This window comes from Hemibagrus wyckioides, linkage group LG03 (assembly GCF_019097595.1).
Source record: "Hemibagrus wyckioides isolate EC202008001 linkage group LG03, SWU_Hwy_1.0, whole genome shotgun sequence".
Lineage (NCBI taxonomy): Eukaryota > Metazoa > Chordata > Actinopteri > Siluriformes > Bagridae > Hemibagrus > Hemibagrus wyckioides.
The window spans coordinates 11,149,865-11,294,043 of NC_080712.1; the positions used below are offsets into that span (position 1 = coordinate 11,149,865).

The 144,179-nt window shown below is 39.1% G+C and overlaps 5 protein-coding genes across 11 annotated transcripts; 2 read left to right on the top strand and 3 right to left on the bottom strand.

The window, feature by feature from the left end:
* Positions 1 to 1,013: 1,013 nt before the first annotated feature.
* On the bottom strand, positions 1,014 to 33,692 carry pgbd5 (piggyBac transposable element derived 5). The gene is made up of 7 exons (XM_058386172.1): positions 33,087 to 33,692; positions 21,276 to 21,706; positions 16,959 to 17,093; positions 15,933 to 16,113; positions 13,501 to 13,698; positions 7,888 to 7,993; positions 1,014 to 6,875 (listed from the first exon to the last, which is right to left on the bottom strand). Exons 1-7 carry the CDS (start codon positions 33,397 to 33,399, stop codon positions 6,680 to 6,682), a joined length of 1,560 nt encoding a protein of 519 aa, XP_058242155.1. The 5' UTR covers positions 33,400 to 33,692; the 3' UTR covers positions 1,014 to 6,679.
* Positions 33,693 to 34,540: 848 nt separating this feature from the next.
* cog2 (component of oligomeric golgi complex 2) lies at positions 34,541 to 51,582 on the top strand. The gene is made up of 18 exons (XM_058385866.1): positions 34,541 to 34,745; positions 36,553 to 36,714; positions 37,181 to 37,246; positions 37,365 to 37,445; positions 37,543 to 37,646; positions 37,892 to 38,000; positions 38,949 to 39,128; positions 39,267 to 39,391; positions 40,742 to 40,868; positions 41,847 to 41,986; positions 46,922 to 46,983; positions 47,347 to 47,498; positions 47,623 to 47,805; positions 48,341 to 48,413; positions 48,555 to 48,697; positions 49,087 to 49,226; positions 49,314 to 49,494; positions 50,809 to 51,582. Exons 1-18 carry the CDS (start codon positions 34,686 to 34,688, stop codon positions 50,914 to 50,916), a joined length of 2,196 nt encoding a protein of 731 aa, XP_058241849.1. The 5' UTR covers positions 34,541 to 34,685; the 3' UTR covers positions 50,917 to 51,582.
* A 924-nt stretch (positions 51,583 to 52,506) lies between these two features.
* agt (angiotensinogen) lies at positions 52,507 to 56,957 on the bottom strand. Its single transcript, XM_058385868.1, has 5 exons — positions 56,800 to 56,957; positions 54,613 to 55,400; positions 53,551 to 53,824; positions 53,171 to 53,321; positions 52,507 to 52,998 (listed from the first exon to the last, which is right to left on the bottom strand). The coding sequence occupies exons 1-5, from the start codon at positions 56,883 to 56,885 to the stop codon at positions 52,822 to 52,824; spliced, it is 1,476 nt and encodes a 491-aa protein (XP_058241851.1). The 5' UTR covers positions 56,886 to 56,957; the 3' UTR covers positions 52,507 to 52,821.
* A 1,725-nt stretch (positions 56,958 to 58,682) lies between these two features.
* phactr2 (phosphatase and actin regulator 2) lies at positions 58,683 to 116,967 on the top strand. Of its 6 annotated transcripts, XM_058385759.1 has the most exons (14): positions 83,912 to 84,162; positions 84,282 to 84,333; positions 97,193 to 97,360; positions 99,374 to 99,448; positions 99,812 to 99,952; positions 101,681 to 101,935; positions 105,165 to 105,615; positions 108,024 to 108,187; positions 109,662 to 109,818; positions 110,074 to 110,129; positions 111,772 to 111,833; positions 112,404 to 112,541; positions 113,300 to 113,376; positions 115,643 to 116,967. In XM_058385759.1, the coding sequence occupies exons 2-14, from the start codon at positions 84,318 to 84,320 to the stop codon at positions 115,656 to 115,658; spliced, it is 1,776 nt and encodes a 591-aa protein (XP_058241742.1). In that variant the 5' UTR covers positions 83,912 to 84,162; positions 84,282 to 84,317; the 3' UTR covers positions 115,659 to 116,967. The 6 variants fall into 6 exon arrangements, with proteins under 6 accessions (XP_058241740.1, XP_058241739.1, XP_058241745.1 ...); XM_058385756.1 differs by lacking the exons at positions 83,912 to 84,162; positions 84,282 to 84,333 and adding an exon at positions 58,689 to 58,892; XM_058385760.1 differs by lacking the exons at positions 83,912 to 84,162; positions 84,282 to 84,333 and adding an exon at positions 70,575 to 70,716.
* Positions 116,968 to 133,477: 16,510 nt separating this feature from the next.
* On the bottom strand, positions 133,478 to 137,547 carry sf3b5 (splicing factor 3b, subunit 5). Of its 2 annotated transcripts, none has more exons than XM_058386746.1 (2): positions 137,411 to 137,547; positions 133,478 to 133,954 (listed from the first exon to the last, which is right to left on the bottom strand). In XM_058386746.1, exon 2 carries the CDS (start codon positions 133,924 to 133,926, stop codon positions 133,666 to 133,668), a length of 261 nt encoding a protein of 86 aa, XP_058242729.1. In that variant the 5' UTR covers positions 133,927 to 133,954; positions 137,411 to 137,547; the 3' UTR covers positions 133,478 to 133,665. The 2 variants fall into 2 exon arrangements, with proteins under 2 accessions (XP_058242729.1, XP_058242731.1); XM_058386748.1 differs by lacking the exon at positions 137,411 to 137,547 and adding an exon at positions 136,340 to 137,392.
* Positions 137,548 to 144,179: the final 6,632 nt, after the last annotated feature.

Here is a 144,179-nt window from a genome sequence, read left to right on the forward strand (position 1 = left end):
TTTTTAACTAGCCTATTGACTATTGCTATTATTATTATTATTATTATTATTATTATTATTATTATTATTATTGTAATTATTATTATTATTATTATTATTATTGTAATTATTATTATTATTATTATTAAGAAGAATTAAAATAATAATAATAAGAATTAAAATAATAATAATACTTGGTAGTATTAACATTATTATTATTATTATTATTACTATTATTATTATTATTATTATTACACTGACCGTAAGTGTCACCTCATCCTGCTCTCGGAGTGAGATTTTGAATAACGTGTCCTACAAATGAGACAAATAGTCGCACGACTGAGTAAATCCTTTCAGCTCATCTCTTTCTCCGCTTGATAGGACCTCTGCTGGACATCGTTAATCAGAATTTTATTCCACAGAAGTCCCTGCAGTGTTTGCGCTGCTGCATTTGGTGTTCTTAAGAAATCATGGACAGAAAGCCAAAATTGAAACTGTCTACTTCCTTTTACACACTGTGTGTTTGTCTGTAATCCTGTAGTGGTGACTTTTTCAGCATCAGCAGCTCTAAAGAGTCGATTCAGATCCTTAACAGATGAGACGGCAAGAATGAAACCACATGCTCATTACTCTCGCCTCTCTCCAGGTGCTATGTATTAATGCAGATGGTTTGTATTGTTGCAGCTAGCTATTAGCACTCATCAGTTATCATGCTAGCTGACGTTCGAGAGATTAGGAACATAGCTGTTGTAGGTAGCAATTTCCCTTGTTCCTTAAGAAAACAATACATTAATCCATTATAAATACTGCATTTACTGGCAGACGTATCTACTCTTACTTTCATTCTTTTAGACCATGTTCAATTAAAGATATTTTTTTTAGCATTTGAGCTTTTACTCTTGTATTAATTTCAGCTCAGACTAATCACACTTTTAGAACTGTATCACGTTTACCACCTCTGACCATGCTAGTAGCAAATAACACAACTCTGTTCACGGAATAATGACAAAAAGGGGGGTGGAGGAGGAGGGAGAAAAGAGTCATGTCCATTTATTTGTGTGCAAATTAGTGTAAAGTTACACTGGCAAAGGTGAAGAGAAAAAGGGGTGAAGGAAAGCTAGAACCAGAGTGGTGCAAGGTATTGGGTGAAAATTACACAGAACATTTGCACACAGATTCTTTCACAATCATTCACAATGCGAAGACACGAGAGGTCTTTACAGCAACACACACACACACACACACACACACACACTAGAGTCACTACAGTCATTTACTGCTGTGAGAATTTATAGATCAGGATTATGTACAATGCTCTTGTCTATCATTTTCTTTGAGATTTGGTCCGATGTAAATGATCAGGTCTTAAAAATGAACAAATTCTAATAATGATGTACAGATGTTTTCCTCTTCAGATGCTGACATGTCAGCTTTTGCCCGTCAACTGCACATGCATCTAGAATCGCATGCCTCGAGTAATCAGCAGCCTATGAAGATGAGCTTTGGCTTCTCTACAGGTACAGGGTTCATCAAGCAATATTTGCAAGTCTTAAGAGTTTTCACCAGCATTAAGCATGGTTTTAAAAAGCACCCCATCCAGCGATATTAATCCTGCTGTCCTCCTCCACCTATCTATTGCACTGCAGTACATCACTGTACTTACAAAACCCTGAGGTTTCTCAAGACTAAGCTCTCACAAGGACGAAAGAGTCACGAGTAACGTCCTACGGGTGGAGTCCATTCTCTACGCCTGAGCCTCTGTCTGAACAGTACAGAGAGAGGAAGGTGTGGTTCTAACCCCATAAACCCTTTCATTCATGTTTTCAGACCATGTGTTGCATCACAGGAAATAAACATTAGTGGCACTTGCCTGTGTGTTGGATCGTTGGCCATTCAGTTGGTCAGCAGTGCAAAAACTGTGTAATTGAGTGAAATGAAAGCCACGATCCATCCGATGGATTAAAATGAGGACTAGGATAAGGTGCAATCTGACAATTCTGTGGTTTAACCAGTTCCTAATTACAGCAATTTATTCTGGTATAAAACTTTTCAACATGAATTAACTGGCAAGAAAATAAACAGAGTTATAACTAATTTGGGAAAAACAGTGAACCGTCTAATTCCTGAAAGATCTCAATGTGTACAGAGTGCAGTCATAGTAATAAAGCGCTCATGGTGTTCGAGGTGTACGTCAGGAAATCATAAAATGATGCTCACGTCTTCATTAACATGAGGGTGTTGGATACAACAGGATGTACATGGGTAAGATTAGTCAGAATTCCTGAGGGATGGGGCAGGATCTGTTACAATTCCTTTAGGGGTAGGTGGGTTTTTTTTTTTTTTTTGTGAAAGGGGCAGGATCAGTCACAATTTCTTTTGGAGGGTGTGGAAACCCCATCAACTGGATGGAATTGGATAGAAATCCTTTGGGAGTGAGTGGGTGTGGTCAGGATAACTTCAGGAGACAGGGGGTGTGTCAAGAGTGGGCAGGATTGGTCAGAATTCCTTTGGGGGTGAGCAGGAATTCCTTAAGGAGTAGGTGGGATTGGTCAGAATTCCTTCAGGAGTATGTGGCATTGGTCAGAATTCTTTCTTCAGTGAGTTTGGTCAGAATTCCTTCAGGAATGCGCAGGAATTCCTTTGGGAGCAGGTGGGATTGTTTTTTGAATTCATTTCGGACTTGGTGATATGGGTCAGAATTCCTTCAGCACTGGACAGGGTGTGTATGAATTCTTTTTGGAGCAGGAAGGATTGATAAATTCCTTCGGTAGAGGGAAAAATTGATCACATTTTATTTGGGTGTGGGCAGGAGAAGTGGCTTTTTGGTCAGAATTCCTTTAATAGTATGTAAGATTAGATAGCATTCCTTTGAGATTTGATAGGGTGGGTCACAGTTCTTTTTGGGAGCCAGGAGGACGGGTGGGAATTTTTTTTTGGGCACGGGTAAGGACAGGGCAGGTCACGATTCCTTCAAAGTCAGGAATACAAAACGGTCATGTCTACACCTCTACTACTGTTCATAGTATATCAAAAGAAGACATTTAGAAAAAGATTAAACAATCATTTTGCCTTCAACAAAAATATACAGATAGAAAATATGTTTAATTATACACCATACATCATCTTACTTTATTCAGACTGACCGTGAAGAAAGCATGCACCACTTTTATCGGCCTCTTCTCAGCATGCTGTTTCTTTTCCTCACTATCGAGCTGGCCGTGGGACAGAAGGAGCAGGGTGATGACAGCAAGAAAGCAGTGATGCAGTTAACAGCTCCAGAGTAACCGTAACGTGGAAAAACAGCTGAGAAGTGATTTAACATGGCTTCAGTAAGTTCTCAGTCCAGAGCTTCAAGAGCGATGGTGTGTGACAGAGCTGCTTTCTGGTGTTTAGACAAATCTGCTTCCTTTTTCCACTTATTACTTATTTGCCTTCCAACATTAAGTGCTTGAGCAATCCTTTGGCATCCATCTGACGCACAGTCAGGGGGTCAGTGTCGTATGTGACCGTCGCACAGTGATATGGAAGAAACGACAAGCAGAACTACAAGTGCGTACGCAGCAGCATTACAACATTGCTTTTAGTTTTTTTTTTACTCATTAGTGAATCTTCAGTAACACTTTTCTGAAGGCCAGGAGCAGAATGGTTATTTCATTGCATACCATAACTGCTGCATGAAATTTCTAGAAAAATGTACATATGAAAACCTATTGGCCTGATGATCCAATGTTGAACTTAAATATAGAAATGTGTGGCTAGTTAGCTGGTAAAATCGTATATAAATTCAGATTAAGGAAGATTAATGTATTTGTTGGTGTTTGAAGTTCCCAGTTATTTACTCTTGTGGTATTTTCTTGCATCTCATGCATGCTAATTAATCTGTCCATTCAAGACTGTTCATCCGTCAAGCAGATGATTTGACCAATGTGTGTAGTGAGATTCACAAATGCACAATATAGCATCAAGGTGCAGTGCATCAGCATTAAATATATACATTTACAGCATTTGGCAGACACCCTTATCCAGAATGACTTCCGTTTTTATCTCACTGAGGCTTTAGGGCCTTGCTCAGGGGCCCAGCAGTGGCAGTTTGGTGATCCTGGGCTTCAAACTCACAATCTTCTGAGTCCAAAACCTTCACCACAAAGCTACCACATCCCCATATACACACCAAATGAAATCATTTTCAGCACATAATGTCTATCAAGCAGCTATAACTTACAACAACAAAAATAATCCAGTGGTGAAATCTCGTCCTGTGTCCTACAATGTATGTCTTCCAGCAAAGTGTTACTGAAAATTTTTTGTTATAATACATTTCTTAGCCACTATGAAAACATCATCCATCACTTCTGTGTTTAGTGAGCAAATATCCATCCATATTCCTGCCAGAATGTTTCATCAGAGCAGCTCAGACAACCCGAAGTGATGGGTTAAATGAGTCATTTTGAAATCTGAGAAGCGTCTCGTTGCCACGTCGAAACCTTTTACCATCTTCTTCGCTCACTTTCCAGGCAGTCAGATGACGGGCAGGAATCCATCCCCTGATCTCCTCACTCAGTCTAACATCACACTTACATCAATGGTACACACAACACAGTAACATCTATTTACAATCTTCTCATTTACACTCACGCGCTCCTGCATTCAAATTCCTCAAAGCATAAATAAAGGATGATAATGTGCAGAATGCTAATGAAATGAGGAGCACACACTTCTTATCCTCCGGCTGCAGGAAATCATAACATGAATTCCTCTTGGTGGATGTGACGAATTCGGTTACACGTTTATTTGGAGTCATCATGTCATTTTGGTCTGTTTTTATACATTTCCCTTGGAATCCAAAGTGCAAAAAATCGAGAGGGAAAGTGCATGTGTTTCTTCTTCTTCTTCTTCTTCTTCTTCTTTTTTTTTTTTATAGTTCACTCCCATGTGACCATATTTTTTTATATCAGCCTGAATCAGGAAAAGACCTTCAGTGGAATAAATAAAGATGTACAGTTAAATGCAAAAGTTTGTATACCCCTCTGGTTTCTGGGTATGTTCAAAATAAATGTACACAGAGGTGCCAACATTACTGACAAGAAAATCCCAGCAGGCAGCGAGAGAAATAAACAAACAATCTGCGTGTTTGTCACTGGATGAGGAAGATGTTTTTCTCTCCAAGAAATAAGCACTTTATCTATTTTTTACTGACCAAAGATATCTCACAGTCTTGCCCAGGGGGAAAAAATAAAAGAAGAACCAAATAAACGTTATGGCTTAACTCTAAATGTTGGCACCTCAGCACATGTGAAATTATATAAATGAAAATCTAAGTTAAAAAATGAACAGATTATAGTTTGAGTAAACTCCGTGACCTGGCAATCAGACCTGATTTAAATAAAGGCTGTGAGATCTGACCGAATTTTAACAGATACAGTGGAACCTCAGCGTATGAATATCCTCCCTTCACCTTAAAAATCGAAATTTTCTAAAGAAAAAATTGCAATTTTTAAGAATTTTTTGCACTGGGGAGAGCTAAACGAATGCTTTGCGGACACGTTCCGGGAGCCGTTCAAAACGTGGAAAGCCAAGCGGAGTGAGTTTATGAATTTTATGAATGTTTTTCAGTCAGCAAAAGCTGTTTCGAAAGAGTCAACCCACGATACCAACGTTACCTTCGGCCTGCAGTACAAAAGCTACGTTATTTTTCACACGTTTATTTGGGTGGCCCAAGCTTGGTGGTGGCACGACTTCCTGTGAGGACCCTTGACCCTTGGTAATATTAGTAATATTTTTGGGAGGCTGGAACGGATTGCATTATTTCTTATGGGAAAATTTGTTTCACAATACCTTAAGAATTCTCCTCCAAAACAAATTACATTGGTATGCAGAGGTTATATATCAAAAGAATGGACAAAGACTGGCCAGTAGAGATTTTTCAGGATGGGGAGTCAAATATTAAAATCAGAGCACATGAAAGAGACTAGAGGCAGCTGTAAAGGGTTGAAACAAGGGAAGGGAGATACTATTTTTCTTTACAATAATAAAATCCGAACATACACTATTTGCCACCCTTTAGAAAAGGTGCAATGTGATACACTCAATGTCTTCCTGCTATAAATCATCCTCCTTTAGTACTAAGGGTATACAAACTTTTGCACTCAACTGTAAGAGCAAAGTGAAGCAAAATTAACAAGATTTCTAATGAATTTTTTGGAAGACTTTGCCGCTTCCGTTTCGATGAATGTAAATGACACTACATTCTTGATTTCCACTCAGGAATGTTCATCGCTGCGGGTACATCGTTTTTTGTTTTGTTTTTAAATCAGTGCTGCAAGTTGTCCTTGAGACCTACAGGAGCAAATCCACAAAACGGTTCATCACAGGGTTCAGACTACACAAACACTATGTCATAAAAATCATTACACATTTACAGGGTGGTACACTCACATTCATCATGCAGCAGAAAGACACACAAAGACAGTGGAATGGTTTATATACAGGGTCCTGTGATGGACTGGAGGAGGGAGGTGTATCGTGGAGAGGCTGTGAGGACTGCTGATTTTAAATACACTTGGCACGGCTTTGATTTGTCACAGATAGAGTGGAAACGTCATTATCGTGAGCCTGACAGCCCCAGCTTGGTAGCTGTCACTGTCTATGCATGATTGTGTGTGTGTGTGTGTGTGTGTGAGAGAGACAGCATGCGGTCACTTCACTCTGTAGGTGAGCAGTCGTCCAAGTCCAGTAGCTCCTTGACGAGCCTCTCACCGAACTGGGCACGGCTGTAACGTTTAACGTGATAGGCGTCAGACATCTTGTAGAGGATGTAGGCGTTGTTGATGGCGATACTGATGGTGAGCCAGAAGACCTGCTGCCACGTCTTGTTGGGTTTGTGGAAAATGAAGTACCTGTGAAAATGATTAAAATCACACCTCATTAGATTTGGTGTCTTCCATGGCGGCTACTGCTACTTTATAGATCTGGGAAATCTTTCCATACATATAGCTATTTTAAAGAAATACAACGTGATGAATACAGAAGAGATGTAACTGAAGTTTGCACCACAGTGCTGATGAATTTTCAGTTCAGAAAATACTGAATTAATTTTCCGCTCCGTTAGGTTTCGTGAACTTACAGTACACTGACGAGGCATAACATTATGACCACCTGCCTAATATTGTGTTGGTCCCCCTTTTGCTGCCAACACAACCCTGACCCATCATGCACTGTGTACTCTGACACCTTTCTATCAGAACCAGCATTAACTTCTTCCGCAAAATCGGGTCAGCCTTCGCTCCCCAGTAAGCCTTAGCCGCCCGTGACCCTGTCGCAGGTTCACCACTGTTCCTTCCTTTGGCCACTTTTTGATAGATACTGACCACAGCAGACCGGGAACACCCCAAAAGAGCTGCAGTTTTGGAGACGCTCTGATCCAGACGTCTAGCCATCACAATTTGGCGCTTGTCCATTTGTCCAGCTTCTAACACATCAACTTTGAGGACAAAATGTTCACTTGCTGCCTAATATATCCCACCCACTAACAGGTGCCATGATGAGGAGATCATCAGTGTTATTCACGTCACCTGTCAGTGGTCATAATGTTATGCCTGATCGGTGTATTTCATCTGTTTAACTCCAGTTGTCATGACAGGTTTTGGATACTGAACTCAAGTTAATTAAAAATTAAACTTGACATAATTTTGACTACTTATGTAACCTTTGCAGAGGCTTAAAATTAAAATCACACATTTATAATTACAAACTTCTAATGGTTTTCATAGCTGCCACTTATGCAGGGACTCATCAGGAAGCACCAAAAAAGCCTGCTGTAATATGTTTATTTATGAAATACACATTTTGTGAGGATGTTTCACAATGTATATATAGAGCGCAAACGATTCGCTAATGACGTAAACTCACTTGCTGTACTTGTCATCGTATTTGCAGATGTAGCTCAGGTGTGCGGCGAAAGCTTCCACAGCCAGAGGACACGGGATTTCTCCACTCTTCCTCTTAATGATCACACCTAAAAACCAGAGCACAAGTGTCAGGAAGACCTAGATACATCAGCCGTATGTCTGAAATCTGTACACACCCGCTGTGTAAGCTGTGTACACTGTGTTATAACCTGACTATATTATATTTTACAATTTTAAGAAGCATATACATATATAAGGTCAAAAAATAAATAGATATTAAAAGACGTTGTACATGAGTTTATTTATTTATAGCTAAGTATAGAGCATTTTGAGGTTTCTATTCAGGCCATTCAGCAGTTTTTGAGCACAGAAAACACAATGTGCTCACAAAATGAAATCACTCTACTACAGGTAGTGTTTAAAGCAGTGGTGCTCTACCCAGTCCTCAGCCCTGCATTTCATCCACACTGGAGCTCCATGTGTGTACTCTCAGAGATCAGATGGAGCAAAAATGCAGACGGTCAAAGTATACTCAGGATTTAATGATGAGTAATTGTTTACTTGAGTTGTTGACTTGTTTTCCCTGTTTATTTGACAGCTTATAAAATAACACTCCATCCACCGCATCATTAATTCAGGTTAAAGTTAAGGGTTAAATAAAGCTGTGTTCATGACTTATATAAAATATGAGAAAGCTAATGCGTTAGTTAATTCAGTGCACTCTCCTGTAAAGAAAATGTGCCTGTGGCTTGAAGATTAAGACGATTGATCACACTTAACAGCTAAATTATAAATTTATCCATAAACACATATTGTGCTCAAGCTCTTCGAAGGGTTTTTGTTTGTTTGTTTTTTAAGGCATTTTGGAGTGCTGACCTTATATAACCAATAGAACACCTTTGGGATGAATTAGTGTGGGGACTGTGAGCCAGGCCAGAACTGGGACATCTGCTTTTACATGCACATGAATGTAATATGGAGTTGGCCCGCCCTTTGCAGCTATAACAGCTTCAACTTTTCTGGGAAGGCTTTCCACAAGGATTAGGAGTGTGTTCATGGGAATTTTTGACCATTCCACTAGAAGCACATTTATAAGGTCAGGTCCTGATGTTGGACGAGAAGGCCTGGCTCGCAGTCTCCTCTCTAATTCATCCCAAAGGTGTTCTATGGGATGAGGTCAGGGCTCTGTGCAGGCCAGTCAAGTTCCTCCACACCAAACTCTCTCATCCATGACCACTGGTGTGCGGTCATGTTGGAACAGGAAGGGGTCATCCCCAAACTGTTCCCACAAAGTTGGGAGAATGAATTTGTCTAAAAAAATATCTTGGTATGCTGAAGCATTAAGAGTTCACTGGGACTAAGGGGCCAAGCCCAACCCCTGACTAACAACACCTGAATTAAATGATTTGGAGGGGTGTCGCAAAACCTTTGGCAATATAGTGTATTTAATATTAGCCTTTAATGGCATTCCATGTATTTTGGAGAATAGTTTTTGGCCAGAACATGCATTTCCGCATAATGTATTGGCATCAAATTGTCATGTGATCCGATACAGTTCCTCACACAAGAAATATACACAAAGCTGAGACACGCCCATTTTAGGCAAACTCCGCCCAACTTGTATAACTCTCATGTTCCCATAGTTTAGCCCAGGGGTGTCCAATCTTATCCAGAAAGGGCCAGTGTGGGTGCAGGTTTTCCTTCCAACCAAGCAGAAGCTACACCTGATTCCAACTGGCTAATCAACTGATCTTAGACTCGGGTGTGGCTTCTGCTCAGTTGGAATGAAAACCTGTACCCACACCGGCCCTTTGCCGATTAGACTGGACACCCCTGGTTTAGCCCATAGTTACACATGAGGTCTGAATCCAGATGTCTGCGATGTCAGTATTAAACCCACACTACACATGCGCTTAACTCAGTGTCCTGTTCAGTGCTCCAGCTTCTCCAGTGCGGGATCAGTGAACACGTTAATGAATTACTTATACAAACATGGAGACAGCGATTGAAATCAGATATTAATTATTTAGCTACAACAGACAATTAAAACAACATTCACACGGCCACTTGTGCAGAGAAAGGACCTGATATGTTATTGTGTTTGTGTAATTAAAACCCTTGGTTGCAGATCATCAGAATTAAATCGCTGTTTATTAAACACTATGACATGCCTGAATGACTGCAGCTCAGTGCCACTGGATGTAAACCACTTATCATTCCAGGCTCTGGGTGAAACATGAGCTCACTCCTGCTACATTACGGAGCTTCCTTTATAATTAGAGTGAAATATTGCCAGGTCACATAAACAGTGTGGAAACAGGCGTGCGGCTATAATAAGATCTGGAGGTGGATTTATTCTCTCGGTTGTCTTGCAGTGTCTTCAGGATTAACGAGGAGGTGTGTGTCCTTTACAGTTTCAGGACCCACAGTGCTGTAGAGTGGTAGAAAAACCATTTCCCATAACACACCTCTTGTTCGCAGTTTATAGGAACATCAGAAAATAAAAAGTCCCACAATATGATTTGCAAAGATTTACAGATGTGCGAAAGAACTGCTGCTCGAATCCTGAAGCTCATACTGACCATCGTTTCATCACCTTTAATACTATTTACTCTTCTATAACTTTATTCACAGTCATGCTATCGGGTGTCAGTGAAGCGGATGACTTCTCTTTGGAGTCTAAATCTATGATGTTGAACTTCTAATCTAAAGCTGTATCTGGAGTTCTGGATTGATGCTTTCCGACAATGCATATAGAAATAAAATAAAATGATATTCATGCAGCAATTCTCCATATTAAATTCCTCTATATTTGATATTCCAAAGACCAAAATCTGTATTCAAATGACTTCAGACTGATTATCACAATCTGTTGGGCAGTAGAAAGGCTTCCTTCATCCGCACAAATGCATGAGCTTTGTCTCTGCCCTGAACAACTGCTGTGAGTTTAAACTTTTCTATGATAATAAGGTCATATTTTTTGTTTTTTGGGCTTTTTGTGAGTAGATTAATGAATGGATTTGTGGATTAGTTATTGTGGTATAAAGAGAGACAGAAATACAGATACGCTTTCATAGTATAGGATGTAAAATCCACTCGATGCTTGTTTTCCCTTTTTATTTGCATCAGGGCTGAGTGTTATATACAGACAAAGATTTACCCTTATCATTTTCCATCCTCTATTTTTCCATCACATATGTCTTTTCAGCGCCTGGGAGCTTTCATCTCTGAGCTACACTGTCACTCAGTCCACTAACAACCAAAACACTGTCTTTGCCTGGAGCAATCTGGAGTTCTTCCCCAGTTGCCATATCATTAATACTTTCCCCATGTGGCAGTGTGTTCAAAAATAACCCAAAAGAGATGCTCCCATCATTACAGCTAGTTGTAGGCCGAGCCCAGGATCGAGGTGGACAAGGTTAGTGTTAGAATAACTGAAATTCTGCCAACACTGGGCACCCATTAATGGGAAAACAAGAAAAGTATTGTTTCTTCCTGCCAATCAGGCAGATGTGTAGGTGCAGAGAATCCAGTTTGCAGTGGGGGAAAAAAATAAAAGCCCTGCGGTTTTAATACAAATCTGTCACCAGCAAATTCACATGTCGCACGTCAAACTGCTGTCAGAAGTCATCAAGGCATCGAATCAAAGCCTGGCAGAAAACATAATGTGATGGAGCTTCGTGTGTCATAATCCATCAGCATCTACAGTGTTTGTTCAATGCAACGGCACACAACCCGACACACACGATGCTTCCTGAGAGCAAACTAGCAAACGTTTGCATCTTCTGTGGTTAGGCAGATATTCACTGCACTGCTCTGCAGACTTTTTCAATACAATACTTATTAATTACAGTATACATGCAGTACATACATACCCTATATATATACTTTATGCTATGTACACTCACTCACCACATAATTAGGAACACCTACAGTTATCTAATCAGCCAATCACAAATTCATTCAGATAGATTCATTCAGGTCAAGAGCTTCAGTTAATGTTCACAACAGAATAAAGAAAAAATCTGTGACCTTAAACATCACATGGTTGTCGGCTGGATTGTATATTTCAGAAACCGCTAATCTCCTGGGATTTTCACACACAATAGTCTCCAGAATTTACACAGAGTACAAAAAAACATCCTGTGTGCATCCAGAAGGTGTGCAGGCTAATACACCATGATAAGAGAGATAAGAGGAAATTTGCAAGATTTGTATGAACTACCAGCATGCTCACATAATCACTCTCTACAACTGTGCTGAGCAGAAAAGCATCTCAGCATGAACAAAACATCAAACCTTCGGGTGGATGAGCTACAACAGCAGAAAAACACACTGGGTTCCACTCCTGTCAGTCAAGAACAGGAATCTGAGGCTATCTTGGAGAGAGGCTCATCATAACTGGACAGTTAAAGATAGTCTTCAAGTGTCCAGTTCAGGTGAGCCTGTGCCCATGACAGATGAACACTGGCCACAAAATAGACTACACACTGAATGAGATGTCAGTCCATCACAGATTCACACCAGGGGCAGTTTGTCTTAGACAGGACACCTACTGCCAGGTTTTTGAGGAAGAGGGACAAACTGGCAACCCCACCCCCTCCACACACATAGAGAAAACAATGTATTTAATGTAGTACTATAGTAACCTTATCTAAGAAACAAGCCAAATACCCTGGAACTGTGAGAGTCACCAGTACAACTGACTCATCCCCATTCCACCCATAATTCAAACAAATAATACGATAGTGTTTAACTTCGCATCAGATAAGCGTACAAAGCTATAATAGGGATGCAGTGTATTTAATCTACTCCTCTAATCTACTACTATAAGCAGTCACTAAAAGCAGCATTAATTCCTGTTGAAAATTATACACTCTTATAGTCTTAAAAAGCCAGACTTTTAGAATTAATTATCGGGTGAGTTTCGTCAATAACTGTGGCCAGGAACACCTATTTTCCCAGAAAGAGGAAATGTGACTAATGTGATAGATGACCAGCCACAGACATTTTCCTGCAGCCCATCAGCAATTCTGTGAACTGATCCAGCTTAATCCTGTTTCAATACTTTATTTTTCCTCTAATGAGCTCAATGTGTTGCAGGGTTTTTTTTGTTGTTGTTGTAGAGCCAAATCAAACCTTCGAGATCTTAATGCTTGTGGGTAGAAGAGTGGGTGTAGAGTATTGTGGCAAGTTACACAAATACTGTATAATATTTGAATAGAAAGTGGTATGATTGGATACTGTGCAAAAGAAAGTTGAATTCCTTCATCCACACAAAGCTATAGGAGATTTCATGAGATGTTATCTGGCTAGTAGTTTACTAGCTTAATTCCTAATCATTTTGTTGAACCTCACTACCAGTCAAGTATCAGACAACTGGCATGTATATATATGTAGACACTTGAGCATGAATTTCTGGCATGTCTGATGTCAGTGGCAGTGCCATTTAGTTGGCAAAATCCAGTCCAGGAATTTAATGCTAAAGAATTTTGCTAAAAACCCCAGGAGTGGCTCTCTGTCAGTTCTCAGATCTGAAATCATCACCAGCATAAAAGCTTTGAGCTTCATGATTTCCCTACATGATCTGCTGTCTCAGGGCTACTATCTGTACCTTGCTTGACAGGCGAGTAGGCGTTGGAGAGGAATCTGAAGTTGCCCTTGTTGTACCAGCTGATGAGCGACATGTTGCCCTTCATCTTGATGTGGGACTGGCCGCGCTGCTGAGGGCCCTCAGGGTTACGCAGCATGGATGCAGGCAAACCGGTGCAGTCGCTCTTCCTGGTGCTTAGCAGCCCACAGCAGTAGATATCTACACAAACCACAAGAGAAAGGCTTACAGCATCAGTTTCCTTTTTAGATGGAATGGTGAATAGCTCATTAAACACTTCCTGTACTTTTGGGCTGTGGGTTAGATTTGAAAATTTTTACACATCAGATTTCAGCTGAACTTGCTCGTAGCAGATGGATTAGAGTCAGGCAACATGATAATGATAATTACATGCATCACATATACACACAATAACTTGTGATTAATCTGAAATGGCACTATGTGTGTCATGAGATAGTGGCTTAAGGAGCAAATAGGGAGCAGTTAACCACAAACATTAACATAAAATTAGTAATTAACAAGAAGGAAGGAGGAAAATTAAGTCATTTGATATGAAAGGATTTAAACACACAGTTTGTGGATGACAATGGAGTTGGTCTGTGTTTTGAAATATTGATAATATTTTGTAGAGTGACTTTACTTTGGTGGTACTGATAATCAAATGTTGACCACGCTGCAGGAAGACGCTGTATACTGAGCAACAGTGTGTAGTTTCAGGTTTAAAAAAATATACGAATATTTACAGGGAAACGGTCAATAGACAAAAAATAAACATGGCCACAATTGCAATTAATAAAACTACAGGACATATTTCCAGTGTCTGAGTTGTTTGTCCTTAGGCCTTAGTTTTAGTATGAACTTTTTTTTACCCAGTTATTCCTTCCCACCTATTCCTTACATCATACTGGGTGTTAAAGAGTGCTTTTTAAACCTGCTTTCCAGTCTGGCCAGAAAATACTAATTCTTAGTGATCCTATTCTTACCACCAAGGGTTTAATATTAAGGATTTATAGATGAAGCTACCTGTTGTCAAGGGCCCAATCTCTCAGGGGCCAAATTTTATTTTCAAGCTAGCAGTCCTAGCTGGTATATTTTGGAGAAGTTTTATAGACTCCTAATTTTTCAGCCAGTGAATAATTTTTAAACATTTTGGTGCTAAAACTGTGGCACTTTAGGCTCCTGTCACTAACACTGAATCACAGAAAATACTAAAATATCTGCTACTGTCAATATGTGTCAAGTTAACAACTTCCAGCAGTTATCTATGTTTGGAAGTTGTTTGGAAGTTGTAAATTTCCCATCGGGATGAATAAAGTATCTATCTATCTATCTATCTATCTATCTATCTATCTATCTATCTATCTATCTATCTATCTATCTATCTATCTATCTATCTATCTATCTATCTATCTATCTATCTATCATTATGAGCACTGGAAGGCGAAGTGAATAAGACTGATGATCTCCTCATCATGGCACCTGTTAGTGGGTGGGATATATTAGGCAGCAAGTGAACATTTTGTCCTCAAAGTTGATGTGTTAGAAGCAGGAAAAATGGACAAGCGTAAGGATTTGAGCGAGTTTGACAAGGGACAAATTGTGATGGCTAGACCACTGGATCAGAGCATCTCCAAAACTGCAGCTCTTGTGGGGTGTTCCCGGTCTGCAGTGGTCAGTATCTATCAAAAGTGACCTGTAAGTCTGGTAACATTTTGGTGCTAGATATCACAGCACACCTTCAGGGATCTAGTGGAGTCCATGCCTCGATGGGTCAGGGCTGTTTTGGCAACAAAAGGGAGACCAACACAATATTAGGCAGTTGGTTATAGTGTTATGCCTGAACGGTGTGTATTCCACATTCTTAGAGAGTAGTAGCTAAAGATAGATCCTTAATAATTAACAGTTATAGGAGGAAGGAGTAGTATCAAAGGATTGGTTTAGTTGAAAATTGTCCTTAGTCTTTGAACAGTTGTAGAGGGGTGGTTGATCCTCTGGGGGGTAAGGGGGTGATGACAGATACTGCTTTTGGAAAAAACTGCTCTTTAGTCAGTTTGTATGTGACTTGATGGCTCTGTACCTTTTCCCAGATGGTACGGGAACGAACATTCTGTGTCCTTTGTGAGTGGGTGAGTTAAACCGAGTATGTGCATAATAAATCATTCTTTTACTGAAAACCCGAGCTCAAACACTGTTACCGCTCTCTATTTATACACTTTCCGAATGTCAGCACTAATTGAACACTGTAAGAGTTGAGAAACAGCTGCTGGATGATGAGATTGGAACAGAAATTGCTGACAAATTGAGATTCAGCAAAGATTGTGTTTCAAGTCTGACAAATGTGAACACTTCCCATTAATTCTAAACTGTATGAAGGAGACGAAATAAAGAAATAAAAAGCGAGTGATTATATATAAATGAGAGTTTGCAGTGCTCACCCTGATTCTCAAACTCCTGGAACAGGCTGAGACTGGTGATGCTGGGGCCGGTGAAAATGATGGCGTTACGTCCAGACAGGTTCTGACAGAGCTGCCTGGCCACCAGACTGTGGAGCTGTGGTTTGTTTTTCAGTGTGTCGAGGCCGTCTGGACCAGAACCCTCCTTCAGATGTACATAAATCTGCACAGAACGGTCATTATATACAACCAGACAGAACTAACGTTACTGCTGGAATACTAATATGATGTTTAAGATGTATCAGCAAATTGCTGTGATGTAAGAAGAATAAAACACTTTGGGACATGCTGTTATGGGAAAATGATCAACTCTGAGTTAAAACAGCTGGGTCACATCACACCATACAGTCATTAATTATTTTCCTATAACAGCGCATTAAAAATATCGTTTGTTCAATTAAATGAAACATTAATAATATGCATGTTACATATTTCAGTAGAGTGAACCAGCTTGATTTGGTGCACAAATTTGCTCAACTATACTCATATTCTGATTTTGAAAATAAACTGAAATATTTAGGCTATATACCAAACAAAGACAAGAAAATTTCATAATTCATATATTCATTTTTATATTTTTTTCCCATATACTTTCTTTCCTTTCTCACATGTACAGTAAATTCTATTGTTATTGGAATTTTATTTAATTCTTAGAAATAAATAATTCTTATTTCATTTTATTTAATTCTAATATCTTTATTCTTTTTTTAAATTCTTATTGGTTTTATTTTTATGACCCAGACGGTCAATAAAGCATTTCACTACATTTTTTTTTTTATCTTCATTTTTAGTTGTAGTAGATTTTCTGTTTGTAATTTTAGAGTATTAGAAATATGTGCTGAGTGAAACGGTTGACTTACAGTGTAGATAAAGGTAGTAAATGAATAGCATGCAGAGAGCACTTCCTGTGATTTATTACATATACAGTAGTCTCTTCTTGTAGCTGCATTAAGGATTACAATTTCGTGTGTGAAACAATACGTTATCGCTCTACCATATCTGACTAACCTGACAGATAAAGCCAGTAGAGCTGCACTGTCGCACCCACAGGCTGAACTTCCTCTTCTTCCTCTTTCGCAGCTCCCTCTCAGTGCATGTGGTGATGAACACAGGGTCCTCATCGATCAGGGGTTCATGCAGAACCTGAGGGACAGCACATGGTCACACTGAGAGCTGAAAGGTGAACTTGAACTGAATTTGATGATGATCATCAAGGTGCACAGTTTTGGTGGAATTACTGTCCTAAACTGAAAGGAGGCAGTAGGTTAGTCCTGGATTAAACTACAGAGCAAATCAGTAGGAGTCAGAAGTGCATGCGTGCTGACTCACTGATTCCCCTGTGTGTCTGAGCAGCTGTTCATATATAGTAGATGAGATGATGAGCTGGCTCTGTGCCCTGCCTGGGAAGTCTTCAAGGACAAGCTGGCACAGCCTACGCTGCCAAGGCAATGTTGCCATAGAAGTGAAAAAAATGCCAGTGAGCAGATGGTGGTTCATTTACTCATGACAGACGAGTGTTTGAGGCTGTGTCTCTCGACTGAGTGACACCAGGGACCTTGACGACACCAGCGGAGGATAAAACAAAACCAAGACAGGCAGTTAGCTTGACTCATCCATCTTACAGCTGTTTAACTGCAACTTGTAAGTAACAACTGTGGTGTAAAATCTCAAGACTGACAAAAAAAATGCCCCAGGATTTAGTAATTATTCACACATCTGCTCTTTTAGATCAAATTACTCAGTGATCAGACTCAGATCAGCTCAGGCACAAGTGATTATACAGTGGTTTAATATCATGAACCTTATAATTCATCCTCTTAGTGTAGATAAACACAGCAAAACGCAACTAACAATCTAAGAATACAAATTTGTTGGTTGGGATAAAATCATCAGCCTAATTCAAAGCAGTTCTCTACACTATTAAATACATTTCTCCAACAATTTCACCAACAGATTGGTGGTACTGTTATTCTCCCAAATGTCTTCATTGTAAGCTCAAGTATAGTATATGGAGAAAAATATGTAGACATCTGCCCATCACACCCATGCACTTTCTGAACATGCCATTCCAAATGTATTCTTCCTTTTGCTGTTATAATAAACTCCACTCTTCCAGGAAGGCTTTCCACTAGAATTTAGTACGTGGCTGTGGGAATTTCCCATTCAGCTGCAAGAGTGTTAATGAGGCCAGACTCTGATGTTGGATGAGAAGGTCTGGGATGTAGTCAGCATTTCAATACAATTGAAGTCAGGGCTCTTTGCAGGCTACTCAAGTTCCTCCACTCATCCCTCAGCAAACCATGTCTTCATGGAACTTGCTTTATGCATGGACGCATCGTCATGCTGGAGCAGACTAGGGCTTCTTAGTTCAAGTGAAGGAAAACTCTGTAGACTACAGCACAGAAAGACATTCTCGACAATTCTTTCAAGGCTCGTGTATAGGTGTGATGTTCAGGTGTCCACAAACCTTTGACCATGTAGTGCGTGAGTCTGATTTGGCCTGGTTTACAAATCACCATAGTGCTTGTAAACATAACAGTACTTTAAAGTTTAGGGATTGGACATGTTTTATGATGCACACCATGGCTAGTTTTTAGTTACAGAAATTATTCCAATACACCCTTTATCCATCTTCATCCAGTTTCAAGTGCCAAGTCTGGAGAGTGCAGCATGTTTGGATTCATGGGAAGTGCGAATTGAATTGGCTGAACTGGCAGTGATGTATTCACTGTGGCAGCTCAGTCCATTTGTTAATCAGTAAAAATGATTTATTGCTCAACCTTATTGGAACAATTCATTTTATTGGGTACAGTGTTTCATCCTGACCAGAAATGGTTCGAATAGAGGCAGGGCACTGCATAAGATATGAATGGGGCAATGTGTAACACACAAATTCTGTGCCTCTAGTAAAAAGAGCCAGTCGCCTCAGTGCTAAAGAGGTCAAAAAATCACATGTCGTTTCAGATTCTTATACTGACAGATAGATACACAGAAGATTTGCTGCATTAGTGATGGAGAAAATCTGTATTTTGTGTGTTTCTTGTCATTTTTGTCAACACATCATCTTGCTGATTCATTTCTGGCATACAAGGCTTTATTTTCAGACATATGGCTGAAACAATATCTTCCCAGGAGAGCCACAAAGACAGCTGCTGAGTGGACAGATCTTTACTTTATACTTTATGATCCCAGTGCACAGACAAAAGAACCTGAAAATAAAACATACACAATGCTCTTCACTCCACAAACATGCTGGAATTCAGTGTGAAAGCAAGCATCTTTGCCAGACTTTTATGTTTTAGGGAAAAACAACAATCTGTTGCCAGAAAAGTAACGATGGACGGACGGACGGACGGACGGACGGACAGACAGACAGACAGATAGATAGATAGATCAATAGATAGATAGATGTAGATTTAGGGTACATATTGTTGGAGCTAGCTGTACTAACTGTTACTTTATGTAGAAATGAAATTCCTGGGAAAAAACTCTAAATGTAATGGAAAACTGTAGTAATATGTCAAACCCCTCACATGTAAACCAGTACAAGCCCCGCATGGGTTAACATTCAAACATTAGCTCTGACAAGTGGGTCATCTTCCCTGCAATGTGCATAGAACCTGGGTAGAAGCTCCATAGTATTTCTCTCTCCTACTTGCTGTTAGTACCCAGGCTTTTGTGCTGTCTCCAGAAAATGACAAGCTGTGTGTAAAATGTCTAACACCTATTCTGAAAGGCTGGGCAAGATCCCTCACAGACTTCCTGAATTGACCACTGTGTCCTGTGGTGGCTTAAACACGAAAGATAAACGTAGAAGTGTAAAAATGTGTTCTTCAGATGATAATGCTCTAAGCATTAATTAGTGGAAGTGGTTCTTTCAGCGATTCTTGGCATGTTTAAATGGGATGGCGGTCTCTACAGACACCACCTACAGAATCCATTACAGGGGGCTCAATCAGCACCATAAATCATCGTCAGGAAGACTCCTTGCTGCTCAGTTAAACTAAAAAATGTGACTCTGAACATGGCCTCTAAACCACGGGGAGAGTCAGATGAGTTAAGAAGGAGAGAGCTTGACAGGTGGCACGCCTGCACTGCCTCTAATTACAGCTGGAGGGCCGACGTTTCGCCTTAAAATCCCCAACCCACTTCCTGCTGGAACAGAACCTCTCAGCCGCCTCGACTGTCCTAGTTTCTGACGATTTAATACAGCCAAGATTTGGTGGGAATTTGTGGGGTCCCTTGGTAATGTCTGAAACTGGCTTCTGTCAGTTCAGGGGCTCATTATACAAAAGCACAGATCTCATTACAGAACAAAAACATTTGAAGCTTGCCAAACATATAACTTTACCGAGTTTTGTAAATAAAGATCTGAATAGTGCTTTGCTGTTTTCTTCATTATGTACTAGGAACCCAGTCCCATTACTTAATGTGTGTTGTGAACAAACTTTTTACAGAAAAAAAACAGATTACTATATTAGATCCTCTAATGGAAAAGAAGAAAGCATTATTGTTGGGGGAAAAAAATAACACCCGTTTACTCACTTGGGGCAGCTCTGCAATGATATAAACTTTCTTCTTCTTCTAATTTTTTATAGCTTCTTCAGTATACTACACTCACAATGTCACTTTTTTGTAAACAATAGCTATAAATTCAACACTTAATAGGATTGAATTGAATATGATTGAATCGAGCTTTCCTATCAAGCCTTAGAACGGACAATTCTAACATTATTTGAACAAAGAAATTCCTTCATTTTTTAAATCCAGAAAAAGTAATCTGAAAACTAAACATTTAATTGATTGTAGATAGATAGATAGATAGATAGATAGATAGATAGATAGATAGATAGATAGATAGATAGATAGATAGATAGATAGATAGATGAATGCAGAGTTGCCAGTAAATCATATCAAATGTACAGTAAATATCTAAAACTGTTATAGTAAAATGATATATCTTACATTATATAAAATAACATAATGCACCTGTTTAAAAAGTACAATCTGTTATACTTTAATTGGTTAAAATTTGCAAATAATTGTACATTTCTGTGGTGTAAGAGAGGAATAATACACTTTGGGGCAATAGTCGAGTAAAAGGGTATAGTATTTGTCTACAATGACCCCCTGTTTTATATTTTATTCCTTAATTAATGCTATAATTCCTATATGTTAAGTATTGCAGTAAGTCAAGTTAGTTAATAGAAAAGTGAAAACCTTCACGTAAAGTGTTTCCATTTCTTATATAGATCTATCCTTTTAGCTGAAGCACCTGGAGATTGTGTAGTCAATGAAAGGTGTTATATTGATATACTCCTCTACCTGTGTTTGTGAGGGCCGGAAGGCACAGCTGAAGCTCTGCTGCAGTGAATCCAGGAAGGGCTGGATCTTGTAAAGGCCCTGATTACCACCTTGGCTTGAACGGAAGGCCACGATATGGAAGTATTTAAGGATCTTCTCGAAGCGTGCCTGGTTCATCTTGAGTGCTATGCTGCGGTTGCTGAAGAAGCCACTGCTCCAGATGCTCAGGACGGATTCACAGCGGTGCACACTGGTGGAGATCACGAAGCCCAGGAAGGCTTTCATCTCAGCCGCTGTCACGTTGGTCCAGCCTTCGTCACTGCCAAAGCGTTCCTGGTACTTCTTAGCGTACATGTTGGTCTGAGTCACCATGTTCTGAATGACGTTGTCAGGTACGAAGAGCTGGAAGAAATCCATGGCTGTGGCAGTGGCCGGCATTTTCTGTGTAGGACCTGACGTTGGAATTAAACACACAATAGTTATTGTATTATGCCGCAAATACAACACAGCACAGGTGTTCATGTGAAACCTTAAATCCTCATCTAATACTGCCTCGTTTGTTTTTGGTTTTGGTTTCAGAGTATTTAAATTTCTTCAGTGGTTTGTAAAACTGAAACCCACATGTTCCATGATGGAAAGGAAAACCTCTCTAGTATGCAAAGTTATATGAAGTACCGACAAGCAACTGAGGTATTCAGAATACTACTGGCTTGTAAGATGTATTATCATAACTTATTGTTTAGGCCAAAATTACTGAGAACAGTGAATGGTAGATGAACACAGACCATAAGAACTAAAATCACATGTACCAAAGTACAGTAATTAACAAAAAGTTAGTATTTTGTAATAAAGATTTATTTAAAAAATCGGGCCAAGATAAGGTATGATTGATGCATAGAACTTATTATTAACCTTGTACTGACTCAGTTTTGATAACCTGAGTATAAGGTTTGCTCATTAAAATCAAATTATAAACATTATTAATCCAGTAAATGTCTCCTATTAGCTTTTTATCCAATGATTCTTCTTAAAGCATGTCATTTAATAACTACTATAAATATCTCGATAACTACAGCATCTACTTTTCTTTTTGTCTACAGAATAAAGCAAAGCAAATAGCACACAAATCCAAAACTGTAGCTGATTATAGGTTTAAAGGATTTGGCATGTGGACTAATAGTTACGAAAGTAGCCTTAGTGAATTTCCAACAGAACAGAATGTGAATATGTTCTATTTCTGTCAACTGCTATATTTATATATATTTTAAATAGGCTATGAAAAGATGACAAAAACACACCAATTAAATAGAGCACTGGAGTGATCTGGACAAGAGCTTGCTTTGTTTGAAATATCAGTTATTCAAATTTAATATATCCTTAAGCTACTCCAACATTTCCATCTCTATTAAGTGTAGGGTAAAAAAAAAAAAAATGTATTAGAAATAGAAAAGATATTTAGTTATGAGAGGAATGTAAACCTGGCCCCCTCAATGGATTTGGGAATTTTTTTTAATGGCTTAAATAAGGCTGATTATTTTATCAATGGTGCTTTAAAAACTTATATTTTCAATACAGTCCTGTCGCTGGATCATTATGAGTGTCTTTTCATCTGTTTTTACAGAATAATTTGTGCTTGTGCGTACAATATGGCTGCAAACCAATCTGAATGAATGGCTGAATGAACATGGAAGTACAGCTGATATAAGTGCTTGAGTAAGTTTTGTATTATCACGCTTCCCCTATCTAAAAACACAGGAAAAACTCACTAAATCTAAATTACTGATTGAACACCACTTTGGGATCATCATCATCATCATCATCAGCTCTAGGATCTGGATGTTGGCATGAATAGTGTCATCTGCATGTTGCAGTGACTCACTATAAGCCCCTCTGGCAGATCTAAACCCTTCAGTGAATCCTCAGAAGCACAGATGCTGTTCCTTTCCCACACTTTCTTTCCTTAGAGGCCTTTTTCCGCTTGAAAAAAAAAATGATGGCAATCCCTCCAACTGCATGTTTTTTTTGCTTTTCTTTTTTTTTTCCTGCCATTTTACCCACCATTATTCTGTGCTTGCTACTGTCTCTTCTAAGATTTCGTTGGTTATGTCAGAGACGAACAGCTGCTGCACATGGCAAGACCTGGACATTGCACTTGGAGTCAAGTCTGTTGCAGGCTCTAGAGACTGAAATCAAACTGCTCTGTGTAGTTTATTCCACAGGGCTTTTTTGACAACCTCTGGCTGGCAGCACAAAAGAAAGCTGATGCAGAGTCCGTGAAAGTGGCCATACACTCGAATGTCAGTTTCTTAATAGAGTCATATCTAGATGTGCTTCTGCTGCTGTCCCAACTGGTCATAACCATCTCCGCCTCCAAATCATGCATGGTGGGTGATGCATATGGCAAACAAAATTGGAAACACATCAGAGATTTCAGTAATCATCTGGTTGGTTGTACTCTACAGGATTTCTACAGTTTTTTTTAACAGTCTGCCTGGAAACCAAGCTGCGTGATGTTCTACTTCCCTCATGGAAGAAGGAAGCTGTCGAGTTTACAGCTGTGACAATGAGTGCTTCTGTGGGTCAGCTAAACACTGGATTTTCACAGTATACACTCATTAACTTGCACGACTTAATTGGTCTGTTTTTGCAGGAACATCGACTTGATGCTGAGCAAAATGAACTGTGATTGCTTGCTTTACATGTCAGTCAGACACCCTCTTGAGCAGTCCTTGGTCAATAAAACCTGCTATGGAGTCCAGACCTCCTGCTGTCAGTCTGAAGGTCTGGAGCAAGGCTAGCTCTCCTTTATCATTCCACAGCTATCAGCCAGGGAGGGTGACGGCCGTCGTGGGTTTCCTCCAATACTTCATTTTTTTTTTTTAAACTGCTGCTCATGCTGTATCACAGGACATGGGAGGAATATCTAACCACCCCGTTTTACATGCCTGACCTCACAGATGCTAGTGTGGCTGTGACTGATAGGCGAGAGAGAGTATAAAACTCCGCCCACCCAGACAGCACAACCATTTTGTTTTCTTCTAGCCACAGATGGCTGTGATGTTTTCTGATTTCAAACTCGACGGCAGAACAATCACTTTAAACTAGAATATTATTTATGACTATATATGCTGACAAGTTAACCACATTACTTATATTTTATTCCGATGATCAACATTTGCTATATTTATTTTTACTACACTACTTACTCAAACGTGCTATACTTGCATATTGTTAAAACATTGACACGAATAAAGAAAGCATAGCAAAATTTGTGTGCTCTTATTTTATGATCAGATTTATTCAAGTCAATCCTTGATAACTAATAGCTAAAGAGTCTGCTCCAACACTGTGCCATGAGACTTCTTCTCAGCTAATGATTTTAAGCAAGCCAGGTGCAGACATCACAGAGAAATGACATCAAAACCTCATCCTTCTGCTTTTCGTCCTATGATCTTGTGCTACTAATGACCGTTCAGCCACCCAGCGCTGATCAAATAAAGCTCAAAATATCATGAAGGAAGTGTGTTCATAAAGGAAGTGCCAACTTACTGAGAGAGAGTTCAAGCGAAGTATTCTGGGCTGAGGATCTTCAGTATAAAATCATACCAGAGAGCAAACCAGCTTTGCTGTATGTTTCTTAGCTAATAATATTAGCATGTAGGCTTGAATTTCTAAACGTTCACAGTGTGAGCTCTCCATACCTCCATGTGCAGTGTAACAGCAGATTCATTTGATAGCAGCAGTGTATAAAAGCCTTTATCTTTCCTGAACCCTGTGTGTAAAATAAAAATGTTCTAAAGAGGGTCCAGATGTTCATTCACCATTTCATTTTTATTTACAAGAATAGTTTTGGCTTTGTGAGAAACCCTGTCAAATTGAATAGACTTATCGCTTCTTAATGTCTAACACCTTACTGACCTTATTAAGGTTTTCTGTGCATTGAGTTATTGATGCTATGGCTTTAGGACAAAAAAATATATATTGGGTTCATGAAATATTTCTTATAATTATTCCACTGATTCAGAAACAAACCCATTTTAATATCCCTTGGCTTTACCTTGAATATTACTGGCTTCCATTTCTCCAAATGCGTAGATATTTTGTTGGTTTTATTCTGCATTAATTGAATCTATTTTTTATTCGATTTTTAGTCACTGCATGCTGTGCTGTGTATGTATATGTGACAAAGAGAGAATTTGAACCTTTGAATTAAAATAAGAATCCTTGACATTAATTGAATATATAAATACTAAAAAAGAATCTTTTATATCATACATATGTTTGCAAATACACAGACAGACAAAATATAAAGAAGCAAGCAAACACATCATGGTCATTGTGAATCTGGCCTAACTTGCTAATGATTATGATCTTTATATAATCTACATTGAATCCATCTCCACTGTCCAATAATCCATCTCCACTGTCCAATAAACAGACCAATTCAACACCAAAGCAGTTTTTTAAAATTAAATATATATATATATATATATATATATATATATATATATATATATATATATATATATATATATATATATATATATATATATATATATATATATATATATATATATGGATGGGATGGCACTCGGTCTAGGGTGTGTCCTGCCTGAATATCCGATGATGCCTGAGATGCACAGGCTCCCCGTGACCCGAGGATAGATCGGAAAAACGGTACAGACAATGAATATGCAGTCTGCATATTCATTGCATATTCAGTCAGCTTGGGGCAGTGAAAATTGGGTCAACATTTCATTCTAAGCCTAGTAAACACCTAGGAAAAATAAGGTCTGAGTTGCGATTGTCTCACACTGAAATAAGACCCAATTCTGCATCTGTTGCTCCAGCAGTTATGCCTGAAACCATACCATCAACCATTGAAATGCTCTCACGTGACTACCGTGAGCTACTCACCTGCTGCTCCATGTTGCCCTTAAGCGTTATGCATACAACACGAAAACTTTATAAAAGCCTTAACCTTGTAATATATCCACTATTCCACCTGGACTTTGTCTATATAGCTGGGAAACAGACCCAGCATGCACAAGCTCACAGCCGTGACAAAGACCAGCACACCGTTTACAGAGCTTTATCTAATCCACAGGATCTTTTCTGAACACTAATCAGCATGTTGAAATGAAACTTTTCAAAACATAGTAACTGTCTGGAGATTTTGCTCGGCCAGGAAAACACTCACTTTCGCAGGTTTATTTAAGACTGAGGAGAACCGACAGTTTATCTAATAATATCTAATAATCCTGCCCTAAACTACTTACTTCTTTTTTTATTCAGTTTCAGTGTATGTTTACTGTGAAAGGCTTCCAAATGTTTGGGGGTTTTTTTCATGTCAATGAAATACTGTATGTAGACCTATAGATCCTGATGTATTTTATGTGTTTTACTTTAAATTGTAGTAGCAATAGCCAAATGATTCATTCAGTTCTGTACAGTTGCAGAAAATATGAATGGACTTAGGGCTGTGATCATATTTTCATCACAATTTAACATAACGGTGATGTTTCGTAGCTAAAGTTTGATAATACATTACATTTTTCTAAATATATCTATTTGATATATAATTTGAGCTATTTGTTTAAAACTACAATATGCACTGAAATATTGGTGCTTAATTAAAGTAGGAATAGTCTTGTGTGGTGCAGTTTGATGTTACACTGATACTGTTATACATCTAAAAAATGCTCTGGAGAGAACCACCAGTGACAAAGAAACAATATACAGGTTAGAATTAAAGGATATAAAAGTCATATAGAGGTCCAATAAGACATAGGTTGCTTCACATTCAGAATAATGTTGGTACAAATGTACCAATGGTGTTTATGCTGTAGCCTAAGGCATCAGTATTGACATAATAATGTGTACACACTGACTATTTACCTTACCCTACTACCCATCTGATACACTGTCAACGCCTTTGTTTATAAAAGCATGCAGTTTGTATGATGACTGATTATTATCTCAACGTAAAAACACAAGTCAGCCTCAAAAGACCATATAAATCAATCATAAGCTTTTATGAACCCGGACTACTGCAGGTCTCATTCGCTTTCATTACAGTATGTGCACTCGTTGTGTCATATATAATGTATGCTAATGTTAATTCTACTCTTTGTCACTCTCTGACCCTGTGATGATGGTTTCTGAAGCCCTGCTGTAGTTGGCGGTGTTCCTATAGCTGCACAGAATGACACTGAATTAGAGCGAAAGGTCTGGATCGGTCAGCATGACGACCCTCTGTGCTTTGAAGTGCGTCAATGTGCTGAGTTTTTAAAACCATAAAAACCTGGATATATTATAGAAAGGTGAAGCAGACATGGCGGCAAGCGGACTTTAAATACTCGCTGTTTAGACAGTACAAATATCGTGATCTAACAGGCGAACACTGAGGGCAGTGAGATGAGATAACAATCATGTGATAGTGCCAAGGGCACTGACAGCATGGTACTGTATGGTCAAGGCATGGTGCCACTTATCAGCTGGAAGCAAAGTCCCTAAAAAAACAATCAGCAGATGGCCAATTTTCCGTTCACGATAACTAGCAGAGGTCTGGGGGAAGTGCTGTGGAAGCATGCACCATTTATCTACAGCCACAGCTGCAGGGTCAGTGTGTGATCAAACACATGAGCAGGGCAGAGGAATGGATCAGTCCAGGTGGGTTAAATCAGCATCAGGTTTATGTGCTTCATCTTCACAAGAGGAGAGCACTGGGCCTGGAGGTCTGTAGGGTTCAAGGCAACATCATGTCCTAATATTTAACCTCTAGAGCGCAAACCAACTTGCCTAAAAATGTTTTTAAAAATACCAGTTATCTAAGTAGCAAGAGAAATAAAACATTACAGCGTGTATACATAGTTTACAACTGCTCTCCCATCCGTGCTAAATCTGCTGTACTGAGAGAAATGTAATAGATAGATAGATAGATAGATAGATAGATAGATAGATAGATAGATAGATAGATAGATAGATAGATAGATAGATAGATAGATAGATAGATAGATAGATAGATAGATAGATAGAGAGGCAGGGAGGGATTTTTATGTGGTTTTTATGTGGCTCTGCCCCACACTGTTGCCACACAGCTGGAAGCACACAGATGTATAGAATGTCCTTCTATGCTGTAGTGTTAAGATTTCCCTATATTGGAATTAAGAGGAACAAACCTCTTCCAGCATGAAGAGACGACGCGAGATCCATGAAGACATGGTGTGTTAAGTTTGGAGTAGAAGAACCCAAGTGATCCACTCAAAGCCCTGATTCTGACTCAACCCCACTGAACATATTTAGGATGAAGCAGAACACACAGCCAAACACACAGTTGACTGAACAGAAATAGCTCAACATTCTTCTTTATGGAAAGTAAGTAAGGGCTAGGAACCTTGCTAACTTTTAGCAAAAGCTAGGAACCTTCCTAACTTTGCTAAGTTTCATATTATCTGTCTAAATGAGTGGCATTTCTCATTTGGGCTAAAACCAAAATTAAAATCCTTACTAAAGTGTGCGCTATTTACAAGTATGCACCAAGTTACATGCAAGATAAACTCAAGCTAATATAAGTAGAATACTTTCTACAGCTACAGACTTAGCAAGAGCCATGTGTACAAGATGTTTAGAAGCTAAGCAGACCCTCCAGAATTTTGTGGTTTTGCAATGGCAGAAGTTTATTATTACAAATTCTGCAATATTCATATAGTAGGGGCTTGGAATTTTTTCAAAATGATCACAGATCTTCTGCAGACTCGGGCCTGGAATCACTGTGACCTCATCATAAAGAGCATTCAGCTAAAGCCCTCTTCTTTTCACGAGCATCGAACGTGAGTATAGCTATCATAGAAAGCAATTATATCGGTGTCTGTGCTCACATTTAAGGCAATTCAAGTAGCAAAAAGGGGCACAAAAAACCTTGCAATTTGCATCACAAATTTAAAAAATAGCTGCAGAAAAATCAAGCACTTTTGGCCGGAACACACTAAACACCGTAAACTCTTTTCAGGGACTTGCTGACGACACATGACTCAGAGTTAAAAAGGAACTCTTACAATGTGCTACAAATAAAAGTAAGTGAAACTGATCATGCAGACACATTAGCGTGTAAAGAGCTAAGTGACATTGATTTATGTGCACTGTTACACAGTCAGAGTTACAGGTTCAATAGTTATTAAGCAAACACGGCAATATATTAACCAGGCCATCTTCGCATGCTGGCCTGACTAATATTCACACTATCTCATGATCATGATGCCAGTGCCTGTAATAGCACTAGGCCAAAGCTAAGTGGTTGCTCTTTCATCTGCTGTGTTCTAGGGTGGTGTTAAAGTGTTTTCATTCATTAGCTCTGCTCTCTCTTTCTCATCTGTCTTTCATGCTGACCGACGCGTAGACAATTAGAGACGTCTTTACTTCCACAGAAAAACATCTTTAATACAGAAGGATGAAAAAAGATAGGCACACTTCTGACCTTGGAGGTTAACAAAGTTAAACTAATATTCTTTCTGTTGGAATAAACAGAATCATTAATAACTCCTGGCAGTGCTGTTGCTTGTTGCTATCTTTAGACTGCTGCCAATTTGCAATAGCAGAAGCAGTTGCTTTTAAGCAGTTGCAGGCAACCACACACTGCTGTAATGCCCTGGCTGTACTTGAGGGTATCCTGGTAGGTTTTGAATTGATTGCAAAAGTGTCTCCATTTTTGTTTGGTCTTCTCAGAAAAGCCAATCTGAAGCCGTCTGATCTACTCACAGTCCAGTTGTGGCTACCCAAATGTAAAATATTGGACATGTTCAGTATTCAGAGAGAGAGGCATGCCAGAGTCACTTGTGTTCAGATCACAACGTACATCCTTTAATACTACAATAAAACAAGAACATTGTGTTATTTCTCTCTCCCTCTGTCTGTTGAGCTACATGTTGCTCCTGTTGTCTGATCCTGAATGACTCTCTGGACTTTCCTGGCCCATCATGATGCTCTACTTCTTCTTGGAGCTTCATTCACTTGGGAATCACTCACTGCTGAGCTTGTATGGAGTTTTTCTTGTTCTCCCCTGCTCATACCAGTTTCCTCCCACCTCCCCAAAGCATGCCAGAAGGTGGACTGAATGTGCTAAGCTGCTCTTCAGTGTAGTGTGAATGAATGTGTGAAAGTGTGTTTGCATGGTGCCTTGTGAAAAACTGCCATTCCATCCAGGGATATATTCTGACCTCATGCCCAGTGTTCCCAGTATAGTCTCTGGATCCACCAAAAAGCAGTGACTTAAGATGATTGAATGATATTTATACAGATCAGCATTCTATAGTGTGGAGGAAAACTGCTGGGTTTTATGAAGGACTGATAACCAGTGACATGCAGTCTGAAGTGTTGTGAGTCTTGTTTGCTGTGGAAATTCAGTGAGATCTCAGATTCCAGGTGTTGGGATCAGTGATTTGTAAACATAATCTGAACATGTAGGGCAAATCTTGTAGGAGGTTTAAAAAAATTTCCAACTTGGGTTAGGATTGAATAAATCTTGTTTCATCCTGTCATGTGGCCCGGGTATGAGTCATGCTGGACAAAAGATTCTGCCAAATGCAATAAATATAACTGGAAATTTTAATGATAGCCAGTAAGCGTCTATACACATCACCTTAGACGACAGAAATGAACAGTATAAACTAACAGTACTAATACACACTCACCATCCACTTTATTAGGGACACTTGTACACCTGCACACTGATGCAGCCAATCATGTGGCAGCAGCACAATCTATACCATCATCCAGATCAAGAGCTTCAGCTGATGTTCACATTAAACAACAGAATGAAGAAAAAGTGTGATCGCTGTGACTTAAATAATGCCATAGTGGTTGGCACCAGAAGGGCTGGTTTAAATCTTTCAGTAACTGCAGATCTAGAATTTTCACACACAACACTTTCTAGAGTTTACACAGAATGGTGTGAAAAACAAAACCACTGAGTGAGTGACAATTCTGTGGGTGAGAATGCCTTGTTGATAAGAGAGGACAGAGGAAATGGCCAGATCTATGGTTCTAGCTGCCAGGAAGGGTATAGCAACTTACTCTTTGCATCTGTGGTGAGCAGAAAAGCATCTCAATATGTATATATATATATAACACATAAAATGTTGAGGTGGATGAGCTACAACAGCAAAAGGATTTTTCTCATTGATACAGCTGAAGATTAGAAACAAATACCTGGTCTTTAGCTGTCAAGTTTGACTCAGAGTCTTGTTCTTGACTGATATGAGTGAAAGCTGATGTAGTCTTCTGCTGTTGTAGGCCATCCACCTAATAGTTTGATGTGTTGTGTGTTCTGAGATGCTTTTCTGCTCATCATGTTTATAAACAGTGATTGGCTCAAGTCAATCTACATCAACAAGGTGTTTTAGCCTACAGACCCTCCACTCCCAACACCTCATCCTCACATTACTCACTTTGTTGTGTTTCTTAAGTAATACAGCAGCCTGCATTATTACAGAGACAACAGTAATTTGAAGCTTTAAGAATAATGAGTCAGAGCTGCCAGCCCACGCTCTTGCATTAAAACACAGTTCATCCACATACTCTCCTTCAGAGTAACCCATTGATTATTTCAACTTCCTTTGAGAATGACTGCGTTTATCTTACACATGATCATATGTCACTGTCATCCTTATGTGACATTAGGAAATAATGATGTTTCGTAGACATCTGATCATTAAACATGACCATGACTTTTGTTACAGTGTCATGTGAGGAGCTCATTCACTCTTACCCTTATAATATGAAGCAGCAACCAGACCATGCATTTGCATTTTGCACAGGCTCTAAAAACCACATGCATTAAACCCCATGGCTTAACTTCCTGCCATGCAAAATGTGTGCAGCCCAACAATTTCAATATGGGTTACATATCATACTGCTTATATTATTGAAACTTTATATTTATCCTGTGTGTTTGCTGACATTCATATGTGTCACCCTGCAACCAGCATTCAGAGAGATGTTTAGTGTTTTTGCTGCTGGATCATGTCCACTGAACAACCTGCTGTCTGAATATGGTTTCTTTCCTTTTGAACAGGAACTATTTTATCACTGAAGTGAACCCTGTCTATTCCCTATTCGATCATTTTTGATGAGTTTTGATTATGGTCTTTGTGGAGTGTGCATGTTCTTCCTGCATCTGTGTGGGCTTCCTCCATGTTGTCTTTCCTCCTACAACTCAAAAAACATGCAAGCAGATGGACTACAATAAACTGGCTTTGTGTGAATGCGATGGACTGGAATCCCGTTCAGGGTGTATTCCTACCTCTTTTCCACTGTTCCCAAGATCTACCACGACCCTGACCAGGAAAAAGCTCTTACTGAAAATTCATGAATGAATTCTGATATAGCTGGATTTTGGAAGCTCATTATCACCAGTGTCAAAATCAGGGGGTATCTTTTAAGTCTTTTGAACCTTTAATATGTGTATTTTTCTTAGGAAGGTATACCTTTAAAACTAATTTAGGACCTAATTGACCTTCATTATCACGATTGTCCATTGGGAAACACACAGGTACCTTATTCCTGAATCCTGGCAAGGATATTTTCAGTAATGCTATTACATTACGTTTGAGAAATGATGAGAAATATTCTGTGACCATGACGCTCCATTACATGATCTTCCATTACTGTAGCATCATATAACCTGTGATGCATAATTTGGACATTAAAATGTCTTCCCTAATCTATGACATTTGTAGAAAGTCAGAAATGTTTGTAAAGCTGATTTTTCCCGACGCATCCCTTTAAGCCGGATCCTAGGGCTTGTGGGAGTCCGCGTCGTGTCCGTTGCCTTACCGTGTGTGTCTTTATAGTGTGGGGTGTCGGTGTCCTGTAACGCATCATTCCATCCATCCTCCTCTTCTCCCTCTTTCAGCTCCGCGTGTCCAGCAGAGGCCGAGCCGGGAGGAGGAGCGCGCGTGCCTCCGGCCCCTGCACCGCTCGCCTCCGCACAGCTGTCCGAGTTGGAGTCTCCGGTGGTGCTGTAAAACGGGTTCTCGCTGCTGTCGTCTCCCGACTCCCCGAACACGTCGTCCGAAATCTGCAAGCTCTCGTAGCGGGAGCGGGCCGCTTCGAGCAGCGACAGCGCCCTCCGCCCGCACTCCGCCATCACGCGTCAGAGCCGGCGCACGGTTGTGCGAGCTTCGGCGTCTGCAAGTAAGTCCGTGACGAGCCGAAGCTCCAGCATGCGGTCCGACTTTCCCCACAGACTCACTCCCGTTAACGCACGCGGGGATCTCGACGCGTCTTTCCCGAATGTCACAGAACTGAGTCAAACCAAGCGAGAGCTGTTCCCATTGAGTGTAGTGCTGAAACCGGCTCGGAGACGCACGAGCGAGCGGACAACCAAAAACTAGCGTGTACAGGAGCATCCGTTAGGGCGCGCCTCTCTCTCTCTCTCTCTCTCTCTCTCTCTCTCTACGGTTCCTCAAAAATCACCTGACTCGCCCTCACGCTGCTGGCCAATAGCATGATTCTCTGAAGCCAACGTCAAATATCGTCTTGCCAAGAGGGATTTTATGGATGCGTTCACAATTCATACTAAGGAGTAATATCCCTCTAGGCAGTGTACTATTTTAGTATACTACTTATTTATATTATTGGTGGTGGTTTTTACATTTAACACTATTCTGTAAATAGTGAATTTCATTATAATAGCTATCAAACTGCTTATTGCTTAGGTATTTTACTGACCAAATGAAAAAGGGCCTAAAATATAATAGGGCTATTATATATATATATATATATATATATATATATATATATATATATATATATATAATATATATAATAATATAATAATATTTATATAATATATATATTATATAAATATAAATATATAAATATATAAAATATAATAATAATAATTTTATATATATATATATATATATATATATATATATATATATATATATATATATATATGTATATATATATATATAAAATTATTATTATTATTGCTATCAATAATCATTTATAGAGCACTGTAGATATTAGGCCTTGTTAACTTCATTAGTCTATCAGTATAACATGATGATCCTACAGCTGATGCTGCACATTGATGTTAGTAAACCAAGCATCCTCTATCTATACTAGGAGAGATTTTTTTTTGCACCGATATGCCTAACATAGGCCTGTTCGGGATATGATCATCAGATTATAGACTTCAGCCGGTAATTGCTGCCTTATTCCTGGAGCTCGGTAGAGGGCGCGTGCTACAAGAGACCACGCCAGTTCCCTTGTGTCACGTGACCACAGCCGTGCGCTTGCCATGTTTGCGGAAGTAAAGGTGAAGGCGCTTCGGGTCTCAGTCATTAGTTTAGTAATGGACAGAGGCGCTTCAGTGTATAAGCGATAAGACATTTTCACCCCGTGGTTCTGTCGTAGACGTCAGCAATGATGAATTTACCCAAGGGACCCGATTCTTTGTGTTTTAACAAAGACGAGTTTATGAAGGTAAGACGGCGTGTGACTAGCACTGATCCCTAACGCTAGCTTACATGACTGCTGTAGATGACGAGAAGAAGAGAGTGATGGAGTTGTGCTTCGTGCACTTGACAGACTGAGAATGAATGTAATATCTGAAAAATAAACAAAACATGTAAATATCTATTGATGGAACTGAATAAGCACTGAGTCTAATAAATGGGGTTTTAAAGTGTAATCTAGTGTACTTCGATAACGAGTGATCTAGTCAGGGATCTGCTCTGCGTGTAAACGTTTCAATTGAGCTGATTAAAGTGTACAGTTTTATGCAAAAATGATTCCTTTACTTGATGCTAAACATAGACATTATATTAAATGCCCAGCATCTTGATGTTAGTTAATCAGACATACACTGATGCCAAAAGTTTTGGGACACATCATTGAATTCAGGGGTTGGGCTTGGCTCCTTATTTCTGGTGAAAGGAACTCTTAATGCTTCAGCATACCAAGACATTTTGGACAATTTCATGCTCCTAGCTTTGTGGGAACAGTTTAGGGATGACCCCTTCCTGTTCCAACATGACCGTGCACCAGTGGTCATGGATGAGTGAGTTTGGTATGGAGGAACTTGAGTCTCTACCTGATAGAAAACCTTTGGGATGAATTAGAGTGGAGACTGTGAGCCAGACCTTCTTGTCCAGCATCATTGTCTGACCTCACAAATGCTCTTCTAGTGGAATGGTCAAGAATTCCCATAAACACACTCCTAAACCTTGTGGAAAGCCTTCCCAGAAGAGTTGAAGCTGTTATAGCTGCAAAAGGGCGGACCAACTCCATATTATGTGCATGTAAAGGCAGACATCCCAGTTTTGGCCTGGCTCGCAGTCTCCGCTCTAATTCATCCCAAAGGTGTTCTATCAGGTTGAGGTCAGGACTCTGTGAAGTTCCTCCACACCAAACTCACTCGTCCATGTCTTTATGGACCTTGCTTTGTGCACTGGTGCACAGTCATGTTGGAACAGGAAGGGGTCATCCCCAAACTGTTCCCACAAAGTTGTGCCATGAAATTGTCCAAAATGTCTTGGTATGCTGAAGCATTAAGAGTTCCTTTCACTGGGAGTAAGGGGCCGAGCCCAACCCCTGACAAACAACACCTGAATTGAATGATCTGGAGGGGTGTCCCAAAACTTTTGGCAATATAGTGTATTCTCCTGTTTCTTCTAAAAACATATATTTTTTTATCTATAAACAATTTCTTAATCGATCTATTTCCTATAAACTAAATATTTAAAGTTTAGGCCATAAAATATTGACAGTAAGTAGGCAATTGCATATTTTCTGTCTTGCCATTATATAGACCTGTTTGCTATTTAAGACGAGACACTGCTGGTGAATAGGGTTATATATAAACAATGCATATTATTGCCAAAAATGTGATTTTAGTTATGCAAATTAGTTATGCTTCATTTAATTAAATATGTGGAAATGTCCATACATTATTAAAAAAAAAAGAGCACACTCTCATATAATAATGTAACTAACACAATATTTATAGCAGAAGAAAAGCTTGCAACAAAAATCTATGAGGTGGATTTATATCATTATAGATGAAACTCAAAAATCCTATTGACCAAAATTTCTGCTTGTGTACCTGTTCTGTTTTTTGTTTTAAGGAACTCAATTCTCAAAATATCTAAAAGTGTTAATTTTGGATATGTGCCATACAATTTCATGCTATTGTTTAGGTGCATTTAATGTTGTAAGCAGAAGAATTTCACATTCCCAAGAATGGGAGGTGATTTTCAGTGTATCTTGTTGGATCTCTGTGAATTTTCAGGATGATTTCGACGTGGATAAATTCGTGGCAGACTGCCGAAAGCGTGTCCAGCTGGAGGAGATGCGCCAGGACCTGGAGCACTATTACAGACTCCTCAAAACAGCCATGGTCGAGCTGATTAATAAAGATTATGCCGATTTTGTGAACTTGTCCACAAATCTTGTAAGTTTAGTCTTCTGGCTTTTCTGTCTGAAATTTTAACACCTGTTGCAGGAAAAAAATGTGTTTCCATCATTATTAGGAGGCTGTGAGTTTCGAATCATGATGATAGCACAGCTGTCTGGAGGTCAGGAGTTTATTATGCTGTTCTGTGATGAAGCATGAGCAGCTGTTCAGAAAGATGCACTGGCTGGCTTCATATGTCTCAGAGGAAACACCTGCTAGATCTCATACTGCCCTGACTGGTAGCTGTTAATAAGCACAGCTAAGCTTATAATGTTAATAAGCACAGATTTGTGCATGCTAATCTTCTTATTCAGTAATATTAGTATAACGCATTATAACTTGAATTTATCATGTGGTGAAAATGAAAATGTAGATCTGTAGGTGTAGATCAGTGCGTATTCAACCTGTATTATATGCAGAGTTCATGTTTGTCTTGTCTTCCTTCTCTGTTTTGTGTTTTCAGGTGGGAATGGATAAAGCTCTCAACCAGCTCTCCGTCCCTCTCGGTCAGCTGAGAGAAGAAGTGATGGTAAACCGTTTCAGATATATGGTTTTGCAATATTATGCATTTTCTTCTTCAGTAGGATTGTTGCATCTCTTTTTTTTATTATTTAACTTTTAAAATGCGTTTTTCTTGGTTTGTACAGAGTCTGAGGTCATCCGTCAGTGAAGTTATCCAAGCCATAGACACGCAGTTGACCAAGCAAGATGACATTCAAAAGAAGAAGGTTTGGTTCTGATTTGATTTATTAACCATATTGATTAAACTAAACATTTCTTATCAGGCAAGTGTATGTGTATCTCGTTTTCTGGACTTCTGATTAGGTTTGTGTGCTGAGACTTATGCAAGTGGTTCGATCGGTGGAGAAGATTGAGAAAATCTTACACTCCCAAAACGCCCAAGACACCACTTCTCTTGAAGCAAGCAGGTAAATTTGACTTTTCTGCTCCTTAATCAGTAGATAATTCAACTTTCAACTTTGTCATACTTCATTTTTACATCACAAGTACGCATATGAACGAAATTACATTTGCATTAATCGCAAGGTAGAGGAGAGGTAAAATAATTCCCCACCCTTGCGAGAAAAACAATCTGCAATTAAGAAGATATTATATTAGTATGGTAATGTCAGACTCTGTTTTTGAGTACACATCTGTCTCTTCTTATATGAAGTCCTCTGGTAGCGGGTCAGATTCTCGAGCGGATCGCCACTGAGTTCAACCAGCTGCAGTTCCATGCTGTCCAGAGCAAAGGCATGCCCCTGCTGGATAAAGTGCGCCCGGTGAGCTCAGCTTTCACATGCCTTTCCAGGGCCAGCATCAGCACTTAAATAGTTAGTGGTAAAGATGCTTCCATTACCACCCTGAATTTTATCTTCCTATAATAGGACAATCCATCATGGTTTATTTATTTATTTTTTAATACCTCCACAAGTTACTATTTAAAAATGGGGAGAAGAATGATCAGTCTCATCTTGATCCAGAGTGATGTTAAATTTTTCTCATTATTTTATACAACTGAGGGTTAAGGGCCTTGCTCAGGGGCCTTAACTCACAACCTTATGGTCAGTTGTCCAATGACTTAACCACTAAGCTAATCGCAACAATGCCAAAGCCATCTGAATCCAGGAGCTAAAGTGAGTGTACACTCTGTGTGGGAGCACTGGCATTCTCTCTGTCTCTCCGGTCAATCACAGTGTCCAATCATAAGCATCTTTGAGCTCATGTTTGCATGAGCGCATGCATACAAACTACTCTGTTCTGGCATCTATGTGGTTTAATGAACTTTTCCTAGATGTCCGAAGAGCTGAGTCACTGGCTGTCTTCAGACGACTAATAAAGTCCTACCTCTTACTGTAATACTGAGACTAGCACTTTTTTGCTGTATTTCCTTCCAACAGAGTTTAATGTAGTCATTGACCAGTAGCAATGTTGATAGAGACCTCAAAAGCACTTCTGTAGGTTGCTCTGGATAAGAGCTTCTGCCAAACACCCTCAATGTAAATAGTGCTTCCCTTTGCACTTATGTGAGAGCATTATCACAGCATAATTCATCACCATATCAGTATTTCTAATGCCACATTCCTCTACTACAGGCAAGTAGAAACAGATTTAATGCAAGACATATTAATAGCAATTAGAATTAAAATGTAGAGGATGGGAAAAAAAGTGTAATAGAAAGTACTATTAAAGTGAAGCTGGTTGTGAGGGGATTGTGTTGTGCGTTTCAGAGGATCGCTGGAATCACAGCTATGTTGCAGCAGTCTTTGGAGGGTCTGCTGATTCAGGGCTTACAAACATCAAACGTGGCCATGGTGCGTCTCTGCCTGCGCACTTACGCCACCATCGACAAGACCAAAGACGCCGAGGCGCTGGTGGGACAGGTCTTAGTCAAGCCATACATGGAAGAGGTATATATTTCATTTGTATAGCTTGCTTATACAAATGTATACTATTAGATTACAAGGTATTACTAAATACATGCTCCCTTTTGTAGTACACACCTGATGGCATTGTGCAGGTTGAATAACATGTTGTTATTGTCACAGGTCATAACTGAGCAGTTTGTGAAGTCCAGCCCTAACGGCCTTCAAATGATGTACGCAAAGGTTCTGGAGTTTGTGCCTCATCATTGCCGACTGCTCCGGGAGGTCACGGGAGGGACCGTTTCCAGGTACGGTGTATTTAATTGTATAGTATTAGACATGCTTGGTCTATTTTTGGCAGACTTTTAAATCCCTGAGTTGCTTTAGAGGAAGAGCACATCAGCGCTTGAAAAACTCATGATGACTCAGCAAAATCCTGCCATAATGCAGCTGCAGACTTTCATGTTTCAATTATGGTTCTTTTTGCCACTGTCAGGGTAATTAAATTAACATTTTTTCACTCGTAGCAGAAGTTGAATAAACCTCCAAAGCCTTGCCTCAGAGCATTTTCTTGGTTTGGTTAAAGCTCTGGTAACACACACAAATATTTGTGGGAGGTCTTGGGAAAACTCCTCACATGTATCTGTGACTGATGGACCAAAAGTCAATGATCTGCCTGCATACATCAGTGATTTAATAAAACATAAATATGTTTCATTGAATCAAGGCAGAAATGTTTTTATGTGTTTCTGAGCTGTCTGCCTGTAGAGATCATGTCCGAGTAAACATGGAGCTAGTTGAACAAACGTGGCTGTAAAAAGAGTGAATCTTCCTATTGATGTTTCAATTGCTAGCTAGCTAAGTGTGTCTAAATGTGCTGTGAAAACAGTAAAATGGGCTTAATATAAAGATAGTCCAAATTTTCCCCCATGAGAACTTCTATTATTTTATTTTTTTAAGGTAAACGGACTTTAAAATACTGTAATTCTATTTTATATTTATATATATATATATATATATATATATATATATATATATATATATATATATATATATATATATATATATATATATATATATATATATATATATATAAAAAATAGATATATATATATATATATATATATATATATATATATATATATATATATATATATATATATATATATATATATATATAAAAAATAGATATATATATATATCTATTTTTTATATATATATATATATATATATATATTTTTATATATTTATATATATATATTTTTATATATATATATATATATATATATATATATATATATATATATCTATATATATATCTATATATAAATATATATACATACATACATATACATATACATATACACATTATATGTATGTATGTATATATATAGATATATATATATATATATGTATATGTATATGTATATATATATATATATATATATATGTATGTATGTATATATATAGATATATATATATATATATGTATATGTATATGTATATATTATGTATGTATGTATGTACTAAAGAACTTCATATGGTAGGACATTGCAAAGTGGTTTTCCCGGGCCACCGTGCATACATTCAATCTGCAGGTTACAAAACTGTATTTTATTTTTATTGTACATTTAACATTGTATAATCTTTATACTTAGTGACAAAGCTGACATCGTTCCTGGGTATGACTTCCTTGTCAATTCTGTCTGGCCCGAGACCATTAAAGGCGTTGAAGGCAGAATCCCTTCTCTTTTTAATCCTGGCAATCCTGATGCTTTTTATGAGGTAAAGAATTAAAACACACACACACACAAAAAACAATTCTGCATGATTCATTCCGGCTATTCATTTTCACTCTCACTTCGAGCCCAACATCATGCTGTAGGTGTAAGTAGCATCTCTGTGTATTAGTAAGGTTAGATCATCAGTGTGTAAGTACTCATGGTCATTGAGTGGTTTTTTTTGTTATCATGAAGATGTTTAGAGGCATATACAAGTGGTTATCATTTTTGTTGAACAATGGAAATTTCTCTGTTATTTATATACCACGTGTGAATCAGTTCTAACACTAGTGTTGGTAATGAGTCCAAAACCACAGGGGTAAACATTTGACGGCAACATCATAAAAAGGTGTAGTGTGTTGCAGTTCAGGTTGACATCATTGGGTTTACTTAGCACTCTTTTCAACCGTTTGTCGTCTCTGCTCAGAACATCTGTGTGGATGTTTTCACCTAAATCTTTTGCACCTATGGTGAATTTAACCACAGCAGCTATCCTTTACATTTACATCATCTGACAGAGGCGCTTTATCTCATTTATTTCCTTTATACAGCTCAGCAGCTAAGGGTTAAGAGCCGAGCGGCGGCAGCTTGATGGTCCTCGGATTTGAACTCATAACCTTCAGTAATAATCAGTAACCACTGAGCTACCACAAGACTACATCACTAACTCTTTATCACTAGCAAGAAGTAGTTAAATATGAAAATGCATTGCCAAGGCCCTTCAGTTGCAGACCTCCATCTCCACCAGATGTCACTCATGTAACTGAACTGTTGGATTAGATACTCAGAGATCTTTTTCTTCTTTTCGGTGTTTTTGTGTTTAGAAGACCAGGGTTAGTGTCACTGTGTCACAGGTGTGACTCATGGTGAAATGTCTTCATCATATGAAATACTCACGAGGACGTATTATAGTGAGGCATATCCTCATGACCTGAATGACCGTTCACCCTCACAGACATACCTTTTGTTGTGCTTTTTGCAGAGGTACTGCATTAGCATGGACTTTGTGCAGAAGTTTGAAAGGCAGTGTGGATCTCAGGCGAGCGTGAAGAGACTCCGAGCACACGCGTCCTATCAGAGCTTCCACAACAAGTGGAACCTCCCTGTGTACTTTCAGCTGCGGTGAGTGACCCTGACACTCAGGTCCATGATGCCTCCAGGAAGTGCTTACAGATGCATTGTGAAAGACTTTTTGGTACATTTTAAAATAAGTAAGCAACAAATGTAATAAAATGATCTAATGTCAGCCATAACATCCATATTAGATTTTTACTTTGTTTTACAGTTTAACGTTATTGCCAATAATTTAAACCTTCTGAATATCCCAGGTTGTGATTATCAGATATGTATATTTACAAAAATCATTGTTTTATTTGCAAGTATCCAGCACGCATCTGTTCATCCAAACTATTTGTCCATTTTAACCGTTAGAGCAAAGTGATTTCGATTTTTCTGTAATTCGATGCGGTTTTTTAAGAAATCTGTAAGATATTTGTCATTATTACTGACAAATTGAAACATGGCCATCATTGTCCTCAGAAAATGATGAAAATTGATTTTGTGAAATTGAATTATTCAGCTGATTCAGTCATTTTGTGGAAGCTGGAATGTCTGTGCTCTGGGTTGTTTATTTTGAGCCTTGGCTTATCAGCAAGTCCATCCTACTGAACACTACTGTTTGCCAAAAGGGAAAAATCTTTGTATGTACAACTGCTAATATATACATAAGCAATGCCCACACACTTCTCTTTTTTTCTTGTTGTCGTGCTTTAGGAATATAGTGGAACCTCAGTATACAAATGTCCTCCTTTACGAATTTTCGCCTTAAGAATTGAAATTTTGCATCGGCATATGAAGCATTTTTGATATCCGAACTCCTGTGAGGACCCTTGAAATGGAATGATTGGGTCAGTTTTTTGTAAACAGCCATACAGTTTACATACACGTCGTACTGGTAATATTGGTCATTTTTTTGGGTGGCTGGAACAAATGATCTACATTTGTTCTTATGGGAAAATTAATTTAGCAATACAAATTTTTGCTTAAAAACTCGCCTCTAGAATTTGCCCAGGTTCCAATGTACATAGGCCTTAAAAATGAACATTGTTAATGGAGTGTGGAATAAGTGTTCGAGAACTCCATAGTATACACCTCATGTTCCCAGTGGCATTTTTTTTTTTTACCAGCTCAGTGTTTTGAAACCATTCTATCACTTACTTGTTTACTTGTTCACCAGTACCTCCAGGATTTTGTGGTCACAGAAATGATATTTTGAGCAGCTTGCAATTTTTTATTTTTTTTTTTAACCTACTACAGATTTTTTTGCAGATTGTGCATCATCAAAAGCCCTCTTCAATTCACGTGCATCAAACATGAATACAGCTATGATAGAAACTAATTGCATGTGTGTCTTCACTGGTAGAGAAGAATCCTGTGCTTGCAGTTTCAAGTAGTTTCCTCAAAATACAACACAAATTCTGCAAGTTGCACCATAGATGAAGGTGAATAGCATGGTAGTCTAAGTGTGTTATGCTGCAAGGTAGCTGAGCAGCAGTTGGAAAAGATGCAGTTGGCTGGCTTACAGCCTCTCAGAGGAGACACTTGTTAACCCTCACCCTCCCCAGGTGCCAGCGATCAGATGATAGGGGAGAGCTGTCTGGCACTTGGGAATTGGCAGGTGACCAAATTGGAGAGGATAAAAACAGCTTGAACGTTACATGTTCTCTGAAAACCTGAAATCACAATACAGTAATCCTGCTCTATATCACAGATTTTTATTTGGAACATAATTTCTTTTTTTTTTTTTTTGCAGATTTTCCCGGTATATTGCGATATCTGCAAACCTTATAGCGAATTGTTTTTATGTTTAAATAAGGTAATTTATTAATAAAAAAATATAATTATTAATTACAAAATATAAATGTTAATTAAAATAAAGTAAAATGTTAAGAATATATCAAATACTGCAGCGGTTCCCAACAGGGGGGTCCCGGCCCACAAGGGGGCCTCAGTGAGCTCTGCGGGGGGGGGTCGCGTCATATTTTGAAAAGTGTTGAGCAATGAGCATTAAGGAAAACGATCATATTACATTAGCAAATTTTATCCATGATCCCGTGGCTGACCAAAAAATGGACAAATTTGTAATCTGTCCTCCACAAAAACGACAGAGTCCCACTGATTTGCCTACAGCAGCTGATTCAGGCAGTGCAGTGCTAGCAATACTGGAAAGACAAAATGCAGAAAATACCAAGATAGTTGCCTGAACTATGGTTTTATTTCATTTTCTCGTAGCAAAGAGTCCCTGCCCCAGCCACAGTGCATTATCTGCGCCAAAGTCCTTGCTAACGAATGCATGAGGCCGTCCAAACTAATAAGACATTTGCAGACAACTCATCCCCAATACCACGACAAGCCCAGGGCATTTTTTGAGCGCAAGGCAAAAGAGTTGACGCGCTCTCAAAATGAGATGAGGGAAATCACAGCTACTGACAAGAAACTTTTAAAAATATCGTATACAGTTGCTGAAAAAATCGCCAAAGCAAAGAAAGGGCATACAATTGCAGAAACTTTGATTTTTCCATGCGCAACAGAGATTGTCAAGGAATTATTTGGAGAAAGTCAAAACAATTGGCTAAGATACCATTATCAAATAATACGGTCAAACGTCGCATCAAAACAATGTCAGAAGACGTGAGGGGTCAGCTTTCTGCACGACTTCGTGGCAATAACTTCGCACTTCAAATAGATGAGTCTACCGATGTGTCAAAAATGGCACAACTCCTCGCATACGTTCATTATGAATGGGAAAACGAGATAAAAGATTTTTTTGTTTTGTAAAGAGCTCCATACCAAGACTACAGCAAAAGATATTTTTGAAACTTTGGATAATTTCATGAGTTCAAATGAGATAAACTGGAGCGACTGTATTGGGATCTGTACCGATGGAGCTGCCGCGATGACTGGCAGGCAGTCTGGGGTAGTTTTGCGTATCAAAGAGGTTGCTCTGCTTGCCGTTTCAATGCACTGCTTTCTGCACAGAGAGGCACTTGCTACAAAAGAAAAGGAACCCAGTCTTCATGGAGTTTTAGATGTGGCCGTAAAAATTGTAAACTTTGTGAAAGCCAGAGCCATTAACTCCCAGTTATTCACTGCTCTCTGCGAAGAGGTAGGCGCTGATTACCATACCCTGCTGATGCACACTGACGTGAGGTGGCTGTCCAGAGGGCGGGTGCTGACGCGTCTGTTCAGCCTGAGGGAGGAGTTGCGTGACTTTCTTGCGGACAAGAGACCAGACCTTGCAGAGTTTTTGGATGATGACAAATGGCTTGCTCAACTCGGCTACCTTTCAGACATATTCGGTGAAATGAACAAGCTTAACAGAGCAATGCAAGGTGCATAAACATAAACACTGTGGTGCAGCATGAACGAGTAGAGGCTTTCAAAAGAAAACTACACGTGGAAAACCCGTGTCTCCTCTGGAATCAGTGATATGTTTGAGCACACCCATGCATTTATTGCAGACAGACACTTGAATTTTAAAATCATTCAAAGTCAAATAATAGTGCATCTATCAAAGGTCCTGGAGAAATTTGATAGTTATTTCCCAGCTCTATCTGAGGAGCAGGCAGCTGATTTTCTGTGGATCAGCAACCCCTTCACTGAGAACATTGAAGCAAAGCTTCCAGCCACTCTGCCATCAAGACTTCTTGAAGAGCTTATTGAAATATCCTCTGATGCCAGCCTGAAAGCCCATTTCAGTGAGGTTCCATTGGAATCATTCTGGTCTGAAATTGCAGAACAACATCCAGTCTGTCACACAGCTGCAATGAAGATGCTGATTCCCTTTAGCACCACCTACCTTTGTGAAGCTGGGTTTTCAACCATGACAACCCTTAAAACCAAATACAGGGCCAGACTGACCATAGAGGATGATATGCATCTTGCCCTGTCAAAGATCTCTCCACGCATTGACAAAATTATTACTCACTGCCAGCAGCAGTCCTCACACTGATTGATAAAGCCTCACAAATAACATGCAAGTATTGAGGAGCCAGACAGCAGTCATTTTGTAATAGCCTATATTCATTCTTTTTTTTCCTACACACCAGTGAAAATACTGATATTTTTGTTATTGTATTTCAAATAGGGCCAATTGATAGGCTACTCCTAGGCTTGCGTTTTTAAATTACAAATGGCCTGCTGATGTTTTTGTTATTGTATTTTCAATATTATATATAGGCTATCTTTTGTGCATAAACATATCTGGTCATAGTAATAAACATACCATTTGTTTGAAAACATATTTTTGTCATCCTTGCTGCAAGCCTGCAAGAGCGATAATATCATTAAATGTGAAGGGGGGCCCTAAAATATTTTCTTGGGAAAAGGGGGGGGTCTCAGTCAAAAAATGGTTGGGAACCACTGAAATACTGTACAGCATAGCGTTGTTTAGGAAAGCACGGTGCGGGGACGCTGAAAATCAAAATACAGCACGGCTGGAGGGACTAGTCCGGCCAATCGGAATGCCCCTTTCATTTAATCACGGTTGTGATTGGCTGCTGAACAGGGAAAGGGAAGCAGAATTCTCCAGCATCCCGGTTTTTCACGCGTCACTGTCCCGAGTGTTTGGTTTTGTTCTGTGTACGCTGTATTTTTACAGTTTTTCTGCAAGCCCTATTATGTCGCCCAAACGCTCTGCACCTTCTAAGGCTTCTGGCAAGGAACATACAAACATACATACATACAGTACTCACTGCACATATACAACTTTACCCAAAATTAATCTCGCTATATGCTTGCAAATGTTTTCTGTGTGTGTTTAAAGAATGTGGGAGGGTCATTTATGGCTTAAACAATACAAAAAAGGCATTTGGGGGTGGCGCCCGTGTATCCCGGGTGGTTTTGGAACGTAACCCCCGCGATAAATGGGGGATTACTGTATTAAAGAAAAACAACTTGAGGCTTTAGTTGGTGCAAAATCTCCTGTTATTATGCGGTATTTAGGAAATGTGCAGCTGTAGTCTTCATTAAACTGTTACCCTGAATGTGTTTTTTCAGGTACAAGGAGATTGCTGGGTGTCTGGAAAATGCCACTGCAGATGGATTAAAAGCAGCTCCAGGTTAGTCTCCAAGCAGTCATGCAGAGAAAAAGTGTTAAATAAACAAAATAAACAGAACAACCCTGAGAAAATCCACTTAGTTTGTGATGTTGCGCAAAATGAACTCACGTCAGATACTGACTTTTGAAAGTGGAATTATTTTATGGGGTTGTGTGTTGGTTGTGTGGTGGGGACTAAAATCTGTACAAGAATATTGTGTTTTTACAAAAACACACCTTTAAAAAAAATGAGAGCCAGAGGGTTTCATTTTGGAGGTTAAAGTTGGGGATAGATCACATGTAGGCATAGCATTAATTGGCTGCATTAATAATTATATTAGTGGAAGTTTCTCATATATATCTCTCTCTCTGTGTGTGTGTGAAGCGGGGAGCCACTACCGGCTACAGGTGACTGATGTGTTGTGGAGCTGTGTATGCAGGTGTTGGGCCGAGCGTGTCTACCTTCCCCCTCTCGCCCATCGCTTCTGGAAGCTAACGCTGCAGCTCCTCTCCCGTTATTCCACCTTTCTCACTGAGGTACCAACAGATAAAACAATCAGTATGAGCAGACATTTCCATTTCATGTTCTCTTCACAACATTTGTTAAATTAAAGCTATACCAGAAGTCACACTCTCTTCTGTCTCTCTGCATTTGTTCTAGGTCCTAACAAAAACCTCGTCTTCAGAAACCACCAAAGAAGCCACAAGGCCACTCCCAAGCTCTGCTTCCTCTACGTCGAGTCGCACTTCTCAGGATGCAGACAGCGAGAGCGGTGGTCCTACACTCCTGTCTACCAAACAGCTTGTATTTATTGCTGCTGACGTGGATCATTTACAGGAACAGGTACCAACAGGCTCCTGGGACCTAGAGGGATCTATGAAACATAGTTTTTGATTTATTTATTTTATATATGCATGTATGTATTTCTGATTTATTTATTTATTTTTTTTAAAGGTATTGTCTTATTTTACTCGCACACTAGGGCTTAATCCCAGTAGTAACTAAAAAAGGCCTTTAAATACTAACAGTTTGGGTCTACAATGTGTTGTGTTGGTGGAATAAATAGTAAATTCTGATAGACGTATTATTATTATTATAAACATTTAAATAATGTTCACAACAGAAATTGATGCTGGGTCAGTCTGTAGCAGTTTATTTTACAGTTCCTGTTTGCAGAAAGTTTGAGTATAGAGAATATCACTGTTATCCTAAGTGTGTATTAGTTGAACTGTACTAAGTCAAAGGATTAAACTAGCTAGCTTGCCTTAATGTCACTAGACTTTCAAGAACCTCTAAAACCTTCCCAGATTGTACTATACTCTTGGTATTGGGTGAGTCTTTTATGATGTTCAGGTTATAATGCTTATTATGCTTTCAGATTCCTGACATCTCGAATATGGTGAAGGAAAGATTACAAGAAATTGGATTCCAAAACCTTGTACTTGTTTCAGGTATCGGTCACTGTTGCAAGTCTAGATTTGATATCGAATAACAAAGGTGCTCATGTGGAGAGATTCCTTATAAACTCTCTCGCTCTCTCTCACTCTCTCTCTTTCTCTCTTTCTCTCTCTGTCTCTGCTTTTGTACCCCAGATGCCTTGGATGACTCTAAAGTGGCTTTATCCAGGTGCATCCCAACGCTGAACAGCAGAATGACTCAGAATCTGACAGAGAGGAGCTTCCGCTTTTTGAAAAATGCATCAGAAGTTCCTCGACTTTACAGAAGGACCAATAAGGTCTGCTGTTGTGAACAGGACACAATAACAACTGTATTACAGGGTTTCCCCATTCTAGATCAAGGAGATCAGCACAGTTTGGTGATCCTGCTTAGAAACACCGGATTGATAGGTTGAGAGAGAGCACGGAAATCACCACTGGAATCCTGCACTCCAGTATCTGAAATAAGAAACCCTAATATAAATTCCAATAAATGAATGACCATGAGATGCAAAGACAGCTTTCAGATAAGCTATATGTGGGCAGTGATGTTACTGATGCTTATAATTTGCCAAGCGTTAGCAAAATTAGTCTTGGTAAAATGTTTTTCTATACTAACAGTTTTTGTGTTCAAGAGCATGCCCTTAATGTATTCTTTTAAACATATTTTTTTGGCCATCTTTAACAGGAAGTGCCCACCAGAGCCTCAGCGTACATGGACAATGCTCTACAGCCGTTACATCAGCTGCTCTCTGACTCCACAGGAGTGGTGAAGGCGTCCATCTTCCAGGAGTGGCTCCGTGTTGCACTTTCAGACTGCACTCACAGGTAGTGCTTAAATGTACCCTGGTGTAAATGGGATCACAATACATCATGACACAGTGTATCAGTAACCATCTCTTAATATTTTCTCAGATACTTTGAGACCATCTCTGATGTGCTGAGCTCTGTGCGAAAGATGGAGGAGAGTCTAAAGAGACTGAAACAGGCAAGAAAAACTACCACTACCAGCACAGCAGGAGCCAACACCGGACCCTCGGATGACAGCAAGATCCGCCTGCAGTTGGCCCTGGATGTGGAGTACCTCGGAGAGCAGGTACCTACAGCACAAAACAACACGTACTAGGGTTGTAAAGAAGATTTGTATCCGTGCATCAAATTAAAGGGCAGCAGTTGATACAAATCAAGGTAACATAATAATAAACTTGATGTGTAAGTAGATCAGCGAGGTGATTTGCCTGTAACTTTGATCATTAAAATAATTTGTTCCTAGCAGCAGGTTGTTGGCATTTCTAACAAATGAGCCAACTTATGGTCCCAGATCGCCTGTACCATACATCCTCTTCAAAATCGCCCAGTCAGTTGTTTTGTGTAAATCAGCATTATCGTGTGTTTATTTGCATGCTACCAAAAATGATGAGTTGAACTTTTTGAGTTGAGTTTTTATATTTGTATTGTATTTTTACAATTTTGTATAAACAGAAAGGTGAGTAAAAAAAAAAAATGGTAGGATGTGTCACCATTTTAATATATTTTTTTCCAGTATGTGGGCTATTACAGAGAGAGAGAGAGAGAGAGAGAGATTTGTATTCTTGTTCAGGCAGAGTTTGATTCGTTCAATATTTTTTTTTATTCATGTCAGTAATAAAAGTATTTTGGCCCTATTTTTTTTTTTTTACTGGGTATCAGCTCCCTACGTCTGATACATGAGGGAGTACATCATGGACGTGATCTGGGGCACTGATAAGGACCCTGGCTCACTACAAAGTGGGACACTTCTGAGTTTTCAAAGACATGCCTAAGTCCTCGCATGGTAAAGCATCACCACTGGCATTTATCAACAACAGGCAGAACCGATATCTTTGCCATTACTCTTTACATTGTTCATAGTGCATTACGAAAACTAATTAAAATAAATAAAAAGCACTTGGACTCAAATTGTATATAGAACATCAAATAAAATAAAAAAAAATATAAAAAAAATCACTAAAATTGTGAGAGGTACAACAATGACAACAAAGCTACTGACATTTGTAGATGGAATTTGGCACAGAGTTCATCCGCCATTTTTTCCAAGCTGAGCGACTATGAACTATGACTATGACGTGAATTCCAATAAAAGAATATGGAGAACATCGATGCTTCCTGGTTTTAGTGGTGCATTATGGGATTTTTTTTTAAAGCCGTGAACATTCCAGTGCACTGGAAGGATTCTGCAGTTGAGACAGCCTGTGAAATGACGACTCCCTGTTGAACTAGGGAGCTGATTGAGATGTATTCACTGTCATGATGACAGACTTATTAAATAACGTACGTTAATGTTGTAACAGTTTCTTTTTATCATTCAGCCTGCTGAAACCAAAGGTGCACACAATTTCAGCTTCTAACACATTCACGTTTCCTTCAACAGATTCAGAAGATGGGTCTGCAGCCCAGCGATATCAGCATGTTCTCCGCTCTGCTGGACCTGGTGCGGGAGGCACGGGATCTGGCCACAGCAGAGCAGGCTGGCTCCTAGGGCTCACCCTTCAGGTTGACGGGAAGTTCCTGATCTACAGCGCTTCAGCAGGCATGTGCTCATAGAGTTTACGAGAGATAACAAAAAGACTTCCTGAATGATTCACAGCCATGTTGCTCTCAGTGCAGTTATAAGGTAAAATTCAAGACCTTTTTAAGCTGTGAGCTCTGCCTGTGATGAAGAAGCACACTACAAGAATGTGTCCATGTGGTCAGACGTTATTTATTTTTAAACTTGGGAAGGATAAATGTGAACTAGCTTTGGTCGAGGGGATTAATAATGATATGCAATGTAAATTCTGAATATAATACAGATTTTTGGTGTACTAGAAAGAGACTATGACGCCGTTATGTCTCATATCCTGTCATTCACAGTAACATAAACAATTGATGTGACAGCCTGGGACCTGATCCTGATGATATGAAAATGATGTCAAAAGCTTAAGCACTGCGTGTCAGAATTAATCACATATATTTTCTGCCACAGTGCGTCTTCTGAGGAAGGTTGCCAAGTTGAAACTCAGTGCTCAGTGACCCTGACAGGATGCTTTTTTGCATTTCACACATCTTGTCAACATGCTGTTATCATTTACATGTTCTGCTGAACAAAGCTGAGACTACTGTAACTTTTCAACATATCCTTGACAATAAAAGGCTTGGAAAGTTATGGCCTGTGTTTCTGCTTGTATGATACTAAAGGCTGATTTATACTTGTTGTTGATGAAAGAGGTCAAAGGAAAATGGACGCTGGTTTTAACTGGCAGGAGGGCAATGGGAGCTCAAATAACACCGCTTTATAAAAGCATCTTGGACTGCACAAGAGTTGGACAACTACAACAAGACCAAGCGATGTTTTTCTCATCTTCACCAATGCTGACTGTAACCTCGGATTCCTTTTTTTAGCTTGACAGGATGTGGTCTTCCACCTCAACATTTGATGTGTTGTGCATTCCAAGATGCTTTTCTGCTCATCGCAGTTTGTAAAGTGTTGTAATTTGAATTGACTAAAGCCTTCCTGTAAACTCAAAACAGTCTAGATTTTTTTTTTTGTATAAACTCTGTTGTGTGTGAAATTCCAGGAGATCAACAATTTCTGAAATATTCAAACCAGTTTGTGCCTACAATAGCCTGTTTTTGCTTAACAGGAAGTGGGACCCACTATAAGCTTCTGCTGTTGTACCTCAAGGTTTGATGTTCTGTGCATATTGAGATGCTTTTCTGCTCACCACAGATGTAGGTGATTATCTTTCCAAACATCCAATCTGGTCATTTCCCTCTGACCTCTTTTATCAACAAAGTGACAAAGCAATCCCAGGAGATCAGCAGTTTATGAAATCCTCAAGTCAGCCTGTCTGACCAACAACCATGCAATGCCCTGACCTGTATCTGCATGATTTTATGCATTGCACAAGCTAAATGAATGACCATTGGGCAGCTGCATGAACAGGCAGGTATACAGATATTTCTGTTTATGAATACTGGCCCTGTGCATGTAAATTGGTTAATAGCTCATGTTGGTAGGAATATTTAATTGTCCAGTTGTTGCTTATTTGGTTTATTATTTAAAACAATCAGTTAATACAAGCGTTAGTTACGTATGTTACATGTGCTTTATTAATGCTGAAATTCATGCAAGTCACATATATAATAATGCCTGTTAAAGGAATGTTAATGTACAGTATTGGCACTTTATCAAGATAGATAAGTAAAACTCTAACTAACCAATATCTGAAAAATAATTCTGTGTAAATATGTAATGTCATTGGAAGGTAAGTTGTTAATATATCACACACATTTTTAATTAATCTAGAAAACATTTGCTGTGTGTATGTTGTAATAAACTACATTAAATTGAAAGAAGATGAAGGACAATAATATTGCACGCCGGTCAGGATCATACTGTGCTTTATAGGGTTGGGTTCTGTATCCTTCCTAGCATGAGTATAGCGTTAGTGTTGCCCTCTACAATGATAAAAAGGAAGGGTCTGTCCATGGTGACTCTCAGAGGAACTCTCTCATCCTGAGACTTGTTCAGAACATCGATTCCTTCCTCAGACATCTCGAAAAGCACTTTGTTGATCACCTGTCAGACATCAGGCAGAGAAATGCTTAAATGAAATGTTTGAAATGATAAAAAGTAGTGTAAATGTGAAAAGAAATGGATGATCTCAAAATAAACTGAAGTAGCTTATATGGGTTGGGATTATTTAGTCGAATGTGATCCTCCCTTTATTTCGGAATTTAAGAAAATTTACCTTATCGACCATGAAATTGCCCTTGGTGCTGAGTCTCTGAAAGTTGGTATTGGAACCCAGCAGGAACTTTTCAACAGACATATCGGAGAACAATGATCTCAGGTCAGTCACAGCTGTCATTGAGAATTTAGGCAGGGACAATTCCAGGTATCTACAGAAAGAAACAAAAATGACAAAAACGTAGATTTAGATGTAATTGTGTATGTGTTGGACACGGGCACACTGTACCCTGAATTATTGATCTCTCAAGGCCGACTCCTGTACTGCGGGGTTGAACCTTGGACTCTTGTTCAGCTCACATCAGTTTGATTACTTTGGTCTGTAAAAATATGTTTAACCCTTACTAACTCTTCAACCCACTGTTCAAAGAAGCTACTCACTTCTCCTTTAGATGTATATGCCATTTAGATATGGTGTCTGTTTTGAGCTTATTTTCAATGTCTTGCAGTCCGGTTCCCTCGTTGGGAAGCACCAACAGCATGTAGGTCTGCTTGCTAAGGCCAAGTTTGACTACAGTGCACTTCTTGTTATCATCACTGAGGTGCATGTAGTCACTAGTGTGTGTCATGAGAGGTACTTTCACAGTGGACTTCTCGTCAATCCAGAAGTCTTGCACGGTTGTCTTTTCGGGCTGGAAAGCTGTTCTCCAGTTCCCTATAAAATGATTGCATTTCAAATGATTAGACATTTTCTGAGAGTCAGTAAAGCATCTATCCAACAATATATTTCCAGCAGCAAATGATTCTAGGGTTACTACGTTTTATTTACATATGTAGCATTTAAAAAGAAGCTGTTTTTTTGGCTCATATATATTACAGCACAGTGAAATTCTTTTCTTTGCATTAACTCTGCTTAGGAAGTTGGGGTCAGAGCACAGGGTCAGCTATGATACAGAGCCAAAGAAGCAGAGAGGCTTAAGGGCCTTTCTCAAGGCCCCAACAGCTGCAGCTTGGTAGTGCTATGGCTTGGATCACCAACCTACCAATCAGCAATATAGTGACTTAAGTCTTTGAGCCACCACTTAAGTTGCCTTTATCCAGAGAGCCTTATTGAATTACTTTTGTAGCCTTCATCAAAACCATGCACCCTTGATAGGAAACACCTTCACACACTTATTCACATCTGGCTCAAGAACTATCTGCATGTTTTTGGGATGTGAGAGGAAACCGGAGAACCCACGTGGACCCAGAACAATCATGCACATAAAACTTACACAAGGCCCAAGCTTAGGACCGAATTGGGGACCTGGAGCTGAGATGCAACACTCTCTGCTGTACCACTGTGCTGGCCCTATCAGAAATCTAGAGCCCATAACTCCAAAGAACGCCTGAGGATCCCTTTTTCTTTTATCAAGGGCATATGAAGGCATTAAATATTTTATAAGGTCTCAGTTTTGAGTTCTGATCAAAGATGCCTTGAAATAAATGACCTTAAACACCCACCTTTAAAATGTGCAGCGCTTGCAAACAGCAGGTTTGTTGATTGGGTGATATCTTTAAAAAGATTCTCAACCTTGCTGTGTGATGTCTTCTGAATAAACAAGTTAACTTGTGTCTCGGCTTCTTTAGGCTGGGAAAAGTTCACAGCTCGAATAAAAGAGGTGTCTGAAAACTCTTGAATGCCGTGTGCAAAGTCTTTGGACAAGTCAGCATCACTGCTTACAAAGGTCCAAACAAGGGTTCTGAACTCATCTTGAGGTCCGTCGCTTAATGAACTAATGGCTTTAAGTGCGCGTAGTACCTTGTGTCCAGTGATAATTTTTTTACAAACAGACTTCTCAGTATTCCAGATGAGTCCCAAGAATTCCTCATAGTCATTGGCAGTACTCTTGGAGGTTCCAAGGTATAAAGATACTAGGGTACCAAAGGCAGTGTAAGGAGACAAAAGTATGTTAACGTCCCGTTGCTTGCTGCTCAGTGCATCATACATTCGCAAACCCACAGAGTTCTGAAGTTCAGCCACCTCAGCAGTCCATCGGGTGAGGTTCTTTAGTTCTTCGGTCGCAGGCCGGGGATCTGGCTCTGTGCTGGCTTGAATGGCAGTCACAGAATGAATAGTATCTAAAGGCTGCTTGTCTTTACTGTCCGTGGCCTCACAACCAAGATCACCAGCGTTAAGGAGCTCAAAGGGATGGATATACACACGGTTGGCCATTCCCATTGCAAAGCAGGTGTGGATAAGTAGAAGCAGTTTCATCTTCCTTTGGTTTGTCAAAAATCTCAGGTAGGGCCTAAAACACAGTCAGTCCACAAGGGTGAAAAAGTATAAAGGTTACTTTTAAATATAATTAAAAGTGGACACTGATTGAAATGAGTTCAAATTCATGTACACAACTAAGTGTACTCAAGTATTTAAATAGAACGTGAATTTTTCGAGTTCAGTTTGCAAATTAAACGTTTTTGAGGCACATAAACTTCATTTATTTTGATTCATCATGTGCAAATATAAAGAGTCATACACATTGGCATGGACTTGAATGGAAGTTAACAAGCACTTGAGTGATGAGTGTGTTCTTTATTAGGAACGAAATTTAATCGTGTTCACGTCTTTACATTTGTTCATCTGGTCAAGAATTACAACTGAAACAATATAATAGATATATAATAACTTTAATCAATTCTTGAAACATATTAACTAAGTACAAAATGTACAATATTGCATCACCTCTGAGAGTGGAGCGGATACATGCTCTCTGAACTTTACGCTAACTAACATTTGACATGACTCATATTAACAGAGAAGCTCTAGTTTTTACTTTTACCAGAGAATTTAGAAGAGTCACTGCCCTTTTGTTTTGTTTTTTGAGTAACAAAAATCAGTACTTTTACAGCTTCGTGCTAGTGAGCTATGTTCAAGGTCAGTGATCAAGCTAGCAGCAGCACAACACACATCACTCAGAGTAAACAATGAGAGGAACAAATATGACTCGTGTTGTTTGGTTTTTAGACATCTATTTTGGTAAAAGTATTGCTACGGTAAAAATTAATTCACTACAGTAACAGTAAAAGCAGTGATTAAGAAAGTTACTCGAAAAAAGATCTATATCGGAGTAATGCATTTTTTGAGCTATTATGTTATCGAACAAGCCAAATGCTGCTGGGGTTTTAGTAGCATCCTAGGGTCCTAAGCTAGTCTGCAAGCTCATGTTAATTCATACATGCTCCTAACTACATAGCGAGATACTGTATCTAGAAAAGATACCCCTTACAAATGATCCTGAGTGTTACCTATAGGCTGTAGCAGCACTTTTAGTTATATTCATCATGACAGGAATGTCAAAGGTACATTTTATATTTAAAACAGAGCTTTCATCTGGCTAACGAGTTTAGCTCACATAGCTAACTAATGGCTAAACGGCTGTGAAATGATATATTTGTGGGTTTTGGCTAGCGTCATTTGTAGATTATTATTACACTGTTTCTATTGATTTAAAACTATTAAAATTTATTTTAAGAAATTTACATATAGTGTCTTCTAAATGGCTTGGCCTTCTGGGGTTGCATGGGGTTATATATTTTTAAAAAAAAAATCTGAAACAGTGATTAAACATTAAATATTGCTATATTGAATGTTTTATTTATTTACTTATTTTAAATTCCATATAAGATTAAAAAAAAATCTTTTATTACCTTGGTCTGTGCTGCTGAAATGATCTCCAGTTGAAATGAACGGCACCGAGTCTTGCTATCAGATTTTTAAAAACCTCTGAAATCATGGCTTGTCCCTAAAGTTACACATTAACCTAGGTATTAGGACATAAATCTACTGGATGTCGTGTTTCAAAATGGTTTTTGCACTGAGAGCTGAAAAACAAACACGTCAGTGAGGGGTGATTGTTTATCTGACGTACTTTAGTTACCAAAATCGTGACGTTAGATGGACTGGACAGGGATTTTCCACACAGGAATTTTAGATGTGGTGTTCTCAAAAATGTCGTGACATATTGGTGGCAGAGTGGGAGAGCGGGTAGCCTCATAGTTTCAGGGTCTCAGGTTCAACCCTGAGCTCCAGTTACTGTATGTGACTCTATGCATGTTATCTTTTGTCATGTGGGTTTCTATAAAAACCGTAGGTGGATCGCCTCTAATTTCTCTCTCTCTCTCTGTCTCTCTCTCTCTCTGTGTGTGTGTGTGTGTGACTGTCCAGCATGTGTTCACAGGATAGAACCTGGATCTATCACAACCTTGACTAGTATAAAGCGGTTAATGAATGAGTTACTAAGTATTCTCCTTACATTTTCCCTTTTACAGAGAATCCTGTAATGGTTGGCCTGGCCTATTTTGGCTCTGTGTTGAACCATTCTCATTGTTTTCCCTGTTTATCCGCTACTAAGGTGTACATCAGTACATCTCTTGCCACTCTACTCCATCTTTTATTCACTGTTTGCCTGTAATTCACTGTTAAATTACCGGTGGTGAGCAGAAAAGCATTTCAGCATGCACAAAACATCAAACCTTGAGGTGGATGAGCTACAACAGTTAAAGATGTTGGGTTTTACCCCTGTCAGTCAAGAACAGGAATTTGTTACTATCATGGTCACAGACTTAGCCAGTTGAAAATAAATGAATAAATAAATAAACTGTGTACATACACACACACACACACACACACACACCAATCAGGCATAACATTATGAGCAGTGAGAGGTGAAGTGAATAACACTGATGATCTCCTCATCATGGCACCTGTTAGTGGGTGGGATATATTAGGCAGCAAGTAAACATTTTGTCCTCAAAGTTGATGTGTTAGAAGCAGGAAAAATGGACAAGCTTAAGGATTTGAGCGAGTTTGACAAGGGCCAAATTGTGATGGCTAGACGACTGGATCAGAGCATCTCCAAAACTGCAGCTCTTGTGGGGTGTTCCTGGTCTGCAGTGGTCAGTATCTATCATAAGTGGTCCAAGGAAGAAACAGTGGTGAACCGGCGACAGGGTCATGGGCGGCCAAGGCACATTGATGCACGTGTGGAGTGAAGGATGGCCCATGTGGTCCAATCCAACAGACGAGCTACTGTTGCTCAAATTGCTGAAGAAGTTAATGCTGGTTCTGCTAGAAAGGTGTCCGAATACACAGTGCATGACGAGTTTTGGAAGCAAAAGGGGGACCAACACAATATTAGGCAGGTGGTCATAATGTTATTCCTGATCAGTGTAAATATATATGAATATATGAATATTAATATGAATATTAATTCCAAACAAACTAAAAATACGTGTTCTTGACCCAAGCTCACAGCAGTCTATCACTAAGTGTTCTATATAAACCACACAGTGCACACAGCATCATGTCTGTTTTCATAAAGACACTTCCTTTATGAATTTCATGCATAACGTGAAAAAAAGTTTCCTCTGCGTTATGGGTTGAAGCTTGCAGCTGGTGAGGTTTGGTTTTTAGTAAGACGACCATTGACGTAAAAGGTGTTATTGTAGATGCAGGTTGTTGTTTTTGAATAAACCGGTAGTTGATGGTGTTGAGAACTGAGACGTGACATTAACCTGCGGTGTGAGCACAGGAAAGCGAAAGCTCTCCCTCATTCTGTGCTTTCCGTCGATGGCTATTGTTTAGTGGAGTTTATTTCACTGCATCATGACCAGTAACGAGGACAGTTTGCCCAGTTTGACGAGATTCCCACCGGTGTGTATGGGACACAGATGGAGGTCTCAGAGCGAAGCTTCAGCCTTCAGGTCCAGGATCCTGACCAGGTTACGGTCCGCGTGTTCAGGTACTTTTCTGCTCTTACACCCGCTGCTTTTTACGCACAGTGCGTTAAGATGTTTCCAATCCCATAAATATAAACAAGACATTTACACACTATAAGATTCAAGTAGATGAAAACATCAGATTGGAAAGCAGATCTGGGTTTGTGGGTGATTCCTCAACAGACGTGATCTCACTGATATTACACGTGTAAAATAAAGATGAAATAACACAGGTGAAGTATCCTGACAAGACATTATATATATATATATATATATATATATATATATATATATATACACATTAGAAATATATCTCTGTCTATTACAGCCACTCCAAAACAGCACTCTTTTGTCTCTTCCAAACCAACTACCCCTGGATTCCTTCAAGCATCTCAATTTGGTCTTAAAGTGTAAATGATTTATGCATTAAACGTCCTTGTCCATGACTCATCTATTATTGGCAGTACATTTTAGTGTCCCACATCATTCACCTGTTCCTATTACTCAATACCCAATAACACAGTATTTGGAACCATGCAACTAGTCACACGGTCAAGCAGCATCATCGAAATTTCCTGATGAGCTGCAGAGAGAAGAAAAGTTACTGTTATTCTTCTTGTACTTTTCTTTATTTTAAAGCCGTGATATTGACAGATGGGGTCATATTGGAAAACAAAAAAGGATGGCACATTAAGAGATTGAAAGTAGAAAAGAAATAAAATGAACAATTTAGCAACAACAACAACAACATGTTTAAGTTTATCATTAGAATGTCCTTAATGCTAGCCGCCCATTCGAATGGATACTATTTAGCCACATTTTTGTATATTTGCTCATCACACTTTTTCATTTAAGAACAAAAACGCAGTCATCAGTAATGAAAACATGTTAAAAAAATAAATAGAAATGGGCTATTGCTATATGAAAAGGATTAACACGTATATTGAATAGTTAACTGCATGCTTTCCTGCATTTGGTGTTGAAAAACAATTTTTAACACGCCTAATTTTTAAGATAATATTAATACGATTTAAATACCATTCATCAGCTGGACACACCTAGACACAAATTCAATACTATAGGTGTCATGATACCTCACATTCATTACTGTAGGTGTTATTGCAGTGCTGGGGCTGGGGTGTTTGTGCTGTACAGTGAAATACACTCATTACCTTTTTTTATATCACACTCCTTAAGCTGGACACCAATAAATGCTGTAGCTAGTGATTCATCACTTGGTGTAAGGTGTAGTAAGGTTAAATGACCGTGGGATCTGTTGTGCGGCAATGGTAGGTGTGAAGTGCTGCGAGAAACCCCCCCCCCAAGGTCAAGCACATATCCACAAGCTGTTAACCCAGTTTCACAGTGTGCTGTGGTATTAAGGCTGCTTTTTTTTTCTGCCGCAGTTGTAGACTAGAGACGAGTTCTAGTAGACAACTTGAGATCACTGAGCTGAACCTGTCCAAACAGAAAAATTTTTAATAATCAAATCCGTTACTGAATCAATAAATAAAAATGAATTCTTAATACGTAAGAATGACATAAGAATGAAAAAAAATATTTTTGGGGGGTCATATTTTGCGTTACATTATTTTAATTTAGTCTACTTTTATTAGTAAAGCAGAATTTTTATAATGTATCAAGGATGTTGAATAAAACTAAACAAAACTGACATTAGGATTAGGACAGTACAGTTGATTTTATGAGATATGTTCGTAATTGCACAGAGTTAAAATGGCTATATAAAGCTGTTGCCTTTTACCTTTTACACTGGTGTTCAACTCTGCATGGAAATTCACTTATCGGACATTTTCAATCAGTATAAACAAATGAATTATTTTATTGTCGCAAATCTGATTTAAAGTTAATCAGGACACTGTTGCCTTTCAGTGTGAGATGCTTTCCCCTCCCCTCTGTTGGGATAACCTTACACAGAATTCTAATGATTGAAGATGACACCTTCATATTGAAGATCCTTATGAACAATTCAGAGAGTGTCCACTTTCATACGAGCCATGTGTCATCATTGTGGGGTGACATGACAAAGAATTTCAATGCTTCTGGACATGAGAACCATGCTTCAGAACCCTTGAGAAGGACCTTTCTTGTCCTGGTCTTGTGTGCACACTTTGGGTTCATGAGTTCATGAGCCACTAGCATAACCTTTACGAAAGACTACATCACATGTGACACATCTTCCTGTCTAAAACCAGTAGAAACGAAGACCCTGTATTTACCCTGTAGGGCTGGTCTCTTTAGAAATCTACTCTTCCAGCATCAGAACGTTTGATATTACTTTTATCTGATTGCTGAACTCACAAGATAATGAGTTCTTTTTTTTTGGCTGGCATGCTGACTATTGTCTTATCATTGCACCATTTCTGCAGGCGTGACGGTTTAAAACCACTTCCTGACAACAAACCTTTTAAACCAGCAACACATTAGCACACAAGTCTGCTCCATAATCATAACTAATCCATACTTCTGCATATTTCATCTCGTTTTGTGCAAAGTACATATATGACTGGTTTAAATTTTAATGCTGATTCCTTGACATGGGGGTTCAGGGGCTGAACAACACATGATAAACTACACACGTTCTTTTCTTGACAGGATGGCTTACATTGCTTATTAAAGGTTGATTCTATGTTAACTTTTTGGTTTGTATTTGTTATTATTTCACATACAGGACTAAACGTGCTAGCTTGACCCTGTGTATCTGTAGCGTGTATATAGTTTTTATGGTTTAGATGTTTTACCTCGAAACAACCACCAGGAGGCGAACAAGGGCTTTCTACGTTTTCCACTATACAAACTATATTCAAGGTCAATATTTCATTTTATTTTTTAGTGAAAGAAACATTACCACAAAACAACAACATCAATAATAATAATAATAATAATAATAATAATAATAATAATAATGTTCTGGTTTTCAGCACGTTCTGTGTCCTTCACTACAACACACGTTATTATGTGTTATATCAGGAGAGACATGTTTACATTAGTTGTAGAGTGGACATAGAAGCTAGCCTGCCCAGTGAGCTCTCAGCTGATGTTATTACTGTTTGACATTTAAATGTTCAATATTTGAAGGCTAAGTAAATCAGTCATGACCTTCAAAGAGCATACAGTATTAAACATTTATAATGTCCAGCTGCAGGACAGAGTAACTGAGTTCCTGTAATATCTCACTTCTGAATTTACTCCTTGGAACAAATCAGTGAAAAAGCCAAGTAAGCTTTTATTAAACAGTAGCTGCCAGTGATTAGGGTTTCGTTTAGCCCAGACTTAACAACTTTATTTTACCTTATTCACATAATGAATTAATCTTTCTCGGGGAAGAATATCTCATCTCTCCCAGTAAAGGCAAATAGAGGCAATAACAGAGATACTGAGATGAGGAGGACCATAAAATAGATTATGGGAGATATGTTTGTCATAGCACGACTTAAAAAGGCAATATAAAGTTGTTACTTTTGTATATTACAGCTAGTTTACACCCTAATATATAAGTAAGTAAGTAAGTAAATTTCATACTTAGTTATTTACTTATGTCATTTTGTATAAGTATTTTTATTGATCCCTTTTAGAAAAACTGCTTTGTTGCAGTAGCTAAAGCCTAGTAAGATTTTTTAAATTATTTTTATTAAACAGTAGTTGCCTGTGATTTCTTCTTTATTTTTTCTTCTTAACTTTATTTTGCCTTATTGAAATAATGTGTTTATCTTTCTGATGCAACTACTCTATATCTCATATCTATCAGTCTATAATTTGGATTTCAGGGTTGCACTTTGAAAGTGGTGGCCCAAGGCTCTGGGTTGTTGATCGGAGGATCGTGATTCAAGCCAAGCTGCCACTGTTGAGCCCCTGAGCAAGGGTTCTAACCCTCACTGCTCCAGGGGTGCTGTATCATGGCTGAGCCTGCGCCCAAAATTGGGATATTGGAAAAAAAATTCACTGTGCTTTAATGTATGTGTGACAAAAATAAAAGCTTCTGTGTCAGGATGCCTTCTACCTTGACCTCAGTTTACCATAAAACACTGCGGCTGATGGACTCGGTTGAGATGGACTACATTCTAGGCTAGTGCAGTGATGAGGTTAAGTACAAGGTGCTTGTAGTAGTTGTTTAGGTTGTTCTTCATTTCATTTGGGCTTTAGATGTGTAACTGCCTCAAGTGTTAATTGAACACCAGCCCTTGCACAATACTGTAAAATCCATTCATCAATGAACACTGTAAGGGCATAAAAAACATTTAAATATGTCTTTCTCTGCGTCTAATCGTGGTAGACGGCATTTTGAAGACAAAAGCGACTTTGTCTTCAGCGTGATTTCAGCAGCATTGTGGAAAAAGGCTCAGCAGGACACTTTGTTTGGATTAATTTGTAGGTTCGGCTTCCTTTGGTGCTGATGTGAGGATGCACACAATTAGTCCCTTAATGACAGAGAAGCTGAAGGGAATGCGTCCTACTGAGAGGGCTGCACACTTCTCACAGTGTGGAGGAGACAGCCTGGATTAAAGCAGCTCAGGGTTCAGCACTCTGCATCTATTGGAAGAATTTAAAACCTTAAATGGATGCTCATTATGTTCAGTGCTCTGGTTGGAGTTTTTGTGTGCAATATTGAGTTTCCTATAAGACATTGAGGAGACTGTTTCCTAATAGACATTTAGAAGACATCACATATACTGTATATACTGTAAAGCTCTGTTGATGCTTCGAGGTGTACCGGATGCTCTAGAGATAAGAGATGAGGTATGCCGATTTAATTAGAGAAGAGATTTATTAATTTTTTTAGTAATTAAATCTCAGGTTAGGCGGCACAGTGGCTTAGTGGTTAGCACGTTTTCCTCACACCTCCGGCGTCCTGGATTTGAGTCTCGCTCTTGCTCACTGTGTGTGTGGAGTTTGCATGTTTTCCCCGTGCTTGGTGGGTTTTCTCCAGTTGCTCCGGTTTCCTCCCACAGTCCAAAGACATGCTTCTAGGCTGATTGGAGTCTCTAAATTGCCCATAGTGTGTGATTGAATGAGTTTGTGTGTGCCCTGCGATGGGTTGGCATTCTGTCCAGGGTGTATCCTGCCTCCTGAGATAGGCACAGGCTCCTCGTGACCTGAGTATAGATCGGTGGTACAGACAATGAAAAAAATCTCATGTTACTGTCATCAACATTGGTGTTTCAAAGCTTTTTGTATTTGTCCCAGAGAGTTATGGACAACAATACAAGAGTATGTATATATATATATATATATATATATATATATATATATATATATATACAAAAAAAGAAAGATATTCGCATTTCAGTTTTCTGTTAAAATATTTTTAATGATTTGTGCTGTTCTAGTCTTTCAATTAGATAATGGCCAAAAGTATGACACCTTAAACATCCCATTCCAAATGTACTCTCCCTTTGCTATTTTAATAACCTCTACTCTTCTGAGAAGGCTTTCCACTAAATATTTGAAGCATGACTGTGGGGATTTGTGCTCAGTCAGTGACAAGAGCATTAGTGAGATCAGACGCTGATGTCAGGTAAGGAGGCCTGAGGTTCAGACAGCGTTCCATTTCATCCAAAAGGTGTTCACTGAAGTTGAGTTCAGGGCTCTGTGCACGTCACTCACCTACAAAAAGGATATAATAATAATAATAATAATAATAATAATAATAATAATAATAATTAGATTTCTTAAGTGTGTCATGACAAACTTTGAGGCAAGTAGTTGTAATGTCTGATGTTATTTGGAGGCGAGTGGATCTATCTATCTATCTATCTATCTATCTATCTATCTATCTATCTATCTATCTATCTATCTATCTATCTATCTATCTATCTATCTATTATTACTATTATCTATCTCTATTATTTTTTTTAATTTATCACCTTATTACCTATGCTATTGCTCTCTCTCTCTCTCTCTCTCTCTCTCTCTCTCTGTCTGTCCATCTCTCTCTCTCTGTCTGTCTGTTTGTCCATCTCTCTCTCTGTCTGTCTGTCCATCTCTCTCTCTCTCTCTCTGTCTGTCCATCTCTCTCTCTCTCTCTCTCTCTCTCTCTCTCTGTCTGTCTGTCCATCTCTCTCTCTCTCTCTCTCTCTCTCTCTATCTATCTATCTATCTATCTATCTATCTATCTATCTATCTATCTATCTATCTATCTATCTATCTATCTATCTATCTATCTATCTAACTGAAAAAGTAAGTGTTTTTCAGTTTGTCCCTTTGAGAGAACCCTACAGTGTTTTCCTATTAGAGAAAGTTCCAAGTAGAACCATTCGAGGAAGCTAAAAGCCCTTACCTATTTAAAAAACATGCACACAACCCTTTTTCCCCAGTGTATCGCTCCTGTTAATGTAGGCCCTTCATAATTCCTTTTCCTCTGTGACGACTCACATACTTGGGATGTCTAGAACTACAACACCCACTGCACTTGTGTCTGTCTGCAGTTCTAAATAACATTTGTATGGCATAAACCACACAGACCAATGTGGTTTGTCATTTCTGTATATATATATAGTTCTGTACATCCTTTCTCTTAGATAGCATGCTGATGTCTGCACTAAGACAAAACGTTCTACACAATGAATAAAAAGATTCTGAAAGAAGGATTCGCTATAGAAACCTCCCAAGTGGCCAAATCTTTTAATACAGCTTTAACCAGATGGAAAGGCCACCTGGCTTGCGTTGACCTGCGAAGGCGGCAAGACGCAGCTCCGGAATATTCGAACCTCTTTATCTTTCTGTGAAGCAGAGTACTTCTTAAAGTGTGCCTACTGAATGTGTCAGACATCAGCCGTGGGTGTTCTCCACATAGGCTTAAAGGCCACATGTATTAGCGGGGCGATCATTCCGTTCAGCTGTGATTACTGCACCATAGCTCACCTTTAAAACGGAGAGACATGACATTTTATGGTGCGTTTGATATAAAAGAGATGATGATGTAAGTGGAAGGAATCTTAAAATCTTAAAGGAGTTTTTCTTCATATAATTTTATGTTATGCATGGAATTTAATGGTGTTTTAGCGATTCCTCGGTACCTCGGTGTGATTAGCATCTCTAAATTGTCTCATGTGTGTGAATGAGCCTTGTGTTTGTGTTCGGGTTTGTTCCCAGTACATAATGTCCCCTGCTTTGTGTCACAAGTCCCCCGTGAGAGACTTCCCTGCAACTGTGTCCAGGATAAACGATTCAGAAAATGGATGGATGGATGGATGGATGGATGATATATTATATTATATTATATTATATTATATTATATTATATTATATTATATTATATTATATTATATTATATTATATTATATTATATTATATTATATTATATTATTTATATTAGATTATATTATATTTATAAGTTTATTGTGAACTTGTCTTGTTTTGCTCTTGTGTTGTGACACCAAATTTTACATTGGGGATTAATAAAGTATTCTCTACTCAACCCTAAATGGACAGATGACAGATGTAGTATATTATCTTTTATTTTTTAGTGATTTTTTTTTACCATGTTTGGTATTTGGCAGAAACTGCATGAACCCATGTAGAGCATTACAGACTTGACAGCTGCAGCTGCATATTTTCCTTTAAGTCTGTGTGTGTGTGTGTGTGTGTGTGTGTGATAGCCACATCATTCTTATTATCCCATCATTGAGCGATCATAGAGCTCATAGATGTTAGATTTCAGAGACGTCCCATCTCATCTCAACTCTAGCCATCACTTGTCTGCAGTCCTGCAATGTAATTAGAATTATATTGGTACTACACTAGTTCAGAATTAGTCTTGTCTTCTAAATCCTAATGAGCCCAGTGAGCCATGTGCCGCTCTAATCACCTCGTAGTCGCAGCGAATGTGCACGGAGGAGTAGCATCCCATTACTGCATTATTTTCAGAATAACTCCACATTTCTTTGCATGACTTTGGTCCTCGATAATGAGTGAGCTCTCAGCCAGCCACATTTCCATTCAGTGACTGAACCAATATTGTGTGTCTTTCAGGCATTTTCACACAGAGGAATTTCGGATGCTTGAAAATCCAAATCAGCATAGATATGCAGGCTGATTTTTTGTGGTCTGTGGAGTAAAACAAATTCCTGCAGCATCTCTCCATTTATGATGCCTATAGGGATTTTATTTCTATATTACTACCTTTATTTTTTGTCCCATTACTACAGAACTAGCAAAAAGAAGATTAGCCATCTCAAGAATATGCTATTTATGTGGTATGCCTTTCATCTAGCTTGGGGTATGCCTGCAGGTCATAGTTTTTAAGACTGAATGACTTACAACAAGTTTTGTCCTTATTTCATATAAGTATTAGATGTTTAGCTATTTTCAATCCAGTCACAAACATCTTTGAAATTCTTACTTCCTTTATGCTAATATTAGCTCTCCCTTTTCCCAGAGGCCAAAAAAAATGGAATTTCCACCTGTTTTGTTGTGTCCATGTTTAGCATTAAATGTCTTTGCCATATCACACTCAGGGATTAATGGCTCATATCAATGTAGATATTCAGGGCTTTAGGAATGTGTCATTTCATAAGTATTGCTATTTTTATCTAGCCTACTAGAGGCAATAAATTCATAGAAAAGATCCAAACAAGAACAGTTACTTATTTTTGATCACACAGCTATTTCTGCTTTCTGATATGGTCCAAGTGCTTGTTCATAATCATCTAATACTTGAAAGTGTTATCTTCAACCAATAAATTTTGTGTAAGGTTATCCAACAGAGGAAAAACATCTCACACTCACTCCTGACTTATTTTATATATCAGATTGTCAAACCCATTTGTTTACAATGACTAAAAATATCCAATAAGTCGATTTCCATTTTGCCGATAAGTCGATTTCCAGTTTTTGGCTATTTAAGGTGTCCAGTGCCGCCGTCTGATTGCTCAGATAGTGTAGATTAATTATTTTCTAATAGCAGCCAAGTCTAATCACAGGTTTATATTAATGTGTGTGTTCTGATATGGTATTTTTTTTATATACTGAAAGACTGAAAAAAGGGACTTGTTTGGTGGGTTTAAAAACATACAGTTGTTTATATGGTGAGATTTTCCATCAGGAAACACACAGAAGTTTATTTAGAATTTATGGAAGGAGTCTCCAATGTCAGCCTTTTGTAACAGTCAGAGCTCTTTTCAGCAATGGAGGGTTTAGGGGTTTCTCATGACATGCTGCATTTGTCTCTTTAGAATAGAGAGACTATATAGTTTCCTCCCACAGTCCAAAAACAATCTAAGCTAGAATGGTAATTCTAAAATTGCCCGTGAGTGTGTGTGGTTGTTTGTCTATATGTAGCCCTGTGATAGACTGGTGACCTGTCCAGGGTGTACCCCTGCCTTTCGCCCAATGGGATAGGGTAGATCCCTGTGACCCTGATTAGAATAAAGTGGGTAGATAATAGAAAATGGATGGAATTAACCAATCTCTTCTATCAGAGATTTTGTAACCAAAATAAGTCATCTCTTCTCACCAGAGTAAGTAAACTCTACCTCAAATGATTCAGTAATCTCTCCTCCCAGAGAATTCAGAGGGCACAAACTCTTAATTAACCCCACATATACATAACATCACAGTGGAATTCTTTTCATAGTTGCGGACAGCTATGATACAGCGCCCCTAGAGCAGATAGAGTTAAGGGGTTCCTCAGTTCCTTCCTCAATTGCCCAACAGTGGCAGCTTGGTGGTGCTGGGGCTTGAACTCTCCAAACAACAACCCAGAGCCTCAACCACTTGAACCACCACTGCCCCAATTTAACCAGAGGATTAAGTAATCTCTCCTTTAGAGAATTAACCAGAGGAAGTAATCTCTTATATACTTTAATATACTTTGTCAAGCTAGTTTTTAGAGGTTTCAATATTTATGAAAATATTTTTCTAGATTAGAAAATTTCTATTCTATGCTTCCTGAATATAGTTTAATACACTTTATCTCAATACCCCTAATTCCAACAGGTGACAGTGTTGGGTTTCATCCACCAGTTTATATTTTATGCAACTTTTCCTTTTTATACAGGTTATAAATTGACAATATAAATAAAAGTAAAAAAAGAAAACATGAATAAATACTGCTTTAAAAAGTGTTTTCAATCTTGGTTAATGGTGACAGTTTATTTCAGTCTCACTGTGTGTGTGTGTGTGTGTGTGTGTTTTTGTTGCATCTCCTCACTTATATTCACACTTTACAGGGTGTTTTTTATTTAATAAATTTGCTTTCAAATTATTTCAGTACAAGTATTATTCGTTACCCTAATGTTACTCTATTACGCCATTCTCTCTCAGCACTTGTTGATAAAGTAAAAATTAGCCTTGCCGAGGAGTTAAAAAGTCTCAGTGCAAGCCTCCAATATCCGGCAGAGTAACACAGAAGATCATCATGATGTCAATAATCTTGTAATGGGATCTTAATGCTGTTTCAACAACACAAGGACACTTAATGAATTGCTTTCGGAAATGGACTTTGCACTTTGACATCAGCGTTTACGAAACTGTTAGTTCAGAGGAAGTTTATGTAGAGGATTATTAGCCACAGGCTATGCCTTAAGACCCTCAAGCACCGGAAAGTTACGCTGATCTACAAATAGACACCTGTTCTTAATGGCTTTACACTGTGCTTTTGTCCCTGTGAATTTTAGTGCTGCTTATTTCATTCCTGGCAAGAATACTTTAGCCTACTTCAGCTCAAGTATTAAGTGTAATGCATAACTTTTTGAAAAAGCCAGCTATTGAAGAAAGCAGTACTTGTGATGAATAAATACATGATGTGACGGATATACATGGTTGTGATCTCACAGGTTCAACATTCCTGGTTCGATCTTGAGCTCGGGTTTGGAGTTGTTTGGTTTCCTCCCAACTCCCCAAAAATTTGGCAGTAGGTAAATAGGATATGTAAACATGTATGAATTGGAACTGCTTTCCATTCAAGGTGTAATCCCACATCATGCCCAGTGGTCCCAGGGTAGACCTTGGATCCAGCATGACTCTGATCAGAATTTTGAATCTGGACAGAAGGAAGTACGTATACTTGAGGTTTTACAAATTTAACTCCATTTGCACCCAATCTCCCCCACAAACCAGATACAGATCTTGCCTCCGCTGTAGTTTAATCACAAAACCAAATACTAAAATACTTGGCTCATATGACTGCCAAACCTCTAGGGGTAAGCTGTGAAAGCTCCCTTTTACTCCCATCCAACCAGAGACGAATATCACCAGTGAAGATTTATGCTTTTTTTGGCCAGGGTTTGGCGTCACGTCCCACTGCTGAAAATAGACTGAAAACAGTAAGAGACTCACAAGTGCCCATGACGGTCGTTCAGGCGAGGTGCTGCCTCAATCCTTTTAACCAGGAAGTCCACAACCTATTAAGGCAGCACCTATTTTAAAGAAGAACATCGGTGGTTGTGTGTTGCATAACTGTTTTCTGACTTGTGGAAAAGACAAGCTCATAGTGAATGGATAAGAGAGTCCTGTAATTTTGGCTGGACACTGCTGTTTTACGATAACCGTACCATATCACACCCCCCAACCTGCCTCAGTCTCTCTCATGGCCTTGGGCTGTATCTGAAAGCCCCAGTGGATAGGGAGGTCCCACATGATGGGCTCGCCCTGGCTCAATTCGTTTGCTTTAATGGACGTAATGGCTGTTTGTCGTCCTCAGTGTTCTTCCTGCTGCGCTCTACTGCAGTGAGGAATGCTGTGTGAGCGGCACGGGAGGGGCTGACAGTGGTGAGGGGAAGGGGATAGAGAGAGAGAGAGAGAGAGAGAGAGAAGAATGAGTGAGTGAAGAAACAGAGCAGCCACTCACTGAAGCAATCGGTTTCTATCCTTCCAGACATGGAGCATGCCTGTGAGTGCTTAATTTCATTCTCCAGCTGTGCATGTGTGTGTGTGTGTGTGTGTGTGTTTGTGTGTGTGTGATCATACTGGGAAATGTAGTTCATAAAGTTTGCTACTCTAATGAATTAAAAAGGTCAGGAGCAGTACCAGGATTTATCTGCTGTCACTCTGTGCTGAATCCTGTAGTGGTCTGGGATTGATTGATTTTCATCTAGCATGCTGCAAAAATGTTTCATCACTAAATCAACCCAGCCAGGAAAAAGCAACAATTTAAGATATCAGAGTCAAATTTGGTCAGATGATGTGATCAGTGGGGGTCGCTGTACTACTTTACATGTGACAAGCCTATTACTTGAAGTATTTTATTCTGTCTGTACAGTACTGCAGAATTACCACACAATTAGACTGAGCACTGAGGAATATCCCTAGACAAATGTTTCCTAAAATGCAGCATGTTTCCTTTTGTATTCACTGAACCGAATGCATGCAAATTTGTGTATGTGTGTTTGTGTATGGCTGTGCTCATTGGCTTGTTCATTAGCTTTAGCATGAGTATGAGTATTTTTCTTTCCTTTTAACTCCATGATGAGTTGATTGAGGAAGCAAGTCTCGGTCTGATATATTTGCAACTCAAATCCAGTGATTTGTAAAATCCTAACAAGGATTTCAGTATTTGCATATTCATGTGGGTCAAGGGGATCACTATACAGCATGGTGGTCAAGACAACAATAAGATTTGTTTTAACTGAAAAGTGTGATGCAGAGTCATTCCTAAACATACCTAAGGTGGTTTTCACACTGGACACGTTTACTGTGGTCCCAATCCAAGTGATTGCAGCAGCACTGGTCTGGTTTTAGACTCACTTGATTTTATTAAACACCAGTGCGTTTGTCTTCATCTTAACTTTTCACCATATATATATATATATATATATATATACATTTTTTCATACATTCTTGTGAGTTTTATTTATCTGCTCTTCTATGTTTTTATCTGAATAAAGTAGCAGTAGCAGGGAAGCTTCCCATAACGTTCACCTGCCACTCATGGTACACGTGTGTTTTAGAAACTAATGATGTCTTTAACAGCTAAAACACATATGCAGGTTACTTTACTTCCTTAACAAGTGCAGACGTGAGTGTGAGTTGCGTTGACGTTTACAAGAATCACAGCACAGGTCTAGAGCAACAACTTACATTACTTCCTACAGATAGTCTCAGCTGTGCTACTTGTTACTGACAGCTTTTTTTTCATTACCATTTGTTCATGCAAAGCCTGCTCTGTTTCTAAACTGCCAGTGAGAAAGCCTGTTACAACAGTCTTACAGCTTAGATCATGAATGTGATGGATAGTGAAGAGAACGGCGTTTTAACTGATTTGCAGAATGTCATTCAGATAGATTTGGGACACAGGTATATTACAGATGATTTTATACTACATCTCAGAAATTCACAGTCCAGCTCTTCCACCTAGCTCACACACATTTCTGCAGCTCTTAAAACACCTGGGCTTTTACATTCATTGTCTGACAACCTCTTATTTTCTGACTCACTTGCTCAGAAAAGAATACATGTGTGAGCTTCCTGTGGTCCTCAAAAGCGTAAATGCTATCCTCTGCTTTACTTAGTGACCACTCTATTCTTTCCTATTTGACTTTTATAGCGAATGGTTTAAGAATGATCCATATTTTTCGTCCTATAATTTCAGCTCAGGCAGCACTTTAGGGATGGGTTGGGCTTCTGATACATGTATTCAAAATGCGTATTTGAAATACAAAGTATTATGGTCAGGATGGAATAAAAATGATGTGGTGACATCATGCAAATGGACTAAAGCAAACACTCACAACAAAAGCTGTCCTACTGCTAGAAACTCCCTGCTGCACCAAATATGAATGAAAGTCTAATGAATGTTTTATCACCTTCTGTTTGGGAACAGTGATACCAGAACTCACCAGGGATTGATGTGTGAACAGCAAAGATTTCACATGATTATGTTCTTTCTAAGCAAAGTGATCCTTTATAAATTTGTATGTGACTGGATTTCATTTGGTTTTATACATACAAAGTCATGGGGCAAGGTATTACTTTAACCTTTCCACAAACTTAGCTGCGTGAATTTGGAAAAGTGATGCCGTGTCCTTCAAACAGCATTCGTTTATACTAGCTGGTGTGCTGGATGCTAGCTAGCATGATATTGTCGCTGTGTTATCCTCTCACCTATATGTGGACAAAAATGGCATGTGGGGTATAATCCAAATATAAACCAGTATAAGTGAGCCTCTAGATACCACTAGGTATGCCTGCTGAAAGATATCATCTATCAGTACATCACTTCAAAGTGTATTTCTGTATTAGCAAAATAGTTATTTCCTTTATTAGTTTTTTCTGCTTTTATGTAGTTGTTCATTTATTACCCCCATTTTTTCTGGTTATTTGCAAATGTCCACCTACTAGCTAGCTCATCACATGGCAGCTATACCAACTAAGGACTGTACAGGGCTAGCATCTGCTTCCTTGAAGACACAGGAAGCCAGCCAACACCTAGAATCAAACTGCTGATCATGCTGAATAATATATCTCAGATCAAATAGCAAACTGCCCTCTTCACATACATGACCCTAGAGTCAGCCATGATTGGCTATTGTCACTGTGATTACCCCAGAGAGTGCAAATTATTTTCATAGCCACAGTTTGCTGTGTCATTGTCAGGATTCAGACTTTTGATCTGTTATTTTTCTTTAATTTTTTATTAATTTACCAATTACATTCCATATTATTACCCCAGATTATTGAAAAATCTATCCTCATTCTGGTACAAAAAGGCCAAGGTCTAATTAATGCCATGATGATAGACCCCTGTTAGAGAGACAGAGAGGAGATAAGTAAGGAGGAAGTAAGTACAGCCTCTAAAATGGTGTACAATTTAAGTGAATGTTTTCTTTCTATCTGTATATTCAGTGCTCACATAAGTGTTGAGTGAAGAGGTGGGCTCTGAGTCATTGATGATTCAGCTCTGAAGGACAGACAGGTTGAAGTTCATTACACCACCTTGTTGCCAGTACTGAGAATAGTCTTGAGGCATGGTGGGTCTAGTTATGTTTGAGGCTTGAAGGGAATGTGGTATAGTGCCGGTTTGATTAGTGTCATAGGTGGAGACTGGTCCATTTTTGTCTTCACAGACAAGCATCAGTGTTTTAAATCTGATGCTGGTGTAATGTGGAGGGGGAAGGAAGTGAACGTTCACAAAAAGTAGGCCCCTGAGATGCTAGGCTCGTTAAACTGAAGCGCTATGGAGAAGAGTGATACTGAAAACTAAAATTTCTTAGGAATTTTATCTGTACAATGAAGTCATGACTGTCTAAATATACTTTGAAATGGAGTAACAGAACCTATATTTGTTGTGAAGTTATGTCTTGATTGACATAACCACCTACTGTTTTATTTCTATCAATAAATATTGTAAGATATTTTTTCAGTGTGAATATTATAGACTTTTGGAAGGAAGGGGTACTTCCTTCGCTGTATGGGATGGGGCTAGGGGGGTAGTTTGACTGAACCCTAGACATGAAGGCAGCAATGGGATGGTGTAGAAGAATTTTGTTAGACTGAAACTGAGGCATGTAGCTGCTATCTGGATCAGTTATACTCATTTTACATTTACTTTATTTGGCAGATGCCCTGATCCAGAACAGCTTACATTTAACTTATTTATACAATAAACAGTTGAGGATTAAGGGCTATGCTTAAGGACCCAAGTTTTGAACTTGTGACCTTCAGATCAGTATTCCAACACGGTGCTACCACTGCAGATACATATCATGCAGAGGAAGCCACTTAGAGTAGTCCAATCTTGAGGAATTTACCAAGCACCTGAGTGGGCTCTGTGGAAAGGAACAGCCAAAACCTGCTGATGCTGTAAAGGAGAAACCTGCGTCACCGAGTCAGGTTAGCAGCATGAGTAAAGAATGATAGCTGGTTGTCCTGAACTACACATTTATTGTCAGCGTGATCATCAGGTTTCCAAGGCAATGGCAATCTCCTGATATTGGAATGTAGCTTCATCTTTAGGTATTCTCCAGCAGCTCAGTAGTGCTGGAATTAACTTTTTATGTGATGAACTGCCATCCATAATGGGATGACTGCCAGACATGCAGAGATCTGAGCTGAAACATGAGAGTCTGAGAGAGGAAAAGAAAGAACGAGTTGTGTGTTATCCACATAAGAAGATGGGAGGCTATTACCCGGAATATAGAGGAAAAACAGAGGACAAGCAACTAAGCCTTGTGGGACTCCATGGAGCATAGTATTTTACATTATGTACTACTCTGATACATTGTTTCCCATCCCTGAATATTTACATGAGCATTTGCATATGTCCACTCTATTAAGAACATCTGTGCATGTACACATTCAAGTAATTATCCGTGTGGCAATAGTAATGATTTTAGGTCAAGAGCTTCAGTTAATGTTCATCAAAACATTTGAATCTGATGTCTGGTTTAGATTAGTTTGTACCAACAAAGTCTCAGATCTGCTGTTCATAGAACCTGATGTGGTTTTCTGCTCTTGTGGTCCATCCACTTCAAAACGTGTGCAGTCTGAAATGATTTTCTACTCACCGTGGTTGTAAAGAGTGTCTACCCCTCGAGTTATTCCTGTCAGCTCGAACCAGTCATTGTCCTCTCACCTATCTCATAATCAATCAAAATTTCTTCTGCTTGTGGAGCTGGTGCTTACCGGATATCTTTTGTGTTTCACACCATCATGTGTAATTGCATTAAAAATCCAATGAGATCAGCAGTTTCTGATACACTCAAACCCATCTGGCACCAACAACCTTGCCACAGTCAAGGTCTCTAATTTGAAATTTTCCCTGTTCTTTTGTTTGATGTGAAATGAAGCTCTTGAGCTATACCTGCATGACTTTATGCATACCACTGATGTTACTCAATTGAATAATTAGATCAGTGCTCGAATGTACAGGTTTACAGGTGTTCCTAATAAAGTGGACAATGAGTGTATAATCAGTTGTGCATGCTGTTTTTTTTTTTCCTGACTGGCTGTAGATTATTGTAGGACATGCTGTGTTTGTTATGTTCTGTATAATGTGTGGTTTGGCCATTTAAAACTCATTAGGCATGCATATTGGATGTCAATAATGCATTCTGTATGATGGTGCATTGCATGTTAAAGAAAAAAAAGTTGATCTGAAAGTACTTGATGTTATGATATAGTTGGGCTTGTGGTTCCTGGCAGTAATTGCTGCTCTTCCTGTGCAATCGCAATCAAACTCACTTGTTTCCTATAGCCAGTAGTTTCTCTAAGCTCCAGATACACTACAATTTCAGCTGCAGGATCCACAAACAATGGCAGAGAACAGGATGTGATTATGTGCTGTGACTTCTTAGATGGGGTAAAATCCAAGGCTATAAAGTTGATGCATCTTCTTGGCTGATAAAGAACATCCTATCATTTAAAAACTGCACTCTGCATTGTGTTTTGTGCAATGCATTGGTGACTCACTGGGTAAACTTTTGGCCTTGTCATTAAAGGTTGCAAGTTTAAATCCTATGAGAACTACACTATATTGCCAAAAGTATTCGCTCACCCATCCAAATAATCAGAATCAGGTGTTCCAATCACTTCCATGGCCACAGGTGTATAAAATCAAGCACCTAGGCATGCAGACTGTTTTTACAAACATTTGTGAAAGAATGGGTCGCTCTCAGGAGCTCAGTGAATTCCAGCGTGGAACTGTGATAGGATGCCACCTGTGCAACAAATCCAGTCGTGAAATTTCCTCGCTCCTAAATATTCCACAGTCAACTGTCAGCTGTATTATAAGAACGTGGAAGTGTTTGGGAACGACAGCAACTCAGCCACGAAGTGGTAGGCCACATAAACTGACGGAGCGGGGTCAGCGGATGCTGAGGCGCATAGTGCGAAGAGGTCGCCAACTTTCTGCAGAGTCAATTGCTACAGACCTCCAAACTTCATGTGGCCTTCAGATTAGCTCAAGAACAGTGCGCAGAGAGCTTCATGGAATGGGTTTCCATGGCCGAGCAGCTGCATCCAAGCCATACATCACCAAGTGCAATGCAAAGCATTGGATGCAGTGGTGTAAAGCACGCCGCCACTGGACTCTAGAGCAGTTCTCTGGAGTGACAAATCACGCTTCTCCATCTGGCAATGTGATTGTGATGTGAGTCTGGGTTTGGCGGTTGCCAGGAGAACGGTACTTGTCTGACTGCATTGTGCCAAGTGTAAAGTTTGGTGGAGGGGGGATTATGGTGTGGGGTTGTTTTTCAGGAGCTGGGCTTGGCCCCTTAGTTCCAGTGAAAGGAACTCTGAATGCTTCAGCATACCAAGACATTTTGGACAATTCCATGCTCCCAACTTTGTGGGAACAGTTTGGAGCTGGCCCCTTCCTCTTCCAACATGACTGTGCACCAGTGCACAAAGCAAGGTCCATAAAGACATGGATGACAGAGTCTGGTGTGGATGAACTTGACTGGCCTGCACAGAGTCCTGACCTCAACCCGATAGAACACCTTTGGGATGAATTAGAGCGGAGACTGAGAGCCAGGCCTTCTCGTCCAACATCAGTGTGTGACCTCACAAATGCGCTTCTGGAAGAATGGTCAAAAATTCCCATAAACACACTCCTAAACCTTGTGGACAGCCTTCCCAGAAGAGTTGAAGCTGTTATAGCTGCAAAGGGTGGACCAACGTCATATTGCACCCTGTGGATTAGGAATGGGATGTCACTTAAGTTCATATGCGAGTCAAGGCAGGTGAGCGAATACTTTTGGCAATATAGTGTATATGTCTGCTCAGCTTCATACTTGCACTTTTATACTGCCTTAGCTGCCATTCTGAATGATATCATGTGAAAAATAAAATGAGAAATCAGTGGCTTTAACCTTGACATGGTTGTGGTAGGTAACAGGCCTATCCAGGGAACACTATGTGTGAGGCTGGAATGCACTCTAGATGGGGAACTTAGTCCTGTACCCATGGGCACCATGTACAGACACATTCACAAGGATGGGGCGATTTATCTTTGCCAGTCCACCTGGGAGTTAAGGAAACTAGAGAGCCTAGAGAAAATCCATGCCGAACATGAGAACATCCATACAGACAGTAACCTGAGCTCAGGATCAAGCCAAAATCCCCATTCAAACATTATCCCAGAGACAGGAGTATACCCTGAATGTGACACCAGTCCATTACAGTGCAAACACATGTACACACAGGGAGATTTCCATTCCACCTACTGATATGTTTAAGTTGGAGTAGAAAATAGAGAACCCATAGAAACCCCAAAGGACAAGGGAAAACATGTAGACCTCCACACACACAGTAACCTGGGGAGCTCTTTAGAAGCAGTGTTTTCTACTGTACCACCTGAGTTTCAAATTTCATGTTCATGACTGACAGGAGCAGGTCCTGATGTGGTTTTCTCCATCTATCTTAAAGTTTTGATGTGCGTCTTGAGATGCTCAGTTGTTAATAGTGCTTATTTGAGTTATATGTCATATACACTGTCAGCTCGAACCAGTCTGGGTTTGACTCATTTCTTCTCACCTCTCACATAAACAAGCAAATTCCACTTGTAAAATCTCCACTTTTGGAACTGCTGCTCACTGGATGTTTTTTTGTGTTTCTCACCATCCTGTGTAAATGCATGAAAATCCCATGAGATCAGTCACCTGAACCTGACTAGAGTTTCTGAAACAGTTTGGCACCATCAACCTTGCCACGATCAGTGACCATGAATCAGAGACCACGAAAGTCTCTAAAATCAAATTTTCCCCGCATTCTTGTTTATGATAAAGCTCTTGATATTTATCTGCATGTCTTTATGTATTGCACTGATGCTACTTTAGGCAATTGTACACAAAGGTGTTTCTGAAACTCTTTAGCAGCAACACTTTTTTACTGTGCCATCATGTCAACCCAAAAAGTGATTTTCAAAGGTATACTTTTCAACAGGCCCATGACATTTCACAGACAAGCCTCAGATCACACAACATTTCAATTCTCTCTACTCATGGACTCAAGATCTCTAAAAGAGGATGCTTTGTGTTTTCTTCTGTTTTATTCTCACTGTGCAGGAGGTATGAGCTCCTTTTCCTGGTTCTGTTGTTGGAAATCTCATGCAAGTTATTGGCATCATTAGCCTCTGTTTTCCCGCACTCTGAAACCTAATGCTCTCCACTCTCCCCGTGATGTGCTATTATTAAATGTCCCAGATTTTCAAATAAGAGCCATCCTCATTGGGGGAAAAAATCACTTACAGGCAGAATAGCAGGATGTCAAATATTGATTAACAAAATCTGCTATACCTTATTGTTTCAACGATGGCTATGAAGCCCAAAAGCAGGAAGAAGCAACACATGAGTTAACAAACTGCTCTGTCCCTCATCCAAAGCACAGACAATACAAAAAGGTCTTTTGTTTAGGTTCGATTTAATGGTCTTTACTTATTTTGGCTCATCATTGTGCTTAGACTATTGGGTTCTGCATTGCTGCCAAAATAAATACAGTTAATTGCTCAAAAGAGCACAGTGCTATATAAACTTCACTACCATTAGTAGGTTTTATATCCTAGTAGGTAATGACTGCCTGAATTGTGTGACTATAGATATCCCCTGGTGATGTAATACCAAGCCTGATATTTAGTCACTTTATATTTCAATCTTGGCTTCACTAAACACATGTCTATTACTATACTGATCTTTTTTAAAAAAAATGATTTTTAATCCCTCCTTTTTTCCAGACTAAAATACAAAAACAATTTGTAAACACTAGCATGAGCACACCAGCCCAGTGATAGTGTGTCATATGTTAAATGGCTTAAGGATAATAATAAGAGCATACATTATGAGAGGTAGAAATGCAGAAAAACATCAACTTGGCCAAAATACTACAAAAATAAATGACAAATTAATTTTTTCAAGATTATTTTTAAATGCAAGGTCAACTGCTAGAGTGACAGATTTGTGAGCAGTGGGATGTGTATCATATAGTGGTGTCTCCACATGAGAGTGTAATAATATAACAAGGTGAAATTAAATGGGCAATAAAAAAAACATGCTAGCAAATAATAAATAATAAATTGCACAACACAATTTAATAACCTGGTCATCAGTCATGATAAACGGCATCTTAATACAATCCTAACACACACATATAAACATTATGTGCATGTGAAGGGTGACACTTTGTGAAGTTGTTGTTTTTACTGTCCACAAAGAAACAGTGAAAGCAGCTTTAAATGAGTGCTGTTATTTTGTGCAGACAGGAGGCCAAAATTAAACAAAATATCCATATACATGTGGATCTTAGGCACCTTAGTGAGTTAGTCAGCTTACTGGGGCATTAGTGGTCAACATTATGGTGTATACATGTATACCTACATTCATCAGACACTTTATTAGAAAAATCTAATACCTACTGAGGGGTTTATCCAATCTGTCAATCATGTGGATTCTAGAAATTTAATATTCACATCAAAATTCAGAAAGGGCGGAAAATGTGATCTCAGTGACTTTGACTGTGGCATGGTTATAGGTGTAAGATGGGCTGCTTTCAGAGTTTACAGAGAATGATGAGAAAAACAAAAAATATCCAGCAAGTAGCAATTCTATGGCAGGTAATGTCTTGTGGATGAGAGAGGTCAGAGGCCAGACTGAAACAAGCTGACAGGAAGTCCATAGTTACTCAAATAACTCATGGTAAGCAGAAATCTCAAAACATACAGCACATCAAACCTTGAAGTGGAGGAGATACACCAACAGGAGACTACCTGAAGATCAGGTTCTCCTCCAGTCATCGTAGAACAGGAATCTGAAGCCGTTATGGGCCTCATCTGATGAATCTCGAATTCTGCACATGCAAATTGTCATGCAGATGGTCGGGTCATAATTTGGTGTCAACAGCATAGATCTCTGGACCAAATGTACCTTGTGTCAATAGTTCAGGCTGGTGGAGGTGGTGCAATGTATGGGGAGTGTTTTCTTGTGGGCCCCTGAATACCACTCGAGCTTCATTTAAATGCCACAGCTGATCTGGATATTTCTGCCGACTATTGTCTATAGAAATAGGCAGAATATGGAACAAAATGGTGGAAAGGAGGTAGTGAGAATTTGAAAGAGTTTTCTTGCCTTCATTCAAATGAGTATCAGTGTGCAGCGGTCAATCATGTTATTATGTGGTGTGATAAGGGTTTTCATCATGATTTACACCACAGGTTCCCAACCCCGTCCCTGGAATACAACCTGTCCTGCAAATGTTAGTGTTTTTCTTGTCGATTAATCAAGATAATTAACAATCGTTACTTCTGTATTGAAGTAAATGTGCAGGACAGGGTGTACTCCAGTACCAGAACAATGAGATACGGTTAGGTGAAGGAAGCAATCCACATTGATGCAGTCTCAAAGTATCACTACTATGGGTCATCTGTATGATTGTCCTTCTACAAAGTAAGGCATCATCTGTACAGCTTGTGGCATTTGCTTTGCTTTTGTATGTTTGGTATAATTTTGAATTCAGCTTGCTGCTGCCACGTGAGGCAGTTTTACTGGCAGCACCACCGGCTCATGTCATTAGGTTTCACACATATTCAGTGCGTGAAGAATGCAGTAGATCTTGGATTTAAAACAATTTCTTTTTTTCCCACTACCACGCTTTTCTTGTTCCATGTTATATAAGACAAGAGAATGAAGACTTTGCTGTTATAGGAATCAATACCATGCCCTAAAAATGCTCAGGACTGATGTTACGTTGTTAAGTGCTGACACCAGAGACTCCATCCATTCATGTTAAATAAACATTTCCTCCATATCAGTGATTATATATTTCTCGTTGTTGAATCACTTTTTCTTAATCTAGTTTATTAGGCTTAGATTAGGTGAAACGTACCCTATACAAGACCCCTGTGTATGACTTGTTGCTGTAGAAACAATAATGAATTAGAATCAACATATTAATTCTATAATATAGAATCCGCACTTTGTGATTCAATAATCTGACAGTGCTGTGGTATGAGTACCTTTAAAATAACTATAATGTGCACTTTCTAAGTGTGTTCTTGAGACTCACTCTCATAGTTTGCATTGTATCCTAAAATCTCTGAGGTCATGCTGGCATGTTGCTCTCTTTATCTTTGACACATCTACTGTATGCCTGTATACTGTAAGTCTGCTGAGCATTCCTTGTGATTTCCATTTATTTCCAAACATGGGCTACCCACTGTGTTTTAAATAGTACCTTAAACCATCAATCGATTGTTTAGCTTTTGTTGTCATGTGTGTCAACTGATCAATAACACACAGCTGGTCAAGAAACGACTGAACAATCAACTGTTCAATACATTCTATTAGGAGACTGCTAAATTAGGAGCAGTGATTCTTAAACAGTTTGTCCTATATGAGCACAAACAGCCTCAGACTACAGCTGACAGCGTAAACTTGTATTCAGAGTCGGAGGAAGGCACGATGGCTTAGTGGTCTGCCTCGAACCTCTGGGGTTGGTGGTTCGATTCCCTCACCACCACCCTCTCTGTGTGTGTGTGTGAAGTTTCATGCTCTCCCTGTGCTTTGTTGTATCCTCCCTTAGTGCAAAACATGCCCATAGTATGTAAATGGGTGTGTGAGGGGTCCCTAGTCTTGTGCACCCCTGGGATAGGCTCCAGGTTTTAAGCAACACTTCAAATCCATTGCATGTGAATACAAAAATAGAAACTGTTCACTGACTCACAAGCTACATTGCAGTGTGTGACAAACTGTGGAAGGATTGGATCCATATTTAATAAGTGTTTATTAATATAATGAAATCATATTTAATAGGGATGGATTAATATCTTTTGTTTTTCAGACTGTGACTATATGTATGAGTGTTTTTATCTTTATACTTGTTCCTACTGATACCATTAATTTCAATGAAGTTCAATTTCAATTCAATTCCGTTTTATTTGTGTGACGCTTTTAACAATGGGCATTGTCTCAAAGCAGCTTTATAGAACATAAGAAACAAAAAAAACATAGTACAAATGTCCTCGATTAATGTTAGGCAAACGAATATAGTTTATATATCCCTATTATAGTCTAAGTAACTTATAATATACTTATAGGTGAATTATCGATGTCAGGTAGTTTTTATTTTCATTCTGTTTCCACGCTTTACCTAGTAACCAAGGCCATGGCACTTATGCGACTAGGCTAGTTCTTTATAGTGCATTAGCTAGCTCCATTAGTTACCTTGGATTGAACAGGGCTGCAGTGGACAAGAGTTGGTTTGGTTTTCACTTTTTGTTCAGCTCCAGGTAAAATAGGTTTTATTGTTTATTGTCAAGGGTCTATAGTGACTTACCCAGTACTTCAAGAACAGCTTATTGGGTAAAGGCTGTTATTTTCCTTGACATAGCCAGTGTTTGTTGCATTATTGGTTTCTTCTGTGCGCTGCTAGCCATGTGCCCAGATTTGTTTTTGAAGCATGTTTTATCAGGTATCAGATGTTTTTATCAGATATTTTCACAGAGCTTTGGTTGATTGATCCTTAGTTATGAAATACATTCAGATTGCACATTCATTTTATGCCCATTAATGTGACAGTGTCTTTCATTAAATAGTATCAGATGTTAGTATTTTTTGTTACCCATGTGATTAAATGAACATGGTTCTGTTAGACCCCTAATAACAGATTCTGCATGTCAAAGCTTAGCTAATATTTTTCCGTCTTATGTGAAGCAAACAAACAGCTACCACAAAAAGCTGCTGCAGCAACATCCGGATGTATCATAGTATTAAGATCCTTCTTATGAGAGAGAGAGAGAGAGAGAGAGAGAGAGAGAGAGATAGTGTTCGTGGTTATACTCGTTCTACCACCCTGCACTGATCTTTGTCCTGTGATGCTTTTAGGCCTCTCCCACTTTTCTATTCTTGTGCTCAATGGTTAATTTGCGTGCACCAATTGGGGAGAAAAAATATTTTCCAACACTTGAGAACTTTATCTCAGGACTTGTGGGTTAATAAATAAATCATTTGGGGAGAGGAAAGAACTAAAGAGCACCACTTAAACAATAATTACCAGATATTTTGTGCTGAGATTGCCAGTTAATAATTGATGATCTCTACTACCCTGGCCTGCGTCGATGCAGCGGCTGTATTTATATGCAACGGGCTGCCTCCCAACAAGCACTTTTAGTAGATTGCTGGTGCACTTCACCGACGTCAGTGGTCATCATTTCGATTGGATCTGTCTCCTGAATGCGTTGGTGGCTGCTGTGAGCAGTGTTTCCAGCACACTAATGCTACTATCAAGCACTCTCCATCGGCAGTGAGAGCACCGGAGCAAGGGCCGGCCCTCATTATGGGAAGTAGCTTATCTAGAAGCGTTAGCATTTAGGGGGTTGCATTTGTGTTGATGGGAGGCTACGGTGAAGTGAAAGGTGTGTGTAGCATCGCTGGCTGCTCATTGGCACTTAGGCTGCACTCTAGGTCAAATGGATAGATGTTTTTCTCCTCATTTAGTAAAGATCTCTGTCTCTCGGGATATTTGACTCCACAGGAATTTGGATTAAAGTCTTCAATCATCTGAACTCAGATGGAGGAAGAACATGGTATGTAGATAAACTCAGCATGCCTTCATTTCATTTATTATATTATATTGGTCCAAATGTAAAAATAAATGTAATAATAAAAAATATATGTGATAATAACTGCAACAGTAACAAAATTATTGGCACCCTTGGTAAAAATGGGTTTGTGGTTTACTGAATTAATCTCACACTGAAAAAAAAAAAAACCCCCGTTATCAGTATTTAGTACTTTCAGCAGTCTGCTATAATGTTTGATAAGATAGGAGAATTCAGGGCATGGAATCCGAGAGCACTTGTAAAGTGGCATGTAAATATTTTACCTCTAGCTAACAGTTATCCTAGCTAGCAAATATTTTTTCCACAGAAAATCTTTAACTCGCTCTTTTAGATCCTGAACCACATTATTTAAAAAACACTACACTCTTAGAAAAAAGGGGCTTCTCAAGTGCTCAATTATTTAAGCTTTCTAAAAAGAAGCTAATGGAGGACAGAGAAAGGGACAAACTAAATCTAAAAGAGCATTACTGCAGTATTCATCAAGTGGAGAAAGAAAGGGAGAATTTTTTTAATCCATAAAATGGCATCTCTGTGCATATCCCCTCAAGTCAAACTCCCATAAGTCCAGACTAGCAGAGCATCATAAAGTCCCTACTAACTGCTAAGCTGACTCAGGTGTGTTTAGGCAGGTGTAGAATCTCTGCTCTACCTCAGCACCATACCTGAGTCCTAGAGGACAAGAAAAATTAAATAGATGACCAAAGGATGGCAGTGTTTCCTAGAAACTTGCTTAAAAATCGTAGGAGACATTTTGCAATTTGGTGACTCACTACAACACCCACTATAAATGATCTCTAACGAGAAAACATTATAGGACACTATGAGTCAGCATGCAAGCAGAGTTTGTGCTGCTTTTCCAGAGCATACATCACCAACCTGATTATTGATTCGGAAGACATTTTCCTGGAAACTGTCAAACGTTTATATAAAGACTCCTAACAGAATTAGATCAAACTGTAATATGTCCTAAAAAGGACATTATATCATTTCCAGCATTTATTTATTTATTTATGCTTATCGGATAGTTCTTAGCTTCCCAAATGGGTTCTACATGAAATTCCGTCTTTTATATGATTCTATATAGAACCTTCAGGTTCCTTCAGAGTAACATACTAAGCTATAGAAGCTTTATTGATTTTAAATTTAGTCTTTATCCCAACAGTGTATTATAATAATGTTTACATATTATATGTCTTTAGTGTGGGTGGCACAGCTCCACCATCAGGGTTACTATTCATGTGTTCTCACCTATTTCCTCCCACCTACTAAACCACACACTGGTGGGTGTATGGATATAAATCTGATGTAAATCAGAATCTGGTGTATTGGCCAAGTATGTTTTTACACACACAAGGAGTTTGGTACTGGCTGCTGGTTACCCTGAAAAGTACAGACATTTATAATTTATAGACACTCTTATACAGAAAAAATAAATAAAGAGCACAATATGAAGAGTATGACACAGGTTAGCATATAAAGTGTGACTGTTTGTACAATACACAGTATACAGTACAGAATGTGTGAGTAATGCAAGCGGCAGTAGTGTGTGTAACATATGGGGATGAAGTGATAAGTGACTGTTCTTACAGTAAAGCATTTATAAAGTGTAAAAAGTTTTTAAAGAGCATGTTAGTGATTTTAAAATGTGTGTGTGTGTGTTGCCCTGTGTCCCATCCAGGGTATATTCCTGCTTCATACCCAGCTTTCCTGGGATAGTTTTCCCCATCTACCCTGACCAGGATAAAACAGGTCCTTAAGATGAATGAATGAAAAAGTCTGTTGTGTTTTTTTGGTCCTCAGAATAGTCTTTGGATTCCTCAGGAGTTTCTATTTGAATCCCACTTTGAGGGTTCTACATAGAACCTTCAAGGGTTCTTCGATTGACAAGCTAAAAGAACCCTTAAGGGTTGTAGATGTAATCTTTTATTAGTGTAAATGTGTTTTCCATTTTTTGCACCACTGATTTGGGGATAAAAATAAAAATCCATCCCACACACTACAGATAATTTAGAGGTGGCATTCAGCCTACAATGCATGTCTATAGACTGGGGGAGGAAACCGTGGGGTACCCAGAAAGAATGCCCAAAGCATGAAGAGAACATGCAAACTCCAAAAGTGCAAGGCAGAGCCAGGAATCGAACCTCCAACCCTGAAGGTGCAAGGCATGATGAACACTGGATCTCCATTGTTTCTTGACCCAGGGTTCAAACACCCTCATACATGCAAAGTTTGCACTCTACCTTATCTCCTTATAGCTGTACAGCCTATATATTCTATAATTACTTGTCAAGGGAGAGTTGCTAGATATAGCTTTCTATCTAATGTAATTATTTGTACAGTTAGTTAAGGACATATCAGGTACCCCAGACGGTGTATCAGTTTCTATTGTTTCCGTTGTATGGTTTATGTGTGTGTGTGTGTGTGTGTTTTGTCTGTGAGAGACAAAAGGTGCCCTGTCAAGTCTTGTCAGAGTGTGTGTTGATCAGAAGCAGGCAGAGCGTGCTATCAGTCTGAAGTTACGTTATGGCTGTCCTCTGGCTGTCGAGGGCACCAGCTGCTGAGGTGAACGCTGATCAAGATTAATACATGTAATAACATTCATCATGGTCAAAGAGTAATAAGTTCACTTTGATGGATTCTCACTTGTAGCTTTGGATACACTAGAAAAAAGTGACCCAAATTTTGACATCCGGATCTCAAATTCTCTCACATTGTACTGCCAAAAAAAAAAAGGTGGTTCATAAAGTCACCGCTCAACAGGAAGTCATTTTTCCTCCAGCATTTGTTTCAAAGGCTGTTTGATGTGAGGTGATACAAATGCAGCCTTCAACCTATAAATATGGCTGCTGCTACCAAATGGTGTCGTGCACTGAGTCACGGATTTCAGGCTTGTTTGTAAGGAACAGTGTTGTGATAGCGAGCAGAGCGCTCAGGAAGAGGGGAAGGGGTGGGGAGCCGCAGCTGGATGAGAACTTCGGCTTACAGAACAATGCTTTCCATCTCCAGATCAGCCTTGTTTCCGTAAGACTTCCTGTCCGGATCCCTCCCACACACAACTTCTCCGCTAAGCCAGAGACAAACTGGAAGGGGAGGGGGAGAAGGGTTGGGGGGTGGGGGTGGCTTTTGGCCTGTTTTTCAGGAAGCCATGCATAAACTAGACACTAATGCTAAAGCAGCTCCAGCATCGAACACTTAATTGCAGTGAAACCTGCCAGGATGGAGAATGGCACACATTCATCTTACTGATCTCAAAAAGACATCTGAAGTGCACAAATTGTATCATTCCCTGATGTTTAAGAAAATAATTTCCTTGTACTTGATGTTAAAATATTGCATTAAAGGGAATTCTTTGAATTCTTGACCTGTGCAATGCAGAATTAAAGGCTTTATATAAGCCAATTATATACAGTATATCAATATATATATATATATCTTTTTTGTCTAAAGTCTAAGTGACATTTTAGCATTTCTGCTTAGCCAGCTTGCGTCATCAATTACATTCCTATCTTGTTATTTCCTTTTAAACCTTTTAAAGGAACATTTCCAAAGTACTGATATTTACAAAAATTACCCAAACACTGGAGCTGACATTAACTTTCAGCCATTGTTGTTTAAAGCACACACACATAACAATCATTTAATCCATTAAAGCAATCTTGTGTTAAAACATATCAGTGATACGCTATATTGCCAAATGTTTTGGGACACCCCTCCAAATCATTGAATTCAGGTGTTGTTTTTCGGGGGTTGGGTTTGACCCCTAAGTTCCAGTGAAAGGAACCCTTAATGCTTCAGCATAACAAAGACCTGATAGAACAGCTTTGGGATGAATCACAGTGGAGACTGCGAGCCAGGCCTTCTCATCCAACATCAGTGCTTGACCTCACAAATGCGAATGGTCAAAAATTCCCATAAACACACTCCTAAACCTTGTGGAAAGCCTTCCCAGAGGAGTTGAAGCTGTTATAGCTGCAAAGGGCGGGCCAACTCCATATTACTTTCATGTGCTTGTAAAGGCAGATGTCCCAAAATTTATAGCAATATAGTGTATATCAATATATATCTATCTGAACATTTCCTTTTTAGAATAAATCCAATTTAAAAAAAAAACATTGATACCAAATATTTGCTTTAAAGATGCTGTGAAATGGAAATCATAATGGATTATACATCCGTAACATAATGCATTATTGAGTGAAACAGGATATTCAGACAGAAATTATTGACCATTTGATTTGATTGTACAAAGAGGGCGTGTCAAAACAAACATGGAGTCAGACCCAAATCAAAGTCTATAATCAGTCGTAGACGATTATTGGTTAATGTTATTGTTCCCCACTAGCACAATCATAAGACATTCAGAAGGAAGCAAAGGTTGTATTGTAATTTAATGTTTACACAAAAAGCTAGAATTATTGGCACTGAGAATCATGAATAAAATCATAAGGACAACAAGGTCAAGTTCAGTTTTAATTTAAATGTGAGATTCACTGGACATTTTAATCATTGCGCTAAATTCGCTTTTGCCTTTAACTTCCTCTCAGTGTTGCCAGGTTTGCAGAATCGAGCTACTTCTGAACTACTGCCAGGGGATAAACAGGCTCTGGGCACTACTCTGTTTTAGCTATAAAACATTTTAGCTATTAGATATAAAACATTTTACTGGACAAATGAGAAAGTTTTGCCCCTTTCTACAAATAAGCACTATGGTTTGTATGTCCCACAATAATCAACAAGTCAAATCAACATAAAAGAAGGAATAGACATGTCCAGAGGACATATGTGTAGGATATTCCTGTTGTCTAAATATCTAAATATCAGATTGGGGGAAGTTATAAAGCCAAATGGTGGCCTGTATGAGTTATTAAATATTTCTTACATCATACCCAGAAAGGGATATGCTTTTAAGTTTGGTATCATTTTGAATTTTTAACATAAAAAGGACTGTGTTCTTTAAAGGCAAAATCTTTAGACCTTAGAATGAACACATGATCTTCAATAGTGCCTAAGATTTATTTTCTAATGGAATTTCGAGTTTTGTATGCTTTTTGTACACGTCTTTGGTGTAAGTCAAACTAGTCTATTTTCATTTCACTGCCTTTCAGCTACCTACTAATACTGGCACCTATAGGAATTAGCCCTTGCTTCATCTCTATTTAAAAAAGACAAATGCAGCAGCACTTTAGTCCTTTAGGATGCATCCCAAAACTCCAAAAGATGCTTCCTTGATTCCTCAATCCGACATCATTCAGAAACAGAATGTGATCAGTGTCATTTTTAAGCAAGTACTGATTATCAAAATGCATTCAGAGGAATCAAGGATTGATATCACCTTGTTTAATATCACAGAAATGTTTCCTCCTATTAAACACTGTTAAGAGCATTTTCATTGCCTCCTGTGACATTAGTCACCTCGCCTGCTAATTTCTCACATGAATAAAGAAAATGCAGCAACACCAGTATTAGCAAGATATTCTAGTTTGGACCAGTCCCAAGCTGGAAAAAGGGCCTCTCACATAACGATACCGACTTACCATAATCCCACACTCTTCCAAACTCCAACCATTTATATAGCAAGGGATGATTGGAAAGGGGATTAGTGTGTGGTTAGACAATTCATGTTATGAGCATAAATATTTAATGGGCTTTCACATACTTCTGCATTACAAACACAGTAACAATAACTATTAATAGAAATAGTTACAGAAAAGTATGATTTCAATGGATGTAAACATTGCTTAAGGACACGTGAGTATTTCAAGACATCATAGAGATATGTCACAGCCTACCTCTTAGACATTCAGAAGACTAGAACTAAACAGAAGTGATTAAGTATGAAACTAAAATGAGAATATTTCTCCCGTCTGTTTTTGAAATATTGTTATCCGTAACACTAAGGGACAGGTACAAAATGTACTGCGAATATAATAGCTCATGGTTGCAAAAGCTTTCCCACACAACACTGTTCTGTTGTCACTGCACTGTGTATCTATTGCATTGTGTATTCAGCGTTCTGTGTATTTTGCTCTGTGTACTTAATGTCTCGCACTCATCTCACACGGCACTGGTCTGCTCTGGTAATGCACTGTACTGTTGCACCATGGTCCTGATGAAATGGCATTTTGTTTCAGTGGATTATATAGAAAAATCACGCACACACAAAGCCTTGACTTGACACTTTAATGTGTTTCAAGGTAGATTTTCCCCTTGAAATGTAAGTAAATTGCTTTGTCCATCCACCCATACATCAATTTTCACTCATCCTACACAGGGTCTCAGGGAACATGGAGCTTATCCTAGAGGGACATGGGGCACAAGGCAGGGGGACAGGGTGCCAACCCACCCCAGTAAACTGCTTTGTTTTCTATTTTGTATCGTGCAAATGTCTGACTTTTAAGAAGTAGGTCCTGGAGTAGTATCGAGGGGATTTTTTTGTCTTGGTATCGGATGGAAGAGGAACTCGGTGCTATCGCCCGTCCCTGCTGAGTGCTGAGGGGCCTGAGAAAGGAGGAGTCAGGCCACTTCCTCTCTGTGAGCTGCTGCGGGTTTGCACGCAGTCCCCATGAAGGAATGCTCGCTATTTCAGGGCAGTGAAGTCGATTTTCTGACGAGTCTCGTGAGTGCTGTGATGAAGAGCCGGTGAACCGGGACAAGGAGCTGCCCGCCGGTGATGATGAGTCTCGCGCTAAGTCGACGGAGCGGAAGTTGTTCAGGGAGCGCGCGGTGTTTTTGCTTAGCGGCCCGTTAACGGAGCACATACACCGTCATGGGCCAAACATCAGTGTCCAGCTTGTCTCACGGAACCGGCGGTGAGTGTCTATGTCTCTGTGTACAGACTTCTGGAAGATTTTGAAAGTCACTGACAGTCACTCGGAGAAAAGTTTGGCTGCGTCCCAAACCGCAAAAGCGAGCACTAAATAGTATCAAAGTATTACTTATACACCCACCCGAAGGGACCTAGTTTTGACGTTAAACCGTTTGACATCCTGCTGCTGCGCACAAATAGCTTTTGTTTTCGATTCACGACTTTCTTTAGTTGACAAAGCAAATAGTGTTTCATGTGCAAAGTCTTTCTCTAAACTTTAAAATAAGTTGTAAATGTGAGCCAGTAACAAATCCGACATGAAGATCAGCAGCAGTTCATCCTAACGGTTTAGTGCTGGGATTTAGCCTACATGTGTTAAAGCATTGCTGTGGGATTTCTGTTCACTTTATACTTCATACTTCAATGATGAAAAGAAAAATGGTTTATTCTACAGACCTGGAATGGAAGCATGATATTCAAAATGTCTTTTCCTGAATTTTCTAGGAAATTGAGGCCATGATGAGTTTTAAAGTCGTTTTAAAGGCATCTGTTGTGTTTGTCCTGATACTTTGCATATCCTTTGAATTGTAAAGATCATTTGCATACCGAAATATGTCCGATGAAGAAGGAAGAGTTTCTGAAGGCACACACAATAGAGTGTATATTTGGAAAGAATTCATTAGAACTAATTTCCTATATAAGGAAGTTGTCCTTGGTCATGGCACCGTAAACTACTTACCTACTTAGAAAATACATTTTCTATCAGGGACACGGTCAAAAAGCAGTGATAGAGAGCAGTCTGGTAGTGGACATTATGGAAAACTGCTATGGGTGGACTAACTCACTTTTACTGTCCAGTACTGCCCACAATACTTTACAGAAGGAAGTTTAATACAAAGAACAAAGACGTTCTTAAATGGGGAAAATGATGGTTATCAGGTATTGGTCATTGGGAGCACTGGTGATCACTGATTGGTTATTGGGAGAACTGGTGATCAGTGATCGGTCATTGGGAGAACTGGTGATCACTGATTGGTTATTGGGCGAACTGGTGATCAGTGATTGGTCTTTAAGAGAACTGGTGATCACTGGTCATTGGGAGAACTGGTGATCAGTAATTGGTCATTGGGAGCACTTGTCATCACTGATTGTTCATTAGGAGAACTGGTGATCACAGATTGGTCATTGGGAGAACTGGTGATCAGTGATTAGTCATTGGGCACACTGGTGGTCAGTGGTTGGTTATTGGGATCACTGGTGGTCAGTGATTGGTTATTGGGATCACTATTGATTGGTAACAGGGAACACTGGTGGCCAGTGATCGGTCATTGTGAGCACTGGTATTCAGTGAATGCTGATTCGGAGCACTGGTAATCCTGGCAAATTCAGTTGCTAGATTTGTTGTGAGGCTGAAAATTTTTTTGTGTGTGTTGACAATTAATAGACTGACCATAACATAGCAAAAACTGCCCATAAGGACCAAGCATGGATGTTAGACAAAGACAGTTTTTCAAACCAGCTGTGAAACTTTATTTTCTTTGGTTAGTATTAATTATTATATTGTAATGGTGGGGACTTGTATTGTCCAAAACAGGCGAATACGCTCTTACAAACGAGCAACATTAGTCTGTTCATCCAGCTCACTTACTCAGTTGGCATCTAGCCTTGGGGCTGCTCAGTCTTTGTCAACTCTTCCTATTAATTACAGGCAGATGAAAAAATAGGCTCCAAAGCTGCAGGTCATCATCAGTGAAGCACGCCGCTGTCCTTTCTCATCTCCAGACACATCCGAGTCCATGAATAAGTGGCATTTTGAATTGCCAATTGCGGCTGCACAAACATTCAAATAGGGTTGGACATTTGCTGCACTGCCACCACTGATATCCCTCCTTCCTCGACTGTTGTGTTTCTTCTCCGAATGCTTTAGTCTCTCTCGCCTTTTGACAATCTGTTGCAATTCTTTAGAGTATATTGACACAGCGCTGGGACATTTATAAAATAGTCAACCTTCTTGACATCCTCTGGCTTTTATTCCACAGTAAGTAATGTAAAAGTTCTATAAGATAAATATAATCTGTGAATGAAAGGGTAGGCTACTGCTTACCGTAGCTATGTTGACTGGTTCTAGGTGATAGTGAAAAAGAAACATGTTTTGGTTTTGTTGGGGTTGGGGCTTGTGAACATGAGTCACAGTGTGAAAATGAAAAACAGAAATAACTGGAGGATTCAAGTTTACCGTAATACATTGCAGGGCAAAGACCTTTTTAAAAACTTATCATAAATCACTCAGTGTATTAGCATCAGGTAACTTCTAACTTGTGTAGGTCCTATTTTCTTTTTAGGGTGCTTATTCTGACATGAATAACCAGTGGGCGTTGATTCATTTCCTTTAACGGCATAACTGACATCTGAATCAATATGAATATGCTCATTCTAACATGTTATTGTTTCTATTGTAACAGCAGCTATAACTAGTAACAGCTACTAAACTAGTAACAGCTACTACTCCAAATAATTTCTCCCAAATATGGGAAGGTTTTCAGAACAGATGACTTCTGTAATATTACGGGTTCACAGGCTGAGGGAGTCTTTATTTATACTTGCTATAACGCAAGTGTTAAAAGGAACTAACTAAAGGAACTGAGTTGCGTTGTACTACAATAAAAATAACTATACATGGTTAAAAAGCATGATGCACCATGCATTAGTAGATTCAGAATTGTAATCAGTGGTAAACCGATGTGGTATAAAAGGAATAAATCTTTTCAGTGAAAAAAAAAATCGACTTTCAGCCTGAAAAGGCATCACACCACTGTGTTGTTGATTAGTTTTCTATAAGGGCATGCCCCATCGTGTTTTATAACATACTGAATCTAGTTTCGAACAATTCATTCGATTCGAACAATTGAAATCAGCAAGCATCTCAGCCAGTAAATTATGCATATAGATATTATTTAAAATCAATAGAACCATTAACCTTATTGATATCCAGACCTCTTATTGTTTGTGCATCCTCTTGTAAATCCTAACCCCCATAAACATATATATATATATATTGAATGTCCATACCACACCACATCATCTGTTATCAAAACAAACGAGGAAGTCACCAGGCTTCACTTCACAAACAAATGATGCCGTCTTTCATGATAATGATTACATCCAAGTCAGGATTTGTCCTTAAATCAACACAAGAAGCTGTCGTCATGGTGTTGTTATCACTTTATTGGAGCAGGTCATCAAGGACAATTATGAGCATTACAGTTTCTTTCCAGTCCTTAATGGAACAAAGCGTCCACTCACACGGCTCTCTGGTTTCCACTCGCCGTTTATTTATTAGGAACTGAAACAGCGAGATTAGAAGATGGAGGCACAAAAAGCTTCATTTCCTTCCTTGGTCTCATAAAAGCCTCAAACGGCATATTTCGTATATTGAACAAAAGGATATTTTATTATAATTGAACTGTAGAGCAAGATCAGAGTTTAGGGAAAGGACAAGAAGTCATACTTCATACTTTTCATTAAAAAAAAAAACATTAATATATTGTCTAGATTTTCACTGTCACTGAAGAAATAATGTTATATTTGCGAGAGCCAAGCTGTATCATTAGATTTGTGTTCAAATGACACTTAAGCAAAAGAAATCACACCCACATCCCGCCTCGTCCAACAGCCTCTCTCGCTCTCTTCCTCTATATTTAGTCGGGGATGCAAGCCAATAGTATGACTAATCTAATAAGAAACAGGTTGCCATGAGAGCGCTGATATGAAAGACACTGTAAAATACTTCAGCTGAGATCCCACAATCGTGTCTCTTTCGTCTGGTTTTTCTTTGAATTTTCATCGTTCATCAATCGTTTTTGCATACAATGATTCGCAATGCACTGTCTACAGGATTATGTCACGCAAGAGGAAGGATCTTAGCGAAACGAATGCTGTGATGTGTTTCTCACTATGGGTGTGAAAGTACTTTGCATACAAACAGAGATACTTGACTTGTTTGTCTAGGCAACAGGTCATGCTGCTGTTATTTGTGCTCAAATATCAGCTAATAGGCTGTAAGAGTCCAGCTGTGCCTCAGCCTGACGCTGCATGAGCTTTCTCCAGTGATGTTTAACAGATGCTAATAATGATCGTCCTTTCAAACAGAAACTTCCAGTAGACATGATGACTGTGAAGGATTACGCTCGTCTCGTGCAAAATCAAAAATCCGATCGGTTCGACTTGCTGCTACTAGATACTTGACACTAGTGAACTCATGGGCCAGCTGAGTGCTGATATTTTGAAGTCTGTGCTGAGAAGGTCGTAGCGGTGGCATGTTCCTGTAACACGTGCTCACTAATGAACTCTGTCAGTGCCATGTAAAAGAACTTCTCAGAAATGTGTCGGTAATAGTGCACTCCTGTTTGTGAAGTGGAGCTGAGGGTTGATGAAGAACGTTATTGTAGTCAGCTTAAGCATTTGTGACCGAACAAAGCCGTATAAGAGGGGGTTTATACAAGCAGAGATCCAGATGCTTGATTCATATGCAGTGACAAAATGACCAGATTTTATACCTTTATGAAAATTTCTGTTTAGTTCTCTCAGCTCTCAGGACAGATGTATTCCTGTACCTTTTAGTTCAATGTTTAAATTGTCTTAATAAGGTGTTTCCCCAAGCCAAGTCGAGATGTGACCCTCGGATTATTCTCTTTCTCATTAGATAAATAAGCTTCCTAAAATTTTCCTGATCAGTTTAATAAACTTTAGAACTATAATTTGTACCCTGAGACAGTATACAAATGTATTGTGCAACAGGACTTATTTTAATACTTGGATGGATCTTGTTTAACGACGAAATAACGATAAGCAGAGATAATGGGAGGAAATAGCCTAGAAGTGGACATCACTGTCACTATCACTATCTGATCACTCATTCATTCATCCGTTCATCTTTACAACCTCTTCATCCTGGTCAGTGTCATCAGGGACCCGCTGTTGATCCGTGTAACACTGACCACGGGCAGGGATACATCCTGGCAGCGGTCTATCATACATATTCAATCTTAGGGACTGTTTAGCATAGTTCATGGAGGTGAGAGGAACCCAAGAACCTGGAGGAATCCCATGAGAGAACTGAGAGAACACACACACAGTCAGTAACCCAAGCTCAGGCTCACACCAGGGACCCCGGAGATGTTAGGAGGCAACGTCACCATCTGCACTAATGTGCTTCCACTGTGCTTCCTCACCGTGTTTAAGTGATAGTACACAGTTTAAGTTTAAGTAAGTTTTAATCCTGTTTCAGACAGATGAACTCTCTGGGCTCACACTAAAGGAGTTAATACTAGTGTGCCACATTGGGACTTTGTTAATGCTTTTGCTATTTAAAGAGAAATATCTGTTATTGTAATCATTTCTTTGCTGATTATGCAGGCTATTGTTTTGGTCAGAGTATTGCATTAAACAGTGGGTCTAATACCCTGTTGAGTTATAAGGAAAACCCTTATTATTTTCCTCTTCTGCTTGTTTTGTTTTCAGTGGATGCTTTAGATTTAGTAAAAAGAAATTTGGATTTTTGGAAAACATTGGGAAACTCATTGTGTGAAACATTTCAGTGTAAGAATTCTAATCCTAAAGTTGACCTAAACCTTTAACAAGCCTATTAGTCTAATGAGAAAGAATAATCCGAAATTTCCATTCTGAAGCAGGAGAATGTCTAGACAAATCTTACACCTTACTGAGACAATGTTAAATAATAATTTTACATTTTTAAACATCTAAAAGGGTTCAAGAATACGGTTTTCCATCAGACGGAACTCACAGCATATGAAATGACCATGCTGTCAGTTGCTATACTTCATGGCTCTTCGTTTGGTCATCTGATTAGCGATTAGGTTTTTGACATTTGCAGGACATTTGCTTCTGCTGTGAGTTACATTCATTCACATTCATCCAAAATGTCACTGTACTGAATGTCAGATATTTGCCCCTGTTCACTTCATCTATTCATTAGATGTGGATGTGGTTTCTTCACAGTGGAGGGACTGGAAAAATCTTCTCTGGCCAACTGCGATGTGGTAGTCGGAGGTTCCCAGTCCACTCAGCTGAAAGGGAAGGGGAAACTGTCGTCTCTAGGTAAAATCTTCAAACCCTGGAAGTGGAGGAAGAAAAGAACCAGCGACAAGTTTCAGGATCTCTCCAAAGGTAGACTATGCCTATTTGTTTTTTACGTGGCAACAAGATTGTTGTTGTTCTTTAGATTAGCTTTAGAGTTAATCCATTTCTATGAAGGGTAGGGGTTTTGTGTCACAATTCTGTCTTCAACTCTCACATACTTGAGTTAATATATTGTTCGTCAACACTACCAAATATTTCTGATTATAAATATACAATAATACCATAATATTTAACCACAATGTTTAAAGCTTGAGTGTTTACAGAAAAAATAAAGCCCAAAATTCGAAAAAACAGGAACTGAAAATGTATTATGAAAATGGATTACATTCTTCTGCATTGAGGTTTACAATACAAACTCACACACAAACACATTTTAATCTATTGACTTCATTTAAAATGAGTCATGTCCCAGGGCCTGATTCTGTAAGTACTTTCAGTTGAAACCAGATATTTACATACACTTCAGAAAAAAACACAAAAACTTTTTTTTCTTTACTGTCAAACATTAAATCAGAGTAAACTTTTTCTGTTTTAGATCAATAAATATTAACATATTTTTTGCATTTGTTAAATGTCAGAATCGATCGAGGGAGAATTTTATGGAATTTTTTTTTTATTACTTTCATCAGTCAAAAATTTACATACACTTCCTTAGTATTTGGTAGAATTGCCCCGAAACTGTTTCACTTGGGCCAAACGTTTCGGGTATCCTTCCACTTCCTTTCTACAATAGTTTGCTGGAATTTTGGCCCACTCCCCCTGACAGAACTGGTGTAACTGGGTCAGGTTTGTAGGCCTTCTTGCTCGCACTCGCCTTTTCAGTGTCACCCACAAATTTTCTATGGGATTGAGATCAGGGCTTTGTGATGGCCACTCCAATACCTTGACTTTGTTGTCCTTAAGCCACTTTGTAATTTGGAGGTATGCTTGGGGTCATTGTCCATTTGGAAGACCCATTTGCACCCAAGCTTTAACTTCCTGGCTGATGTCTTCAGATGTTGCTTCAATATATCCACATAATTTTCTTTTCTCATGATGCCATCTATTTTGTGAAGTGCACCAGTCCCTTCTGCAGCAAAGCAGCCCCACAACATTATACAGTACTACCACCCCCATACTTCACAGTTGGGATGGTGTTCTGAGGCATGGCCGAACAGTTCAGTTTTTGTTTCGTCAGACCACAGGACATGTCTCCAGAAATTAAGATTTTTGTCCCCATGTGCAGTTGCAAACTGTAGTCTGGCTTTTTTATGGTGGTTTTGAAGTAATGGCTTTCTCCTCCCAGAGTAACCTTTCAGCTCATGGTGGTAGAGGACTCGTTTTACTGTGGATAATGACACTGTCTTACCAGTTTCAGCCAGCATCTTCACAAGATCTTTTGCTGTTGTCCTGGGGTTGATTCGCACATTTCGCACCAAAAAACGTTCCTCTCTGGGACTCCTTCCTGAGTGGTATGATGGTTTTACATTCCCATGTTTTTTATACTTGCGTATTATTGTCTGAACGGATGAACGTTGGACCTTCAGACATCTGGAAATTGCACCTAAGGATGAGCCACACTTGTGGAGGTCCACAATTCTTTTCCTGATGTGTTGGTTGATTTCTCTTGATTTTCCCATGATGTCAAAGAAAGAGGCTCTGTGTTTGAGGTGTGCCTTTATATGTATCCACAGGTGTGCCACCGATTAACTCAAATGGAATCAATGAACCTATCAGAAGCTTCTTAAGCTCAGAATGGAATCATCTGGAGTTTTCTTTTTGTTTAAAGACACAATAAACTTAGTGTATGTATACTTCTGACTTTGACGAATGTGATAAAAAAAAAAACATAAAAATTCTCCCTCGCTCTATTCTGACATTTAACAAATGCAAAAAATATGTTAATATTTATTGATCTAAAACAGAAAAAATTTACTCTGACTTAATGTTTGACAGTAAAGAAAAAAAAGTTTGTGTTTTTTTCTGAAGTGTATGTAAATATCTGGTTTCAACTGTAGTTTTGTGCTATCATGAACATTTCTCTCCCATCTGCCTATCTAGTTTTAGAGAGAAAAATCTCCACCAGACAAACCCGTGAGGAGCTCATCAAGAAAGGGGTTCTTATTCCAGATCAAGGTTGTGTTTTCACTCAATAAACTATTCCTAGTTGTGATATTAGTCATTGATTTGTGGCTTGTGTTAGAGGTCACCCAGTGAACATTTCTCATTTCTGGGTAGCCGAAAGGGAACAAACTCAGTTGTGTGTGACAGAAACTACAAATGAAACCATCAGAGATCCATGTTGGATTGAACCAACAGCAATAAACGCTTCCTTTGTTTAGTTCATTAGTTACGTTTGTTAGTTAACCGTGTTGAATAAACACTTTCTTCATTTATTTGGTCAAGGCCACAGATACATATTTGATTAAAGATTATGTTAATGAATAGGTTAATAATGTAGAGTATAGTTAAATGACCGTGTCGTTTGCTTTTTCTCAGAGGATGCAGTGAGCACAGAGACTCTAAACGGACATGCAGTTCCCAGTGGAGTTACAGAAGAGGTCAAAGTGGACATCGAGTCCCCAGAAACTCCCGCTGAGGAGAAGACTGTGATTACGCCAGAGGCTGATGACACTGAAGGTGACATATTTTTAGACTGTTTGTCCTCCCTAGTCATATACAGCAGTGGTTCTCAAAATGGCGTCTGGGGATCGCTAGTGGTCTGTAAAGCATAGCCAGGGTCTTTCTTTTGTTCTTATAGCTTATTTAAGTAGGTTTTAATCCAAACATCAATAACTCAAAACAACCCTAGAAATGATGTCAACTTGTATTCTGTCTCTGGAAAGTTTTAGGAATAAAAATAGGAATAAATAAATCTACTGCTGTATTAAACAGACCAAAAAATAATGTTCTCAAAATAAGTGTGTAAATTCGAAGGTGTGCCAAGCTTCGGACTTGTTTGAGAATCATAAAGAAATCTATAGATCTGGGTTGAAATCATTTGAAAATACTTGGTGATTGTAGATAAAGGGTATAGTAATATATCTGCATGTAGCAGTTGAAGTATATTTTTGCTTTGGACACAAATTATCAAGCATTACTTTGAGCTGGACGGGAAACAGAGAGGATTTTGTGCTTTTCTCTGATTGTACAGCATGTTGGAGCAGGTGGCATTTGTACACGTTCGAGCGGAATTGGTTATTGCATAATTTCCAGAGTGCAAAAGTTTACATATCCTTTAGACAAAATGAACACAAGACAAGTGAACTTTACACTAATTGTTTATCGTGACGTTTGTGTAGCTGCGCCTGCATCATCACATAAGAGAAGTAGTCCAGTATGTTGACATAATCATTTTAAGAATTTGCCTTAATAACCCGTCCTCTGTTGTACCTCTGAGCAGCTTTGAGATTCTCTCAGTTGTAATATTCTTCCAATTGGTCTTGATGTATTTGTTGAAACTGTGTCGGCAGTCACACACTGACAATCCAGAAGGGTCTGGACTCTGATCATTGTCTTGCTGCCAGATTCACCCACATTTCATTAACACATGAGCTAGTGGAACATGTTAAATCTTTCACTTAGGGGATGCAAAATTTGCACTCATTTGTGTCTGATCAATAGTAGTTCCACGGTATGCAGGTGTCTCATGCACTCAATAACAATCAGTATTTATTCCTAAAGGAAAAACATGCAGCCTTGAACATTTTGTGCATTGGTTTTTCGGTAGATTTAGTGGTGTAGTCGAGCAGCGTGGCCTGAGCCGAGCAGGTTTGCCTGGCACCGCTACGCTAACAGCTGAGCTACATCAAAAACCATTTAATATTCAGCATGTCCAGATTTGAGACCTTTCCCTTTCTTTCCTTTCCAATGGAAACGTCTGGGTTCAGCAAATTTCTTGTGTGCTATCTGAATCACTGATTTTTTTTTCCCCTTTAGTGGAAGAATGTCACTGCTATTAGCAGTCCACTGCTTTAATGGTGAATGAACAGTGAACTTGTCATTTTTTTAATGCAGAGAGAAAGAGAGATGTGTTTTCTGCATTTTGCACATTTTTAGCTGTATTTCTTTTGCCTTGTCCTGTCTTAAGCCCTGCGCTCAGAGAGATCACTTCTGATCATCCTGAATTTACAGGAAAGTGCCACGCTAATGAAAAATGACTTCCTTCCCTCTCAAGACTTAAAATGTCATTTGGTTTTATCCACTTTGGCTAATTGTATAAAGCATACCATGTTTTTACTGTACTGACTCAGAATTTGTAAGTCGTAATTGGATAAACTACTGGTTTTCTGCAAAGCTCTGTGTTCGTCTGTCTGTCTGTCTGGGGCTCTGCCTGTTTTCATTGCATTTTCATTTCTGACACGCCAGAGTGCTCTGGTCCCGTCTCTGCTCCTGTACAAAAGAAAGAAAACACATGCAGCGCACAGGCCGGCGCGTCTGGAACTCAAAGACCCGCTGCTAAAAAACAGCAGGCCGCATCCAGCAAGGCCTCGAGCGGGGCGGCAGGCGCAGGGGTGAGGAAGGATGCCAAGACAGGGGTTAAAAAGGTACAGAAGGGCACTAGTAAACAGGCTTCCGCTCCTCCACCCAAACAAAATACACGAACCACAGCTCGTGGGAACGGTGAGTACCCAGGCTCGGAGTGGTGACGGAGCATCGTGCTTTTGCATGTGCAGTGCATGGAGGAGCTCTGCTTGATACTGAGCGTAATCCCTGACAAGCTAGTCTTCCCTTTTATACCACACGCTCTTGAACACTCGAATCTGTGTGACTAGAGGATGTTGATTCGATTCCCTTCAGTGGCAGCTCAGTAGTGTCAGGTGTCATTCAAATCACTGGGGTATTTAAACATAAGCAATCGAAGACTAAAGAAAGTACAATGTTTTCATTTAGTTTTCAGTAGACTCCAGAGTCAATAAGGTCCCTACTTTTTTTATGTCTTAATAAATTCAAGTGAGGCTGTTGAGGAGAGAAGCTCTACTGTCTAGTTCGTAGACATTCCACAACATCATTAATCATAACTATAAACTAATAACATGTACTGTACAATGTCTCATAGTTCATTTATAAATGTAATAAATGTAATTATTGGCGTGAGAGGAATAAAACACTTCAAAACGTTGTTAAAGGTAAAGAATCAACTTTGAGGTGGTACTCCATTTTGCTTTAACCTGCATTGTTGATTATTTTCCTAGAACAGCAAAACCCCAGTGTTTTATTACCCCCAAACATGTGTGAAAGTCTTACTTTGCACATGTCTGTAAAAATAAAGAGTCTGTAAAATGTATTTTAGAAAAGTTGGAACATCTGAATAAAAAAAAAAAACAAAACCCTGAGCATACATTAAATTTTAAAGAATTAAAAATAATGTTTGTAATGAGAAAAATAATACATTACTATAGCATCGGCGCCTTTCTAAAGCTTTATCTCCATTTAAAATGCCAGGATCTATGAATATAAATGAAGTTATAAGTTCATTTGACTTGTTAACAAGCTCACGTAAATTTTTCCTTAAAAAGTAGTCTGTAGGATTCAGTGAGCTGTATAAAACATTTTTTGATGCTTGCTCATGCGTCTAATATAGTAACTTTTATAATAAAAAAAACAACCAAAAAATATGTATTCTTTTAAATGTTTATCTAAGCTACCAGAACATTCTTCTAACATTTTCCTTGTATTATCCAGTAAAGCAAAACTAGACATTCTTTACTACCATCTTTTGTTACCAAACAAGCAAGATATCTTTCCACCAATATTGCTAGCCTTTAGTTAGTTAGTTAGCTACCTTGTTAGCTAGCAACTGCATGTATTTGTCACATAAACACAAATGAGATTTTATTAAATTTGAGCGATTTTCACGTTTCGGTGTTAATTCTAGCCTCTTTAAAAAATAAAAATAAAACTACTAAAACAAACCAAAGCATTTTGTCTGTCATCAGCATTAGCTTAACGTGCAGGTTCTCTTGCTTCTAGCTACCACATGGTGCGCTAATGTAGTAGAATATCACTAGGAATGTAGGCTGGAGCTTTGAGTTTGCGACTGAGTTTAAATGTAAAAATTATTATTATAAAAAAAAACACTATTTGTTGGTTTAAGTAAAACTGAAGCATTTTGACTCAAAATAGAAAGAAGGAAGTAGATGCAGAGAAAAGTACATGTGACACATATATTCTCCATTTTCACTTTTAAGTGTTGCTTCATGCTTGGTCACTTTTCTGTGCATTGATGTGTGTGTGTGTGTATCGCCTGTTTTGGTTTTTGGGTTTTTTTCCAGATATAGAAACTCTTAACGAGAGATTCTTTCGATGCTGGCGTGAGTGCATGAGGAGCTTTGTGTTCGATGAACAGCATCACTGCCCACACTTCCGTCTCCTTCTTTACCTGAGAGGAAGCATGCAGTCAGAGAAGGACAGAGTCGAAGTGTTTTGCATGTTGTTTGTTTAACGCATGTGAGGGTTGCATGCATTCCATGATCCTGGGAAACTGGAATTGTCCGTGCTGCTGGTGTGTGCTAGCAGCAGCATTGTTCTCTTATCTCTGCAGGAATTTTCTTATCGTTATGAACATGCCATTGTCAGATGGATTCTCTTCAGGTTTTTAATGTTTAGCGTTACTGTACATATGTATTTGTACAAGTCAGAATAGATTCAGACTAGAGTCATGCCGAAATCTTGACAATTTGACGTGATCAAATTATTTCTGCATTATTTTTTATTCCAAGAAGGATTATTTATTGCCAGACAGGTGAGAAAAAATCGATGTTAGTACACTAAATATAGCAGACCAAGACTATTTCAGTTCACTTATCAGTCAACTCCGTGTCCGTGAGACTTCACTCATATTCAGCAAAACAACCCAATTCATGCTGTTCTGCTGTTTTTGTAGTTTTTTTTTTGTCATGTTTTTCACCGTGACCCAGAACTGAAATGTAAACAGTGTAAACTGTCTTTTTAATAGAAAATTTAAAAAGCACTGCATTTAAGAAGGATTATGAGCTAAAAATCTAGCACAGTAATAATGATTATTATTACACTAACGTGGTTAACCGGAGCTGCAGTCTCAGCTCACATTTGAAATGAATTGTGTTGTATAATTACAGCTGCACAGGTGCCAACATCTGCATTAGTGTTTATAAATATTTGGCTCTTGCTACAGCGATAGAGAACCTAAAAAACAAAAGCTAAACCAGCAGGGCAAATATATTCCCCCCTGTGTAAAAACAGATTTACTGAAGGGCAAAGGATGCAGTTTTTTGCGAAAGAAGCTTATTTGTAACTTTTAGCGGTTGCTTATGCTTCATGCCGACTTCGTCGAGGTGAACTTTGACCTCTGAATGAACTAACCTCCCTCTTATAAGCAACAGGAAACAATAAGGTGTGGTGTTGTTCAGTGCTGATAATTAGTGGTCACACTGGATTTTCGCCTCCTTTTGTCAATTCCATTCTGTTGCTTAGTGCACATCTGAACAGTATGAGCCATCCTGTCCATCACCATACACTAGGAATTTCTTGTTAGCTCCTCTGGAACACCGTCCCACATATTCCACTGACATTTCTGTAAATAGTTTTTTTTATAAATCCTCATAAAAAGCGTGTGTGGTGTTTCTCTGTTCTCACATGCAGGCCTTTAAAATCTCCTAGTTTTTACATTGTGGATTGGACAGAAATGTTAATAACGTTTGCTGATGTTCCACGTCCAGTGTATTTTCCTTACGCAAAATTTCATTTAACCTAGAAATAGCTCTTGTTCCTTTTTTCGCTCATTTCTCTCATCGTCGCTATTGTAAGCACTTTCCTTACATAGGACTTTCTGAAAAAAGCTTTGTTCTCACTCAGTGTCATTTCCTGACAGCTAAATCCACCACTCCAAAGAAAACTGCTGGCTCGGCTAAAAGTTCCTCTCAGGCCTCGTCGACCGCCGGTGGGAAGAACGTCAAAGATGGCACCTCTGAACTGACTCCAGCAGATAGTAAGACTGGAAAGAAAGCCAGATCACCTCAACCCCGCCCCAAAGCCTCGGCTGGATCCGAAAACTCAGCCGAGGGCAACTCTTCCGCTAAAGACCAAAGGCATAGTCGTCTGGCCCCCGGTGCTGATGGGAAGGCCGATAAGGAGACGTCTCAGGTCGGAGAAGATGCTAAGAAACAGTCTGAATCGCCCAACGGAAGTCATCCGCACGAAAACAATGCTACAGAAGAAACGGCATTTACAGTAAGCCCACTTTCCTCAGACACACCAGGAGAGAACCAGAGCGCAGAGAAAGCAAGCAAGGACACGAGGACTGGAGCAGATGGAGACAAACAGTGAGTACACTATCTCTCTACTCCGTGGTTCACAGGAACATCATTATAATTCCACTCAGGTATTACTGCTCACTGGCTTATAGAGTTCTGTTTATTTCTCTATAGTATCACAGCTGTTTCATTTTATATTCGTTTGGTTTTATACTCAACTTGTACTGTCAAAGCCTGCCTGTTTCTCAGCATTGCTTAATTCTCGAATCTAATTGACCAGCATTTATTATAATAGCAGGTCAGACAGTAGTTCCAGCTGTAATTTAGATCCCAAATTTCTATTGTGCTCATTATCACCGGTCACTGTACTATGAAGTTGCCAGTAGGTGTTCCTTCTACCGGTTGTTGATTGTTTATTAGTAGATGCTGCAACTAGCTCTCCACTTGACAGCAAATCAGTTTTCTTTCTGCTAAAATAAAACATTCTAGAGTGAGATTTGGTGCTTATGTATAATATTCACCGGTGTGTATATATGCATCAAATCATGAGATGAAGGAGAAGCAGTGTGTGCTCTTGGCCACGGATCACGGGTGCTCTACTGTCTTCGCTCGCATTTGGTAGTCGCTGCACCATATTTGCATAACGTTACACTTTTCTCAGCTTTGCTGTGTCGCTGGACACGCCCAAATCTTGTCACTAACGGTCACTGTCGCTCATGCTAGCAGAAGTCGTCAGATTTTGTTTAAAATGGACGATTTCTGTGTGAACGTAGAATTAAAACATGTTAACGTTTCTGTAGTTACACAAGGGCATGTATGATATTTACGGATACTCCACATAATCTAAGACTGAAATTAGCCAGAATAAAACAGGGTTTTTATTTAATGAAGAAGAGCATAGCATAATAGTGGAAGTGGAGAAGTCGTAGCTCAGTGGTAAAAGGTGTTAGACTACTGATCGAAAGTTTGTCAGTTCGAATTCCAGGACCATCAAGCTGCCACTGCTGGGCCCTTGAGCAATAGCCTTAACCCTCAGTTGCTCAATTGTATAAGATAAACTTGAGATAAATGTGAGCATGTGCCAAATGCCTTAAATATATAATAGTTTATATGGTGAAGTATTCAGTATAGAGATGTTTATTTAGCATTTATAAAAGCACCGTCAGTGCTTTAAAAAGTCTGTGCATTTTCTGCTGCTGGAGAGTCTTCAGAACAGGAAAGTTTCAACGTAACAAGACAGGATGACAACATGTTTTTTGTTTGTTTCTTATTATCATCGTGAGAGAGTGAATATGAGAGAGAGTGTGTGTGTGTGTGTGTGTGTGTGTGTGTGTGCGGTGTGTGTGTGTGTGTGTGTGTGTGTGAGAGAGAGAGAGAGGCTGGTGAGGAAACAACTATTTACATCTCTAATGATGTAAGCGATAACAGGAAGGAACTTGTCTTGCAGTTGTTCTATGACAATAAATATAAGAAATGATAAATAAAATGGTAACACTCTTTTATTCATTTTAAAATATATATTCTTTGGAAAATTGCTATGGTTTAAGGATGTGCAGTTAAAGAAAAGTAATCCACTTCTGGGTGAAATCCATAACTCCACTTTGAGTAAAGGCAACACCACACCACCTCATCATGGGTTTTTACCTGTAACTGCAAAGGTACATCGATCAGGCATAACATTATGACCACTTGCCTAATATTGTGTTGGTCCCCCTTTTGCTGCCAAAACAGCCCAGACCCATCGAGGCATGGACTCTGAAGGTATGCTGTAGTATCTGGAACAAGATGTTAGCAACAGATCCTTTAAGTCCTGTAGGCCCCACCTCGCAACTTACAGGACTTAAAGGATACTTACAGGATAATTTTGATAGATACTGACCACTGCAGACCGGGAACACCCCACAAGAGCTTCAGTTTTGGAGATCCTCTGATCCAGTCATCTAGCCATCACAATTTGGTCCTTTGTCAGACTCTTACACTTGTCCATTTTTCCTGATTCTAACACATCAACTTTGAGGACAAAATGTTCACTTGCTGCCTAATATATCCCACCCACTAACAGGTGCCATGATGAGGAGATCATCAGTTATTCACTTCACCTGTCACTGCTCATAATGTTATGCCTGATCTGTGTACCCAAGTGTTTCATTCCTTACGTATCAGTTTGGCAGTTTGAGCTGGTTCTTGTGGCATTGCCCACATGACCATCTGACCAACATCTGTGACCTAATTTCCTATGGTGTAACTCTGGGAAAAACAGCTTACGTGCCTGTGGAACATAACAAACACAGTACATTTTTCTGTCATCTGCTCTCCGAGTCGTTGAGCATTGATCTGCCATTACGTTACACATTACACATTGTGAATTGTGAACTTAAAGCACATGGTTGATCAGTGATTTTTTTCCCCTCAGGTTACTGATGTAATTGTGGTCTAGAGGTTGTGTTGAATGAGCTTGTGTGTTTGGTCATTTACAGAACTGATGGAAGCAGGAAACCGCAGGGTGTCAATGTCGAAAGTCCAGAAGTGTCCGTTATCCCTAATACCCTCAGAGAAACGGCGGCTAGTGACTCTGACTCAGACGGGCCCATACTCTATAAAGACGAGGAAGAGGAGGATGAAGAGGACGAGTACACCTCCAGTAGGTGTTTTTTCTCTTGTGGTGTAGTATTACACAATTCATTTTCCGAAAGTGGTGAGAGTCTATAATGGTGATCACTATACGATTTTTTTTGGCTTCATCTTGGTTTATATATATTTTTTCTTTTCATGGCCCTTCTTTCATTTGCCTAATTTACAGAGCATTCTGACACAGATATTTCTAGAGAAGTCTGTAAGTCTGTCTATCAAATGTGGACGATGTTCTATTTTAATAAAAGTGAACCAGGTAGAACGAGGGAAACTGTTTCGAAGCCAGACCCCCCTATGGATTTAATCAGAGCCAAATTAAAAGAGCGATGCAGACGTATTTAGTATCAAGGTGGATACTTTTTTCATTTGGCTAGTTTGACCAAGTGAGTGTAAAGAATTAGTAGAAATTAATGTAACTTAAATTTGCATGATCAAGCAATCTGTCAGGACAAACATGTATACATGCTGTCTATAGAGAACATAAAGAGAATCTCTCTTCTTTGTAAACACCAGCGAGTTACATGGCATGAGTTCTAAAAGCTAGCACAGTTGCCTCACAGCAAGAAGGTCCTGGGTTCGAATCCTGGGTTCAAACAGACAGGGGCCTTTCTGTGTGGAGTTTGCATGTTCTCCCTGTGCCTGCGTGGGTTTACTCCAGGTACTCTGGTTTCCTCACACAGTCCAAAAACATGTACATTAGGTTGATTGGTAATTCTAAATTGCCCATAGGAGTGAGTGTGAGTGTGTGTGTGTGGTTGTCTGTCTATATGTGCCCCTGTGCTGGACTGGTGACCTGTCCAGGGTGTACCCCTGCCTCTCGCCCAATGTGTGCTGGGATAGGCTCCAGCAGATCGCCGTGACCCTAATTGGGAATAAAGCGAGTATAGACAATGGATGGATGTTTTTATTTATCGAATCCTAGTTACTTCGTATTCAGTATTTTAATATACAATATATTTTAATCTCAGTTCAGCTAATCTGTGAATTGATAATTGATCACGGTTTTATTCACCACAATATCAGCAATAAGCTATCACAATATCATTTATTGTCAATTATTAATCAATTATCTGCTAGTAAGGTAAATATTAATGTGATGTGATAGAGGAATTCAGCGAACAATTTTTTTTAAATCTATTATTAGGTCTTTGCTATATATAAGCATTTGGTTGGTAACAATATGGGACACAGGAAATGACCCTAGAAGCCTGCTGTCATGTCCTGTTTCTCATTGAAACAAAGAATTACATTTAGTTACATTGCCAAGATCTGAGTTTTGCGCATTAATCCATCGTTTTTTTGTCAATACACTGTGTTTTTGGTGTGATGTGCTCCTGTCCTTCCTAATTCTCTCTCTGTCTCTCTCCGTCTCTCTTTCTGCTCTTTCTCCCTTTCTAATTTTACCTCCGCCTTCATTTTATGGCATTTTTAATGGCAGAACCCAAGTGCCTGAGAGAGATTAGCACGAATATTTGTTTCCATAGGCTCCCTTGCCAGTAAAATCCGCCGCAGAGACACGCTTGCCATCAAACTCGGCAACAGGCCCAGCAAGAAAGAGCTGGAAGAGAAGAATATCCTTCCAAGGACGTCAGAGACGGAGAGACAGGAACAGCGGCAGCTGATAGGCTGTAAATTAGTGAGGTGATGTTGACCCAGCACCTGCAGAACACCACAGAATATCAACACACTCCAGCTAAAAGATGGAAAGCACAATATATTTTGAAAGCCTCCATCGGGAATTGATGAATTCGTCTATAAGGAGTTTAGTTAATCCCAATTGGGAATTTTGATCTTGTCACATCAAATTGAGTAGCAGATTTTTGTTTTTTTGCTCCCCATGTTTAATCATATGATTTATTATTAGTGTGGTGATCGACTCATCTTCTTTCACTGCAGGCGACTCAGCCAGAGGCCCACCACTGAAGAGCTGGAGCAGAGGAACATCCTGAAACGTGAGTAAGCCCTTGTCTTCCAGTTCAGTCCCATGACAACATAAGGAAAAGTCTCTGTTTGCAGCAGAAAGGTTTTAACACACGTTGAACAATCACTTTGAAGCCGTGTTAAGTTAAAGAAAGACTCAGACTAGCTACTGTTTTAGTGCACTTTTTAATTTAGTTTTGAATTAGTATAAGCATTGTTAACCAATGAAGCCTGGACAACGGTGGACTTGTGGACTTGTGGACGGTGTTTTGTGCATTTTCACTCACAAAAGGTCTGGACGGTCTAGAAATCTGAAATTTAAAGTATACTAGAAAAGTATAGAAATTTAGAAAAGATAGAAAGGTTGTTCTTAGTGAAGGGTTTCACAATATATCCTTATATAAAAGATCAATATGTAAGTTCATTTCTAGTCTTTACATCCCCCAAATATCATTAAATTTCTCTGGAAGTGATTTAAAAGTAAATACAAATAATTTCATCTTGGTAGGAAAAAAATCTCACTAAAAAACAAAATCTATGTACACTATATGAGACAAGTTACTTCACCAGAGGTCTGTTTTGTGGTGATGATATGGGGAAGAAACCTTGAGAGGAACCAGACTCAAAAGGGAACCCATCCTCATCTGGATGACACCGGAAAGTGTCTCTCTGGATGAGAGCATCGTCCAAATGCCGTAAGTGTAAATGTAAATACAGCCTGAATGCGACAGCAGTGACTGCAGCGCACCAATCATAGTCTCATTCACACCACAGGGCAAACCATCTAGCAGCCTGTTTTTGGGAGGCCTGAGAAACCCAATAGACATTATATCTGAGTCTTTTTACACAGACAGTAAGCTCAGGATCAAATCTTGAAGTTTTGAGAGGAAAAAAAACAAAACAAAGTCTTTAAAGGTCTGGAAAGTGTCAATTTTCTCTCTAGATTGTTTCCGATCTGTAATAGAGCTTTGGCTATTTTCATCAAGAGCCCTCGAAACTGCATATGAAACCTGCTGAGGTATTTTACAGAACTGCATAATCTGCTGTCAGGTGTCTATTTCTCCTGGACAAGAACAGTAATTATTCATCTGTGCTACAAAAAAAGCCCAAGCATCTACAATAGCCAGGATCAAAGCACATCCAAGGCGGTCTGAGTCACCCCGATTTCATACATTTTATACTGAGAGAAGCAAGAATAATGACGCCCAGAATGAACTACAAGCATTGTCAAAATGTCATTTTATTCTAAGCACTGGTGTTAAGATGGAAAGGAATTGAACAAGCCTGTGGACGGTTAATGCAGTGTGACTGATGGGAAAGAAGCAGCGTGTCCGTTTGCTCTCCACCGCTGAAGTGCACTCAGGCTGTATGTTCAAGCCAGAGGCTGAAACCAAGACTCGCGTTCACCATGGAAAAATACCATCAAGTCTGTCTAAGAACCCTCAGATTTTCATTTGTCATTATCAGCCATTCTGCTCCAGTCTTTTAAACAGGAGTCAAGCTTTAAGAGGCTACAAATTGCCTCATATTGTAATGGATTGTCAGGCATATCACAATCACAGCAGCCTCGCTGTATGAACATTGTTTACCTCACTGTCATAACTGGACACGTGTATTAAAAGCTGTGTTGCTGTTGTGTCACTTGTGGGTCTTTTTTCTGTTCCGTCACTGCAGAGAAAAACGAGGAAGAGGAGCAAGAAGCCAAGCAAGAAATTAAAAGACGGCTTTCTCGGAAGGTATCACACATTTCAACTCGCGTAGCTTCATTCCTCTCGTTTTATCAAATGCAATTTACATTTATAAACTCTATTCTTTAATCTTTCAAGGTTTAATTTCACTAATTAATGTTTTTTTTTATGAATTCTAACGTTACCACGGTATTATCCGTGTATTTGTGGTACACTGCGCCATCTGGTGGATATGAAGTGTACAACTTGTAAAATGTAAGGAGTGATTACTAACAAAGAAAATCCTTATTAAGTGATACGTCTGTTTTGAATATAGCTGCCTGCCTCAATGACTTGTGTGTATGGAGCTCAGGTTGTTAGTTTTCTATGCCGTCTAAATAAAAGAGCAGTGATTTCCATGTAGTGGAGAAAAAAAGGTCCTCTTTAATCTCTGAAGTAGCGATGCTTTATCATTTCAAGCACACTGCACATATTTGAAGTAAAAAATAAATAACTAGGCTTGATTTCTACACGATTTAGCCTTTAGTATAATTATTGAACTACTCTTGTTTAGAGAATCTTGTTACTGTTCAGTGTGGAACATTTCTGTATGTTTTGTGTGTTTGTGTTTGTCTGTAGCTGAGTCTCCGGCCCACAGTCGCCGAGTTAGTAGCACGAAGGATCTTGCGTTTCAACGAGTACGTTGAAGTGACTGAAGCGAAAGACTACGATCGGCGTGCTGACAAGCCCTGGACCAGGCTGACACCTGCAGACAAAGTGAGACTTTCACCAATTCTTCTCCTTTTCTCATTCTCTACATCTCTCAGTGTTTAGTATATATTATGTATATGCAAATTTTATTTAAAGCTAAACTCTTAAAGTTAATTTGTGTTATTTCACAAGATGCTTTACTATTGTGTTATATTGAATTTTACAGTTTTTACTCCAGGTATTACGGTTTCCTGCCACAGTCCAAAAACATGTTTAGGTTGATTGGTAATTCTAAATTGCCCATAGGAGTGAGTGTGAGTGTGTGTGGTTGTCTGTCTATATGTGTGTGGCCCTGTGATGGACTGGCGACCTGTCCAGGGTGTACCCCTGCCTTTCGCCCAATGTGTGCTGGGATAGGCTCCAGCAGATGACCCTGATTAGGAATAAAGCGGGTATAGAAAATGGATGGACGAATTTTATGTTGGTGCTGCCGCCTACTGGCCATTGCACATAAGTGTTAAGTACGATTCGGATAAAAAAATGTACCTTTGATATTGCTTATCAAAACAGATTGCATTTAATGTGTTAATAATGTGAATCATATATAGAATTTTCATTAACCAAATATTATACTGCCTAAGGATTTGCTGTAGTAGATTAAAAAAAAGCCTTTGTGATTTAGCATAAGTGGAAAGCTCAGATTTTATTATTAGCATGCACTTATCAACTAATTATTAACAGGAGGACTAAGTGAAATTCTGTTTTGATAAGAAACGCTTTTCTGGATGAATTGTGGACATACTTTTTTGTTGTTTGTTTCAAAGGCTGCTATACGCAAGGAGCTTAACGAGTTTAAAAGCAAAGAGATGGAAGTACACGAAGAGAGCAAACAATTTACCAGGTGAGTCATGAGTACAGAAGCATATTTACAGACACAAATACATTTTTTCTGAGTCTGATGTAGGCGAGAGATACAAAATTTATTGAAATATTTTTCAGAACATTTACAGCTTGTGTACCTTGGGTTGTATTAAAGAATGTCTTTGTTAGTCAGGCAGGTGAAGTATATGAGAAGATAATGTGTATGCGCATACACATTGTTGTTATTTTAGCTATCTACCACAGTATGTTGGGGTTGAAATGAAATGGTAAATATGACAACTGAAGGCAGAACACCCTAAAAACAAACAGGACCTTGAGACAGCTGCAGTAAAGATACCCTGTGTATGGGGTTCAGACTAATCAGTATATAGTTTATTGTATATTGATGTATATTAATGATGAGAATTTAATGTATGATTATGTTTAGTTTGTCTAATCATTTTTGGGCCCTTGGAAAAAAAAAGGGGTGGGTGTCATGGAATAATATCTACACCATTCACTGAATTTGATTGAATGTAAATGAATTATTAAATATACATTAATTCAGTGTGAGCTCTAGTATACCGTGGTGGACACCTACAATAACCATAACATCCACATATTTATTGGCCAGACTCTTCTCACTATTTTCTCTCATGCTAAATATATCATGTCTAAACTTGGCACCGTAATTCCGAATGCATTTATTTGCAAGTCAATATTCATAAATGTATCGTTACTATCCAGCTCAACAGGAATTACATCTGTATATTCATGCTATCGTCCAGTGAACTAATCACGTGGCAGCAGTGTAGTGCAAACTGGACAGCTGATTTGAAAAATAATCCAATAATCCAGTCCTTTAGTGTCAAGTTTAACATCAGAGTCCTGTCTGGCTGACCGGAGAGGAATCTGATGTTGTCTTGCAGATGTGGTCTGTTGGTCTGTTGTGATGTGGTTATTTTAGTTGCTGTAATCATCCAATCAGCTTAAGCCAGTTCTCTCAAAAGGCATTCTGTAGTTTTTTTCTTTACTATCATTGTGTGTAAACTCTAAAGACATACCAGGATGTCAGCAGTTTCTGAAATACTTAAACCAGTCAATCCATACATTCCTGGCACATACCTCCTTACTACAGTGAGACTGCATTAACTGAACTGTACCTGCATTACACTGTTGCCATATGATTGGTTGATTGGATAATTGCCCAGATGAGCAAGATATACAGGTTTAAAGTGGCTGAAGAGTGTATCTAATATTGCCAAATGTCAGTATAAGTTCTATATACAACATTTCTGAATATACAGTGTAATTTAAGTAAAGTGTATTTTGGCATGGGGATGCACTATATAGGCATTCTGAGCAGGAGGATGTTCTCTCATGATGGATGATTATATTAAAGGGAGACAGGCTTCACTGTCGTCAATACACTGATTTTTTTTTTAATCGTTTACAAGGCGAAAGGAGATTAGAGATATAGATTCAGGTGCCTGTAATAGTTGTAGAAGGGTTTCTGTGTTGTCTAAACAGTTGCTGCTGAGCAATAATAACATTTTAAGTCATTGAAAAGATTTTAAATAGAAATTAGACCGCATCTCAAATTAGCTTCTGATTCTCTTCTGTCTAAAATCTCTTCCACTTTTACTGTATAATGCTATGCCCGAATGAACCGATTCTGCAATGTAGAAAAATTTCTCTGTAAAGCAGTGGGACATTAATTCACCACTATTACATCTATTCCGCTATTATGTCATGCTGTGATTTAAATTTCAATCATATTACCGTACTTCCTATTCACTAAAACCCCAGCTTGCTTGGGCAGATTATCCATCAAACCGTGGCTGCATTTATTTTTCCTCTTTTTGTTAAGACTCAGGAGTACGATTTTATTAATCTATTAACGTGAAATGAAGTAAAAAAGTAAACTGTGAGCATGATTTTGTGACCTCAGTGTAGTATCTCATGATCACATCGAACACAAAATACATTAAATATTATATTATATTATATTATATTATATTATATTATATTATATTATATTATATTATATTATATTATATTATATTATATTATATTATATTATATTATATTATATATTACATGGTTAATGATCGGTGCATTGTGTGGTAGATTTGCACAATTATTTGAGCTTCTTTTTTTTCTAAATCTGATTAAGTTGAGCTTCATTGGCTTCCTCCTCGGAAAGCTGTCTTGTTTTCCAATAAATTTTGGCTTGATCCTTCTTTTTTCAATCTCCCTACTGTGATTGTGTTAAAATAGCGTCCGCTCTCTCTGTGCCTTGGCAGGTTCCATCGTCCCTGAGAGGCTGGAATGGTGCCCACACCACACACATACACACACACACACACACTCTCTCTCTCTGTCTCTCTCTCTCTCTCTTCCGGTTCCTTCACTTCATTTTCCACTGCGGGGCTCACAGTCCAGCTCCATGTCACACACTGACACATTTCGGTCATCGTGTCTCTAAACATCATGTAATACTCGGGTGAAGCAGAGGACAGCCGAAACGCCAGTGAGAGAGATGTCTGTGCGAGAGCAAACATGAACAGGTGCCTTGCTCTGTCCCTGGCTTTGTTTGCACACACTAAGGACATGAAGAATTTTTTTTTTTTTTGTCTCCTTTTCCCAGTATGCCTCAGGACATACAGTGACCTATACTTCTGGACACATCATTCTGTAAGATTTCGTGCTGAGGATGTGGATTTTTTTTTTTTTTTTTTTTAAAACATGACTGATTTTATAAGTGTTACAGCGTGAAGGCCCATATTACTTGTGAATATTCATGCATGTGAAAAAAATCATAGTCACCCATTGTACCATTTCTATAAGAAACGTCGAACAGGAAGTCTTTTACAAAATGACAAATGTTTATTCATGTTATTATTATTATTATTATTATTATTATTATTATTATTATTATTATTATGAATGGTAGCAGCTGTAAAGGAAGTCAGATTTGCTTTGTGCCTTTTCCTATTGCATCCAATAAGCTGCTTCGGGTATCAGCTCCATTTGAGCATATGTGGTGCAGATGGTCTTTAGTTTTCATAGCTTTACAGTCTTATGGTTGCTGTCTTCATCGATTTGGCCTTGGGCAAAACAGGCTGTGTGTCTAAATGCTGTATTAACTACAACAGGGCTGAATCTTCACTCCATTATTGCACTTGGACTATGGGAAATGCTCATTCATTCAACATGCTGGGTTTACACAGTAGTCACATTTTTGTATATGTATTTGTTTTTGTTTTTTTTTGTTTGTTTGGTTTTTAAGCATTCCCTATGGTTTTCTCCACAAACGGAGCCTCATCTCATCATTTCACTCCTGCACCACCTCCTTCTCATCGCACCCAACCGGGTGGAAAAACTCCAGATCTGTTTTGCTGCTGCGAGCATTGCCATGTTGCTTTGTATTGTAATATGCAGTGGGATCAAACTTTTTACATTATACTGTTATAAGATGATGTTACCATAAATGTACATGTACGAGAGGCCGGGAGTGTTATTTTGTCATTGCAAACAGGTATCATGGAGAACTATTTAAATTATTTTTAATCAGTTGTTGTACAGAAAGTGCATATAATACATGTGAATACATCCATTATGCTGGAAAGCAGCAGACTGATTGTTTTGTTTATTATTACTGCACTCTTCCCGTGCTGAGGAAAACAAAGCACTCGCGTCTTTTTCAACATAAAAGGATTTGGGTTTAGGTCACTCAGTGCAGAGCCTAAAATTTTCTCTGCCGATGAGTCTTTGAAAATAATTCCTATAATTTATGGTTGAACATGGGGGAACTGCAGGAATACTTCATTGTGCCTTGTTGTATATTTTCTGTGTGTAACCTTGTGTTTCCTCTGAGTTCTTCAGTTTCCTCTCATCCGAGCAAAACATGGTGGTGGGTGCACTGGCTTTACTAGGGTGTGTGTTTGTGTGAGAGATGCAACAGTGGCATCCCATCTTTGGTTTATTTCCAGCGTTCCAGGGATAGACTCCGAATCTCCTGCGATCCTGGACGAGGAAAACATCACGGCGCTCAGGTAAACTGCTCTGAGCAGCCTGATTTTCAGCTGATTTAGCCGTGTGTAGATATAACTGAATCAGGCCAAGCCTTACTATTTTACACCATTGACTCCAAGGCCTGATTCTTTCCATGGAACTGAGCACAAGTCAGTGACATTAATTTCACATTAAGTCATGCTGGTGTTCCACAAATCATTTTAGCGGCTTAATAAAGCAGCTCCGAGCCGGATACATTGAGCAGATGGTAAGACAAGTGGTAAAAAATGTGATACGACAGTCATAGCCTCGGTTCCATGGAACAGAGACGAAATTGCAAACACAGTAAAATGTCATTGCTATCTGTCAGCAGGTCCATTTTTTATAGTCGAGGTTATGAGACCCATGTGTCCTTATGATGGTGGAAATATCTTTCTAATCTTTCTTTTTTATTGAGCACAGATTCTCAACCCTGCTCCTAAAGTACCCCGTCCTTCACATTGTATTGCTTTCCTCGATCCCGACACACCAGATTAACTAATTAATAACCTTCCATGTGTATAAGAGCGTGGAAAACACGAAAGTGTGCGCTTCAAGACAAGGGTTGGGAACCTGTACGATATAAGATCTCTTTCTATTCTCCTGTGCCTTTGCACATCTTTTGAGGTGTTTAGAACATGGCTGCATCCAAGAATATCATCCATTTTCACACCTCTGAATGAATCGAAGTAATACACGTGGACGTACCCTCAGCGAGCACGTAATAACCAATTTGTAGCAATTTATCCAGAATAATATGCTCAGCCCTCGGGTTTTGTGGGTTATGTACCTAATAAGCAGCAGCGGCTTGTCACTATAGATTTTTGTACTGAAGGATGACATTAATAACGACATACCCTCAAACAAATTCAAGTCGAGAGGCTATGGCCCTTGACAGGCTACTATCTGTCATAATAGAAGGGTGAGAGTCAACAACATGCGGTCATCTAGCAGTGAGTGATTTTGTACATATCTTTGTTCAGCTGACTTTGACCCAGCAGGTGTGTGTTTCTTGTGTGACACACGGTAGAGCTTATACCATTACCCAGGTTTCAGGTAAATTTCCAGCATGTGGGGATTATATTGATATATGCATTTCTAATGTGTAGATATTATCTACTCCATAAACCCCATTTTCTTCTCCAAATCTTTGCGAAATATTTTTACAATACTACATCATGGCCACACAGGCTGCATTTTATTAGATTAAATTTTAATTATTTCCTATAAAGCTTAGCAGTAAATTTAGTCCAATCTGGCAACCCCATTAACTATGCTGTCCAATTTTCTATTGCCCCAAACACGGGATGTCCGGCCCCTGTGCTTTGTGAAATAATAACTATACACCAATCAGCCATAACATTATGACCACCTGCCTAATATTGTGTTGGTCCCCCTTTTTCTGCCAATACAGCCCTGACCCGCCGAGGCATGGGCTCCAACTAGATCCCTGAAGGTGTGCTGTGGTATCTGGCACCAAGATGTCAGCAGCAGATCATTTAAGTCCTGTAAGTTGCGAGGTGGGGCCTCCAGGCCGGGAACACCCCACAAGAGCTGCAGTTTTGGAGATGCTCTGATCCAGTGGTCTAGCCATCACAATCTGGTCCTTGTCAAACTCGCTCAAATCCTTACGCTTGCCCATTTTTCCTGCTACTAACACATCAATCTGAGGATAAAATGTTCACTTGCTGCCTAATATATCCCACCCACTAACAGGTGCCATGATGAGGAGATCATCAGCGTTATATACGGCACTTGACAGTGGTCATAATGTTATGCCTAATTGGTGTATGAACACATGATCCTGAAACATCTATAAAGGCAGTCGAACATTGGCATATATCTGTCAGGTAGCAACATCATTTCTTTGTTTGTTGTGAAAATTGTGCAATATTTCCCAGAATGTTTTTTTTATGTAAAAAGTGTCTCTCTTTAGTGAATAACAAAATTGTTTCCTAGTCATCTAAGGTAAGATTTAAGTAAATCATAATAAACTGCTATATTTGATTTTATAGCTACTTTACATCATTTATCATGTGTAAGAAGTTCAATTTTAGGTTTATTAGGCCGTCAAAACACTTGGTATACTCTTTGTGGAACAGACCTCCAGCACATCCAAGCCTCTCTCATCATTTTTAAAGTTCAGCTATTTATAGGTTTATCAACAACGAGCTGTTTGGAACTGGCAGATGGCCTACTGTATGATCCCACCATTACCCTCACCTCCTCCTCCTCCTCCAGTTCATGGTTTACTGGTGATAAAGTGCTAGCAATCCAAACAATGCCCTGCACTGAGCTTGTGCAAGCTGCTTGGGCACTGGAGAGGAAAGCGATGCACCAGGATGTCCGTCTGGCTGCTCTCCAATGGGAAGTCTGCTATAAAGCCGTGAAGCAGGCCAACAAAGGCACAAGTGCTCAGCATTAATTTTGTTCTCTGCTTTCCAGCTGGTGTGTATCGAGCTCTCTGTTTGCCTTGAAAGGCAGGGTTCAGGTCAGCTTTTGCTCTAGCGCTATTTACACACACATACGATCTGAGATCATTACTGTCCTGAGATGGACTGTGAGATCAGATGTGGTGATATTTCACATGACAGGTTGAATAGCACCGAGGAAAATCTACTAGTTTATCAATAAGAAAAAAAAACTTTGTTCAAGAAGAACCAGATATAATCCAAAAATGGCTCCAGAAGTGGGAAAATGTCACTCTGGATATTCTTTCATTCATTTATTCATCTTTAGTAACAGTTTTATCCTGGTCAGGGTCACAGTGGATCCAGACTCTATCCCAGGAACACTGGACCTGAGACAGGATACACCCTGGATGGGATGTCAGACCATCGTTGTGCTCCACGCACACACATTCACACACACCATCTCAACTGGAGTAAATTTTTATTGGTCAAGCCACATGTTTTGGGGATTGGGGAGGGGGTAGGGAGAATAGAGAACCCGGAAGAAGCCCATGTGGGCACAAAGAAAACATGTTTAACTTAATATATTGCTGGAATTTAGCAGAAGCCCTTATAATTTACATATTTGTATATAACTGAGCAACAGAGGGTTATGGGTCTTGCTCAGGGGCCCAGCAGTGGCAGCTTGGTGGACCTGGGAAGTCACAACCTTCCAATCAGTAGTCCAACGCCTAAACCACTAAGCTACCATGCTCCCCCTTAAGCTCAGGACTGAACCAGGGACACTGGTGGAAAGATTTGAGGCAGCACCATCACCATGCTGGCTTTCTCGGGCTATTTTAGAGCTTTAAGTAAGTTTATTTATGCTCTTAAAAAAGAGCTTACATATACTATACGTAGAAATCTTTCTGTTTGTCCCTCATGGGGAACATATAAAGGAGTTAACTGATATCCTACAACAGAAAGTTACAGAAAACCCTAAAACTTTCCCAAGATCTTCTGATGAACCCTATTTTCTACATGCGTATGGCATAAGGGCATTGAAAAGATATTCCCTCACTTCCTGTATTGATGATGGTGCCAGACAGCATCACGACAAAATCTCCAATAGATGCATAATTGACTAAAGATCTAGAGAGTGTGAAGGACACAGCATATGATTTACATAATTTTCATCATTTTTAATTTAGAAAAAAATGGTTTCATCAAACAATTCTAAGTGTCCTTGTGTACTGTATGTGGGGGTGGAGTCATCCTGAAAGAGACTACACCTCCCTAGGATAGAAACGATTCATCATGGGATAAAGGTGATTGGTCAGACGAATTTTGCAGTATACAGTATAGCTGAGGCGAGGTTTTTCCTTTGTATAATACATAGTAGATCTATATAACAGAGCTTCATTAGTTCAAATGGCATACCTATATAACCTTTTCATTTATTTGGTACATTTGTTTATCCAAAGAAACTATTAACTGAAGTGGTGTTGAACCCAGCCCTAGTGCAGCGAGATCTATTAGTCTGTGTACTGCCAAAAGTTAATAACAAAAACGTTTGGGGGTGTTGGTTGGGTTGATGAGTTTAATCCCTGTGGAGAAATCTTGTACTCAGACTTTTTTTTTTTTTTTGCTGTCATAAGATTATAATTGTTCACACTCAGATTTAGTCTTCTCTTGGCAGCAAGGGCACAAGCAAAATGTCACTCTTCTAGTCATGAGCATTTGCATGTTGCTTGCAAACCTTTTTTTAATGCTTTCAAATTCAGTTCTGCTTGCTTTACCAATTTCTGTGAAAAACAACAAAAACTGTTCATCATCAGTCAATGTTGGCTGGATAAGTTACAGGATATGAGCAATACATTTACTATTAGTATTCTACATTTTAATTTATAACCATTAACATTAAGGCAAGCTGTTGTACCCGTTATTTGCATAATTTTTGTCTTATTGTTGAATCAAGAACATAAACCAGTTAAGTATTTATTATAACAAAGCTCTGGGGATCTGGGGAATTTGGAGGCCAAGTCAACACCTCAAACTCATTGTTGTGCTCATCAAACCATTCCTGAATTATTTTCTCTTTGTGGCACGGCGCATTATCCTGCTGAAAGAGGCCACAGCCATCAAGGAATACCAGGGATGTACATGGTCTGCAACAATGCTTAGGGAGGTGGTACGTGTCAATATAACATCCACATGGATGGCAGGACCCAAGGTTTCCTAGCAGAACATTGCCCAAAGCATGACACTGCCTCTGCCAGCTTGCCTTCTTCCCATAGTGCATCCTGGTGCCATGTGTTCCCCTGGTAAGAGACGCCATCCACGCTATGAAAAAAAACGTGGTTCATCAGACTAGGCCACCTTACTCCATTACTCTGTGGTCCAGTTCTGATGCTCATGTGCCTATTGTTGGTGCTTTCAGTGGTGCACAGGGGTCACCATGGGCACCCTGACTGGTCTGTGGCAATGCAGCTCCATACGCATGCATACGTCATGCAGTGTGTGTTCTGACACCTCTCTATCCGAACCAGCATTAACTTCTTCAGCAATTTGGGCAACAGTAGCTCGTCTGTTTGATCGGATCACACGGGCCAGCCTTCACTCAATGTTATTCACTTCACCTGTTAGCGCTCATAATGTTATGGCTGATCGGGGTATGTTGCACTAATGATTAACCTTGTTATGTGATTAGAAAGCTTATCTGGTATTTTGCAATCTTTATATTCTTATTGATCAATTTGGTAATGGGTATGGCAGAGCATTTTTCTTGCTTTTTACCATATACAGTATATAAAGGTATGGAACATCCAGCGATGGTTAGTTAGTTCCTGTTATCACTAATAACAACTATAAACATCTTGTGATGTTACCAAGGAACCAGAACAACATGAAGACATCTTCCTGACTATTACTAAACTGCTAACATTAAAGACTCCTTCAATACATATTACCTAAATAACTCCTAACAGACCATATCAAAGATTACATGTACTTCTTTGTTGACTACATGAGCTGTTTACTGAAAATACTGTCAGCTACGGTTATAGAAACTGATTCAAAACCTCTGAAAAAAGAATTCAGCATTACGTTACATAAAACGTCCTTATATGCGTGTTTCTTGCAGTACACTTGTTTATTAGATTTTACTCTGACATTTTCTATTCAAACAAGCTGACATTAACGCGGCGCAGGATTAATCATCTTCCATTCGAGATATTAAACAAATCCCCCCCCGAATTAGAAAATTAGGTTTCCATTAAAAGTTCAACAGTGCTATGCCGTGACAGTTTAATGGTCCGTAAATCTCTTCCTTTGCTAGCTAACATTTTCAACATTTTAATTAAATTGATCTTCACGTAAGGCAAATGAGGAGATGGATTACTCTGTAATTATGTAAGACTGTTGGGAATATTATCATTACACCTGTTAGCACGTCCCTGATATGCAGACGAATGACAAATTAAAGAAGAAGAAGAAAATAAAGCCGTACCTCTGTTATGTGACTACCCACAGGGACTCTGAATGGGTTTGATGAGGATGAAAATGATGTGAATGCAATGCCACAGTCTTCACAGTCACCAGATCTCAACCCATTTGAACACCTGTGGGAGATTTTGGAGTCATGTGTCTGTCATTGTGCGTTAGTTAGCATCGTCAAAACATCGGAGTGAAAGAATATATCTTGGAACTGTGGTGTTCATCCATCTAATAAAGATCCAGAGATCTGAGCTTAGCACAGTGAAGCTACTTTGTGGTGATCCTATGCATTCACATTTCTGGCATTCGACAGACATCCTTATCCAGAGTGGCTCATTTCATACACCTGAGCAATTGAGGGTTAAGGGCCTTGCTCAGGGGCCCCAGCAACTTGGTGGACCTGGGGTTTGAGCTCACAACCATCCGAGCAGTAGCCTGACACCTTAACCACTAAGCTTTAAGACACATTCCCTATGCTTTAAGACCCAAGCTGATAGAGACACATCACTGTCCTATGTGAAGTGAGGAAAAAGCAACACTGGTACACAAAGTAATTCTTTAAAGCAATCTATTGCTATATGAGCGGTACTGGACCTATAAGTCTAGTAAAAAGTGTATAATTCATTGTAGTATTCATTTAAATCAGCTCTACATAGACAACCTTTATGTTCGCTATTAGTTTCAGTGTAGTTAACGGATCATCCGTAGTTATTGTATAATGGATAATTGCGTAAGATAAATAGCTGGATAGTACGCTAAGAGTTTAAGGAGTTAAGTTAATACATGTCCACTGCTTTCCCACTTGTCTGATTTTTCCCACTTTATTATGTGCAGATTCGTTTAAGATGAGTATTTACATGACATTAGCTTACGAAATCGCACCAAGAGAGACCAGTTATGACCTTTAAGCCCATTTAACATGCTTAGACAACATCATTGTGTAATTATGGCCGGCTTTTAATCAGTGTTGATGTGTGACCCCTTCTTTACATTAAAACATAATCCAGATAAAAGATTAGATAAGCACCTATCTAATATCAATTTGGGCTTGAAATAGATCTTGAACAAACTGTCAGTCCGTCTGTCCTTCCTTTCACTTTCTTCTTAATTAGTCACAGAAGGAAAGAACATTGGTTTTACACAAGGTTTTACTATCAGGGTCAGGGAAAGTAAGTAATTAGACATGTGAAATAGCTAGAAGCGTACTTTCGTTACAGCACCGCAGTTAAAACCCGAACGACCTCCATATGTACAGTAATAGGAAGTGGCAGGATTCAATTACCTCTGACAGAAATGTATATTAAAAAAAAAAAAAATGAACATTTAACCCCAAGCCTAAGTTTTAGGGTCATGTGACTACTGCAGTGCAGAGGAGATGAAGATGAAAAACATAGTTTCACACATTAAATAATTATGAATGAATTAAATCACCGCTTTCCTTTAAATTAAACATCTGTTATAGAGCAGCAGGGTAAAAGACATTAAGAGTGGATTTAACATTAGCATGAATAAAACAGCACCAGATTAATAGCATTAATAAAACATCCTTTTCCATGAATCATCTATTAAAGCATATGAAAAATGTACATTTCAGTCCCAAAACTTTCTCTCAAACCTGTTACCTGAACGCAAGTCACATATTCAACCGCAATCTGAATTTTCCGTAGGTTGTGGAAAGAAGAAAAGTACTATCTTTTTTTTTTTTAGCATTATTTATGTTATGAGACTGTAATTTTGTAACATCTTTAATAACATCTTTAATGTCCTCATGCCTACAGCATGGATGATATTTTACTACATTTTGTGTATATTCACTGATCAGGCATAACATTATGACTACTGACAGGTGAAGTGAATAACACTGATGATCTCCTCATCATGGCACCTGTTAGTGGGTGGGATATATTAGACAGCAAGTCAACATTTTGTCCTCAAAGTTGATGTGTTAGAAGCAGGAAAAATGAGCAAGTGTAAGGATTTGAGCGAGTTTGACAAGGGCCAGATTGTGATGGCTCGACGACTGGATCAGAGCGTCTCCAAAACTGCAGCTCTTGTGGGGTGTTCTCGGTCTGCAGTGGTCAGTATCTATTAAAACTTATCCAAGGAAGGAACAGTGGTGAACCGGCGACAGGGTCATGGGCGGCCAAGGTTCATTGATGTACATGGGGAGCGAAGGCTGGCCCGTGTGATCCGATCTGACAGACGAGCTACTCTTGCTCAAATTGCTGAAGAAGGTAAGGCTGGTTCTGACAGAAAGGTGTCAGAATATCAGTGCATTGCAGTTTGTTGTGTATGGGGCTGCATAGCTGCAGACCAGTCAGGGCACCCATGCTGACCCCTGTGCACCGCTGAAATCGGTAACAATGGGCACATGAGCATCAGAACTGGACGATGGTTTGATGAGCACAACTCCGGTTTGTGCATCTGTGGGATGTGCTGGTCAAACAAGTCTGATCCATGGAGGCCTCTACTCACAACTTACAGGATCTGCTGCTTAACATCTTGGTGCCAGATACCACAGCAGACCTTCAGGGATCTAGTGGAGTCCATGCCTCGATGGGTCAGGGCTGTAGTGGCAGCAAAATGGGACCAACACAATATTAGGCAGGTGGTCATAATGTTATGCATGATCGGTGTACAAACCCGTTTACTCAAAAAGAGCCGCCAATACCAGCAAACAAATGAGATTTTGTTGCTTGAGATGGATTAACAAATTTTCATTCATTTTCAGGATCATTTTGAATAATTGGAGAACAGAAATGCAGGAGCTGGTCCGTCTCTTAGATCGATTAGAACAGATTTGAAGGTCAGCAGATTGAAAAAGGTCTCATGAAGTTCATTGTAATGCATTCTTTACTTTTTTGACCGAAAATGTACTTCAGGCCTGCTGAGAAATAATCTTCAAAAATCTTTGTATGGCTCTAAGGCTCATACAAATGAAAAGCAATAAAAAAAATCACAGCAGGCTGCATCCAATAGTGTGTACCGTGTCTGTTCAAAATACTTATTGGTATTCAGACTCGTGTAAAAAATAACAATATATGAAGAGAGAAAAACAGTGTATTTATGATATTTTGTCATTTGAAGGTGGATAAAAAGATTTAGAGATGTAAATATCAATATAATAATTATGACAGCCTGCTATTTAAGCTTAGTAACAGTTTCTTTTAAAATCTTGCGTGTGTTTAGCGCTTGAAGTCTGTCTATCTGTATTCAGATTTAGACTGGAAGTGGGCGTGGTCTAGAAAGGACCTCGGATAATGAAGGTTTTAAATGAAATGTGACCCCTTTCACTGTGGCCCTGTAAGGACTGACACAAGGAAAAAGAAATCACTTTATAAGAAATACACAAATTTACAGAACAGAACCTTATTCAACTCCTGGACCACAGCTGCCTCAAGTGAGTTCATCATTGGTCTCAACCAGACACCCTGTGGATCTTTCTGAAAAGCTTTTTGTGTAATGTGACCGAGTCGGCAAGGGCGCTTTCATTTAAAAGCAACTTTCGACAGATAGCGCTGTACATTATCATATATAGTATGTGTGTATATTGTGTCCTGGGGTGTAATGCAATGCGACAGTGTGATCTGTATCTTGAAATATTGCTAGATCTGTATTCACATTCGGACTGGAAGTGGGCGTGGTCTATAAAAGACTGCAATTCATTCAATGTAAGCCCTCCCACTATGTCGCTGTAAAGACTGAAACATAAAAGACACTAGAAAAATGTTTGAAAAAGATCACAGATGATATCAATTTACAGTACATACATTTTAACATCTCAAGGACTTTCACAGTTCCTCAGTTCATTCATCACTCGTCTCAACCAGACACCTTGTGGAACTTTCTGGAAAGCAAGGGAGCTATTTTCTCAAAACAACTATCTACAGACAACACTGTGCATCGTCATGTACAGTATGTGTGGATATTTTGTCCTGGGGGTGTAACACAATTGTGACAGTGTAATCTGTATCTTTTATATTGCTAGTGCTTTAAATATTTCTATCTGGCATTCAAATTTAGACTAGAAGTGGGCGTGGTCTAGAAAGAACCTAGTAAAAATTCATTCAATATGACTTCTCCCACTATGTCCCTGTAAAGACTGAAACATCTAGAAAACTAGAAAAATATAAATTTTTATATAAATATAACAAAGCACAAATTATACCAATTTTTTTCATTGTCTGTGCCGTTTATCCAATCTATCATCGGGTCACGGGGATCTCAGGAGGCATTGGGCATCAAGGCAGGATACACTCTGGACGGAGTGCCAACCCATCGCAGGGCACACACACACTCATTCACTCATGCAGTCACACACTACGGGCAATTTAGAGACTCCAATCAGCCAAGAAGCATGTCTTTGGACTGTGGGAGGAAACCGGAGCACCCGGTGCAAACCCACCAAGCACGGGGAGAACATGCAAACTCCACACACACAGTGACCAGGAGCGAGACTCAAACCCAGGACACTGGACATGTAAGGAAAACATGCTAACCACTAAGCCACCTTGCCACCATTATATCAATTTATAGTTCATAAATTTTACAATTCAAGGACTTGCACAGTTCCTCAGCTGCTTCGAGTGAGTTCATCATTGGTCTCAACCAGAAACCCTGTGGAACTTTCTGGAAACCTCTTTGTGTAATGTAACAGAGTCAGCGAGAGAGCTATCATTCAAAACAGACAGCACTGTACATCGTCATATACAGTATGTGTGTCTATTGTGTCCTGTTGTGTAACGCAGTGTGACAGTGTGATCTGTATCTTGAAATATTGCTAGTGCTTGAAATATCTCTATCTGTATTCAAATTCGGACTACAAGTGGGCGTGGTCTGAAAAGACTTTTAATGTAACCCCTCCCACTATGTCCCTGAAACATAAAAGATACTAGAAAAATAATTTTTAAAAAAACCCACACAAATTCTATCAATTTATAGTACATACATTTTTACATCTAAAAAAAAATGCACAGTTGCACGACTTGCACAGTTCCTCAGCTACTTAGTTCATCATTGGTCTCAACCAGACACCCTGTGGAACTTTCTGGAAAGCTCTTTGTGTAATGTAACGGAGTCAGCGAGAGAGCTATCATTCAAAACAACTAGCTACAGACAGCACTGTACATCGTCATATACAGTATGTGTGTATGTTTTGTCCTGGGGTGTATCACAGTTGTGACAGAGTAATATGTGTGTGTTTAGTGCTGAAATATGTGTACAGACGTGGACAGGAAATGGACATGGTCTAGAAAGGGCCTTTGAAAATTCAAAATATATCTAAAATATATAAACATCCAAGCTACTGGAAAAAGAAATCATTTTATGTAACTTTGTGGAAAAGCTGAGTCATCTTTCAAAACAAAGTTGGAAACTAATATCTATACTTGACAACAAATAGCAAGTAATAATATCTTATTACATCTTATTATAAAGTTTCTGGGTTTATTATATAAGTTCGCTGGACAAGCTGTTAAAATCTACCACACAGCTGGGATGCTCTTTAAGCAGCATTTCATTATAATGGCAGTATAATTTTCTGGAAAGATTTTCTTTGAATAATGCTGGATAATTTGGAGTCCCTAGCAGAGTGCTACTCAAGGTGCATAGTACATGTCTTTACAAAGTGCTCTTTAGAAATTAAAGATCTACCTGTTATGAATTTTGGAGCTCAGTATGGACAAGGTGTTAAGGTTGGGCGGATGGAACAAACCATTGACAATAGGAAAAAAAAAAACAATAATATCTATCAAATATCTATATTTGTATTTATTTGGAACACATTACAAATAATGCATTCGTATTCAGTTACATCTCTCCTGTGGCTGATTAGACCGCCATTTACCTGACATGATATTAAGCACCATTTTCTCCATTACACCACTAACTCCTGTCACCAGCACATAAGACCTTCACCAGACTGAGGTGTAAGAGCAGGCCATGAATCAGAAAGTGTTTGAGGTGCTGTTAAAGTACAAGGTGTGGATCTGCACATCCCCCCCCCCACATGAAGTACACAGCTAATCTGATTGCAGGAAACACTCAGCTTAATGCGTTCAGCTTATAAAGCCATCCGAGTTATGGTTTATGAAACACTCATCTAATTATAACATAATCATCAGATGGCTTCAGAATTAGGCAACATGGACCACAAACTAAATATGAATCACTTTCTGGTTCCGAAATGAGACAAATTCGATTAGAAATGTTGAAAGGATGTTTATGGTACATTAATTCCATAAGAGATCCTTTAACTGAGTGAGCATTTCTAAAGTTCCTGTAAAAAATGAAAAAGAAGTAGGGGGGAAAAAAAACCGCACAGATGAGTGGGGTAAACGATCCTTTATAAGATGCGGTATAAAGGCTTTTACGGCTTACCAAATGAGCCATGCTCCCTCATCATGTCCTAATAGGCTTGTCATTCAGGTTACTGCCACTGAGGTGTGTTAAAACCGGAGTCAGCAGTCTGTCTCCAAATGGCTTCAGCCTGAGTTATTTTGAGAGAAAGTTTGAATCAAAACGTCTTTATAATGCAGTAAAGCTTGGAAACTCCAGCCAAACTGACACACAGATGATTGTGCTGTTTATTGCGCTCAGGAATGTGAATATTAAGAAACCTGCCTATGAACCATCTGTCCATGCTGCATTACTTTACATATCACTAACCCTGACTGCAGTCTGATCATAAAGCATGGTGAAAATGCTGCTTCTAACTTCTGGAGTTCTGAATTCTGAATTGTGAATTGAAGAGGCTTTGAGTTGACAAACCCAAAACAGTTCAACCCCTGGGTTAATAGCTTTTCGTGATGCTGGGTAACAACTTTCCTGTATCGTGCTCTTCATGTATGTGCCAGACATTGTTAAAAAAAAATCAGAGATGCTCGAAAACCGTTCTCATCAAACCCGGCTTCGTGAAATAGGCCTCTGATGTCACGGGGGGTCTGTACTAGAGCGGTATCTGAACGATGTTTAAATAGAAAAAATAAATAAAAAGCAAAGGCTTCTTTTTACACTCACCATTTTGCAGCACATAAACGCCGGATAAATCCACCGGAGACATCCAACGTTGGATGAAAAATTGCAGTGCAGTCATATGATACACTTGCACTGATTCACAGCTCGATGATGGGAGCGTGATGGTTTTGCTGATGAGAGTGGTATTAGCATGAAAGCTGAAGCTTTGCTACCTGGTAAGAGAGGGAAAAAATATCTGGTGAAGGTTTATAGATCTAAATCAGCTCCATCAATCTCTTTGTTTTCAGTTCTCCTCTTTTGCACATTGCACTGTATAACATATACAGAATGAATACTGGTCAGCACTATTTTGTGTATTTGTCCTGTCCTGCTTCTTTTTGTATTGTCTTTTTGTCTTGCACTTTATGTGGCTAGGACAACTTACTTTAAGTGCTTAGCTCTGTGTTGTTATGTAGCTCTGTGTTGTTTCTTGATGGCTAGACAACTGGCTCAAAGAATCTCTAAAACAGAAGGTCTTAAGGGGTGTTCCCAGTATGCCGTGGTTTGTACCTAGTGCATACGGGGCCTTAAGTGTTGACCAGGCCTCCAAATTCCTCAGATCTCAATCTGTGTCTGTCATCTTTGTTGTTTCATGTAGCACCAGGGTCCTGGAGAAACGTTGTCTCATTTCACTGTGTACTGCGACAGCTATATATGCTTGAAATGACAATAAAAGCTTCTTGACTTGACAAAAATCAAATCAATCTTCACCACTGATGTCGATTATAGTTACACAGGTGATTCAAGGTGGATTTTTCCTTCCACAGGACAGATACAGCAATAATCCTCCTCGAAATGCTTGTTCACTGACATTAGCACAGGCCACAAAAACAAAACGGGTTCCTCAGCAGGAGTGAGAAAACGAAGAAAAGGCAGATCAGCTTGCGGCAGTATGCTACGTCTGACACAGCAGAATCGTGTGATCGCCACCACGACTCAAACTGTGGGGACAGCTGGTGAGGACTTACCCAGTTAAGACACACACACACACACACACACAAAAAGCCAGATTAAAACTCCTACATTTCTGCAGTATTACTTTTTGTACATTCCTAACAAATATTTTTTATTTCTTTTATATTTAATTAAGTGATTCGTTTGTACAGTCTGAGGAGGCGTAGTCTGGGTTTTCATTTCACTGCAAGTCATATACTGCATAAAAAAAACCTTTTAGGTTACAAATAAAATCTTAAATGCTGAATCTAATAGGTAGAATCACCGAGGTGACATGGTGGCTATTTTTTTGTTGTTGTTTTTATTTCACATCAGGATGCAGGAAAATCCATCACAAAAAATATTTTATATTTTTATAAAATTTTATTTTACTTGAATCTGAGTGTGTGGATTGATTTTCCTTAACAGCTAGCCTGACATTAGAACACTTATAATAAACTTTTTTTTTTATTTAACAAAAGCAAAACATATAATCGAGAACGTGTTTTCAGTAAGAAGAAGAGTCTCCAGTGTCAGGCTGCGCTTTCTTTGTAACACGACAAGCTGCGTTCTTTTGTCTTATTAACTTCAAGGGAGAGAAAAAGAGAGGCTGGTAAAGTGTCATCTATTCATTCATAATATAACTGATGGAAAATAGTATAAATGGCTACAGTATAAGAGGAATAAAAGACTTCAGCGTATGCCGTTATAGGAAAATAATCCAGTAATTCCACACTGGTGATTTTTCTCTAACAGCACAACCAATAATGCTTCTTCATTACAAATATAGTGGTAGGAATAGAACATTTAGGGAAAAAAAATGTACTAGCAATAAAATTTCTAAATTAAATAGAAATCAGCTTAATGTGGCCTCAATGCCTCAGCCATTGAGTTTAGTAATGCTAGTTTTCCCCCCAGAGAACACTGAATAACAAAAAAAAACAGTGAAATGTCAGCCTGAGAATAGAGAACATCAAATAATGATGCAAAAAAACATAGTTTATAGAACACTTTCATACATACTTTCAGCCAAAAATGTTTGTAATGAAATAAAATAATCCTGAGGGACTGGAATACTTTAGAGGGAGCAGACTGTGTTTAGGTATCTTCAAGGGTCTCACTGTTCAATGGTGCAAAAACCTTCAAAGCAGCGCAGGTAACTGGAATTACATTCTACTGTGGTGTGATGGACTGGAATCCCACCTGGGGATTGTTCCCATATTGTGCATAGTGTTAAGTATTGGGGCAAATAGGCTCTGGGTTGTTGATCAGGGTTCAAGCCCCAACATCACCAAGCTACACTGTTGGGCAATTGAGCAAGGTCCTTAACCCTCCCTCTGCAATCATAGCTGCCCCTACGCTCTGCCCCTAACTTCCTCAGCTGGGATATGCAAAGAAAAGAATTCCACAGTGCAGCGATAATAAAGGCTTCATGCCCTCACTTCTCATTCCTGTCATAACATCAACCCCCAGACCAGGAGAAAGCGCTTAGTGAAAATCAGTCAGTCAGTGAGTGAATGAATGTCCATTGTTAAAAAGTGCTACATATACAAAATACAATAGAACTGAATTGAATGAATACTCTCTGCTTTGTGCCCCGACTCCCCTGGGATAGACTCCAGGTTCCCTGAGACACAAGTGGAAGATAACTGTGACAGGAATATGGAGGGATGAGCACTGTTTTGAACAATTGAGACAAAATTTTCATTTACATTTACAGCACTTGGCAGACAACTCTTATCCAGAGCGACTTATAGAAGTGCTTTTAAAGTCTCCAAATGAATACGAATATGAAGATTAAGAACTCTAACAGCTCTGATGGGAGGAAATACAGCAAGAAATGCACAGACAAGTGGGTCTTTAGATGTCACTTGACTACAGACAGTGTCTCAGGAGTTTTGGACAAAATCCTGGAGAAGTGCATTCCACCCCACACACACACACTGCACAGCTAAAATCTTACTATCTAAAATTGCTACTGTTGTCCATAGTCTTGCAGTTTATTTCTACTATAAATAATTTAACATACTTAAATTTCATAATTTTTATTTTATCACTATTTGCAGTTTTAGCTATTACCTTAAGCGGATTCTTATGTAGACTGACTATAACTCCTTTCTGTACGTTGCATTTTCACAGCAATGTTAGCATTCTCCTTTACAAATTTATTCTCACCTTGTTGCTCTTTGTCTGCGAGTTTAACAAAGGAATCCTCATTTTTAACAGCAATTAATAAAATGATGTTAAACTGTATTCAGTGTTGGGGAAAAGCATGGACATTCTTCCCTTTTTTATTTTCTTTACACACAAAATACAAAATGGCAAAAATGGAAATCTGTTTAATCCATTGAAAAAATGTAAAAAAAAGAAAAAAAAGAAATCAGTTAAAAATCTCATTCACACTTGACCGATATAAAGTCCTTTCTGAACGATTCTTCATTCTAAGCGTCCTCAGGTTTGTCAGCAGGAGGTCCACAGGGCTGCAGCATCTTCTCCATCAGGTTGAAGCGCACACGAGCCTTGCTCTCGTTCTCAGCGATGGAGAAGTAATTGAGGAGGTCGAAGTGGCCCATGTAGGAGCAGTACGAGTCTCTGTGCTGGTTCACCAGCCATTCCCACTTGGTGGTGTCTGCGTGTCCTGTGCCGATGTACTTCGACTGCAGGTGCTCCAGCTGGCTGTGGATGTTGTAACGGTCCGTCATCTTCGCTTACAGATCAGCCGTGAAGCCTCTGAGGAGGACAAAAGAGAACGTGGATGAAGTCAGTGGAGTATATTCCTGTAAATCTTTTCACTGAGTAAATGCTCATGAGAAAGCTATATGCCTCTTTCTTAAATTGCCTGACAGCTTTTTGAAAAGTACCAGTTAAAAAAAAAAAAATAAATTTTTCCAAGGGCATTTCAACTCTGCAAAATCTAAAAAGGAAAAAATGAACTGTGAAGCAGCAAAATTGAAGTAATGACCCATCACTGAGTAATCAGACACAGCAGCAGCTTTGTGTGGAATGAACCAAATGAAACAATTTGACCTTCTGGAGCTTGACAGTCTTTTCAGAAGCAATAAATTATACAAACGATTATAACCGAGCGCACCAAATGAGTACAACACGCCTCCCACGTACAAATCGAAACAGGGTAAATAAACCAGCTGCGGCAGTTAAATGAAATTACTGTCCAAACAAACAGCAGATTAGAATAAAATAAACTAAGCAACAATCATGTAAACTTTTAATTGCCTGTTTCCACAATCTCTAAATTTGCTTGTGTTAACATGAGCAAAGGCAACAAACTAATGAATCGTGTTCAAGACATGCTACACTAACGCAAGCTTCTTGTTCTAATGACTTTGACAGTAAATAGTGCTCCACATTTGGACATACATATTGTTTTCTTTACTTGTAACAACTACATAACGCTGTTCCAGTTGTCCCAAAATCTGTTCAGTGGGGTTCACACCAAACTAGATAAACCATGTCTTCAAGTAGCTTGATTTAGGCACAGTGTCAAAGGGCTGTGATATATTAAGCAGCAACTGAGCAGGACGTTCTCAAAGTTGGTGTGTTGGAAGCAGGAAAAAATCAGCAACTCTACGGATCTGAGCAACTCTGACAAAAGCCAAATTGTGATGGCTAGACAACTGGGTCAAAGAATCTCTAAAACAGCAGGTGTTGTGGGGTGTTCCCAGTGTGCAGTGGTTCGTACCTACTGCATACTGGGCATAGATGTGGCCTTAAGTGTTGACCAGGCCTCCAAATTCATCAGATCTCAAACTGTGGGATGTGATAGACAAAAGTCCAATCCAAGAAGACCCCATAATGAACTGGAAGAGTTAAAGGATCTGCTGCTAATGTCATGGTGCCAGAAACCACAGCACACCTTCAGAGATCTTGTAGAATCCATGCCATAACAGGTCAGAGATTTTTTTTTTTTGCCAGCACAAGGGGAACCTACACAATAGTAGGCATGTGGTTTTACAGTTTAAGGCTGATCGTTGTACACAGGCATTCTATACAATTTTGTTCTTCCACCTTTGTAAAAACTTCTTCAGGATTATCCTGAGACTGCTTCCCTGTTAAGCAATCTCCATGCATCTCTTACAGATGGGACGAGATAATCAAATCTGTCTCATAGCATCTGTAGCACGGTTTTTCAACATACCCACCTGCAAAGTTATTAACTCACTAAAATGATTGGCCTTAAAGGATCAGGTTTCCGTACTAATCACGCCCTACATATCACCACATGAGCTGTTTAGAATCTTTCCTCCATGAGATCAACAATCAGTAAACTCCAGGAACTAAGAGGAGACTAGCTGATCATTTTGTTGAAGACCTTCATCCCATAAGAACGAAGGGTTTCTTCTTCCCAATGGTGAGACACTTCAACAGAGATCCTACTGCAGCTCTGACTGAGTTGTCGTGATGGGGGGGGGTAAAGTGAGGTAAGACGGAGAAAGAGTTCATCTAAATCCTAGTGGAATGAATGAATTATGACTCTTCACCCTTCTGCCATCTGGAAAGAGGCACTGGAGCATTCGGGCCCTCACAACCAGACTGTTTCTTTCCCCAAGCCATCAGGCTCCTCAACACCCAGGACTGAACTGTTCAACTCACTCTCTCTCAGCCCTTGTGTTTATTATAGCTGCTGCTATACTTATATTTATTTCTATTTTGCACTAACTCAACCTCTGCTATTGTATTTTTGCACATGTTGTCAGTTCTCAAAGTTGTACATCATCTCATTTTATTTCATTGCACATGTTCTTTTTCCGGCACTAAGTGTCCTGTGTTGTCTTTTTGGTACTTATTGTTTCTGCACTGTCTTGTCTATGCTCTGTTTGCACCTAGCTGCACACTTTGCACTTTATGTGGCTTGGGCAAACTTTGGTCTTAGCTCTGTGTTGTTTTTTTGTGTTTGATCTTTATGTTGTATGTTTCTGTAGCACCAGGGTCCTGGAGAAACGTTGTTTCATTTCACTATGTACTGTGTCAGCTATACGTGGTTGAAATGACAAAGCTTCTTGAATCTTGAATCTACACCACAAGCTGCATCCGCAAAGCAAACAGCATTGTGGCTGACCCCACACACATACACACACACACACACTCTTTGCCCACCTGCCATCTGGAAAGAGGTACCATTCGGGCCTTCACAACCAGACTGTGTAAGAGTTTCTTCCCTCAAGCCATCAGGCTCCTCAACACCCAGGACTGAACTGTACAAAACTCTCTCTCTCTCACACACACACACACACACACACTCACCTGTGTGAACAGACTCACACCTTATTGCACTACCTCAACCGCCTCTATTTGCACTACTTCAACTGCGGCTATTGCATTTTTTGCATTATATACGTTACAATCATATATGTGTTATTAGATACCTGTTTTGTTACAGTTTCTCCAGATTGCACATGTTCTCTTTCAGCGCTGTCTTGCGTTGTTTTTTTTTTGTACTTATTGTCTTATCTTTGCTCTGTTTGCACCTAGTTTCACATTTTGCACTTTATGTGGCTTCGACAAACTTCTGTCCTAGCTCGGTGTTGCTGTTTCTGTGTTTGTAATTATAATGTTGTATGTTTCTGTAGCACCAGGGTCCTGGAGAAACGTTGTTTCATTTCACTATGTACTGCGTCAGCTATATGTGGTTGAAATGACAATAAAACCTTCTGGACTTCTCATGTGGCACAGTTACCAAGATCACATTTTTAACAGACAATGTAGCTACACCATTACTAACTGTACGCACACTTTCACTATACTTTACTGAATTGTGTGACCTCTCAGCAGGGCAGTGACACGGACCTGTATTTGGACACTAGAAAGAGCACATTATGGAGGGAAACGCTTAAACAGGCCTCAGGTTCATTCTGAGATAATCTATCACTAGCGTTAATAGGCTACACGGCTCTTATTCAACTTATTAAAGCCATTACGTTCTGAGAAATGAATGAGATTATATAATTAAGTTATGGTGAAAAGGTGATTAAATTAGACATGATAAGCTGCCTAGTAACACAGTAGGTTACACACAATCACAATAAGCTAATTAATTAGCTTCGGCTAAAATCGTCTGTTGCGTTTCTTCGGTTGCTAATCAGTTAGCTAGCTCCACATCGTTCACAACCTGAATATCCATTTACTCTTTATTCCTGAATATTAAAATAACTATTATGAGCACAGTACCTTATTTCAGGCTTTTTTATGGTCCCAAAAATACTCGGAGCTTCGTCCGAAAGTGCCGAATATTGTTATGTTAGAAAGCAGATGGAGGCGATGTAAAGCGGAAGTAGCTTCTTCAAAATGTGTCCGGGTGGCACGCAGGAACAAGAATAGTAATAATTGTGTTCCGTTTTAATGCGGACTGTTGGAGTAAAGCGTTCTCTGTTTTAAAACCTTTTAAGAGAGAGTCCTCCCTATAAATGCATCCAAAAGAGGATATACTTTGTTCCAATAAAGAATATATAACATATAATAAATAGACAAAGCGGCCAAATATTCCACATTTACTGAATACACTGATCAGTGTTTTTTGTTGCAATGCCAGATGTCATGTCTGGACTTTTCTGCTTTGACCACACTATTTCCCTCAGGGATCACTAAGTTTCATTCAGTGTCAATTGCAAGGCAACACACTGTAACTTAGCAATCCAGCCAGCGTTCATGCTCAGGGTTGTGGTGGATTTTGAGTCTTTCCTGATTATACTGGCATAAAACAGGAATACAGACTGAATGGTGAAGCCAGTCCATCACATGGCACTAGGGGCAATTTAGTGCAGTAAGATATTTTTCTAGGTTGGTAAGAAACCAGAGCACCCAGAGGAAACCCATGCATACATGGCGAGAGCATGCACGCAAATTATTCCACACAAGCAGTAAGCCTAGATCAGGATCGAACCAGGAAGATTGCAGCTGTGAAGTAGCAACGCTTCCCATCTATTTTGATTTATTTGTTTGTTTTATATGATAACAGGTTGATATGCTTGCTATAATACATGATCAGTCCATGTCCAATAATGTGAAATCCTAGCTTAGGTTAAACATCTGTACAGTGAGGGAAAAAAGTATTTGATCCCCTGCTGATTTTGTACGTTTGCCCACTGACAAAGAAATGATCAGTCTGTAATTTTAATGGTAGGTTTATCTGAACAGTGAGAGACAGAATAACAACAAAAAAATCCAGAAAAACACATTTCATAAAAGTTATACATTGATTTGCATTTTATTGAGTGAAATAAGTATTTGACCCCTTTGCAAAACATGACTTAGTACTTGGTGGCAAACCCTTGTTGGCAATCACAGACGTCAGACATTTCTTGTAGTTGGCCACCAGGTTTGCACACATCTCACATCTCAAGGAATTTGGGCCCACTCCTCTTTGCAGATCCTCTCCAAGTCATTAAGGTTTTGTGGCTGACCCTTCAGCTCCCTCCACAGATTTTCTATGGCATTAAGGTCTGGAGACTGGCTAGGCCACTACAGGAGCTTAATGTGCTTCTTTTTGAACCACTCCTTTGTTGCCTTGGCCATGTGTTTTGGGTCATTGTCAGGCTGGAATATCCATCCACGACCCATTTTCAATGCCCTGGCTGAGGAAAGGAGGTTCTCACTCAAGATTTAACGGTACATGGCCCCGTCCATCGTCCCTTTGATGCGGTGCAGTTGTCCTGTCACCTGGGGATGGTGTACTTGGGGTCATAGGCAGCATTCCTCCTCCAAACACGGCGAGCTGAGTTGATGCCAAAGAGCTGGATTTTGGTCTCATTTGACCAAAAACACTTTCACCCAGTTCTCATTCAGATGTTCACTGGCAAACTTCAGATGAGCCTGTACATGTGCTTTCTTTAGCAGGGGGACCTTGCGGGCGCTACAGAATTTCAGTCTTTCACGGCGTAGTGTGTTACCAATTGTTTTCTTGGTGACTATGGTCCCAGCTGCCTTAAGATCATTGACAAAGTCCTCCAGTGTAATTCTGGGCTGATTCCTCGCCGTTCTCATGATCATTGAAACTCCATGAGGTGAGATCTTGCATGGAGCCCCGGACCGAGGAAGATTGACAGTCCTTTTGTGTTTCTTCCATTTGGGAATAATCGCACCAACTGTTGTCACCTTCTCACCAAGCTGCTTGGCGATGGTCTTGTAGCTCATTCCAGCCTTGTGTAGGTCTACAATCTTGTCCCTGACATCCATGGACAGCTCTTTGGTCTTGGCCATGATGGAGAGTTTGGAATCTGATTGATTGCTTCCTTCTGTGGACACGTGTCTTTCATACAGTTAACGAGCTGAGATTAAGAGCAGTCCCCGAGAGTGCTCCTACTGTAATCTCAGCTCGTGATTGATAGATACTGTAATTGATAGAGGATCAAATACTTATTTCACTCATTAAAATGCAAATCAATGTAGAACTTTTCTGAAATGCGTTTTTCTGGATTTTTTTTGTTGTTATTCTGCCTCTCACTGTTCAAATACACCTACCATTAAAATTACAGACTGATCATTTCTTTGTCAGTGGGCAAACGTGCAAAATCAGCAGGGGATCAAATAATTTTTTCCCTCACTGTACATGCATATCAGATTATTTCTTTTGCTTAGCAGCCAGCAGAATGCAGACCATGTGGTTTTGCTGCAGGCACACACTGTCCAAAACTGTTCAGAATTTGTGCTACATGTAGCTACCTCTGTTAAAAAATGGTGTGCTGTCCTATAATATTTTACATAAGGTCACATTTGACCTTTAAATCGACCAGGATTTTGTAACTTTGAATGGATTTTTCAAGTTCCTTTTCAGTCAAGGACGCCTGGGGACAAAAAGTCCACTGCAGATTCTGTGAGGCATGTTTTTGCTGCCTCATCATTCAAAAAGACTGTAAACAAGTCCAGTGAAGCATGTGAGCTGTCTACAGACACCAGCAGTCTCTCTGATGAGCTTCAGTGTGATGAGCCCACTGCGTTCATCCATTAGACGTAGCAGTTTCAGTTCATCGAGTTTGCTTTGGATCCGGGGGCGTGCTGTTTGAAAGCGAATCTGATTTCCACCCTGATGTGATGCCTGTTTCATACCCATTTCAACATTCATTCTTCTAATGCTTCTAGTGACAAAGCTTGTTTATTTGCACAGCACATAATTTAAGTACCTCTCATGAAACTAATTATTTATTTAATTTGCCATTAGAAAGAATGACACATTTATACTAACGTTAACAACTTTCACCGAGAGAGACGGAGAGCGAGTAAGGGCTTGGAAAAAGGTACAATTTTGAGGACATATTACTCATTTCAATTATGTCCCTCGCTCATTAATGCAATTTAGGGGGAAATGAAATAATCCATTTCATATCCACAACAGAATAGACTCATTTTCCTCATTGTCAACTTTGGAGTAAACAGTAAACTCTTGGCAAGCGCAATCTATGATTCTTGTTTATTGATTTGTTGAGTGGCTGCTAAAATGAGAACAGGATTACAATGGCTTAAATGAAGCTCACCTACTCATCATAAAAGGAGCACTGTCTTTTGTTCTTTCCCACTGAAAGGAAAGACAAGATGGTAGTACGGTCCAGAGTACTCCATCTCTTAGATGGATATAACCACATCCCGATATGCACATCCCGCCTGCTGAAGGAGCAAAGCTTGTAATTGTCTTTTATGGTCTCAGATAATTCAGGAATATAGACGAGCTTGCAAGTTCTGCATATGTTTCCTTCCAGCCCTCAATTTTCATATATCAGTGGGACATAAAATAAGCCGTAAAGGCTGATTAGCATCAGAAACAGGGCTCACTTTCTCTGAGGCTACAGACACACTGTGCAACTTCAATATATTACATAGGGGACTAGTTTGAATAGAAACAGTAAGAAGAGCATTTAGGTAAGATTCCCATTTGCTTCAGTGATATTCAGCACACATTTTACCTCTCTGACAGTCTCATTTAGCCAGAGCTTCCCCTCTGCAGTGCTGTATTCCTGTCAGTGATATATTAAAGAGCTCAGTCATTACTGCGTCTGTTCCCTGCTCTTAATGATTGGAGTGCTAAGCATATAAACATGTGAGCCGGGGAAGAGCAGTAAGCAATTAATTGCATTGTATGAAGGCCTGGTTGTCTAAATGAGCGAGGGCGAGGGTAGACTTTAATTCACTTGGGAAATATAGATAGATATACTTTATTGATCCCCCAATGGGAAATCTGGTTTTATGTTTCACCTAATTAATGGAAGAAGCGTGACCAGTGTCTGCACTGAATCTAAAACTTCAGTCCAACTTCTGGAGGCAGGATCAGCAAGTTTTCCTCACATTCGGATCAGAAGGAAAACGAGCTACAGTGCTGCCAGTGTTTAATATGGATTCATTTTGATTGTTGTTAATCAAAAATATTCTACGCTTTTGATGAGGCAATGGCTTAACAATTATTGCTTATCTTGTTCTTCTAAAGTTCTGAGTGTTTGTCCTGGTACAATATTAAAAAAAATGACTATTGTATCTTTAATCACTGGGCAGCAGCCTGGGTTTGATTCCTGGGCAGGGAAACAACCCAGTGACTGAAGGGTTAACTCTCAGTGATGGGAGGGTTGGGTCAGGAAGGGTTTCAGGAGTAAAACCTATGCTAAAATCAAATATGTGGATCAGGCGATTCACTGTTTTGCTACCAGAGGTTAGAGTTTATATACTGTAGCTTTAGAGGAAGCACTAAACTAAGCACTATGCGTTTCATAGTCACTGGTTTCATCTACCCTAAAAATCACTGATTTTACCTTTATTGTCTTTATATTGTGATTTGTTTATAAGTACTATGTGATTGGCTCTGTTAGTCCTGTTCTCAAAAAACAAACAAACAAACAAACAAACAAACAAACAAACAAACGTTGAGTACTACCAGACTCCTGTAAGCACACAGATTAAGCAGACTCAAAATTGAGTCAATGACAATTAGCTTATATAATTCAATTTAACTCAACTTTATGGTCAGTATTGTGCTTGCATCGTACTGTGCAGCTGCTGCTGTATTTGCTGTTGCTTTGAATAGAAGCTTATATCATACATAAGTTGTTGAATAAATGATTTATGTTGTATAATATGAAATATTCAAGTTAAAAACATGGTAACGTTTATTTTTTATTTAATACAAATTCATTTTTGTATTACTACAAGGATAAATTTTTCTCTGGAATTCGTCCATTTCAGCAAAGCCGCTTTGTGTGCATATAAATGGCAATGAAACCATGTACTAAAAATACATGAGATGTCTTTTTTCAATAGAAGACACCCTCGCAATAATTGCTGGCTTTTATTTCCTCATTCTACGCATGACCTTGTATATCATTATGGGGTATTCTCAAACACGAAGTGATATCACTGACTCACTACATTAAAAGAAGCTTGCATGGACAGGAAAGTTTCTAGTAACGTTTAGGGAAATGGTTTGTTTTTTATGCCATAGCTGCAGCTGGTCCATTAGCAGCTCAGTTAGTATGTGTGTGCTACTGCTGTGACATGCACTGTGTTTTAAGGGTGATTATACAACATTACTGCCACCAAATAGCAGAACATCACCATCATTTAGAAGCCAGATATTCAAGGGTAGATGTGAAAACAAGAAGGATATCCCCACTCTTTTAACACAGGATTTTTTTTTTTTCAACTTTTAATGCTTTAAAAATAAAAAGTGTGTGGAAATCTACCATCCTTGATGTTGTACTGAGCTTCTCTCAATACAACATCAAGCTAGAGGATATATATATATATATATATATATATATATATATATATATATATATATATATATATATATATATATATATATATATATATATATATATATATATATAAAATCATCCTGGATATAGAATAAAAATATGCTTGTATATGAAAATATTCAACAAATTCATGGTGTAATAGTTTGATTACCTTGATTATTTTCCAATAACAGCACACCCCAAAAAGAGTAAAGGGAGTTACAGCTCAGTTTGCTTTTTTGCTAAAAGAGTGGTATAAAGTTCCCCAACAGCGATGTGAAAATCTGGTGGAGAGCATGGAGCCAAAACGCATGCAAATCGGGATTATTCCACCAAATACTGATTTCTTAATGTTATTTAGCCAAAGCATTAACACAGTTTGTTTACAAATTATTTGCATTTTGTTTTATTTGAGTTATTAAAGTTCTGCAAATGAACAAAGTGCAGTTAAAGATGTATATATATGTACAATAGATAAGAGAGTATGTGAGCAAATAAAACAAAACAAAAGCAAATAACAGTAACAGTGTAACAGTAAGATAAACTAAGATATGCTATTATAAAGATAATACAGAATGTACTGGGTGGAGCAGAAGTAACCCTCCTGGTGGTTCAGCAGCAGGATCCTACTGTACGCTCCACAGCTTGGGTTCGATTCCCTGGCAGGGAGTTAACCCAGCCATTGAAGAGTCAACTCTCAGTGCCGGTCTCAAACCGGCGTAAACACCTGTGCCAAATCAGATATGTAGATCAGATGATCCGCTGTGGTGTCCCTGAAGAGGGCGCAGCTGAAAGAACAACAACAGGGTGGAGCAGAACTGCATGATGATTATAAGTAGAGAAGGCAGTAAAGCATCAGTGGTACTGCTTAGAAATTGTCTAATAAAATCCCTACCATGAAGCATGCTGGTGGCAGTATCATGCTATGACATGATAGGCAGGTCAGAACTGAGGGACGGATGAATGCAGCTGAATACAGAGAGACCCATGAGATAAGCAGACTGACAACCAGTGTGAAGGTTCACTATTCAGCACACCAATCCAAGGCAAGACAGTGCCAGAGTGGCTTTAGGACAAATCTGTGAATGTAATTGTGCGGTCCAAGGAAAAAGATTAGACTTGAAATCCATAGGACATCTGTGGTGTGACCTGAAAATGCAGCTCACAGATGCTCCCCATCCAGTCTGAATGAGCTTGGGAGGATCTGCCAGCAAGAATGGGAGAAG

What these genes read in the sequence shown, in the direction of transcription:
- sf3b5 (XM_058386746.1), bottom strand. Translation starts at nt 133,926, where the DNA reads ATGACGGACCGTTACAACATCCACAGCCAGCTGGAGCACCTGCAGTCG.
- phactr2 (XM_058385756.1), top strand. Translation starts at nt 58,757, where the DNA reads ATGACCAGTAACGAGGACAGTTTGCCCAGTTTGACGAGATTCCCACCG. An exon ending in GGTTCTTATTCCAGATCAAG is followed by an intron (nt 99,449 to 99,811) that starts GTTGTGTTTTCA and finishes GCTTTTTCTCAG; the next exon opens with AGGATGCAGTGAGCACAGAG. An exon ending in AGAGGACGAGTACACCTCCA is followed by an intron (nt 108,188 to 109,661) that starts GTAGGTGTTTTT and finishes TTGTTTCCATAG; the next exon opens with GCTCCCTTGCCAGTAAAATC.
- agt (XM_058385868.1), bottom strand. Translation starts at nt 56,885, where the DNA reads ATGATTTCAGAGGTTTTTAAAAATCTGATAGCAAGACTCGGTGCCGTT. An exon ending in AAGCGCTGCACATTTTAAAG is followed by an intron (nt 53,825 to 54,612) that starts GTGGGTGTTTAA and finishes ATCATTTTATAG; the next exon opens with GGAACTGGAGAACAGCTTTC. An exon ending in GCAATTTCATGGTCGATAAG is followed by an intron (nt 52,999 to 53,170) that starts GTAAATTTTCTT and finishes GATGTCTGACAG; the next exon opens with GTGATCAACAAAGTGCTTTT.
- cog2 (XM_058385866.1), top strand. Translation starts at nt 34,686, where the DNA reads ATGATGAATTTACCCAAGGGACCCGATTCTTTGTGTTTTAACAAAGAC. An exon ending in ACTTCTCTTGAAGCAAGCAG is followed by an intron (nt 37,647 to 37,891) that starts GTAAATTTGACT and finishes TCTTATATGAAG; the next exon opens with TCCTCTGGTAGCGGGTCAGA. An exon ending in TGCTGGATAAAGTGCGCCCG is followed by an intron (nt 38,001 to 38,948) that starts GTGAGCTCAGCT and finishes TGTGCGTTTCAG; the next exon opens with AGGATCGCTGGAATCACAGC.
- pgbd5 (XM_058386172.1), bottom strand. Translation starts at nt 33,399, where the DNA reads ATGGCGGAGTGCGGGCGGAGGGCGCTGTCGCTGCTCGAAGCGGCCCGC. An exon ending in ACACTATAAAGACACACACG is followed by an intron (nt 21,707 to 33,086) that starts GTAAGGCAACGG and finishes TTCCAACGTCAG; the next exon opens with GTCCTACACAGAAAATGCCG. An exon ending in CCAGGAGTTTGAGAATCAGG is followed by an intron (nt 13,699 to 15,932) that starts GTGAGCACTGCA and finishes TGGTTTGTGTAG; the next exon opens with ATATCTACTGCTGTGGGCTG.